Source organism: Rhizophagus irregularis, chromosome 12, assembly GCF_026210795.1.
Source record: "Rhizophagus irregularis chromosome 12, complete sequence".
Classification (NCBI taxonomy): Eukaryota; Fungi; Glomeromycota; class Glomeromycetes; order Glomerales; family Glomeraceae; genus Rhizophagus; species Rhizophagus irregularis.
In genome coordinates, this window is record NC_089440.1 from 3934426 (window position 1) to 4041427 (window position 107002).

Below are 107002 nucleotides of genomic sequence, written 5' to 3' on the forward strand. Positions count from 1 at the left end.
GAGTACGGAAAAATTAAAAATTTTTTTTTTCGAACGTTTGTCCAAAATTTGTAGTACCGTACAGTACTACTATTTTACTATATATTCGAAAATTTACCTTTAGGAATTTTATCTAAATGGCGTACGTTTATAATGTTGAGCACGTCTTAGTAAAATTTATCATTCTGTAACAATAATACTAATAAAATTTTCAGCTAGTCGTATAGAGGTTTGCATAGAATTGATGAAAAGATGTTGAGATTATAATCCATCTTCATATCAATAGATTATTTTAAAAAGGCGTCAGTAAAGTATACAGAATATTTTACACTATATTAACTATATTGTAACCGATTTTATTAATAATTTAAAAAAAAAAAAATATTATTTTCTTTTCTTTTTCAAATCTTGTTACACAAGCAGAAAAACCAAATAAAAATAGTCATAATAGAGTGGCAAACGATAGCAATAAGTACACCTTTTTTCCGTATTCAACCCGCAGCACTTGCTTTTCTAAAATATGATGTCATGATCTAATGATTTTATTTAGTGATAAAAAAACAAATATGGAAATATCGGAAATATCAACATGAGTCATGACTTGTAACACTTGCAACCGCGTTGACGCGTCGCGTATAATTATCGTAGTTAATCATAGTTTAAACTTACTCATTACTCATATTTATATAAATACCGCATCATAAAAAAAGAAACTATATAAATACCTTTACATTTAATTTTTTTTTTGATATTTCGCTCCAGATATTTCACTTTATTTATTAATCTAAATTTTTATTTACAGAAATTCCTCGTATAATCCTTCTAATGATTATGCAACTAAGTGTTGCTCTCAATAATATAAAAATTCCTTAACAGAAATTGGTGATGATATTCTTGATTATTAGTTTCATCTGATGAGTTAGCTATCAAAGAATTATTCAACCATGTTCAAGATTACTTAATCAAAAAACAAAAAATGAGTGTGAAGTGGTTACTCATTTCTTGGAAGAAGAAAGGTCAAATCTACACATTAAGTGGTACGTATAAATTATAGTTTGCCGGATGGACGTATGAGTAGGTGCGCACTGCAGGGTTCACGCCTCGCATGAATCATGCTTGGTGCATCCAAGGTTACAGCTGAAAGTCTTCCGGATGGTATTCTGTTATGGTCAGAATCGTTGATGATTTGCCACTCCAGTTGTATAGGTTTGGTGGACTGTCAACGATGACATACGTATACTAGTGGCTGCAGACACTTATGAATGTTTGTTAATTATAGGTAATGAAGATAATGACGGTGTCTGAAAGCAGAATGAGATTAAGAACACATTAAGTGGTACGTATAAATTATAGTTTGCCGGATGGACGTATGAGTAGGTGCGCACCGCAGGGTTCACGCCTCGCATGAATCATGCTTGGTGCATCCAAGGTTACAGCTGAAAGTCTTCCGGATGGTATTCTGTTATGGTCAGAATCGTTGATGATTTGCCACTCCAGTTGTTTAGGTTTGGTGGACTGTCAACGATGACATACGTATACTAGTGGCTGCAGACACTTATGAATGTTTGTTAATTATAGGTAATGAAGATAATGACGGTGTCTGAAAGCAGAATGAGATTAAGAACACATTAAGTGGTACGTATAAATTATAGTTTGCCGGATGGACGTATGAGTAGGTGCGCACCGCAGGGTTCACGCCTCGCATGAATCATGCTTGGTGCATCCAAGGTTACAGCTGAAAGTCTTCCGGATGGTATTCTGTTATGGTCAGAATCGTTGATGATTTGCCACTCCAGTTGTATAGGTTTGGTGGACTGTCAACGATGACATACGTATACTAGTGGCTGCAGACACTTATGAATGTTTGTTGATTATAGGTAAAAGATAATGACGGTGTCTGAAAGCAGAAAGAGACTAAGTATAAGTTATAGTTTCTATCACGTAAATTCTACTGAGTAATTTGAGCTTCATATGACGCAAGAAATTTCACCATTTACTTTATTATAGGTTTTTTCAAAATTTTACTTTTAATTATGTCCATAGCGTAACGAAGAACTGGCTACAAACTTAATATTTGCGTACAAAAAAATTACTTTGTTATGAGATCCATACAATTCTAGGTTCATTGTTCGATTACATTTCAATGCATATTAGGTAGACTTACATCCAATGCTGACGAATGAGATTTAGATTAATCTCTTCGTAATACTAATTATTTTTTTTATTATTCTTTGCATCGATTATGAGAGTCAAATATCTGGTGCAATTTTTTTTACTTATTTTGTTTCAAAAGAAAAATTATCTTTATTGTAAAATAAAAAAAAAATTTCTACTTCATTTTAATATCTTATCTGTAGCTCCATAAATTTTTACAAGATAAAAACATTTTTGAAATGGATATTTTAAAGCAATATTTAGGTAGATACAACATACAACTATAATTCTAAAACTGATAATAGTTAAAGATTTATGGAAAGCAATATTATTATATTATAATAAAAAATATAAATTTAAGAAATTAAAACTTTTTTAACCATTTATTTTATTAGAATATTTCATGCTACAATTTTTTCTACTAATTCAATTAAAAAAAAAAATATTATGGATTTAGAAAAAAGAAAAAAAAAGTATATTAATGAACTAGGCATAGGATGGCGTTGGTATCGACCTTGTAATGCTAAAGATTTTAAAGATTTGACGGAAATAATGAATCTATACAACAATCACAATTTAATACTTTGTTTACTTTAAAATTCCTTGAATATCGGATACCTTTTGAAAAATTTGAAAATGTTAACTATCTTACCGTGATTAAAGTGATCTAATTCAATTTTCAATACATATTATATATTGGAAAATTGTTTTTTTCTGCAATCTAACTATTTTTTTATTTTTCGTGTTAAAATTTTCATCTATTGCGAATTTTTCTAAATTTTTATCTAAAAAAGGAAAATTATAAATGCTTACATCTTGCTGTATAATTATCATTAACTAACTTAACTTATTATTGAACAAAAAATTGATATTTGTTCATAATGTTAACACAAAAATTCTAAATTAAGGCGATTACACTTCTGTGCAAATTAGGGGGATTTGCATCCAATGACGAATGAGATTTAAATTTCGTAATACCCAATATTATTGGGTACGACGGAAACATGTCATCCATACTGTAGGGTGGGGTGATGTATACCGGACGTTGCCATACATTGACCACTATACGTACATACATAGCTCAGTTAGCTCACCGTACGCTACATGTTTTCTATATAATCAATATTATTGCACCGCATTAAATTTTGCTTTCTTAAAAAAAAATTATTTTCTTTATAAAATTAAAATTTTGATTTTATCTGTAACTCCATAATTAGTTACTTATAAAAATATTTTGTAAAATGGATACTTCAAAACAAAATTTAGATGCAACTGAAACTGATGTTAAAAATTTATGGATAGAGTATGATGATAATATTGAATATCAGGTAAAAATTATTATTATATTATAATATAAAAATAATATAAATTTTTTATTTATTAAAAACTTTTATTTCTTATACATTATTAATTTTAAAATAGTTACATGCTACAATTTTTACTACTGATTCAATTACTGAATCAACTGAATCAGATGAAACTAGTTACCTTCTTAAAAAAATAAATATTATGAATTTAGAAAAAAGAAAAGAAGTTTATGGAATATGTGGAGAATGTAATGAACCAGGTACAGGAGTCCATTGGTGTCAACCTTGTAATGCTAAAAGATTTAAGGAAAATTTTAAAAATTGGACTAGTGGAAATAAAAATATTGATAAATTAATACAACAATCACAACTTAATGCTTTATTTTCCATGAAATTTCTTGAATGGTTACCCTTTGAAAAATTTGAAAATGTTACTTATCTTACCAGAGGTGGTTTTAGTAAAATTTATAAGGCTGATTGGCCTGAAGGAAATATTGAAGATTGGGATATTGAAAATAAAAAATGGAATCGATGTCCAAATATGAAAGTTGCATTAAAAAGTTTAGATAATTCATCTAATATAAATAATGATTTTTTAAATGAGGTAATTAAATAAATATTGCTTTTAAGTTAAATTTATTATATATTTATAAATCTAATTTTCTCTTTTAAATATTATTAGATTAAATATTATATTTCAGGTCATTTTCATTTTATTAGTACTGTTATATGTTATGGAATAACTCAAGATCCAGATACCAAAGATTATATGATGGTTTTACAGTATTATGAAGATGGAAATTTGAGAAATGTTTTAATGAATAACATAAATTATAAAAATAAAATACAATATTTATTTTGTATTATAGATGGGCTTTCAAATATTCATAATGCTGGAAAAGTTCATAAAGATTTTCATTCAGGTAATATATTAGTTTATGATACAATCCCATTAATTAGCGATTTAGGAATGTGTCAACCAGTAAATAATGAAGAGCAATCAGTTAAAAAAGGAATTTATGGAGTATTACCTTATATTGCACCGGAAGTTTTACATGGATATCAATATACAAAAGCAGCAGATATTTATTCATTTGGAATAATAATGAATGAACTTATGTCAGAAGAAATTCCTTATAATGATATTTCTCATGATAATAATTTGGCTGTTAAGATATGCAAAGGATTTAGACCAAAAATTTCTGAAGATACACCGAAAATAATTGCAGATTTGATTATTAAATGTTGGGATGCTAAGGCAGAAAATAGACCAACAGCTAAAGAATTATGTCAAATATTAAGAGAATATGTAGGTGAAATTAATGTTAAAGATGGCGAAATTTATTTTCAAATAAAAGAATGTGAAAAAATTAAAGAGAATAGATCAAAAAACAGAACAAATGAAAATGAATCTAAAAAACTTCAAATACATCCACAAGCAATTTATACTAGTAGACTTTTAAATTTTAAAAATCTTCCAGAACCAATAAATTCAACTGATTATTTATCTTCATTTCAAGGTAAATTTACTAGTACATTTTTTTATTTTTTTTTAAAAAAAAAATTGATATTGACCTGTTTTTTTTTAACAGAAACCATTCCAACAACATTAATAAATCCAAGTAAGTATATGATAAATATGTTTATTCATCAATTAATTATTAGTAATATTTTATACTGTCATTTATAGTTTCCGAAAATGTATCTGAAAGGTTGAATTATGAGTTAAATGAATTAGGTGAGATGAATATTTTAATTATTTGTTTATAGTTTTTTTTAAAAAAATTATGTTTATAACAGATAACGTATATTTTTAATAGATCTCAATCAAGATGATGATGATTTGATTTTTTAAATTTCAATTATTCTGTCCGTTAAAATTCGAAACGATCCCATTTATTTATAGCAATATTTTATATATTTTATGTATAAACATTATGTCATTTATTATCATCAAATATTTTCATTTTTTTTGCATAATATTTATTAAATAAAGATTTATTATTTGTCTAAATTAAATGATAAAAATCTTTTCACGATATATGTATATATATATATCGCGCAGTAAAGTAACAAACAAAGAAGAAAGAAAAAAAAAAGATAAAACATAAATTTTAAATCTTTGTATCTGATTGGTTTAAAATGACATATTTATATATATGTACAGATTGAACAAACTGATAATATATCCTCCTTTATATATAAACCCTTTTCTCTTACTTGACTGTGTCTATTGATTGCGGTAAAGAAGTGGTCGAAGGTTGATTACTAACCAAAGAAGTATTTTCATCCGTTGAAGATCTGGTATGTAATTGAGTAGAACTAAAGGAATTCTTTGTTATCATTGGAGTATCATCCAAGAAATTATTTTCAAAACTTGTATTTGACTTATTATTATTTTCTTCTAAACCTCGAACAGATTTTTCGGTTATAGGTAAATTATGTTGATCAACATTTTTAGGATGTGTAGGAATGGGAGAAAATCTTGTAAACCAGTGTTGTTTATATTTTGTAATATAAACGCATGGAACTAAAAATAAAATGATTAAAACGAGAATTACTAAAACTATTATTATAGGTTGAGATAAAGGATGAGCTAATACAGGATGTTTATTTGCTAAAAGAGGAGGTTCTGAATCATTCGAGCTAGTTGGTGAAGGTGGTGTTAATGTAGGATCTGTAGGATCTTGACTTTCTGTTTGATCTTGACCAAAAGATTTTGAAAATAATATGTTAAATAATAAATATATTATTATATAAAATTTCATTTTCGATTGAAAGATAGAACTTTTTTAAAGAAAAAGAGAGAAAATAATAATCAACAAATAAATAAAATAGATAAAATCCTGAATCCTAAAATGTGATGTTCATAACGTGTGACTTACTTGTATAAAGTGGGCTATGTCCGTTCTTTGAGGCTAATTAATCAAAGCCTCATTTTTACACTGCCATAATTAAATAAACTGTTACTAATCAGGTTTTAATCCAGTTTTAATGATATTTTATTGTATAGATAAATGATTATCAAATTTATCAATTTTAGAAATCAATACCCTTGAATATTTTATCTTTAAAAGTAAATTTGTGGCAAAGCATACAAAAATATATGTAGGAATTTTAAACTGGCCGAAAATATACAAACTACATAAAAATTTAGATCCAACCAGATTGAGCTAATTCAAACTTACGTCATTGCTGTGATAGCTTAATTTCGTATAACGCGATACTTTACGAGCCAAGACGTAAAATATTACACACTGCGTAATTATTCTAATAAATGGATTAATTGATATCTAAATCCGATGAACTTCCACTTTTAGTAATTTGTCATTAAAGATTGATATTAAACCGGAAAGTATGATAAGTATATGATTATATTATAAACGTGGTGAATTGATTAAATTACACGCTGCAAAATATGATTTACGTGTTTATTGCATATATAATTTGATCGTTATATTTCTTTTTTAATAATATTCTAAAAAATTTAAATAAAAATCTTGAGGCAAGTTCATATTGTGCATTTAAATGGTCTTTTTCAGCTGTTATTTTATATAATTCAAATGCTTTTGTTTTATTAACTTCAGTTCCAACCCCAAATTGATAATAATATCAGCATTCGAATGATTTTTAAATACAATAATAATAATAATAATAAATGAAATAACTAAATTATACGTCCGTACTGTATTACTGTATTATATACTATATATATCGCTCTTCTCATAATCGGATGACGGACGAGGACGGAATGACGGATTCACGCTCAAAATGTTCCCGCCTTCCCTTAAAATTTTCCATACATTTGTTATATAAATCATTTCATTTGAAAGAATCAGACGATTACTTTGCTAAGAAACTTTTTTTTTATTTGATAAAATCGAATGTATATACTATATAGATATTTTAGAATAAAAAAAAAATCATTGAAACATTGAAACATTGAAACATTATAATTAAATCCATCAACGTCATCATCAACGTTGGGATGGTAAATGAATGGTACAAGATTATTTTAAACTAATACAACTTTAAATTTTTAAAAATAAATAAAATAAATTATGTTGATGTAGGTTTTGCTTTATCTGATCCATCATCGACATTAATGTCATCAGCGTCGTTATCAACATTTGATTGTTTTTCTGTAATGGTGCCAAGATTTTGTTGATTTAAACTAAGAGAACTTATTTTCTTTTTTAAATTATTATTATCTAGAGAATTATCATCAACTGTCGAAGCATTAGTTGCCGTTGATCGAGTTGATCGAGTACGATTAATAGTACTACTTCTACCACTACCACTACTAGTATATGGCGTATTACTATCATCTTGATCTATTAAAATTTCCTCTCTTATGTTCTCACATTCTTCTTTATCATTATGAGTATTACAAATTATTCCAACATTAGATAATCTTTTATCTTGATTATTAGTTAATCTATCAGGAATATTTTTACTGACTGATACAATACTATCCCCAACCAATTTACCATGAGATAAATTTTTGATTTTTGCTGATAAAGCGTTTTGATCTACGGGTTCTTTTAATAAAACTATTGGTTCGCCCGTTCTTTCATCTCTACCAAAGTAATTACCCTCATTTAATGCCATAATACGTTCTGCTAAATCTGATTGAGAATTATTATTGCTTTTATTGTTGTTATTATCACTACTAGAAAATAATCTTAACGCTTCAGGAAAATAACTAGCATATTGACTACTAATACTATTACTACTATTCCTTTTACTATCAACAGTATATTGCCCACTACCAAAGAAACTTCTTTTAGGTTTTTTCCTAAGAAAATCTTCAGGTATAGGAGTAAGTATTGGTGATGAATCTGGATAAGAATAATTATCTTTATCATGTATTTTACTTTCACGAGTCGTTACTACTGAACGATCAGATTTTATCCCGTATGGTTTTTTCGGAGTATTTGATTTACGATATTTTTGATAATAAATTATTGAAAAAATTGATTTTGTTAATAATACTAATATACATGAAGATAATGTTAATATAGGTATTATATCTGGAAATATCGTATACACTTGATAAATAATCTAATAATATTTTTAAAAGATTTTTTGATTAATAATTATCGAAGAATTAAAATATATATATAAAAAAAAACAATTTTTCTTACTAGGACTATTAATTGAGAAAGATCTTCAATGAGAATAGTAACAATATTTATGATGAATATTTGATATATCGTCTTTTCAGTTAAAGGAGCACTTAAATTCATTGAATTAAAACTTTTTGATGTCAAGCAATTTAATGATTCTAAATCGGTACCAGCAAGTAAAGTGAATAATAAGGCTGTTTTCGAATTATTTATCCACCATTTTGCAAATTTATTATTATCCTTAATTTCTTTACTTATTATTATATAAGTAAACATTAAATTTAATGCTATTGGTATCGTTAACAATAGGATACTATTATTAAAATAAAAAAAAAAAAGTTAGTGAATAACATAATAAAGTTCATGCGCATGATATGACCATCTCTATATGTAATATGATAAATTAAGAATATATCCAAATGTTCATACCTTGTTATATATAACCATGATAAATCACGTCCATGAATTGATACGAATAAAATATCTAACACGAAATCTAACATAATAAATGTAAACGTGAATATTACTTCATTATTTCCCTACAATAACGATTTAAAAAAAAAATGATCAATATAATTAAAATTATATCATACATGAAAAATAATCGTAAAAAATAGGTTAAATGTTACCTTATTGTTACTTTTACGTGCAAAGAAATATAGTATCGTTAATATCACAAATCCAATACCCGCTCCTATTAATATATATCCGTACCTAATCCATAAATCCACTAAACGTGATGTAAAAAAAATTAGAATAAAATTATGACGTCAAAAAAAAAAAATAATGGCACTACTTACGTAAAGATTTTGCACCGTAAGACGCGTCAAGTAAAGATGTTGTACTTGTTGTCGACATAGCATTATAATCTTTATTTTTAATTAACAAATCTAAATCTTTAACAATTTGTGATGAACTAATATTATCAACGTCCACTTCATTCCTTCCTTCTTTTTTAATAGATATTCGAAGTAATACTTGGGAGGCTGAATCTTTGTCAAATTGATAACGACTTTTGATTGATAAATAAGCTACATTACATGGAATTATGAGTGATAAATTTGAAACAAGATCTTTGGAAAATTGATCTTTTTCATTTTGTGATAAAGAAGTGTAATATGAGGATCCTGCTGGTGTCAATCTTAATATTGCACTTGTTGAACCTAAAAATGATTCAGCCAAATAAGATTTATCTTCCGAATTATTATCTATTAAAAAAAAAAAATTATTTTAATTAGTTAAATTATTTCATCATTTTTTCATTTCCTTTCACTCTTTTCCTTTTACATACCAGTAGAAAGATTCCAAATTCCTTTTTTAATACCTAATAATTCTTGATCAACTCTTGCATCTTTAACGAAACCATTATCAACTAATACATAATATGACGTATCCTTTCTATTAAAAGTTGTTTCAAATATATCAACTTCCACCGTATTATTATCAATTAAATTAATAAAATTTCCATTATTTTTATTAACATTTTGTCTAATAATATTATTATTAAGATCAATTATAGATAAATTCCCATTTGATAATTGTATAAAATTTTTAAACTTAATTTTTAATTTTTTAGTTGACATTAAAGGTATTATTGAATTAATTGATGGTATAGTTGAATCTATATAAGCATTATCATAAATACCAGGTTTACCAAGATCTGATAATAATGATGAAGAAGTAATAAATGTCCAACTTTCATTATTATTATTATTTAAATTTGTTGTTGATGTTGTTGATTTTGACATAATCCAAATAGTATTATTAGGAAATATTCCAACATTTTTCGTTAAATTTAATGATGGATTATTTGTTGATATATCCCAAGTAGTATTATATATACCTTTATCATTATATATTATACCATTAATATTCTTATTTAAATTATTTTCTGTTAATATACATAATCCACCATAATGTAATTGTAATATATTCCAAATTATTGTTCCAGTTATTAATTCATTATTCATGACTAATCTTGTCGTACTTGATACTGAACCAGAAGAAAAAAATTCTACATCTATAATATTAGTTTGACCATCCATTCCAATATAATATATCACACAATTATAACCAAAAGAATTATAAGCTATATTACATTTAAATATATTTAATTGTTGTATATTATTTGAAATTTGTGAATAAATTTGAAATGGTCCTTTAATATCATCTTCTAAAGGTTCAGAAGGGATGAATAAAACGTAAATTTTCATTTGTATATCTTGAAATCGTATTGTAGAAATTCCATATCCTCCATTTTCTGTCGCAAAAATTTGAGTAAAAGTTGAAGTAAAATTATTTATATTATTAATTGTTCCAGATGATAATGAATTGAATGATCCTGATGAGTCACTACGAAAGAAAGAAAAGAAAGGTGAATATTTATTTAAAAAAAAAAAGAAAATACGTTTGTTTACTTACGGAGCGCTTAATTTTCGCCATTTCAATTGATTTGATTCTTGTATGTAACATAACCACAAGAAACCTGTGTTGGCGCTTTGTACGACATTAACGTCAGTACAAGAATCTCCTAGAGAATTATTACTAATATAAAAATGTAAAAATTTTAATATATAATAAACTTTTAAAAAGAAAATGAAATAAAGGTTTCTTACTTTAAGATGTTACCATTCCAATTAATTACCATTCCACATAAATTAAAATTCGAAAAATCACAATAATATGTAACAAATATATAACCGGAAGATATTGGGTGAATTTTTACAAAATCAATCGTTGATGAACTTGATATGGAATTATCATTACAAAAATTTTCTAAAGGAATTTGAGGGACGTCAATGTTTAAATCTTTAACTGATCCATCCGAAAGAATCAATTTTAAAAATAATTTTGGTTCATTACAATTTGTTGTCGTCGTCGTCGTCGTCGTCGTTGTCGTCGTCGTTGGTGAAGAAGAAAGAGAAGATGGATATGATAATCTTAATAATAATGTACCGTCACGATAACTCGTTTGTGAAATTAATTGAAAATAATTTGGTGTGTTGATAGTTAAGGATTGTGTGGTTACTGCGGATATTTTATGTAATACTAATAATAGAAGTAACAGTATTCTTGCTAATCCAATTTTGTATTGTCCTTTCATTATTTTTTTAAAATATAAAAAAAATATATATATATATAAGCTTTCAAATATTTTTTTTTTTTTTTTTCAAATCGGTCAAAAGTATAACGTTAAACGATATTATAATTTTTTATTAAATGAAATAAAGAGAAAGAAGAAGGAAAAAAAGAAGGGAATATTATGACAAAACGATTCAGGTTCTATTTAACATTTTTTTTTTTTCAGTATATACAGTATATATATATATATTATATTATATTATATTATACAATTTAAAAAAAATAAATAAATAAAATAAATAAAATAAAATAAAAGTATATATATTTATTATTTTAAATAACAACAAATATATATATATATACACATATGTATGTATTTCGAAGGGAACAAAAAAAAAAAAAAAATTTTTTTTTTTGTTTTTTTTTAATATATGCGTTGTATATATAAATGTAAAATACCGGACGGCACGGAAAAGTGAGATTGTTGTTTCGGGCCGCCGATTTTTTCGTGGTACAAAAAAAAGTTGACCATTTCAAAACTGGCAATACTGTCAAGTGTACATATTATATTATTTCAAGTTGATTTCAAAATCTTTTTTATCGTTAAATAAATATCCGAATAAAAAAAAAAATCATTATTTATTGACGTTATGTATCCAAGTGTGATAATGTACAGAAATTATCTGATTGAATGCAGTTATACTAAGATGGGATGTTTATTATGTTTATTTTGGTTATAAGAGGGTTGGTTATTTTTATAAAAAAGTTTTTTATATAAAAAATCCATATTTGATAAATGTATTGTCGTATTTGTCACACCAATGCATATACTGTAAATAATTATACAATACAAGGGGGGCATACAGTTATAAACCGAATGCAAAGGTGATAATTTGAATTTTTCGATTATCAGATTTGGCGTTCAATAAGGAAAAAGGGAATGAGCACGAACAAAACCATTTTATTAAACTTTAATAAAATCAAAATGAAGGAAAAGAATAATGAAACAATAAGATCATAATAAGACCATTATAAAAGGTAAAATTACTTCTGATTAAAGAGTCAAGAGCATATGATGATATATGATGCCATTAAATTTTTTTTTACAATAAACAATGAACCGGAACTTTATTTTGTTATACTTTCCCTTCTCCATTTATGCAAAAAAAATTTAAAAAGAAAATTTTTTTGGGCAACAATCGATTTTTTTTGATTTTTTGATTTTTTTATGGTTTACAATTTTCTTTTTATGGTTTCAGATTGATTGTGATATATAAAAATGTACATGTATATTTTGGCGCGGTTTTTTGAATTTTGGCTGCAAAGTAAAGAATAAACAAAAAAAAAAAATAAATAAATAAAATTTATTTATAATAACATTTTTGTTTATTTATAGCTTGATACTATTTTTTTTTTGTTAATAATATTCTATAATTAACCACGCTCCAAAGAAAAAAAATCTCACTAATTTTTTTAAAGAAAAAAAGAATGAAATTAATAATTTAAAATTTAATTAATTTATTACTGATTATGGAATATAAGAAACAATGAAAATCTTATGGGAAATAAAAAAAAAACAATCATTTTAAAATCAGGTTGATTGACAAAGTAAAAAATGATCAGTTATTCCAATTTACGAAAAGTTCGAAAAGTTTTTTATAAAAGTTTTAAATATTTTGTAATAAGAATTTTTTTTTTTCTAAAACGCAAATTTTATCCTGGTTGCATAAAATATGATGTATTTTGCATAACATATTATTGAAATATCGGTAAACGGAATATATAATGAACCTTAAATTGGATTTCTTTGTGTTCCATTAATTTTTAATTGGGTTAAAACTCCGCTTAAATTGGTTTAAGATAAAATTTCATGATTGGAAAAGAATTTGGTTCGATAATTAGGTTTTGTTTCGGTTTTTTAAAACAAGTTTCAGATGAGAACAAAGTCATCTATTTTTTTTCTTTCTTTTCTTTTTTGTTTTATTTAAATTTTCCTATTAAAGTAATGTACCGATAATAGCGAGCAGTAATATCCTTTCGTAATGATGATTTTTTTTTTTCAAAAAGCTAATAATATTTCTTTAATGTTTTTTAATTGGTTAAATAAAATTAAAAATGGAATCTAAGATTATTTTTATCTGAATCTAATTTTTTTTTTAAAAAAATAAAAAGTGTATATATATATATATATTATTTGTATGTATATAATTTTTTATTGATAAACGAATATTTAATAACAACGTTTCACACGAAGAAACCAATAAAATACCGAATTCAAATAGAACGATCTTTTCTAAAATTAGTCAATACATAGAATTATAATGAAACTTCCATAAAATATTTATATTAATCTCGTGCTATGAATGTTTGTTTATTGAATGTCATTGTAATGCATTTTTCACGCAGCATGATATAATCGCGTCTCTTTTTTTTCCTATTAACGAACTTATTGCTTTACATTACATACAGAATTAAATAATAGGATAGTTTTATTTAATGTACTGTATATATTACTATACTGTATAGTGTATATACCTCGATTATAACTAAAGTTTTATTTCTTGTGTTTGGGGATTGTAAATCAATTTTTAATTTTTTTTTTTTTAACTGAATATAGTAAAAACAAATATGTATTTACATATAAATAAATGATGTGATTGATTTAAAACATCACTTTTTTCGGTTGAATAATGAAATCGAGATTTTAAACTTGATTTTCATATTTTCATTCAATCAACTGATCGTATCAATCGATTGAATAGATTTGATGGCTTTTATTTCCATGTGAAAATAGACATAAAAAATTATATATAATAGGAAATATAATGATCGGAGTTATTGCGTTTATTTATATATATATACTTTATATATAGAATGTTTTTTCGATTAAATGAAATCATCGAATGTTCTAAAGTTCTTGAATCACGTGAATTATTTTATTTATCTGTTATTCCCCAAAAATCATCGTGATTGATTTATACTATATTAAGTATAGAAAATTTGAGAATTTAAATAGATATCGCAACAAAAAAAAAAAATTAATACTAAATTTTAAATTTGGTTAAAAAATATATTTTTATTTATATAACAAATAATTTCGTCTCAAATAATAAAGAATAAAATAGTATGATATGATCGTATATTTTATCCTATATTTTAAATTTCATTTTATAAAGTCATGTGATTTACAACTTCGTTCGTTATAATGTATAATATTTTTTTTTTTAAATTTTTATATTTTAAAGTATTTTGTAAGGAATATAATAATAAAATATTGAGAATCCAAAAAAATTTATAAAAAATGAAGTAGTTTATATAAAATAAAAATTTGAAAATATACTAATTTAAAAATCCAAGTAAGTGAATTTGGTAAGAAATTGTTTTTATGTATATGAAAATATGAAATTACGTTAATTAACTTAATTATTTTTTATTTCTTATTTTTTTGAATAGTTCTCAATCAGAATAATCAGTATGGCAACCCAGACATTCAGAAACTATTAATAAATGATATAATCTTTGATAACGCGAGTATATACAGTACTTACTTGAAGTTGATGAACGAGTTCTATTAAAAATAAATAAACTTATAAAATATATAATTTTTTAAATGTATTAGTTAATGGTTACAGTACGTTTCTCCAAAGTATATTTCACTGAAGCCCATTTCACCGAGGCCGTTTCGTCGAATGGAAGTTTCGCCGAAAGAATATTTCGTCGAATGGACGTTTCGTCGAATAGGCATTTCGCCGAATCCTCATTTCGTCGAAAGACATTTCGCCGATAATGTTAGTGATTAACATAATTCCTTAATCATTAACAATTCGATAAAAATGTTTCGGAAAATTGTTAAGTACGACGAAATTGTTAAATAAAATTAATTTTCCTTTAATAAAATAAACGTGTAAATAATTTGTTTGTCATAAAAAAAAAGAAAAGGAAAATTGAAAAATTCCATATCTTCGGCGAAATGCCTTTAGGTAAAATGACCATACGGGAAAATGGTTTCAGCGAAATGGCACTATTTTGGCATATCTTCAGAAATTTATGGTCCAAGTCCTTTACATATTTCAAACATCCAAAATATGATCATGAGAAATATCATTATAGTTCGTTAATCATTATACCAAATGTGCAAATTTCTTATATTGATCCTGAGTTATACTATAACATACGACGGTATATTAAACAAAAAAAAAGGACCCGAAATATAATATATAAAGGAGAAATTTATTAACAAATATGTATCAATACATAAATATAAATTAAAAGCAATATTATTTTAATTGCCTCATTCAAAAAATTATCACTTTATTAAATGAATTATCTAAACTTCTTAAGTCAACTTTTATATTTAAAATTCGGTCTCACTCTTGACCTCTGATAATATAGGTAACATTTTTAAATTTTTCAAAAAGTAAAAAGTATCCATTCAAGGCATTTATAACAATAAGTTGTGATTGTTGTATCAACATTTTTATTTTCATTAGTCCAATTCTTAAAATTTCCTTAAAACTTTTAGCATTACAAGGTTGACACCAACATTACCTAGTTTACTACATTCTCCACATATTCCTATTCAAGAAGTGAATAATAATTACATTATTTTAATTTTAATAATAATTTTATATTATTGAACATTATTTATTTATTTATGTACTTGATTCGGTTTTTTCCATAAATTTTTAGCGTCAGGTTTAAAATTATTTTCTATTGTAATGTATGTTTTCAAAAATGATGGGAAGTTTATTTGTGATTGTATATTTTCGAATTTCGAATAATCAATATTCGTCCTGTTTTCACCTTTTTTTGTCCAGTTATCGTCCTGGTTTTCGGGTTTCTTTTCAAATATAACTGCATATACCATTTTGAAAATACAGGTCATAAATTGACATTTTTCAAATCACAGACCAATAAGTTGAGTCAAAAATCGCAGATCATAAGATCAGGGTCATATAAAATCGTCAGGTTATAATTGAAAATCGTTCAGATCATAAAACTCCAATAATCATCAAATAATGCAATTCCAATTATAGGTAATGTAAAGTTTATGTAAAAAATCAAGAATACGAGAATGCGCCAAGGCCTGATGGTCTTTTTTATAGTTTTAGTAAAAGTGCAAAACTATTTATAGCTCGCAACAATAAACAAATAAAACAAATAAATTATAGCTAAAATAATGAACTATAATGTCTGTTCATATATGTATTATCAATTGATCTACAGTATAACCTTTACGAAGACAAGTAGAATCGGATATTCAACTTATGTTCCCGATTCGTATGAATCAGAATATTTTTGTCATAAAACCAGAACGTTTAACAGTGGTGACCCCTGAATTAAATAACAAAACGTTTCTGAAGATTAGAAATAACCAAGATTTGATCAAACTGAAGTATTTCTCAGGTTGCATCCTTGATTTGTGTATTAAAAAATGACGGAACATTATTTAAGCCCTTCCTGAATTTATTTTCTTATTATCACATTATAATTTTTAATTCATAGTTATAAACATATTTAAAAATCGTTAGTATTTGTTGCTGACTTAGCCAAGTCTTTTAAAAACTTGTTGTCACCTGATCACCACGTTGAGGTGCAGCAACATTGATCAGGGGGGAAGAAGGGAAAGGGAAAACGAAGGGGAAAGGGAAAACGAAGGGGAAGGGGAACACAAAAGGGAAAGGGAATGCGAAAGGAAAGGGGAAAACGAAGGGGAAGGGGAAATAAAGGGAAAGGGGAAACGAAGGGGGAAACGAAGGGGAAAGGGAAAACGAAGGGGAAAGGGAAAACGAAGGGGAAAGGGAAACGAAGGGGAAAGGGGAAAACGAAGGGGAAAGGGGAAAACGAAGGGGAAAGGGGAAAACGAAGGGGAAAGGGGAAAACGAAGGGGAAAGGGGAAAACGAAGGGGAAAGGGGAAAACGAAGGGGAAAGGGGAAAACGAAGGGGAAAGGGGAAAACGAAGGGGAAAGGGGAAAACGAAGGGGAAAAGGGGAAAACGAAGGGAAAGGGGAAACGAAGGGGGAAACGAAGGGGAAAGGGAAAACGAAGGGGAAAGGGGAAAACGAAGGGGAAAGGGGAAACGAAGGGGAAACGAAGGGGAAAGGGAAACGAAGGGGAAAGGGAAAACGAAGGAGAAAGGGGAAAACGAAGGGAAAGGGGAAAACGAAGGAAAAGGGGAAAACGAAGGGAAAGGGGAAAACGAAGGGAAAGGGGAAACGAAGGGGGAAACGAAGGGGAAAGGGAAAACGAAGGGGAAAGGGAAACGAAGGGGAAAGGGAAACGAAGGGGAAAGGGAAACGAAGGGGAAAGGGAAACGAAGGAAAAGGAAACGAAGGGAAAAGGGGAAAACGAAGGGAAAGGGGAAAACGAAGGGGAAGGGAAAACGAAGGGGAAGGGGAAAACGAAGGGGAAGGGGAAAACGAAGGGGAAGGGGAAAACGAAGGGGAAGGGAAAGGAAACACGAAGGGGAAATGGAAAACGAAAGGGAAGGGGAAACGAACAGGAAAGGGGAAAGGGGAAACGAAAAATGAAGGGAAAAGGGAAAGAGACACAACCCACACTCCCACCTACATACCTAAAAGAAGATGTAAAAAAGGAACCGAAAAGAAGACCTAATAAAAAGAAGACCTAAAGAGAAGAAGTCCTATCGGGTGAAGATACCATGTTCAAGATTATTTAATTGAAGGCCCAAGAGAAGAGAAAGCAAACTCCAGAGAGACGCCTAAAAAAAAGAGTTCGTTAAACTAAGGTATTGGAGACATATTTATATTATTTATGTTATATATTCATAAATAATTACTTGTATGAGTAACTTTATTCGTTAGTAATATATTATATCAAATGAGTAATATAGATTTATATTTATTACTCAGATCTAGTGATTATCAAAAATATTTCAACAACGTTGATTTTTTTGCTTAATTTCTGTATAAAAAAAATATAAAGAATTTGAGATTTTAGTGCATTAGATTTTAATAGGCTTTAACGTTCTCAATCAGTAAAACAATATAATATTACTAATATTACAATTAATAGCGGCTATAATACTGTATGTATTGTCACACGATACAAGCCGTCAAATCATGTGCACGTAAAGTAAGATGAGCTGGAAATTTTTTAACTAATTAGTAATAATCATATTTGATTATGTCACGATTTTTTATACTTTGGCCTATCACTAACTTACGTAACTTTATTGTCGCATACTTTTTTTTCTAATCAATATTAGACCTGAATTTTACTAATATACACCTCTTCAAGAACTAAATATGAATGAATAAACCTTAAAAAAATATTTTGAAACTTTATGATATTTAAGATAATATGATTTTGATATTATGGAAAGGTAAAATTATATTACGCGAGACACTATGGGAAATATTTAGTTATAATATTAGTTATGACTCATAAGTTAATGAGTCATAACTAATTAATTTCGTTGGAAAAACTACTCATACCTCAAAAAAAGTAAGATTTTTTTTTTCTTACAATACATTTTACTCTTTTCTACACTTTATAACACAATTTTTTTTTTTTTACAATATGATAATTTTTCTAAACTTTATAACGAATTTTCTACACGGTACAACAATATTTCACTCTTTTCTACATTTTTTTTTACATTTTCACATTTTCTAAACTTTATAACAAATTCTCTACGCGTTTCATTTTTTTTTTTTTTTGAAACTCTCACCAATAAGTCTTTCAGGGCAGCATGACATTCCTTTCTCACGCTAATGTCCAGTATTATCCCTCATATTAATCCTTCTAATAACTATGCAACTAAGCATCACTCCCAATATACATTTGTGGTAAGGTGACAAAGGAAAAAATATTCTGCTGATAATAGTTTTAACATTTTTCGTATTAGATATCTAATAATATTTATATTATTTACTTTACAACAGAGAGACTTCAAGCTATTAGAAGATGCTATCTGAAGAAGCCTAACAAACAAAGATGTCACGTATGCCTAAGAAAGGGACAAAGTGACGTTCGTGACCAAAATTTCTGCTGATATTTTCAGCAAAGCTAATAGTAAATATTTAATCATTTTTTTTATTATAGAGTGATAGGATAAAATGAAGATGAAGGTGCACATAAAACACTCCACATATTATTTGTGCAGTTTTCAGTTGTTTTATAAACTTATTTCTTAGAGGAGTTCTTGAAAAAGGGTGCGTATCAAATATTAAAAACACGAAATTTTTTTTTTTGATGTTTATACTTATATTTTATATTTGTTATCTGACTTCTTATCATTGGATCATATTTATTCCTTTTTTTATTTATCAGTTATAGCACTATTTTGTATTGAAACATCAGACAACAGATAAAAGCTCTCTGAATGGTGCATTACCAGTTTTCTAAATGAGTGTAAAATGGCTCAAGAGACTTTAAAAAAGGTGTGTATTTTTTTATTTGCAAAGTGGGTAACTTCCTAAGCTAAAATTAGAACAGATAACTCATTGAGTCGGGGAGTTCACAAATTTTACTTAGGAGGGTACTGGATTTATTTGTTTGGGTTGGGTAAGGGTGAGCAAAGTAGGTAATTCCTATGAAATTACCTGCTTTTTCTTTTTTATTTTATTTTATTTTTATTTTTATTTTTATTTTTTTATTCCCTTTTTTTCTTTTTTCTTTTTTCTTTTTATTTTTTTTATTTTTTTTTATTTCTTTTGTTCACTTGATAACCAACTCAAGCAAATAATATCCTACTTTGTTATTGATAAAGTCTGCTAATTCTAAAGGAGGAATTGGCTATGTCTTCTTTACCATTAAATAAAAATTTAGCACACTATTAATAATTTTTTTTTCTTATAATAGGTAAATGCAGAGATTTACAATCACTGGTAAAATGAAGAAATTTTCTAGAGGAATTCTTGAAAAAGAATGCATATCAAATATTAAATATGTGAAAATTTTTTTATGTTTATACTTTATATTTGTTATTTAATTTCTTATTATTGAATTGTATTCAATTATTTATTAATTACAGCATTATTTTGTATTAAAATACTGGACAACAGATGAAAATTCTTTAAATGGAGCATTACTGATTTTTAGATAAGTGTAAATGGCTTATTAAGAGACTTTAAAAGAGGTGTATATTTTTTTATTTGCAAAGTGGGTAACTTCCTAAGCTAAAATTAGAACAGATAACTCATTTGAGTCGGGGAGTTCACAAATTTTACTTAGGAGGGTACTGGATTTATTTGTTTGGGTTGGGTAAGGGTGAGCAAAGTGGGTAATTCCTATGAAATTACCTGCTTTTTCTTTTTTATTTTATTTTATTTTTATTTTTTATTTTTATTTTTTTATTCCTTTTTTCTTTCTTTTTTTTTTATTTCTTTTGTTCACTTGATAACCAACTCAAGCAAATAATATCCTACTTTGTTATTGATAAAGTCTGCTAATTCTAAAGGAGGAATTGGCTATGTCTTCTTTACCATTAAATAAAAATTTAGCACACTATTAATAATTTTTTTTTTCTTATAATAGGTAAATGCAGAGATTTACAATTACTGGTAAAATGAAGAAATTTTCTATTTATGTTTTTACTTTATATTTGTTATCTGATTTCTTATTATAGGATTGTATTTATTCCTTTTTTTCTTTTTTTTATTTCTTTTTCTTGTTCACTTGATAACCAACTCAAGCAGACAACATCCTACTTTGTTATTAGTAAAGTCAGCTAATGAGCTACAATTTATTCTGAAAGATCTGAACATGCAGATATTTTCTTTGGTATTGAATCTCCACACTATGTCAAAAAACTGTAGATTATGATGAATAACACTCTGGCAATGAATTAATTACAAGTGATCAGAGAGATTCAGATCATTTATATTGTGTGGAAAACATTTACAGAAATAATTCCAAGAAATTTCAATCCACAGAAACCATTTCCTTTGGATATTAAGAAAAAGTTTGATAATTTCTTAGATTTGACTCTTGGAATCATATTTAGTTCAAAGCATAAAGAATTAGGTTTTATAAAATAAAGTTTTATAATGAAAAATATAACTAATTTTTTATTAGTAAAATTACTTTTTATATAACTTTAAATGTGAATCACAATAAAGGCATTTTTGGATATTAATAAAAAACATGTTTTTCAAAAATTATCATAGTTTTTAATTATTATTTAACAACAATATGTACGCTTGCTATATGTTTTAACATGGCAAAAACCTGAGCAAAATGTGAACCACAATAAGGGCATTTATCTTCAATTTCATCACAATCCTATGAAAAAAAAAATTATATGTGAATAAAAAGATAGAACATTGCAACATAAAAGCAATAGAATCAATATATACCCGTGAAACAATTTTCTCAATTATTGATATGTTTAAAGTAAAACCTGGTAAAGTGTCGCCCCCATCTAAATCTTCCCATTTACAATTATTACGAATAATTTCATTATTATTCTTCTTATAAGTACAGATCATGCTGTTCTTTGCATCAATTAACCATCCTAGCTCTACAGACGTACCCATTGCAAAGTAATCATTTTTGAATCTATTATCAACTTCATTAAGTATTTGATCACTTGTACTATTTACAACCTCAGCAACAAATATGGGAGTAAAAGGTCGGCCATGCAAAGTCCAAAGTTGTTTTGCATTAAGTGAGTTGTAAGTATCTGCAGATATAAAAGCAACGTGTGGTGCTCGGATTTTTTTTGGAGCAGTGGTACTAAAATTAAAAGCCCCTTGAGATGTAGTAACAACACCATTTTGGCAGGTATCAATATTCCAGTTACCAAGTTGTCTGGCAATCTCATGTACAACAGCTTCATGAGCAATTGGAGTTTGAGGAAGAGAGATTAGCCTTCCATTTTCAAAATTAGTACGAACTTTAAGATATTTGTTAATTTGTTCAAGTTCCTCTGGAGTGTAAGTATGGGCGAGATTCAATTTGTTCAAGTCTAATGAAAGAGAGAATTAGTATTAAAAATGTTTGGTGCAAAAGTCAGAATTATTTCTTAATTGTTTCTTAATCACAAAAAATCAAAAAATTACTTTACCAAGATTTTCAGGTTCTTTATTTTTTGACATGTTGCTTAAATTTAATAAAATATTTAATATGGAAAATTGTAAAATATTTAATACGTAAATATGGAAAACTGTAAAATATTTAATACGGAAAACTTGGAAAATATTTAATACGTAAATATGGAAAACTGTAAAATATTTAATACGGAAAACTTGGAAATCTGTTTCCATTTATATACTTTTATTCTGACATATACTTGGTCAAAATTGCAAATTTGTAGTCATTATGATGACAAATGTTTTATATAGATCTTGTTTCATATGATAGTTTTTTTACTATGTTTCAAATTGATATTTTATTATAATATTAGCAATAACGTTACCTATCTTAATAATAATAATAATCAAGCTGATGTTAACTTGCATAACTGATGATTAATTTTCACGTAAAAAAAAAAAATCGAAATAGAATTATACATTTTTACACAAGTACATATTACCGAAATAGTATAAAATAATATGATTCTCACGACAACACAATATGTAACAATTAATCACCTGGCCCACATTACAGTATAACTCCGGCCATTATGTTTATACATCACGCTATGTGTTGACAGTGAAATGATTGTTGTCAAACCGTCTATCGGTAACACACTGAAACTTCCCTGTAATTCGTGAATATATGATACATTTATGGAAAAATCTCAGTAAGCAATTAAGGTAATTTCCATGTTTTGAGGCAATAAATTTTGTGAATATGATACATTCGTGTAATAACATGTTTACCAATCAGTTTTAAGGCCCTAAAGGTCAACATGATTGCGAGGTACTAGGCATAGGTGTTTATGCGAGACCTTAAAATTACTTCTATTCTTTTCCGACTGTTTTCTCCATGAAGCAAGGAGCGAGCTATTTACATAAGGAAGGTCATTCAAGCTTTCCAAAGTGCGAAAGGACAACAAAAGAAACATATCTCTACGTTCTTCATAAACTTTCCTTCTGACAATACTTCTGGTAGAATATACTCACTATACCTGGCTAGTTAAATTATTATGTTTTTTCATTGCTACTACTTTATCTTCATGTCTCGTAGAGATTAACCAAGTCTATTTTTGCAATTCTTTCTTTATTAGTGAAATCTTGTTCTATGTTCTATGTTACATCAATATCATTACATTATGGTTTCCAAATACAAACCATGTTTCATTCATTCATTTTACTATAATTATAATTTGTTTTACTTACAAGTGATTTTTTTAATAAAAATAATATTTAAATAAACTTTAACTTAAAAAGCAATACGTCTAAGTAACAACTCATGAAAATCTTATAGTAAATAGATATTACTAAAAATTTTGTTTTAACAAGAGAAGGATAAACAAAGCAATTCTTAAATGATGTAATTGAATAATCAAGAATTATTCTGATTAATAATAACTATCATTATTTAATATTAAGAACGCTCCCTATAGATTTACCAGTCGGGACCAGAAATAGCTAAACCGAAATTGATCATATAATTAGAAGTTCCTGAAACAACAGTTGGAGCTTGAAAATATGATATTTTTATATTGGTTTTCTTCTTATAGTCTTTCATTACCCTAAATTCTTCAACTAATTTGCAAACTGACTTGGATAAGTTGGATTAGGCCTTTATAGATAGTCCAATCTCAATAGTTTCCTCCAAGTGCAATAAAATGATATATATTAAGTAATAGTTTCTCACTTTACAAGGGGTTAGAGAAAGATGCCAACATAAAGTTTATCATATTTCATACTATCGGAAATAGTCTCGATTGAAATCCTAGATGCAATATTATGATCACAAAAGTATTCTTAGTTGTATTTATACTTTGTTTCAATATATTCATTTTATAAATATTTTCTAATATATTTAGTAGTGTTAAATTGTAAATAAATAAATAAATTCTTGTATAAAAAATAATCCGGAATTCGACTAATTTCGTACTAGTAGTTACAGACAAGATATTAAAACGAAGCAGAAAATCAAACTTTACAATGAAGATAACATTTTTAGAAAGTAAAATAGGTTATTTGAAAAAAGAAGAGGATGTATATATATTTATTTTATTTTTTATTTTTAATTTCCATGTGAACAAAGTCACGATACAAATTACAGGGACGAGATTGTATATTTATTCAATTCATTTTTCTTTGATCCGATAAAGTCATGTGATTTACAATATACTATGATAAAAAAAAAATTTTTAAATTTTGCATGTTTTTTTCTAAAAATATTTTTGTAAGGAAAATAATAACAAAATATTGAGAATCAAAAAGAATTCATAAAAATGAAGTAATATACTGTACGTATTATAAAAAAAATTTAAAAAATATCATCTTGATTGAGATCTATGTAAAAAATAATTATTAAATTGAATTAACATGATTCAGATATTTAAAAACAATTGAAATATCTTACCTAATTCACTTAATTCATAATTCAGGCGTTCAGAAACTATAATAAATAGAAATCCATTAATATAATAATTACAACAATGTTTAATAAAGCGTATATACTGTATATACTCACTTGGATTTGCTGATGTTGACGAAATGGGTTCTATTAATAAATAAATCAGTAAATTATATAGTCCCCATAAATAATTTTATTAATGTATTAATAAATTTACCTTGAAAAGAAGATAAATAATCAATTGAATTAACTGGTTCTGGAAGATTTTTAAAATTTAAAAGTCTGCTAGTATAAATTGCTTGTGGGTGTGTTTGAAGATTTTTAGGTTTATTTTCTTTTGTTCTGTTTTTTAATTTATTCTCTTTAATTTTTTCACATTCTTCTATTTGAGAATATATTTCGCCAACTTCTTCGTTAAGTTCATCGAAATAGTTTCTTAATAGTTGAAATAATTCTTTAGCAGTTGGTCTATTTTCTGCTTTAGCATCCCAACATTTAATAATCAAATTTCCAATTAATTTTGGTGTATCTTCAGAAATTTTTGGTCTAAATCCTTTACATATTTTAACGGCCAAAGTACGATCATGAGGAATATCATTAAAAGCAATTTCTTCTGACATAAGTTCGTTCATTATTATTCCAAAAGAATAAATATCTGCTGCCGTTGTATATTGATATCCACGTAAAACTTCTGGTGCCATATAAGGCATTACCCCATAAATTCCTTTTCGCTCATTATCATTTACCGATTGACACATTCCTAAATCACTAATTAATATAAGTCTTCGATGAACTAGTATATTGCCTGAATGCAAATCTTTATGAACTTTTCCAGCATCGTGAATAGCTGAAAGTCCATCTATGATCCAAAATAAATATGGAATTTTAATCTTATATTCTACTAAATCATTCATTACATTATTTCTCAAATTTCCACTCTCATAATACTGTAAAACCATCATATAATTTTGAGTATCTGGATCTTGAGTCATTCCATAACATATGACGGTATTAACACAAGAAAAATGACCTGAAATATAATATTTAATCTAATATAGATTATTTAAGAAGAGAAACATTTTATTAACAAATATGTATTAATAGAAATTAAAGTAATATTATTTTAATTACCTCATTCAAAAAATCATTACTCATATTAGATGAATTATCTAAACTTTTTAATGCAACTTTTACATTTAATTCTCGGACCCATTCTTGATTTTCAATATCCCAATATTCAATATTTCCTTCAGGCCAGTCAGCCGAATAAATTTTACTGAAACCTCCTCTGGTAATATAGGTAACGTTTTTAAATTTTTCAAAAGGTATCCATTCAAGACATTTAAAAGTATGTAAAGCATCAAGTTGTGATTGTTGTATTAATTCGTCAATATTTTTATTTCCACTAGTCCAATTTTTAAAATTTTCCTTAAATCTTTTAGCATTGCAAGATTGGCACCAACACCATCCTGTACCTGGTTCATTACATTCTCCACATACCCCGTAAACTTCTTTTCTTTTTTCTAAATCCATAATATTTATTTTTTTAAAAAAGGAATTAGTTTCATCTGATTTAATAGTTGTATCAGTGGAAAAAATTGTAGTATGAATCTATTGAAATATAAAAAAAAAAAGTTTTTTAATAAAAATATATATTATCCATCATTATTTATGATAATAAATTTACTTGATGTATTTCATCCCATTCTTTCCATAAATTTTTAACACCAGTTTTAGAAGAATTTTCTAATGTATTCATTTTATATATATTTTTCTAAAAAAAAAAAAAATAACGAATATTGTTATAGCAGTTATCTTGCTTTAGCGAAAATATTTAAATTCTTGTATAAAAATAATTCAGAATTCGACTAATTTCGTACTAGTGGTTTGTTTATTCAAACAAGCAAGATATTAAAATGAAGTACTAGAAAATCAAAATTTACGATGAAGATAATTTTTAAGAAAACAAAAAGAAAATAATTAAATTGCAATGATATTTGATTCTAATATAAAGAAAAGACTCAAAAGAGGTTTCAAAAAAAAAAAAAAGAAAAAAAAAAATAGTTAAATAATGGCGTTACGGAATTCTTATTTTTGAATATTCCTCATTGGATGCAAATCTACCCTAATTTCATTAAATCAATGAAAGCCTTAATTTAGAATTTATGTGCTAATGTTATGAATTAAAACTATCTCATGACTAAAGATTTCTTTTTTTGGTTCTGCAGTAAATAAGATTTGGAATTAAAAGTTTCAGAAAAAAAATCAACCGATTTTCATTCTTTTGTTAATTTCCTTTTTAATACAACAAAGAAATATTTATAAATTTCCTTTTTTAGATAAAAATTTTTCTGATAAAAAATTAAAAAACGGAATCTCAACTAATTATTTTTACTTCATTAATATAAAGATAGATGAAAATTTAAAAAACGTTTCACATAAAAATGCAATACATGTAAATACCGAATTGAATTAGAACACTTATTTAATCGCAAAATTTGAATGTACACTATGAATGCTTATTTACAAAATATTTAAACGTTCGTGTAATGTCATTTTCACGCTGCATGATATCATATAATCGCGTCTTTTTTTTTATTAGATATAATGTAAAACAATAGCAAATTTGTACTGTACAGTATATACTGTATACCTGCTTCGATTATAATCTTATGTCCTTATCAACTCATCCATCATAAAATCAATTTTTAAAAAATCTCGATGTTATTATTCAGCCAAAGAATTAATCAATCACATCATTTTAAATACATTTTTGTTTTTAACGTATTCATTCATATTTAAAACTTGATTTTTTCAATCAACTGATCGTGCGAAGTCTCAATTGATCGAATGATTTGTTGATTTTTCTTTTATTTCCATAATAAGATTAGAACATTCGATAATTCGTTTAACCAAAAATATTCGTCATAATGTACCAGTACTTAATGGTCTTAATTTAAACATTAAACCAGGTCAATTCGCTGCATTGGTTGGACCATCAGGATGTGGTAAAAGTACTACAATAGGATTAATTGAAAGGTTTTATGATGTGATAAGTGAAACAATTCAAATAGATGGGTTGAGAACATACAATGGTATCGATCAAATTGATAATTCTAAAAATTTTGATTCTATTTTGACGATCCTTTTTCATTAAAGTTTGTTTTAGGCATTTTCACAACTATATTAACTCTGTTGACATAATTTTTACATTGGAACACTCTTGGAACTGACTCTAAAAGATAGAAATATTTTAATAATTATTTAATTATATTTATTTATGAAATTATGAGTTGTATTTTGTAACAAAAAATGTAAAATATAAATAAAGGTAATAAAGAGTACAAAATTTTATTTACTATCTATTCTAGAATATATTACTATTTGTGTATAAAATACGAATATTAAAACATAAAGTTTGCTGGCTAATAGATGACAAATTGTTAATTGTTTCACTAAAAAATTACTTTGAGGAGTTGAATTTTGTTTTCTTCACTCCCTTTTTTAAAAATAAAAATAACATCGCGAAATTTTTTCTAAGACAAATGTTACACAAAACAATCTTTATCGATGGTCCAGGATAAGCATCTAGACGACTAGACCATGGTCCAGGAAAGGACGCTCGTTTGAATTCCTATAATGTAAATGTTAGTAAGTAAAATGTACTTACCGTTATTTAAAAAAGTTTGGTCAGTAATCATAGATTTTAGATGTAAATGTCATCTTCACTTCGAATAATTATTAAATGATTTCATTTAGAATATATTTATTATTATATTATATTTACACATTTACTAAAATATTCGGTTAAATCTGCGGAAATCGGAACCTCAAATTGTGATTTTGATCAGTTAACAATTTCCTATTATAATAATTATACGCGACGCGTAACATACGATCAATATAATCAATATAATTATGAGTCATCTTTTATGGAAAAATTTTTATGATGTAAATATTAGTCACAATTTATAAAGTATAAAAACTATAAAAACCCTCTATCCACTTTCACTTATTCACTTGTCCTCTTGTTGTCTAGGACCAAGAAGAAGAAAAAAAAATAATTTTTTTACTGCTCTACGGACGCCTCCTGCTAGACAGTATTTCGAAGGTAAACTTACGAAATTCTGTTTGTTTTTTTTTTTATTTAGCGAAACGTTTACTAACGTTTCAGCTGTAAACGTTTCTGCTTTCTCTTTTGTAGGTCCACGGCTTTCTGGACGTTTTATTTTTTCGTCTCTCCCCTTTCTCTTTTGTAGGTCCACAGCTTTCTGGACGTTTTATTTTGTCGTCTCTCCCCCTTCCTCTATAGTCGATTTTTATAATTTTCCTTTTCACCGTCTGTCTAAGGAAATATTTTTTTTTTTATAAATTGCACCGCATTTCCAATCCCCACAAAACAAAAAATTAGTATGTGTCCCTGAAAACCCCAAACTAAATCAAGACTCCTATGTTAAACACCACGAGTCGACTAGCAAACAAACCTTAGCACTCGTTGCACCCTGAAAAACTTTGATATCGGAAAAATTTTTTACGTGTAATCACGTGACTTCGAATGACGGGGAGCAACGACAGCAACGTGCATTATTTCTTTTCGTCCCTCAGGAAATTATTCATTTTCATTACCCACTCTTTCATCTTTTCCAAACTCCCGATCCGCAATGTGTTTAGCGCCTCCGTTCTGATGTGTTCCCATTTTATATACGTAGAAGCTGTTGTATTAATCTCTTCCAGTTCTATCAGCTTCTCCTTTAGACCTTCGGATGCATCATCAGTCACTTTGTTTCGTATGTGCTTTATTTTCCCGTCCACGCGATACTCCTTTATGACTTCAATGGCTTCCTTCGGCGCAATGTTATTTCATTTCAGAGGCATTTTGGTCGTGACTTCTACTTTGTTGGCTTTGTCCTCTGAATCCAAATCTGAGCTCGAGTCTCCTCCTACTCGCCATTTGCTAATCACGTCCACTATTACCTCTTGGTTATTGAGGTTCGGTTTTGATATCTACTGGCCGCCATTTTTCTAACTTTATGTATATTTTATCTGTCTGCAGTGTAGCAATATTTACCGGAAGACTATCTAGTGGTGTCGTAGCAGGCACTTTCGCCTTCTCCCTTTCTTTCTTCGTCTTGAAATTCCGCACCTTCCATATCATCTCCGCATTACACTGCCGTTTGTCTAAGGAAATATTTAAGTAGTCTTTCGGGTATTTAATGGAGCAGCATGATGCTATGCATGGGTGGGAGCATAGAGTGCTTACATTGTAAGTCTGTGAGTACCAGCTTTTGCTGCAGTCTCACAGTAGGGCTGGTTGGTTGTGGTACGGCATGGTGCTATGCGTAATTTTCATGGGAGGAGCATAGTGCGCTTACTTTTAGTAAGTTCGCGGGTACCAGTTTTTGCTGCAGTCCTGCGATAGGGCCGAAGGTAAGTGCACTTTTTTGTTATTTTTCAAGTTTTTTTTTTTTTTTTATGATTTTTTTATTTCTTCATTATTTTTAGCTTGGGGTATTTTATCGGAGCAGCATGATGCTATGCGTTGGGTGGGAGCATAGCGTGCTTACATTGTAAGTCTGTGAGTACCAGCTTTTGCTGCAGTCTCACAGTAGGGCTGGTTGGTTGTGGTACGGCATGGTGCTATGCGTAATTTTCATGGGAGGAGCATAGTGCGCTTACTTTTAGTAAGTTCGCGGGTACCAGTTTTTGCTGCAGTCCTGCGATAGGGCCGAAGGTAAGTGCACTTTTTTGTTATTTTTCAGTTTTTATTTTTTATTTTTATGATTTTTTTTATTTCTTCATTATTTTTAGCTTTGGGTATTTTATTGGAGCAGCATGATGCTATGCGTTGGGTGGGAGCATAGTGTGCTTACTTTGTAAGCCTGTGAGTACCAGCTTTTGCTGCAGTCTTACAGTAGGGCTGGTTGGGAACTTGGATCGGTATAGTACTATGCGAGGGTTGGAGCATAGACGCTTACTTTTAGTAAGCTCGTGGGTACCAGTTTTTGCTGCAGTCCTGCGATAGGACCGAAGGTAAGTGCACTTTTTGTTATTTTTCAGTTTTTTTTTATTTTTTTATGATTTTTTTATTTCTTTATTATTTTTAGCTTTGGGTATCTTTATTGGAGCAGCATGATGCTATGCGTTGGGTGGGAGCATAGCGTGCTTACTTTGTAAGCCTGTGAGTACCAGCTTTTGCTGTAGTCTCATAGTAGGGCTGGTTGGTTGTGGTACGGCATGGTGCTATGCGTAATTTTCATGGGAGGAGCATAGTGCGCTTCTTAGGAAGTCCCTTGTGGTAGGGCCGTAATACTAAATCATATGATAAAGTGCAAGATTTTAAAAAATGTGGATCACTAAAGCTATGATCATTTAAATATCTGAAAATAAAGATATATAATATAATCGCGCCTTTTTTTTTCTTATCGTTATCCTTTAATATATAATATAAAACAATAATAAATTAGGTTGTATTGTATATAACTGTATAGGTGCCTCAATTATATCAACTCATCCATTATAAAATTTTTTAAAAAACCCTCAATATTATTATTATTTTGTATAATAGTTTTGGAATCGCGTAGATTATTTGTAATTTCGCCTACCAAATTAAGTATAGGACAGAATTTGTTATAAAAAATGTGGCAAAATCACAAAAGAATATTCGTACGTCTCATTATAGAGAACAAAATAAGTAGAATGATATAATGGTATATTTATTCTGTACTTTATTTATTTATTTATTTATTGATCCAATAAAATCGTACGATTTACAACTTCCCGCTCGTTATATTGTATAATAGATTTTTTTATATTTTATAATTTTTTTTTGCATTTTCTTTTCTAAAGAAAATTCGGTAAGATAATATAATAATAAAGTGATGAAAATCAAAAAGAATTTATAAAAAATGAAATAATATATGATAAAAAAGAAATTACAGTACTAAAAATTTTGAAATACTAAAATTCATTCATCATCGTCTTGATTAAAGATCTATTTAAAAATAAATAAAAATTATTTGCTGTTTAACGTACCCTTCCCCCTCTATTTTTTCAAAAATCTAGATTCTATTAAACGTATAGTAATAAATATGTTTTAAAAATGTTTGAATTCCTATAATATAAAATGTACTCGCCGTCAAAGAATATAAAATGATAAGATTAACTAAAAAAAAAATTGCATTATAATAATATTCATATATTCGGTATCTGCTATCATGATACGATAATTTAACATAGCTATTAAATAAAAGTTTATAGCCAGGATGAAATAAATGCATATTTATTATTGTGCAAAAAAAAAAAACTGCGTGTTAATTTCAAGTTACGGTAATCACAGATTTTAGCCGATTTGTGAAAAAAGATTGCAGAGTTTTAAAAATAATTAATAATATATTTATTTAATAAATATTTCTTATTTGTAACATTTTCTTATTCTGTTCTAATAATAGCTAACAAAATACGTTATAAATAAATAAGCTTATCATTTGAGAATTCAATTAGTATGTGACTTGCGGAGGTGCGTTGATAGTATTTGATGATATTTTGATATGTTTTACGATTAAATATTATTAATTGTAAACCTATCAATAGCATGTTATAATATAAGTCTTTTAAGAAATCTACCTAAAATTTGAACATTAAAAGTATATAATTTTCTGTAAACTTTTAAAAAAAACAAATCTTATTTACTAATCAAATGTAAATAAGTCAAACTAGGAATCTAGTCGTGAATATTAGTATAATAAAAAATTCCGATTGATAATATCAGTATAATTGTAAGTGCTAGTGATATTCGCATTCATGTAATAAATTAATTCTCTTTCTAATTATTCTTATCATGTTCTCATCTCACTTAGGTACATAGTCTAAAAGAAAACATCATGGTTGAATTTCAAATTCTTATTTTATATTTATTTACAAATAGTCTGTTCCACGATTGAAAGAACTGTATCTTTCAATTGTAATCCTTTGAAAGTATATACGATTATCATAATTGAAAAGTCTGAGTGTTGGATCAAGGTCGTTCAAGTGGATTTATAACGTCGAGAATACGATTATACTAGATAACGTACGTATAACCTTTGTATTAATGAATGTTGCCCTATTTTTGATCTTCAGAACATTGTTTTTTATGTAGAATAATATTTTGGTTAAACGAATTATCGGATGTTCTAAAGTTCTTGTTATATTATCTGAAGAAGAATGCAAAAAGCTAGATAGAAAACTTGTCAAGAATAAACTAGGTCTAGCGTTAATCGACGCCAAATAATGTAATAAGAGGTATTAGGATGTAAAATTGTTTGGAGATGTAGGTGGGGACAATCATGAGAATTAAAATAGCAACATTTAAAGAAATATTTTGGTTTAATGCTTGTATATTCAAAGAAATTAGTCCTATACCAGACAATAGGGAAAATATTACAATTATTAGAAGCGTTAAAAATTATTAGAGAAAAATGTTATAAATTATACTCACATAATAATGATTATGAACATGTACTAGTCAAAGGTGGGTATATTACGATAGATGAAATGTTGAACGCGAAATTTCTTAACAAAAGTATCAAGAGTTTGAAATAGTAAATATCTTGTATATAACGCAATTAACCAAAGAAAATAAGTTAAAGACATGGCAACAAATAACTAGAGAAGCAAGAAGAAGTAATAAAGGAGCAGTACCTAGATAGTATAGAGAACTAGAAGACGAAAATGATAAAAGATCAAGTAAGTAGAGAAGTAATCAATATTTATGAAATAAGTAAAAGTAAACATAAAGAACTAGAGGGTATGTATAGATTACGAAAGATGGGATAAATATTTGATAAGAGAATAGAAATGAAATATTAAGAATAAATGAATGATTTGAATTAATAGATAGGATAGGTAATGAAGAAAATATAGGAAAGAATTATATGAAAAATGGTTAAAGGTGGTGGATAATAATGAAAGTGTTTTAATATTTTATACATATGACTCGATTAGAGAAGATATATCATAGGAGAGGTATAGGATGGTTAGAATAGAAGAAACAGGTAAGGTGTTAGATAAATTTAACGCAAAAATTAAAAATAAATGAGCATACTGAACCTAGAGAGACAGCAGTAGTTATTGCGTTAGTAAATATCATGTCCATCGAACAGTAAAATTATAATAAAACCAGACTGTGAGAATATAGTAACGCGTACAAACTAATAAATAGTAAAGAAACGGATATATAGAAGAATATGTGTTGGATATATAAATTCATTAAAGATGGGAACATAATGTTAAATTTGAAAAAAATTCAAGCATATATAAGAATCATGGGAATATAGATTGTACCGGAATTATAGATTAATAACGGAAAGCCCTAGAAAGTTTATGAATCAGGTTAATCAGTTCAATCATAAAGCGTAGTTTGTATGGCGAAAAATTACTATACAAGAAAATTGACAAGTTATAGAATAAAAAGTTTTCTGGACATACTGCCGACATTGGATCATTTAAATAAAAGACATCCAGACATATATAAAGACGTGACAAAGGCGCGTGTTGTATTAGATGTAAGAGAGTATTGGAAAACTGGAAACATATTTGGAATTGCAAAGAAACAAAAACACATTTAATATGTGTTTAGTGGAGCCTTTAAATAATATGGAACAAAAAATAAATGACGTGACAAGAAGATGCAAAATGGAACATTGGAAGATAAACTGGTGAAAATATTTAATCAAGAGTCAATGATTTATTTAACGCCAAATGAAACGATAAAAGGAATAATTAACAATATTCTTTATTTTAGGATCACAAGGCAAAGAATTCAAAAACGTGGCCAAAGAATTGGTAAATTAAATAGTTTATAACGTAGAAAAGTGCATCTGTAAAGAGAGATGTGAAGAAATTAATGAATGGGAAATTGCAAACAATATAACAAAAAAAGACAAGAGAGAGCCAGGTAAAGGCGAAGGAGAGAAGGAAGATAAAAAAGAAAATGTCAAATATAAGATGTTTGACAGACTGAAGTCCTATTCAAAAAAAATATAAAAGGAAGGCGAATAATAAATCTCTAGACAATGCTCAGGTGTGGTCTAAAGTAGAAATAGGAGAATTTTGGATAAAGGATAAATATACGATATAATATTAGAAAAAAATTATACATTTGTATTCTAAAGTAACGACCCATAAAAAAAATTGTAGCGGATTTTTTCACCAGGTTTACTCATGATCTGCGCACATGATCCGGACGGTAATTCGAAATATTTTTTTAAAAAATTGTTAACACGTCATATCAACAACAAAATAAGGCTTGTAGCGTATTATTAGAGAAATCACGAAATAAACCAAATTGTCATCTATGGTTTAAAATATTTGGCCGAATTTTAAATTATTGGAAAAAATGAATGATGATATTATAGCACTAAAAAAATCGCCAAACTACACCAAGAACTTGGAGAGATTTAAACCGTATTGGTAGCATGTTTAATAATATTTATAATGTATAAGAACAAAAATTAAATCAAGTTAATAATTATAATTAAATACGCAATCTATTATAGAGAAAGTAAGTTAATGTAGTATTAAGTTTTTAATAGTTTTTTGCCGTTTGAAGAAGTACATACAAATTGTTTTACGATCGAAATATAATCACCAAAAATAATTTAATACAAAAAATATTTTTTTAGTTAACAGACCAAAAATTTTCCAGTTTAATTATATAACTTACTTACATTTGTTTTATATAATTTTTATTCTAGGATATCGTATAAATTTAGTTAATAAAAATTTGTATTTCTATACTTTTATAGGTAATAATAGCTAGTTAGTTTTTTAATCAAATAATTTCATCAACAATGGTAATGCTGGATCGTTGTTCTAAAGTTCTAGAATCATGGGAATTATTTTTATTTTGCAAAAAAATAATTTATCCATCAACTTAAGTACAGGATTAATATGGTCGAAGAATATTAAACCGAGTAACTAACTATATTTTCATGTATATAACAAACAATTCGTCTCACTTAATATAGAGAACAAAATAGGTAGGGACGATACGATGGAGGATTTATTCTTCTTTGATCCAATAAAATCGTACGATTTACAACTTCCGCTCTTTATATTGTATAATAGAATTTTTTAAATTTTATATTTTATAGATTTTTTTGCATTTAAGAAAATTTGTTAAAGTAATATAATAATTAAGTGATGAAAATAAAAAAAATGAATTTATAAAAAATGAAGTAATATACGTATAATAAATCAAAAAATTTAAAAAATATACTAATAAGGCTCATTCATCATCTTGATTGAGATCTATTTAAAAAAAAATTATTAAATTAAATTAACATAATTCATATATTTTAAAAACAATTGAAATAAATATCGCACCTAATTCACTTAATTCACAATCCAAGCGTTCAGAAACTATAATAAATAAAAATCCATTAATATAATAATAATTATAATAATCTTTAATAATGCGAAGTATATACTCACTTGGATTTACTGATGATGAAATAGGTTCTATTAAAAAATAAATAAATAAATAAATTATGAATTATATAATTATGTTAAACTTTTTAAATGTTAAATTACCTTGAAATGAAGATAAATAATCAATTGAATTTACTGGTTCTGGAAGATTTTTAAAATTTAAAAGTCTGCTAGTGTAAATTGCTTGTGGGTGGTTTTGAAGATTTTTAGATTCATTTTCATTTGTTATGTTTTTTGATTTATTTTCTTTAATTTTTTCACATTCTTTTATTTGAGAATAAATTTCACCATCTTTAACATTAATTTCACCTACATATTCTCTTAATATTTGAAACAATTCTTTAGCTGTTGGTCTATTTTCTGCTTTAGCGTCCCAACACTTAATAATCAAATCTGCAATTAATTTTGGTGTATCTTCAGAAATTTTTGGTCTAAATCCTTTGCATATCTTAACAGCCAAATTATTATCATGAGAAATATCATTATAAGGAATTTCTTCTGACATAAGTTCATTCATTATTATTCCAAATGAGTAAATATCTGCTGCTTTTGTATATTTATATCCACATAAAACTTCCGGTGCCATATAAGGTATTACTCCATAAATTCCTTTTCGCTCATTATCATCTGCTGGTTGACACATTCCTAAATCACTAATTGCTGGGAGTTCATCATCAACTAATACATTGCCTGAATGAAAATCTTTATGAACTTTTCCATCATCGTGAATAGTTGAAAGTCCATCCATGATCCATAATAAATATCTAATTTTATTCCCATATTCTAAATCATTCATTAAATTATTTCTCAAATTTCCACTCTCATAATACTGTAAAACCATCATATAATTATGGGTGTCTGGATCTTTAGTTATTCCATAACAAATAACAGTATGTATACAATAAAAATGACCTGAAATATAATATTTAATCTAACAATATTAAGAAGAGAAATTTTGTTTATAAATATGTATTGAAACATGAATATTAATTATTTAATTTTAAAGCAATATTTAATTGATTACCTCATTTAAGAAGTCATTACTTATATTAAATGAATTGTCTAAACTTTTTAATGCAACTTTTACATTTGAATTTCGTTCCCATTCTTGATTTTCAATATTCCAACACATAATATATCCTTCGGGCCACTCAGCCGAATAAATTTTACCGAAACCACCTCTAGTAATATAAGTAACATTTTCAAATTTTTCAAAAGGTATCCATTCAAAAATGCAAAGAACTAATCTGTGATTGTTGTATCAATTCATCAATATTTTCATTTCCACTAGTCCAATTTTTAAAATTTTCTTTAAATCTTTTAGCATTACAAGATTGACACCAATGATCTCCTGTACCTGGTTCATTACATTATCCACATACTCCGTAAACTTCTTTTCTTTTTTCTAAATCCATAATATTTACTTTTTTAAAAATGAAACTAGTTTCATCTGATTCAGTAGAAAAAATCGTAGCATGGAACTATCAAAATAAACGGTTAAAAAAAATTTTGATATAAATTCGTATTGTTTAAAATATAATAATTTTACCTGATATTCACTTTCAACACTTTTCCATAAATTTTTAGCACCAATTTTAGAATTATTTTCTATTATATTTGTATTTTGCTTAGACGTATCCATTTATAGATAATTAAAAAATAACGATTATTGTTTTAATGATTATTTTGTTTTAGCGAATATACTTAATTGCAAGTTTTATATAATATAATAAAATTTTTGTAAAAAGAAAAAAAAGAAAGCAATTTAGAATGAAGCAAAAAAAATTAAAAAATAGGGGCAAAGAAAAGGTGCGTGTTACGAAAATATTCATTTAAATTCCCGTCGAATGAATCTTTTTGTGCTATGTTATGACCTCATGACTAAAGGTTTCCTTTTTTGGTTGCAAATTTCTTGAACCACGTGAAAATTTGTTAATTCATAAATTTCATACCAAATGGTACCGGTAAATTCCTATAATTGATAAGTTATTAAGTCGCAAAGTGATAAGGTTAACTAAAATAAAATAATAATATTCATATATTCGGGTATCAGCTATAATGATACAGTAAATTTAACATGGTTATTAAGCCTTCTAAGAAACTTCCACAAAATTTGAGTATTAGAAGTATATAATTTTCTGTGAACCTTTTTTACTAATCAAATGTAATTAAGTCAAACTAGGCATACTCTAGTGAGTCTATTACTGTCACAAAAAAATTCTTGCAAATTACCAAACAGACTTTTGATCTCAGAAGTGATATACAGTATAAATTAATTCTCTTTCTAATTATTCTTCTCATCTCATCTAGGCACATAATCTAAAAGAGAATAGTCATGGTTAAATTATAATAGTCAGGTTATCTTATCCACGATTGAGAATACAGTATCTTCAATTGTCAAAAATATACGGGTATCATAATTGAAAAGTCTGAATGTGGACCATAGCGTCGAGAATACCGATTATACTAGATAATGTACGTATAATAACCTTGCATTAATGAATGTTTCAATGTTCTATTTTATGCTGATCATATTTATGCCCAAACTCTGATTGTAAATGTAAACAAAGCTTAACCTTTTTTCCTAGTAAATATGTTTTGGATTCTGCTTTACAAATGTTGTTTTGGTTATATGATCATATTTCGAATTGGACTTGCACCCGTATATAAGTAGGACCCAGAAATATATATACAGGGTAGGGTACACAGATGCGTCGCCATCATAGTGGAATTAGACGGAGTAAAGTTTTGATTTGCGTACAATTTTAGAATTTTTCATCTATAGTTAGGTCATCAAGATTGCGTATTTTTTATCAAAATTTTTATATGTAAAAAATTAGTTTGCGTATTTTTGACCTAAATTTGGCTAATCTTATATATATAATATATTTACTGTACGTACTTATTTAATTAACCGAATTGTAAGAAATTTCTAAGGGTTAAAAAGTGAAATTTTAGAAAAATATTATTAAAAAAATGGTAAATTCTATTTTTTCACATTAGTATTTTGTTTTATAAATAATATAGAAGCCATGATAAAATAATTAATAACTTAATGTCTGAAATTTTATTTGCGTATTTTTGCAGGATTTTCAATATCAGGTGTCAATTATGCGTACTACTCATATAAAAAGTCTCTGCGTACAGCTCATAGTAAAAAAATTTTTCGCCACCTGACCCCCATATATATATTTCTGGGTCCTATATAAGTCACAATTCATGATCAAACGTTAAGAGTTCTCTGCATTGTGATCGACTCAGCTCGTGAACCTGTGATTGTATGTTGTTGTAAAACAAAAAGAAAAGAACAAAAGGATCATAATAAAAAATTATATATATATACAACTAATGGTCTATTCATATTAAGTTCATAGGGTAGATCTTTTTATTTTTTTTATTTTAAAAATATAGACAATCATAGGGTAGATCAAAAAACGGGGTCTGGTCAAAAGAAACGAAAACGTAATGGTCACGTGCATGCTTATCGCGGACATTTGCGTTACACCTGCTTTCTTTATTCTTTCAAGCGGTAGCGCTTTATGTAATAAAATACGATCTGGCGAGGTAATAGATATATATTTCGCAGTTCCGGTAAAAAAAAATTAATAAATCAGAAACAAGTCCGGAAATTTTCCTTTTTTTCTGGATTCATTTGCATTTTGCCAACTCTCTAAAAATACGATTTATTAAACGTCAAACAACTTAAATCCCAAAATTTGATGATAACTTGACGATAAGATATATTGATTAAGGGAAAACTTGATCATGAAAGATAAAACTAAAACGTGAAATCTTAGAATCTGAAAAAAGTAAAGAATTACCAGCTATTACCATTTTACCATTTACTATTAGTTATTGTATATGTTCTATGTAAGCACTGGACATTTTCACGTATGTTATTGATCACTTTATAATAGTGATACACAAATTTTGGTCACTTTATAATTGGTGATATACAAATTTTTTGATCACTTTATTATAAAATAATAAATAAGATACACAAAAAAGGTCTCAGTTGATTACGTCATACATATCCAATAACTTTATTATCAGTCATAACTGATTTACACTAGGCCAGTTCATAATTGTTCGATCGGCTTTTTTGGTCGGGTTACATTAATCTTCAATTTTGCGTTGATTGATTAAGCAACCAATAGTTATGGTTTTGTTTATTTTTGTCAGTATTTTTGTCTACATATTTACAAACAAATTTATTGGCCACAAATTTTAGTGTAACCGACCAAATATCCCGTTCAATCAATTATCTGTTATGCCTACTACTCTATCATGTGGCCGAAGGCCACATGATATACATAGAAATCCTAGTGGTAAATCAGTAGTAATAATATACCGTATATCACGGGCCATAGTACCCCCTCTTTTTTTATAAACAATCTAATTTACACAGGCGACACATTTAAATATTTTTTTGAACATACTACAAGTTTTTAAAACCCTTCATTTATAATAAAAAATTTCGTAAACCCCTGGGTACAGTGACAATCGACCCCAAAATACTCGGGGGTATGATATACGGTAATATTTTCAATATATGATATTTTTTAATTATTGCTTTTATGAGGTCATTAATTTTAGTATTTTTTAAAAGAAAAAAATTTGGTTAAAATTAATTATCTAATACTTTGTGTGATAATCAATTGTTTTATATACATTCTTTTATAGTCGGTAATTAATTTCTAAAATTTTTTAAAAGAGGAAACGAGTTAAATGGATCAGAGGATCAATCATTTCTGTCCGATTATTTTGATCGACAATATGGAGCTCAAAAGTCTCAAACATGGTAATCTCAAAGAAGTGACCAGACTATTATAATCGATCACCCTATGGAAGGACAAATAATAAAAAATTCATTTTTAGTACAGAATTTAAATAGTGATCGGATAATGAAATTTTTAACGAATATATAAATAGAAAATATCATACCTAATCGTAGTAGAAGATTATGATTATGTTTTTATAAAAAATGATTTCTAATAAAATATTAACTAAGTATAGCGGGACGATTAAACAAAATAAGTAAATGGCGTTCAGATAATGCACTATATAACATTTTTGGCCGGAATTTTGATAATTGTCGGTCATTACCGTAAATTGATAAATTTCATCCTTTATTTGGAAATTGTTTGAACACCCAAATCCGATGAACTAGTTCGACTGATTGGATATTTCATATTATATATTTATTAAAAATAATTATAATGCCATGTATCACAATACGAAAAAACATGTAGTACCACAGGTACCACGCGTTTTTCTTATTAGCACGCGCAAATCATTAACAATTTAAAACGGAAAAAGTTGCATTATTTGGTTATTTTTAATTTTAAATTTTAATTTTTTTTGTTTCTACTTAGCAAAAAAAAAAAAAGTATTTTATTTAAGAAGCCTTTTATTCATTTTTTTTTTAACAATAAAAGAATTTATAAATCATTCTATTCTTTAATCATTCTATTTAGAAAATATTTTTTATTTATTTATTTTTTTTTTTCTTGGATAGAAAAAAAATAAACTTATATTTTAAAAAGTTTAATCGACGATTCATAAAAAAAAAAAAATAATTTTTTTTTTTTTATTGTTATTTTTACCGACATACGAAACTTTACTTGTTAAATTTTAACATTCAAATATTTATAATGAACCGAATTAAATAACATTTTTTGAGAAAAAGGGAAAAATAGCATTTCAAAAAAAGTAAATCTGTATATTTAGCTATTTTATTATTTTATTATTATATAAGAGAGAGAGAGAAATAAAAAAAGTAGTAGAGAATAAAAAAAAAAAATGTTAAGACAACATAATCTTTCAATTGATACAGAAGCTGCAGCAAAAGGTCAAAGAATTAATAAATCATCAATACAAAAAAATCGGAATAATGATACGGATTCTGATGATAATTCTTTAGAAGGGAATGATATTAATAATAATATTGATAGTGAAGAAGATGATGAATTAACTTCTTCACCTTCAATACCTGATGAAGATATTGATTTTGATTTAGTATACGCTTTACATACTTTTCAAGCTACTGTTGAAGGTCAAGCTAGTGTTGAAAAAGGTGATTCTTTAACTTTATTGGATGATTCAAATAGTTATTGGTGGTTGGTTAAAGTTTTAAAAAATGATGAAGTTGGTTATATACCTGCCGAAAATATTGAGGTGAATTTTTAAATTTAATTAAATTTGATTAAATTTTTTTTTTTGTTTTGTTTTGTTTTTCGAGCGATCATAATTAATATATTTATATATATATTTTTTTAGACTCCATATGAGAGATTGGCGAGATTAAATAAACATCGTAATGTTAACGTGAGATTTTATTGATTTTATTTAATCGGATCATATTTGGTCTTTTTTTTCTTTTATTTACTAAAAAATTTTTTTTTATTTTTTATTTTTTTAAAAAAAAAGTTATCCTCTTCGGTAAATAATAGAGAAGAAGACTTGAATCAAAAGCCACCAAATGATTCTAAAGGTGTTAAATTTACTTCACCAGTATATGTTGTGGCAGAAGAAGATGATTATTATGATGAAGAATTTGATGAATATTTTGAGGATGATGATGTTGAAGATCTTGATTATGAAGAAGAGGAACGAGAAGAACGAGATGTTGATAATAATAGAACTTTAGTGGAACATTATGAGGAAGAACAACAACAACAACAACAACAACAACAACAATTAGAAATTGTTGATGAACCAGAAGAAATTGCAAGTCCAAATAATCAAGATAAAGACACTTCAAGTGCTTCAATTACTGATCAAGCAAGTTTAATAACTACTACTACAACTCAATTAGTAGAAGACCAAATGCAAAATAATATAGATAATAAAGTGGAATTTGATGCCAATACTCAACAAATGTATCAGCAGCAATCAATTCAAAATATAAATGATACTCAAAATATAAACGATATTCGAAATATAAGCAACGTTCAAAATATAAACGATATTCAAAATATAAGCAACGTTCAAAATATAAACAACGTTCAAAATATGAGCAACGTTCAAAATATAAGTAACGTTCAAAATATAAACAACGTTCAAAATATAAATAATAATAATGATATTCAAAATATGAATGATAAACAAAGTCTTGATATGTCTCTTCGACAATCTAGTGAAGAACCGAGTCTATTTCAACGTCAAATACAAAATAGAAAACCAACTGGTCCGATAATTCAAGAAACTGGTGCTCCAATACCTCCACCTAGTGTTGAATTCCCCCCAGAAATTGATGACGTAACTGAGACCATCAAAATAAATTTGACTCCTCAATTAGGTAGTGACTTTATGGATTTCTCTGATGATGATGATGAAGGCGGTTTTAAACGAAAACAAGGCACTGCTGCTACAAACCTCGAAGAATATAACAGAATAGCTGAAGTTGCAGAGATAAAGAAACCAAAGAAAGATGAAAAGAAGAAAGAAAAAGGTTTTATGAAGAATCTCTTTAGTAGGAAAAAAAAGAGAAAGGATGAAGAACCTGTTAAATCTCCTCCAACTTCTCAATCTAATGTTAAATCTGGTAAACAAAATCAACCTCAATCACAACAATTATATCAACCTAGATTAGATTCTATCCAACCTCAAACAGCTCAAGTACGTGTGCAATCCCGCCCTCAACAACCGTCATTGTATGGACAACCATCTATTCAACAACAAAATTCTCAACAACAACAACCTAATCAGGGAAGTGTACGGGAACAACTACAAAAACAACAGCAACAGCAATTGCAACAAAAGCAGCAGCAACAACAGCAACAGCAATTGCAACAAAAACAGCAGCAACAACAGCAGCAGCAATTGCAACAACAACAACAACAGCAACAGCAACAACAGCAACAACAGCAGCAGCAATTGCAACAACAACAGCAGCAACAACAGCAACAGCAATTGCTGCAACAACAACAGCAACAACAGCAACTACAACAGCAGCAACAGCAGCAGCAGCAACAACAACAACAACAGCATCAGCAATTTCAACAACCAAGAAAAGATCAAATACAACAAGGTAGCGGTAATGTTCGACCCGCACAGGTTCAACAAAATAAGAAAATCCCATCGCCTATACGAGTTCAACAATATACTCAATCTGAAAACTCGGTACAAACACCTGCAACTCCCGCAACACCTGCTACTCCACTGTATAATGTTCTTCGAGTTTTTGCAGGACAAAATATTCAATCAGATGTGGATTTCAAGATTGTATTATTAAGTCAAACAACAACAGCTTCCGCGCTTATCAAACAAGCGTTAACTCGATTCAAATTAGATAGTGAAGAAAACTGGGATGATTATTATATTACAATTAAAGAAGTTGACGGAGGTTGGTGTCTATATAATGTTTATATTTTCATTGTGATAAAATTATATTTGTTAAATTTTTTTTTTTTTTTTCAGAAATTGCTCACTTAATGCCTCACGATCATCCTCTTGAAATATTCAAAACTCTAACTTCCTCATATACGGTTCCATTACCAACTGTTAGAAGAAGTTCCATCTCGTCAGTTTCTTCAACACTTTCAAATATTTCTACTCATGCGACAATAAAAAATCTGGGACTACATGATGATAAAAATAGTGTCACTTTCTATTTGAATAAAAAAACAAAGAGAAATAGTCGATCTAGCGAAAAGAAATTGCGTATCCGTGTTTTAATATACGCAGATGATTTACCCACTAATTTGCGCTCCAAAGGACCAACAATTCCAAGAACTTCTATGTCTGTGCCAAAACATCTTGCTGAAAAAGCTGCTCGGAGACGTTCAAGAGAAGAAGCAAAACCCAAAGAGAAAACTATGGTCGTGCCAGGGATTGCTACTGTTAGTAATGTTATAGAAAAAGCAATGGAAAAGTTCGGAATTCTTGATGGTATTGTTGATGATGGTGAACGAATATTAGATGATGATGAAGGAAACCCTCGTTATAGGCTTATGGTTATCGTTGATGGTGAAGGTAATTAAATATTTAATTAAATTGGTTTTGTTTTATTTAAATGATATGGATATTAATTTAATTTATTTTCCTATTAAAACATTCTATCAGAAAAATTATTGGATCCCGGAATAAATTTAGTTTCAGTATATCCTTCACCACCAAATCTTTACCATTTATCAATTGAATCTTTTGATTCAAGTTCATCGCTAACATTGGATTATCGTCCTGATGAACCTATATTTGTTTTACGACTTTTACGACCTGAAGATCGGCAACAACGCTCTATGCCATCAGCTTCTGAAATAAATCGTATCACACGAGAAATGAAACTAAATTCTCCAACAACACAGGGTTCGAATTCTAACAAAGAAAATAATGAATTCCTATCCAAGAAACAATTAATAGAGCAACAGCGTAAATATAGTCGAGCTAAACAAAAATCGATCATTTCTGCACGAAAAAATGCAGAAGGAGTGGACATTCTCACAAGAATTGGATCTATTAGAAGTTCTAGAATATTCGGATCAAAAATACGATATTCTTTTATTCCAGCTGAAGGTGGAGAGATTGATATTAGTGATATTATTGAAGATATTTGGGGTGATGATGAAGTACTAGGTGTGATAGCTGATGAATCAGAATCTACCAAGGAACCATCACCAAGTTCATCTACAGAAGATTCTAATGAAAATGGACTTTCTCCTGGTACACCTTCATTCATTAATAAAAAGGAACAATATAGAAGAAGCACACAAAACGTGGATATTTTAGAAAAGATGGTTAATGATAATAATTCTGAGTCAATGGAAGATAGAATAGAACGTGTATTAAATAAGGTTAGGAAAGGTTATTATGGTACTGGTGCAATTAAAAACCGTCAAAATCAAACAAATAAGCATAAAAACGTAACAAATTCTAACGAATTTACTTCCAAGGATAAAAATGAACTTCAATCAGTTAGGAACAATGAATCAAAAAGTGAATCTGTAGATTTAGTATCTGAATCTACTGAACAAATTAGTGATCTACCATCAAGAACAATAGTAACTAAAACAAAGAAAAGATCACCTTCTGCAGCATCAGCTAGTTCAGTGAATTCCATAAATACGACGGAATCTTCTACACCAACACGAAAAAGAAGACCGTCTTCTATATCATCATCATCAACAGAAAATGATTGGATATTAACAGATGATTTTGGTTTACAAGAACTATTAGTTTTAGTAAGATCAGGTGTTAATATGTTAGAATTAAAAGAAAGACGTAGGAGCGGGTGGCACTTGAACGATGATCCAGAAAAGATTTTAGAACAAATTAAACCCACAGAAATTTTAGATGAAATTAAAGCTGTATTTTCAAATGTTAATGAAGAACTCGATAAATTAGAACAGGTAAATTTTATAAAGAAATCACTTTATTTAAAATTTTATTATTGTATTAATAATTTATTTTTCTTTTTTCTAGGAACTGGATCAAATAATGGATGATGCTGTTAGAGCTTTTTAATAATTTAAAAAACGGCTAGCGGGCTAGTTTTTTTATATTAATTGTTTTAACTTACAGTAGATTATTTATTTAAATGTTAGTTCTTATAACAATTTATTTAACCACTACTTAAACGTGTATTTTACCTAGTTTAGAAATTGTAATGAAATATAATGAGAGATGTACAGTATAAAAAAAATTTCCATGTATTGAATATTTCATATTAAATTGTAGACATTATTTAAATAATTAATAAAAAAATAATAAATATAATTATTTATTATCAAAAATTGTTACATTTTCATGGTTGAGAATCAGAAAATAATGTAAAAGCCAATATATATCAATTTATTTGATCCTTTATAAAATAAATCGATTAGCGATCACGCGTAACTTCGGTTGATTCAAATTACAAGTCAAATAATGAAGAACGATATAACGATTGGTTCAAATATTTTGAACAATTATAAGGAAAGAAAGTTGACACGTAATTACATGAATAATTAAATAATGAATGGTAATGAGAATTATCTTCCTGTTAAAAATACTTAATTATAAAAAAATTATATAAATTTTTTTTAATAATATTTATTAAAATATCAAAATATCAAAATATGTAAAAAAATTTATTATTACTGTGAGCTTATCTAAAGATGATCTTATCAAATCAAAACTTTGGACCAAGAATATTCATTCATATTGTCGTATTATCAAAATTTGAGAGATTCATACAACTGATCCGATCTTATAATTTCTAGGAATTAAAAATTATAAATAAAATTATGGCAATTTAAAAGAAAAGAAAAATTACACTACCTTTTATGAGTCTAAATCTTTTGATCATAATCATATTCATAATCTCCAATTTATAGTAATAATTATCATTTTAAGAAATTAGCATAAGACAATTTTAACAAAAGAATTTTTACTAAATTAGAGGAATCAAAAAATTGTAATATAATTAATTCCTCTTTTTTTCTAGCAAAATGATTGAGTAATTACAGTGATAATGAACCAATAACAATAAACGATTATGATGTAAAGTAATGTGGAAGACCTTTTTTTTTTTTTCCTCTCATATTAACTTTTTCGTGATAGGATCAATTTTATGCGGAATCACGTGAAATACGTCATGTTTATTTTGGTCGTAACTCGTAAAATCATAGTTAAAAATTCTTTAATGTGGTACAGTTTTTTCATTCGTATTCCAATCGAGACTATTATAAATTACATCCAAACATTAATAATTATAATATTACAGCACACATCGTCAAACATCTAAAATGATGACTTATATCAATTAATAATTATATATTAGAAAATAACCTCAATTATTGAACAATAACAATAATTGTTGTAAACATTCGGAGTACAGCTCAATTACTTCCCAAACAAACAAACAAACAAATCGCTTTCTCTCATAATTGGTTCGGCTTCGCAATTATTATATATGTAAGCTTTATCGAAAAACTTATCAAATCTTCTGCGGTAATAATGTTGAGAAAAATTGGTATAACAGATACAGTAATTGAAAGTCCATTCATTAAAACAACAATTTGCCTAAATTAATAAAAATAAGTTTCTTTAAATAGTTTCACCAAATGTAATACGACCTTTGAAAAAGGACCTCTTATTATATAATTATGTTGTCGATCTTTTTCTTTCCCAATGTAATGAAACCCGTAAGTTACAAGTAACTTTTTTCGGATTGATAATTGTGGCCTGTGTGTATTAAATAAGGAAATTCATTACAGTATTAAGCACTTAATTAGTGATTATATAAAGTAATAAGTTCACTTTTGTGTTTTCATTAAAATTCTTAAAGTTATAATAAACTACCATAAATTAATTCTCTTTCTTAATATTAATTGACTTAAATAGGATAATTTCTCAGGGGATTTATTTTTTTTGTGAAATTCCGAACAATTCCGAAATTTTAAAACTGTATATAATAAATATTATGTACAAGTTAATTTAAATTTGAATGAATATCATTTCCAATTTAAGTTCTTCATTGTAAAAAAAATTTCAATAATAATACGTTCTCTCTCTTTTTTTTTTTTAAAAAAAAAACTCTCTCCCATTTTTTTCTTAAAAAAAAAAAAAAAAGAAAAAAATGGATCCTCAAATATTATCTAATAAACAAAAAAATATTGCATCATTTTCGAATTTACCACCAGAATCAATGAATGAAATATTTAAAAATTTTCATGATGATAAACGATCATTATATTATTGTTCATTAGTAAATAGATATTGGTGTCAATTAGCAATTCCTTGGTTATGGAGTCAACCAATATTTAATTCAGAATCAAAAGATGAATCAATTTCACCTATAGAAACATTAATTTCATGTCTTGATATTAATTCAAAAATTCAATTATCAGAACTTAAAATTCCAATACCTTCACAACGTCCTTTATTTGAATATACGACATTTTTAAAAAAATTGGACCATGCAGAATTATGCGCTGAAGTTGTTATGTGGTTAAGAAATGGATTGACACGAGAACAACTTCGAATTATGAGAGTTGTACTTCCTTTATCATTAGAAGTTAAGAATATATTAAATATTATTATTAAAGAATTATATAAACATTTTATTAAAAATTCAAATTTACAAATGATTATTCTTAAAGGAACAGGTTGGGGTTTAGATATTCCAAATATTTTAACAATAAATAATTTAATATCAGGAATATCAAATCTTCGTACACTTTGTTATAGTATACAACCAATGTTACAAATACAAATTTATGAAAATATGTTGAAATTTTTAGATTCATTACCAAATTTATGTAAAGATATAGAAAATTTGGAACTTTCAATGAATACTATTGATAATAATTTAGAAAGAATTTTTTATAATATAATTATTTCACAAAATAATTTAACAAAATTTATTTTTGATTGTGAATTTGGTCCAATAAGTAAAATTATTAATTCTTTATATACTCAATCAAATTCTATAACTTTTATTGAATTTAGAAATATTGATTTTTATTGTATATCATTGGAATTTCTTTTATATTGTTCTTATTTAAAAGATTTAAGATTATATGATTGTAAAAATATTACTTTACAACAATTATTACCTATTAGAAATTCTTCTAATTTAAATTTAAAAACTTTATATTTAAAAAGTCCTGATTTGGAATCTGAAGTTATATCATTAATTATTGAATCTTCTGGAATGAAATTACAAAATTTATTTTTAATTATAAATTCTTATTTATCTAATAATATTTTTAATTTTTGTCCTGATTTAAAATTAATAGATTTGGATTTTCGTATCGAAAATATAATTACTTCAATTTTATCCTCAATTAAATTTTTACCATTAGAATATCTTGCAATTCATTGTTGTACAAATCCTTTAAAATCTTTAAAAGAAAATCTTCCTTTAACTTTAAAACAATTAGAAATTGATGTTGGAATTTTTCAAGCTGAAGATTTGGATGATTTATTAAAAGATTGTCAAGCACCTTTAAAAACTATGATAATTCGTGAAGGTTTAAGAAGAATATTAGATAATTATATTCCTATACTTATTGATTTTACTTTAAAAAAGAAAACTTTACAAACTGTTGGATTTTATTTTCTTGGAGGTTCATCATCTTTTTCTCCTTCAATTCAAGAATTAAAAAAATATGTTAAAGTTATTAAACCTTCTGAAATTTCTAATCATAATACACATACATTTTTATGGTCTACTATACAATTAAATAATAAGGTTTAGTACGGGTTTTATTAGTTATTATAGAAATTTGATGAAATATTATTATTATATGTACAATTTTTATATGTACAATTTTTTTTTTTTCAAACATTTATATATATATATATACATACTTATTATAATAAATATTTCTTTGATATTATCGGATTAAAAATTGATGTTGTACGAGTTTGTGTAAGTTTTGGCGAATCACATGATTTTCCCGTAATTTGTTTTATGGATATTTATTGTACGGTAGTTAACGAGTTAACGTCACAAAAGTATATCGTACGGCTAATGCGGATCGCAAAAAATACTTATAATTTCAATATTGTACGCAATTAAAACAATTAACACTATATCGGTCAAACAAAATCAGTATGATCCTTATGATCCTACAGGGGTTTCATATTTTTTGTTTATTGTTATGTGAAACGTACCCTATTCCTACATTACACAATTCAAAATTATTTATAGGAATCCAGTTAATCCAGTTACTGCGACTTCACAACAATATTAAAATTGACGAATTGTGCAGGTCGGCGTAATAATAACAGTCTGATTTACGCAGCTTTGCGCAGCTTGAAGTTATATGACGTATTATTTACGTAATTACTCTTGTTTTACCTTTATTTGATCTGAAATATTATTTTTTTTTTCTCAAACGTTCTATTCGTTCTATTTTAATTTAATAATGGAATTATTGAAATCATTTAAAAAAATTATTTAAAATTATTACAATTAAAAATGATTTTACAATTAAATATTGACACCAAAATAGAAAATTGTTACTCGAAATTTATGAAGGAACATGATGATAATTTATCAGGTATAATAACAAATAGTCGAACCGGACGCAAATTTTATAAAAAACACTTTTTAATTTTAGTTTCATGCTACAATATTTTCTACTGATTCAATTACTGAATCAGACGAAACAAGTTTCTTTCTTAAAAGAGTAAATGTTATGGATTTAGAAAAGAGAAAAGAAGTATATGAATATGTGAAGAATGTAATGAATCAGGTACAGGAAAAAGATGGTGACAACCTTGTAATGCTAAAAGATTTAAGAAAATTTTAAAAATTGGACTAATGGAAATGAAAATATTGATAAATTTATACAATAATCACAACTTAATGCTTTTTTATTCTATGAAATGTCTTGAATGGATACCTTTTGAAAAATTTGAGAATGATACTTATATTACTAGAAGTGGTTTTATTCAGCTAACTGAAGGATTTATATATTCTTGGGATATTAAAGATCAAAATGGATAAGGATCGAAACCAAAGTTGCATTAAAAAGTTTAGATGATTCATCTGACATAAATACTAATTTTTTAAATGAGGTAAATAATATTATTATATATTTAATTTTATCGCATTTTATATTATACATATTAACAATATTTCTCTCTTTAATTAGATTGAATATCATATTTCAAACAATTTTCATTGTTCTAATGTTATTTCATGTCATGGAATAACTCAAGATCCAATTACTAAGGATTATATGATGGTTTACGTTATTGTGTAGACGGAAATTTGAAAAATAATTTAATGAATAATTTAGATTATTTACAAAAAATTGGGTACTTATTTTGTATTGCGGATGGTCTTTCAGCTATTCGTGACGCTAGAAAAGTTCATAAAGATCTTAATATATTAATTTTTGATAAGAATTTACCATTTATTAGGAATGTGTCAACCAGTAAATTATAATCAAGAGAAGTCAGTTAAAAAAGGAGTTTATGGTGTTTTGCCTTATACTATGGCACCAGAAGTAATACGTAGACATAAGTATACAAAAGCAGCAGACATTTACTCTTTTTGAATAATAATGAATGAAGAATAATGAATGAAACTTATGCCAGAAGAAATTCCTTATTATTATATTCCTTATTATCATATTTTAACTATTAAAATAAGTAAAGAATTTAGACCAAAAATTTTTGAAAATACACCAAAATTGATTGAAGATTTAATTGTTAAATGTTGGAAAAAATAGACCAGCTGCTAAAGAATTAATTCAAATATTAAGAAAAGGATAGACGAAATAAATATTAATAAAAAAAGATAGTGAAATTTGTTCTCAAATAAAAAAATGTGAAAAATTTGGAGAAAATAAGGGGATAATGAAAAAATATATAAAAGTTTTCAAACTCATTCACAAGCAATTTATACTAGTAGACTTTTGAATTTTAAAAATCTTCCAGTATCAGTAAATTTGACATTTAATGGTAAATTTACGTTTGAAAAATTGTATATAAAATGATTTATTTATTTTAATAGATATTTTAATAATAATTTATTTATATTATTTATTTGTAGTTTCTGAATGCTTGGATGTAAAATTAAGTGAATAAGTAATGGATATACTGTATTTACTGGACAAGAAAAGAAATATAATCGGGTTTCTTGACGCTATGGACCAACACTCAACATTTCAATTATGATAACCTTATATATTTTCGAAGGATTACAATTCAACAAATTCAATCGCAACATTCGCAATTTCCTGTATTTTCAATCGTGGACAAGATAAATATCCATTCTCATACATATCTCTGACAAAGTTACGTTGGCCTGACTATTTGTGAATGAAATAATATAAAATGAGAATTTTTCATTCAACCATGATGTGCATTTTACATTATGTGTCTAGATGAGATGAAAAATGATAAGAATAATTAATTTATTCATTAAATGAAATATCACTTCTGAGATCAAAAGTCTATTTTGCAATTGTAATCATACTGATATTATCGGTCGGAATATTTTTATGACAATTATATATACATGATTAGATTCACTAGGGTATGCCCAGTTTGACTTATTTTACGTTTGATTAGTAAATAGGATTTTTAATGACTCACAGAAAAATTACATACTTTCAATGCTCAAATTTTGGGTAAGTTTCTTAAAAGACTTATAATCAAAATATATTATAACATGCTATTGATAGGCTTACAATTAATATTCAAAGATCTATATTTAATTATAAATAAACATTAAAATATCATCAACGTACTTACACAAGTCCACATAATTGAATTCTCAAAACAGGTTTTATGATAAACTTATGTATTTATAACATATTTTGTTAGAACAGAATAAGAAAGTATTACAAATAAGAAATATTTTAAGTTTACTAAATAAATTATTATTATACATATAATACAAAAGAGTTTTCGTACCTGACTAACTTTTATTTAATAATACGGTGACGTTGTGAACTCAAGCGAGTTTTCATTATTGCTGATATTGTAACATATGAATATTATAGAATGCAATTTTTTTTAGGTAATTTTATCGCAAATGTATCGTTCTTATACGATCAGGTGCTATGTTCTTATACGACGTATATGTCACATAATATAGGTCGTATAAGATAGTATGTCGTACACGTATAAGAAAGATACATTTGCAATTTTATCACTTTATATTCTTTAATCACTTACTGACATTTACATTATAGGAATTTTAACACTTGGTATACTGAAATTATGAATTAATTTTTGATAAAATTTCACGTGGTTCAAGAAATTTGAAACCAAAAAGGAAACCTTTAGTCATGAGATCATAACATAACACAAAAATCTAAATTAAGGTTCATTCGACGGAGATTTATGGAAAGCCGTCCTTGACAAAAGGTTGATATCCAGACATCATGTTGGATAATGTCTAGACATCATGTTTGATATATGTAGGATGATGTTTGTACATCATTCAACATGATGCTCAAGCATCAACCGACATGATGTCTTAGACATCATGTTACCAAATATAGTAAATTTTATTTTGTGTAACTCATAAATATACTATATTTGGTAATTTGATCAGCATGATGTCTAGACATCATGTCGGTTGATGTCTTTCACATCATGTTGAATGATGTACAAACATCATCCTACATATATCAAACATGATGTCTAGACATACCATCATGATGTCTAAATATTATATTTCATGATGTTTGGACATCAACCTTTTGTCAAGGACGGCTTTCCATAGAGATTTAAGTAAATATTTACCTTTTTTTATAGTTTTTTACTTAATAAAAAATTACCCTAATTGTAAAAAGTCTAATTTTGGTTTTTTTTTTGATATCTTTGTCTGTTTCTTCATAATTTGAATTCCGAATTACCTTTCTTTTACAAAAATTTTTTTATATTGTATAGAAACTTGCAATTAATTATATTCGCTAAAACGAAATAATTATTAAAACAATAATCGTTATTTTTTTTTATTAAAATTATTTATAAATGGATACATCAAAACAAAATATAAATACTACCGAAAATACAATAGAAAATAATTCTAAAACTGGTGCTAAAAATTTATGGAAAGGATGGGATAGAAAATATCAGGTAAATTCATTATCATAAATAATAATGAATAATATAAAATTTTATTAAAAAATCTTTTTTTTTTATCATTTATTTAATAGTTTCACGCTACAATTTTTTCCATTGGTTCAACTAGTACTGAATCAGATGAAACTAACTTTCTTTTTAAAAAAATAAATATTATGGATTTAGAAAAAAGAAAAGAAGTTTACGGAGTGTGTGGAGAATGTAATGAACCAGGTACAGGAGATACATGGTGTCAACCTTGTAATGCTAAAAGATTTAAGGAAAATTTTAAAAATTGGACTAGTGGAAATAAAAATATTGATGAATTAATACAACAATCACAACTTAATGCTTTACATACTTTTAAATGTCTTGAATGGATACCTTTTGAAAAATTTGAAAATGTTACCTATCTTACCAGGGGTGGTTTTAGTAAAATTTATTCGGCTGACTGGCCTGAAGGAAATATTGAATATTGGGATATTGAAAATCAAAAATGGCACCTAACACCTCCAAATGTAAAAGTTGTATTAAAAAGTTTAGATAATTCATCTAATATGAATGATGATTTTTTGAATGAGGTAATTAAATAATATTGCTTTAATTTGTATTTATGTATTAATACATATTTGTAAACAGATTTCTCTTTAAATTAGATTAAATATTATATTTCAAGTCATTTTTCTTGTGTTAATACCGTCATATGTTATGGAATAACTCAAGATCCAGACACCCAAAATTATATGATGGTTTTACAATATTATAAGAATGGAGATTTGAGAAATAATTTAATGAATGATTTAGAATATGGAAATAAAATTCGATATTTATTTACGATCATAGATGGCCTTTTAGCTATTCACAACACTGGAAAAGTTCATAAAGATTTTCATTCAGGAAATGTATTATTAGATGGTAACGTCCTAGCTATTAGTGATTTAGGAATGTGTCAACCAGCAGATGATAATGAGCGAAAAGGAGTTTTTGGGGTAATACCTTATATGGCACCAGAAGTTTTACGTGGACATCAATATACACAAGCAGCAGATATTTACTCATTTGGAATAATAATGAATGAACTTATGTCAGAAGAAATTGCTTTTAATGATATTCCTCATGATCGTACTTTGGCCGTTAAAATATGTAAAGGACTTAGACCTAAAATTTCTGAAGATACACCAGAATTAATTGCAAATTTGATTATTAAATGTTGGGATGCTAAAGCAGAGAATAGACCAGCTGCTAAAGAATTATTTCAACTATTAAGAAAATATTTCGATGAACTTAACAAAGAAGTTAGCGAAATTTATTCTCAAATAAAAGAATGCGAAAAAATTAAAGTGAATAAATTAAAAAACAGAACAAATGAGAATAAATCTAAAAATTTTCAAACACACCCACAAGCAATTTATACTAGCAGACTTTTGAATTTTAAAAATCTTCCAGAACCAGTAAATTCAACCGATTATTTATCTTCATTTCAAGGTAAATTTACTAGTACATTTTAAAAATTAATATGTAAATATATTTTTATAAATTTATTTATTTGTTTTTTATCAGAGCCCGTTTCATCAATATCAGAAAATCCAAGTAAGTATATACTTCGCATTATTATTAGAGTTATTTTGGTTATTATAATAACATTTATTTTCAATTTATTAATAGTTTCTGAATGCTTGGATTATGAATTAAATGAATTCGGTAATATATTTGTTATTAAATATGTGAAATTATGTTAATTTATTTTAATCATTATTTATTTATTTTTTTAAAGATCTCAATCAAGAATGATGATGAATGAATTTTACAGTGATTCATATTTTTATTATTATAAATTATTTCATTTTTATAAATTCTTTTTTGTTTTCATCACTTTATTATCATATTAACTTGAAAAATTCTTTAGAAAAAAATGCAAAAAAAATTATGAAATATAAAAATTTAAAAAAATCTATTATACAATATAACGTGCGAAGTTGTAAATCAAACGATTTTAAATAAAATTTAAAATACAGAATAAATACACCATCGTCGTATCATCCTATTGAGACGAATTATCTGTTATGTATATGAAAATATCTTTTTGGTTGTTTACTCGGCTTAATCAATATTCTTTGAGCACCTTTTCTTAAATTGGTAGATTGGCATCTTTAAATTATAATCTTTAAGATTTTTTGTCGGAATTAAAAATTATTCACGTGATTCTAGAACTTCCTTTACCAAAAATATTCTGAATCTATTATATAAATTTTATTATTGAAATAAACATCAAATCATTCGAACTGTTGAGTCAGTCCGCAACGATCAGTTGATTGAAAAAATCAGGTTTTAAATTTGAATGAATATACAGAAAACAAAATTGTATTTAAGTGATAATATCGAAATTTTTTTTTAGAAAAATAGATGAGTTGATAAGACATAACTCATGCGGTTATGTATATAGTAAATACAGTACAAATTTAACATTATATATTAAAAAGGACAAGTTTATTAATAAAAAAAGGCGTGATTATATTACGCATTTACGCAGCGTGAAAATGACATGCACATCTATAGTAAAATCTATGATTACTTATACTTTATATTTTTGGCCAAACTTTTTTAAATAACGAATTTTTGGTGAAATTAACATAATTTCACGTGGTTGATACAACGGATGTCTAAAGTGGAGTTAAATCACGTGACTTTGGACAAAATTGTTTTTTCGAAAAATATTTTTATCTACATATATAGATATAGATGCATTTAATCCTGCTCTGCAAGTTTACTTAGAGTATAAAATGAGGTTATGAATGCCGGTTTTGACTTATTTGATTTTCATTATTATTAAAATTTTATTTATCCATTTTGTCAAAATCCGTTTGCTCATATGTAAAATCAAAAACAGCATTCAAATGTACTTTTTTCCTTAAGTAAACTTGCAGAGCAGGCTAAAATGTGGGGTTTAACTTTATATTAATCTTAGTTTATGAAAAAATCAATCAAACTATATTAAATCACGTGATTTAATTCCACACCCTTAGTCATAAGGTCATAACACAAAAATCTAAATTAAGGTTCATTCGACGGAGATTTTTAAATAAACATTTCGTAATACTGTACCAAACTTTTTTTTTGTACCTTTTTTTTACAGTTTTTTACTTACTAAAAAATTATCCTAATTGTAAAAACTCTAATTTTGTATTTTTTTGATATCTTGTCTGTTACTTCATAATTTGAATTCCGAATTGCTTTTTTTTACAAAAAATTTTTTATATTGTATAACAACTTGCAATTAATTATATTCGCTAAAACGAAATAATTATTAAAACAATATCGTTATTTTTTTTTTTATTAAAATTATTTATAAATGGATACATCAAAACAAAATATAAATACTACCGAAAATACAATAGAAAATAATTCTAAAACTGGTGCTAAAAATTTATGGAAAGAATGTGATGAAGTACATCAGGTAAATTCATTATCACAATTAACAATGAAATAATATAAATTTTTATTAAAAAATCTTTTTTTTTTAATCATTTATTTAATAGTTGCACGCTACAATTTTTTCCATTGGTTCAACTAGTACTGAATCAGATGAAACTAATTTTCTTTTTAAAAAAATCAATATTATGGATTTAGAAAAAAGAAAAGAAGTTTACGGAGTGTGTGGAGAATGTAATGAACCAGGTACAGGAGATCAATGGTGTCAACCTTGTAATGCTAAAAGATTTAAGGAAAATTTTAAAAATTGGACTAGTGGAAATGAAAATATTGATAAATTTATAAAACAATCACAACTTAATGCTTTACATACTTTTAAATGTCTTGAATGGATACCTTTTGAAAAATTTGAAAATGTTACCTATATTACCAGAGGTGGTTTTAGTAAAATTTATTCGGCTGACTGGTCTGAAGGAAATATTGAATATTGGGATATAGAAAATCAAAAATGGGACCGAACTCCAAATGTGAAAGTTGCATTAAAAAGTTTGGATAATTCGTCTAAAATAAGTAATGATTTTTTAAATGAGGTAATTAAAAAATAGTGCTTAAATTTAGATTTATGTATTAATGCACATTTGTTAACGGATTTCTCTTTAAATAAATTATATTAGATTAAATATTATATTTCAGGGCATTTTTCTTGTTTTAATACCGCCATATGTTATGGAATAACTCAAGATCCAGACACCCGAAATTATATGATGGTTTTACAATATTATGAGAATGGAGATTTGAGAAATAATTTAATGAATGATTTAGAATATAGGCATAAAATTATTAATTTGTATTGGATAATAGATGGACTTTTAGCTATTCACGATGCTGGAAAGGTTCATAAAGATTTTCATTCAGGAAATGTATTATTAGATGGTGACATTCTAGCTATTAGTGATTTAGGAATGTGTCAACCAGCAGATGATAATGAGCGAAAAGGAGTTTTTGGGGTAATACCTTATATGGCACCAGAAGTTTTACGTGGACATCAATATACACAAGCAGCAGATATTTACTCATTCGGAATAATGATGAATGAACTTATGTCAGAAGAAATTGCTTTTAATGATATTCCTCATGATCGTACTTTGGCCGTTAAAATATGTAAAGGATTTAGACCAAAAATTTCTGAAGATACACCAAAATTAATTGCTGATTTGATTATCAAATGTTGGGATGCTAAAGCAGAAAATAGACCAACTGCTAAAGAATTACTTCGAATATTAGGAAAATATTCCGATGAACTTAGCGAAGATGATAGCGAAATTTATTCTCAAATAAGAGAGTGTGAAAAAATTAAAGAGAATAAATTAAAAAACAGAACAAATGAAAATAAACCTAAAAATTTTCAAATACACCCACAAGCAATTTATAACAGCAGACTTTTAAATTTCGAAAATCTTCCAGAACCAGTTAATTCAACTGATTATTTATCTTCATTTCAAGGTAATTTAACGTTTAAAAAGTTTAATATGGATATATAATTTATAATTCATTTATTCATTTATTTTTTAATAGAGCCCGTTTCATCAACATCAGTAAATCCAAGTAAGTATATACTTCGCATTATTAAAGTTATTTTGATTATTATAATAATATTTATTTTCAAATTGTTAATAGTTTCTGAACGCTTGGATTGTGAATTGAATGATTTAGGCAAGATATTTGAGTTTAAATATATGAAATTTTATGTTATTATAATTAATCATTATATTATTTTTTAAATAGATCTCAATCAAAACGATGATGAATGAATTTTACAGTAAATTAGTGTATTTCAAAATTTTTGGTAGTCATTTTTTATAATTTTTTTTTTTGATTTTCATCCACTATATATATATTATATTAGTCACAGGACTGAATGATTGGATGAAAATGGGCCACGTAATTTTCACCAATCAATGAAGGGCCCTGTAACCGATATAGCCCCACATTTAATAAAAGTGTTATCGTTCTGACGTTTTTGATAATGCATTTAATAATTATAACATCATAAATAAGCTTTATTTAACTTTCTATAAATTTCATATTATGCTATTTTTAATCCACTTTATAAGCTTTATTTAAACTTTTCCTATAAAATTTCATTTACACCATATTTTTTTACTCCACTTTATTATATCAATGCTATACCTAATAAGACAAATTATTATTATCTTAACAAATTTTCTTTAGAAAAAAAATGCAAAAAAAAAAATTATAAAATATAAAAATTTAAAAAATCCATTATACAATATAACGAACGAAAGTTGTAAATCATACGATTTTATTGGATCAAGTAAATACAGAATAAATACACCTAGTGCTTCGATCCGGATGAAATCCGTCATCCGGATTGAATAACAATTTATTGCGGATGAAAACTGTTATTAAACGAAAATCCGGATAAGAAAAATATTTCAAAAAATCCAGTCCTACCATTAAATACGCCTCAATTGTTAAATTCTGATTATTGGTTTCGGAAATATTTTAAGTTATCCGAAAACTGGCAATCCGGATGGATCCGACGAAATCCGGTTCAAACCGCGGATTTCATCCGGATTTTTGATTTAATCCGGATCAATCCGGATCAATCCGTACACGGATCGAAGCACTAAATACACCATCGTATCATCTATCTTACCTATTTTGTTCTTTATAATGAAACGAATTGTTTGTTATGTATCATACATGAAAATATTTTTTTTAGTTGTTTACTCGGTTTAATATTCTTTGACTACATTTTTATATATATCAAATTCTGTCCTATACTTAAAGTGGTAGATCAGCTCCCCTTAAATTATGATTTTTAAAATTTTTTGTGGAATTAAAAATATTTCGCATTTTAGAACATTCGATGCCTAATTTATTTAACCAAAAAAAATATTCTACACAAAAAATAATATCCTGAATATCATTTTTCCTGTTACGGAAATAAACATCAAATCATTACCAATTGATTGAAAAAAATCAAGTATTAAATCTAATTGTTAAAAACAGAATTGTATTTAAAATGATGGATGTTATTGATTAAACAGCACTTTCTTTGGCTAAATAATAATACCGAGATTTTAAAAAATTTATAATGGAATAATAGTAAAAAAAAAAATTACTGTAGTATTATAATTACAATAGAAATATACAAAACTTTCAATTTTATTACAGTTACTAAAGAATCATAGGAAAAATTGATTTGAAAAATCATAACATTTATTATTTTAAGATTATTAGCAACTAATAGTCATAAAATATTTCCATTATATTTATTGATAAAAAATACGCTGTTTAAACATTGGTCTAACTGATCTAACTAGCTGAAGGCAATATTGCTGTAATGACGTAGATCAACTTTGCATTTTATACTAGATAGATGTACACCTTGACACATTAGAAAACTGTTGAATATCCTAAAACCAAATTTTCTGAGGATATTCTTGAAAAAATCCAAAAGATTATTATCTCTTTGTGAAATTATAATGACTATGGTTTATATCGTAATGATGATATTCAATATTTCAATCCCAGAAAAAGTATGAATTCATAAAGATATGACACCTCAAAACAAATGGAAGAACATAAAGCTCAACAAAAGTGCACACAAACGTAGAAGTCAAAATTATGTCTATACATTTTTTAAGATTATCTTCAATAAAGCTAACATTAATACATTCTTTATGTAAATTGTACACTTTGTATCTAACAAATACAATGTTAAAGTATAAACATTTATTTAACTCTTAACCGGATGATCAAAATATATTATAGGTAAGGAATATAATTATCAGTTCTCTTAATGTGAGTAGTCATTCATTACTATCAAACGAGTAATTACCTGCTTCTTTTATATATTCCAATTTCTGACATTCACCCAATCCCAAAATTTCAATAATCCGAAATTCATAATCCTGTTCATTATCTCATAATTTGGATCATTCAATGTAAAATGGTTCGTTTATTACGCAAATAACATACTGCCATTAAGTGAGATGAATTGATTATTGATTACTTATAATAAAATTTTTCAGCACTAAAGTTCTGTATTAGTAAATACGGTACTATAATTACTAATTAAAATAAATAAAATAAATACTCCAATAACTCATATACTGTTAGACAATATATATATAAGTTCCATTGTTGTGATTTGGTTTTCAATTACTTAATCAAATCAGATAATTATTTGAGCATGACTATTATTGGTTAATGAGATTTGGGAATATAAAAATTTTAGGATGATAAACCTCAGGATTATGAATCCTTAATCATTTACTAATTGACATTCCTAACCAATATACTGTCGGCTAAAATTTTTTAGTATAAAATGTCACTTTATTATTACTAATTATAGATGGGCTTTAACTTCATAAACAGCCTTTAGTATTTGATTTACGTTATAAAAAAAAATAAATAAATGTGACCTAATTTTGAGATAAAATTAGAAAGTTGGTACTTATAGCATGTCAGTTACTTACAATATATCAGATGAAATTATCTGAACTTTTAATGTAAGCTAGTTAGCTAAATGCATTTGCCTCCAGCAATACAGTATAAATAATATACTCAAAATTTTAAAAGAAAATCTATCAAGGCCAACATGATGTAATTAATTATTAAACACAGTTTTTTCCTACTCCAGGTTTCCGTTGAATATTTGCGATTGAATCATTCAAGAGTAATTCAAATTAATATTGACAACATTATTTAAACATTATTGAGAAAATAAAAAGAATTATAATTTACCTTAATTAAGTAAAATTACACAATTTGAAGTTCCATTAATCTATCTTTAGCATTTTGATAATCTTGTTCGGCAGATTTTTTATACCAGTAAATTGCCTGATTCATGTCTTTTTTAATTCCATATCCATCTTCAAACATAGCAGCAAGATTATATTGAGCAGAAGAATTTCCTAAATTTGCTGCCTGTTGAAATAAATCAAATGCCTTTTGCATATCAATATTATCAGTTCCAATTCCAGTAATATAACAACATCCTAACGCATCTATTGCATATAAATTTTCTAAATCTTCTGCTTTTTGATATAATTCAAATGCTTTTTCTTCATCAATTTCGATTCCAACTCCATTTTCATAACAAGCTCCTAAATCGTATATTCCACATGAATGACCTAAATCTGCCGATTTTTGAAATGATTCAAATGCTTTTTGTTCATTAATGATACTAGTTCCTATTTCGTATATACAACAACATCCTAACTTCCATAATCCAAAAGAATTTCCCAAATATGCAGCTTTTTGAAATAAGTTAAATGCCTTTTTCTCATTCTTTTCAGTTCCAATTCCATTTTCATGACAACAACCTAACATAACTATACTAAATGGAATTTCTCTTTCTGCTAATTTTTTATATATTTCAAAAGCTTCAATTAATTTATTTTTATCATTATCATCATATAAATACCTATTGGCAACATCAAGTTGGGCTAAAATATTTTCTAATTTTGCTGCTTTTTGAAATAATTCAAGTGACTTTTTCATATTAATATTAATTCCAATTCCATAATAATTAAGATATCCAAGTAAATAAATAGAATTTGAATTATCTTGATTATTTAAAAGCCAATTATAAATTTTTTGTAAATTTATCTGATAATTATTAATATTATCTAAAAAACATTGCTTAATTACCATTATTTCTTTCCCTTCATTTACTGCTTTAAACATAAGATTAGTTAATTCATCAATTAAAATACTTAAATCATTATATGAATCAATGTTTTGTGTTATAGGTTCTATTTCTTTTATGTTTATTCTATCAAAATTTTGAATAATTTGAGATATTTCTTCACATGATAAATTGGTATTTGATGTGTAAATATTATCAGAACTAATTTGCTGATAATCTTCTGCTGTTATTGTATTTAAAATTTGTGACTTGATTCATAGTTGGTCCCGATCTTTGATAATAGTGATCGTTACTAGGCTTTAATGCAAATGTGTAAAAAAAAAAGTATATTTCCGTCCAATAAGCGTTTAATGTTAAAAGAAAATAATATATAATACTGTACCGGTTTACGAACAATTGTTTCATAAGTTTTATGTATTAATAAAAAAATAAATCACATAGTCGTCGTACCGAATTCTTATTGTATATATTGCTGAAAAAATTTCTGCGCCCAAAAATGCTCACATTCCGCAGTTTTCTATTAACCGCAAGATTTGCAGATCTTATAATAATAATATTATTGCGCCTGTGAGCAGAATCTGCGGCTAATAAAAGCAAGATGCAATATTTGCTTCTTTTTTGTATTCCTAATTATTAATAATTATTATTTAAACATTTACAATACTATATATTTAATATTATTGCGGATTGCAAAATTCTATAATCGATAAAAATAATCGATAAAAATACCAAATAGTATATCTCCTATTAATTAATGTATTAGTAAAAAGTTGATTAGATAATCCGCATATTTCATTTGCTACTATTTGTTTTCCTCAAAACTTTTTTTATATTATTAGAATATCTATTGCAAACTCTCTTTTTAATATTAGTACGATTTAATCTTTTAATCTGCAATGATATTTTAAATACTTTTACTAATTTTCGAAATATTCATCATTATAATAACTTTATAAAATGGAAGTAACTTAAATATGTAAATATATAAATAGGAAATAGGAAATTAAACTTAATTAAATTTGAACTACAGTATTAAATGTAAATAGAACAAATTATATATGACTTGAAAATAAGTATATGAAATTTTTCATTTAATACTGACAAAATATAATAAATTAGAAAACTTTTTAATTAAAATTTCAGATCAAATCAAATTTTTTATAATTTAAAAAATGGGAGAGTTCTACCTAAAAAAGGAAATTTATCATTTACATATGTTATTATAAAATAAAACAAGAGAAAAAAATTCTAAATTAAGGTTCATCAAGTAATATCAATTAAGGAAGATCTGCATTTAATGACGAATAATATTTAACGTAACGGCACAATTTTTTTTTAAAAAATTCGAATTACTTTATTTTAAAAAAATAATTTTTTTCCCAATATTCGCTAAATTATAAGTGTTATATTTCACTTAGAAAAAATTAATAAAATGAATATTTCAAATCAAAATTTAGATACAACTGAGATTACATTAAGAAATAATTCTAAAACTGATGCTAAAAATTTATGGAAAGAAATTGATAATGATGATGAAGAATATCAGGTAAAAATATTATAATATAATAAACAATATATATATTTATTAAAATTTTTTAATCTTTCATTTTGATAGTACCACGCTACAATTTTTTCAACTGATTCAACTACTGAATCAGATGAAACTATTTCCTATCTTAAAAAAGTAAATATTATGGATTTAGAAAAAAGAAAAGAAATATACGGAGTATGTGGAGAATGTAATGAACCAGGTACAGGTTATCGTTGGTGTCGACCTTGTAATGCTAATAGATTTAAAGAAAATTTTAAAAATTGGACTAGTGGAAAAAAAAATATTGATGAATTAATACAACAATCGCAACTTAATGCTTTTATTGGCCCAAAATGTCTTGAATGGATACCTTTTGAAAAATTTGAAAATGTTACCTATCTTACTAGAGGTGGTTTTAGTAAAATTTATTCGGCTGACTGGCCCGAAGGAAGTATTTGGAATTGGGATATTGAAAATCAAGAATGGGAACGAATTTCAAGAAAAGTTGCATTGAAAAGTTTAAATAATTCATCTAACAATATAAGTAATGATTTTTTAAATGAGGTAATTAAAATAAATATTGCTTATTAATATTTGTATTTTAATACATAATTTATTGACAAAATTTCTCTTTTTAATGATGTTAGATTAAATATTATATTTCAGGTCATTTTCATGCTAGTAATACTGTTATTTGTTTTGGAATAACTCAAGATCCAAATACTAAAGATTATATGATGGTTTTAGATTATCATGAGGGAGGAAATTTGAGAAATACTTTAGTGAAAGGTTTAGATTATAAAATCAAAATAAGATATTTATTTCAGATTATAGATGGACTTTCAGGTATTCATGATGCAGGAAATATTCATAAAGATTTTCATTCGGGCAATATATTATATGATAATAAATATGATATATTATCAATTAGTGATTTAGGAATGTGTCAACCAGTAAATAATGAAGAGCAATCAGTTAAAAAAGGAATTTATGGAGTATTATCTTATATGGCACCAGAAGTTTTACATGGATATCAATATACAAAAGCAGCAGATATTTACTCATTTGGAATAATAATGAATGAATTTATGTCAGAAGAAATTACTTATAATGATATTTCTCATGATAATAATTTGGCTGTTAAGATATGCAAAGGATTTAGACCAAAAATTTCTGAAGATACACCGAAATTAATTGCAGATTTGATTATTAAATGTTGGGATGCTAAGGCAGAAAATAGACCAACTGCTAAAGAATTACGTCAAATAATCTTTAAGTATGATAAAGAAAAGGAAGATGAAAACAGTGAAATTAGTTATCAAATAAAAGAATGTGAAAAAATTAAAAAGAATAAATTAAAAAACAGAAAAAATAAAAATAAATCTAAAAATCTTCAAACACACCCACAAGCAATTTATACTAGCAGACTTTTAAATTTTGAAAATCTTCCAGAACCAGTTAATTCAACCGATTATTTATCTTCATTTCAAGGTAAATATACCGACTTTTAGAAAATTAATATGAAAATATAATTTATTGATTTTTTTATTTTTTTAATAGAAACTATTTCATCGTCATCAGCAAATTCAAGTAAGTATATATTTTGCATTATTAAAGATTATTGTGATTATTATAATAATATTTATTTTCATTTTATTAATAGTTTCTGAATGTTTGGATTGCGAATTAAATGAATTAGGTAAGACATCTGTTTTTTAAATATATGAAATTATTAATTTAATTTAATTATTATTTTTTTAAAAAAATAGATCTCAATCAAGACGATAATGAATAAATTTTAAGAAGTAAATTTATTTATCGCTCATAGCGATGCATCACTCTGGGTAAACTACGTAATGCCAGCCAAAATAGAGAGGTGGCGATGACATCGCACGCGTGATGAATAAATTATTTCAATTTTAAATTAGTATATTGAAAAAACTTTAGTAGTTTCTTTTTATTATATATTATTCCATTTTCTTATATAAATTCTTTTTGATTTCAGTACTTTATTATTATATTATCTTAGCAAATTTCTTTATTTTTTATTATACAATGTCTTTATTTGATCAAAGAAAAATAAAATCTAAACTATAAAATAAATACATCACCATGCTGTATACTATTTTATTCCCTAAAAATTTTTAGTTGCCTATATTATTTTAATATTCTTTGAGACTTTGACTAAATTTTTAAATATCAAATTCGTATTGTATATAGCATGATTTAATTAATTATTGGCGAAATAGAAGATTACGTGACTCCAAGTTGTATTGAATATTGGTTCTGTTTTTTGTGTGAAATGACTGAAACATGCATAAATTATCAACAGAAGTAAAAAAAACAATATTCTGTTGTTATTTATCAAGAAAAAGTCAGAAAATATAAATTTACTTCTCATTATTTTAAAAATAATTAAAGAAAGTGATTTTTTTTTATGTTCTTAAAACTTTAATTGTCATATGATCGATATTCGATAGAGCTGATCCAAAAAAAAAAGAAAAAAAATAGATAATTGTAACCAAAACGCATAAAATTTTACTGAAAATTCTTAAATCTTTTTTTTTCCCTTAATTTTCCACATAGACAAGTCTGTCTATAGAAATTATTATGAGATTGATCTTTTTTATCCAAATATTAATGTAATTATAAGTAAAAAAAGTTGTAAAACGTATGAAACTAATTTATAATTTGAAATTTTATGTTATTTGATAAAATTTATTCAGCTAACTAAGCTGAAGGAAATATTAAATTTTGGGATTTTAAAAATCAAAATTTGGCGAAATTAAAAAGACTAAATAGTTCATCTAATACTGGGAATATATTAAGTAATGTTTACCATCAGGCTTATATTACCAACTTGGGATTATGTCAACCGGCAAATGTCAAATCCTCTCAAATGATGATGATAAAAAAATATTTGGTGTAGCTCCAGAAGTTTTAAGAGGGGGAGAATATACTCAAGTAAGTGATATTTATGGATTTGGAATTATTGTGCATGAAATTTGTACATGATTGCCTCCTTATCATGATATAGCTCATGATGAATTCTTAGCTATAAAATTTGTCATATAAAATCTCTTAATTGGTTGTTGACGTAATTAATCAATGTTAGTAAAGTCGATAAATTACGGAAGTTATTTTATGATTTATGGAGAACTATTAGTAAAAATAAAGTGGATTCCGTAATTTATGACAAATTAAAGAAGCAGATGATAATAATAATAAGTTATCTTTTCGTCACCTTTAATATCTACTAGTAATCTCTTATATACAACACATCCTCAAGCAGTTTATACAAGTAGACTTAGATTTTGAAAATCTTCCAGAACCAAAAAATGCTGATAATGATGATTTAGAATATTCAGGTAACTTTAATTCAAAATAATTATTCTAATCTATTTAGAGTAATAATTATTCTTCTATTTTACAGATTCCTTAAGAATGGATTTTATTAAATTTGACATTAATTCTAAAGGTAATTTCTTTTGCATGTGATTTTTTGGTCTATTAAATTTTAAACTTATATTATTATTAGATGAAAGAAATTAAAATACACATTTAACATTAAATGAAAATATAAAAAAAAACACATTATCAAATATAATTTTATTTTGAACTTGAGGATAGTCTTTAATGTTATTCTGGAACATTTGATGGAAATATAGTAAGGCTCATATTTATCAATTATTCATATCTAAAAAATTGAAGATTAGTATTGTAATAAAATTGATTTTTTATTAATAGATTTGATCACATTAAATTATCTAAAATTAATAATAAATAAATCATTAATATTTCAATTGTATTAATAAGTATCATGGTTGATAAGAAGTTTAATATAAAAATTACTTTTCAGTAATGAAGAGCAATAATATTAATTTTATGGGTTGATATAATGACTTTAACGTTTAACTACAATTTTACAATTTTAATTGTTTATAATTTTCACGAAATGTTTATATTTTTTATTATTTCGTATAACAAAGTCAAGAAATATTCGGCAAATAAAAATGATAGTGGGAATTTTTAGAAGATATAAAGTAATGATAATAGCTCTTTCACTATTCACCATTCCCAAAGTAATTTATTATTGAATAGGAAAAAATAGGAATTTATTCTATGTTATGATGAATTGTTTTTTTTCTTCTGCAAAAAAGTATTATAGGATTTTTGTTGGAAAATGGATTTATTCTATATCTGGTATAGATAAATTAAGCGTATTATATTCTTTAATAAAAATCCGTGAAATAAATTTTTGTATTTTATGAATTTTTATTTAAAATAAATGTAGCTAACTACTCATCCTATTTTATTTTTATTATTTAATAGAAAAAAAAAAGAAATTGAATTTTACGATAACGATAATGTGAAGCCGTCGAGGTCATGTGTACGTTTTGATGGCCAAGATTATTGAAATTTTGATTGGTTCTTTTTTTACAATACTAACTAAATAAAGTATAATAAAAGAATTTTTTTTAAAAAAAAAGATTATCCGATCTTATCCGCAAGTTGGTTATAAACATTAACACAAAATTCTAAATTAAGGTATATCAATGAGATTTTTTTTTTATTAGTATTATTAAAATTTTACAATTGAGTATATTCGCTAAATTAATTCCATCATTTTCTGCACAATCTATTTCCTCTAAAGTATCACAACCACTCACATTTAGTTCTCTAAGAATTAATATTGCCATTAATATTCAACAATTGAATATTGCCAGTACAGTATATTTCTTTAAATTTTTCAGATTCTTTGCATGAATTTTTGTTATAGTTTGATTCATTTTTGCTTCGCTTATTTGCGCTTTTTGCCATGTTTCATTTTTGAAGTAACATTACCAACGGGTTTACCAATTATGAAAAATAAAAAATAACCCATGAAAAAAATTCCTATAGAAGAAACAAAAATTCTCCCTGAAGAAAAAAATGAAAGTATCCAACCCACCGATCGAAGAACAGTACCCCACAAAAGATGAAAATCCTCTCCTAATATTAATCACCGGAGGAGCAGCATCTGGAAAAACTACTTTTACTCAACAATTAAGAGAATATTTAGAGCAAAATCAGCAAAAAGCTTTAATTCTTCCCTTTGATAATTACTACGCTTACAGTCCCCTCCTTTTCCAGTCCCGCAACCCCATTTTACATGAAATATTTCTGTGGGAAGAATTAAATAAAGATTTAGAAGCCCTTTTAGCCGGGAAAAGTATCTATTTGCCTATTTATGAAAACTCAAGAGAAAGAAAATTCGCTCGTTCAATAACTTTAATTAATAGTTCTCCAATAATTATAATAGAAGGAATGCTATCCTTTTTCAATAAAGAAATAAGAGAAAAATCTCCCTTAAAAATTTATTTAGAAGTATCAGAAAAAACAAGACTAGAAAGAAGATTAGCCAGATACAAAAAAGGTTTAGAGGAAGGAAAATTCACTAAACCAGTTGAATATGAAATAGAAAGATTTTATAAAGGTAAACCAAAAGAAAATCAAGAAACTTATGTGGAGCCAGTTAAAACATATGCTGATTTAGTGATTAATTATGATATTTATGAGAGGAAGGTGGAAAAAGTTATTGGAGAGATAAGGGAAAAATTGAAATAAAAAGAAAAAGATTAGAATGAATATTCAAAAGACAAAATCGACCTTCAATCACTCTTTCGGATGAAAGAAATTACAAAAAAAATTCTCTTCATAATGTGGAAGATGAGTTAGATGAAATGGCCGCCATCCAAGCTGTTGAAGTTAGAAATAAACTATCCTGAAAAACTCTTCAAAAAATCTTAAACCAGCAAAGGTACCTAAGTTCGTAATCCACGGGATACTTTTCGCCTAGCCACTCAATGAGGATACATTGATGACCCCAACCTTGATTTGATTTTAGGAGAGAGAGAAATTTGGCCACCCATACTTATAGGGAAGAAATTTTAAATGAAATATATAAGATATAATATCTTTCCTAAATTTATCCAAGAATTTGATAACTTAATTAATAATTTATGTGAGAAACTAAAATAGCATGTTGCAAATAGAAGTCAAACTTTACAGCAAATTTTTTCTAAATACCCCTATAATTTTACGCTTACAGCTCACGGGTAAAAGGCAAAGCTTGAAAATTCTCTGGTCTTGATGTCTGTTAATTAGATGATATTCCTCGCCCAGTTGTTAATATAAATATTAAGGAAGAACTAGAATAAAGCGACCTACCCTTTTTTGTTGAATTATTATTAATGTGAAAAGATATGAGATCTTTATGCCTATTTCTACTATTTTCCTCCAATTAAGGTCTCATCACTTCTACACTGTTTTCTAACATAACTTTAAATTCAGGGAGGTCTTAAACGATATAAAGCAAATCAAGCTGATTTTTTGGATAGTTTTGATTTCCTTAGCTAATTTATAAGAGGAAAAGCCCTTTTTGTGGGTTGAAAGAATATACAAGGCTAAATAAAAATCACTTTTGTAAAAATATATTTGAGTTTCTAAATATGGTGTCAAACTTGACAGTGAAGTATTTGTTAGTGTTTCTACATTTGTATCTGTTGTTCATACATTTATAGATTATGGAGGTTGGGTCAAAGTGAGAAATGACTTTTCCTCTTCATCTCCTTTTTTCAAAGTAATCAATACAATCTTGTTCGAATGGGTTAAGATTTTAAGATTCAAAGAAAAAAGACAAAATCATCATATGATTTGTATCTAAAATAACTACATTGCTAAAATGATTTTATATCACTATAATTATGATAAATTTAATAAATTTAATTATTATTTTTGCATAATTTATTATATGGTTTAAGACCATTAATCCCAATGTGAAGCAACAACAAATGACTAATTTTTTTTAAATGACATGCAAGTTGATCTCTCTTTCTATAAAAATATCCATTCTTCTAATAATTTTCTTTGTTGTTTAAATTATTTATTTATTAATTATCTCAAAAAAAAAAAATTTCAAATGTTACATAAAAATAATTGAAGCAGTCATTATAATATGACTGTAATTTTTTAAATTGAATAATTTATTTTAATAGTATTTAAAAAATAGAAATAAATTTTTTAAAAAAAATTTTTAGTATATAATTAATCTATACATTTCCAATTCATTAAATGACTCCTTACTTCAGAAAATCAGAAAAAATACGCCATATATTAAAATATTTTTATAGTACGTCCCAATATTTGGCGTAAATTGTTAGATCAGCATATTACAAGTGTTATTATGTATTTCTTTTATGCTAAATAGTTAATTCTTATTTCAGCCAGTTATATAACGGTCACAAGGTCCTTCATTGATTGGTGAAAATGGGTCACGTAGTGGCCCATTTTCATCCAATCATTCGGTCCTGTGACCGATATAGCATCACTCATCATTTCTTGAGTATGACAGCATGCGCCATACCCACATCAGGATCATCGTCGTGTTACCTTGTTTGATGTTATACTTTGTGTAACAATCCTGGAAGTTAAATCGACCCTGAATTTTTTACCTATCGTACAAGTTCCTGCGCCAATATGCATTTGTGTTTTCCGAAAATGTATTTTTTCAAAAGAATTATTAATTAAATTTTCATTTTGAACTTGTTAGAATCAAGTAAACCCTTACTTAAACTAGATTTTGAAAGTTCTTATTGACGCTTTTAGTTGTATAAGTTCTTTGTAAAATTATTTAATATGTTTAATATATTTTTCACATGTGTTTATGTCATTGAAATTAATTATTCAATGGTTTGATTTAATTAGAAAAATGTTTGGATTAATATTTTTCGCTATTATTCTGGTTATTATTTATAAATATGCTCTTAAAAAAAATAAAAAACCCGAAGGATTTGAGGATGTTCTTTTATTTCTGGATTACCCGTAGCATGGGCATATTTTCGACAAAGAAATTACGATGAAATTGGAGATTTAATTCACAAACTCTCAGGGGGTCATGATTTTTATTTTGTATGTCTCATAATACACACAACTGTACATATACCGGTACATCCTAAAATTGTATTTAATAATTTTAGAGTTGCATCGGCCAATTTACATATGTAAACATTGCAAGCCCTGAGTATGCTAAAATTTTATTAACTCAATCAGGTATGTAAAATTTTTACAATATAGAATTATAATAAAAATTTATTTAATTAATGAAATTATTTGATAGAGGATGTTGCTCCTAAGACTGAACAGAATCCTACAAGTAATTTATATAAATTTTTTGGAAATGGATTATCATTTTCTAATGGTGACGTAAGTAACTCGACATTGACATTATTATTCGTATTAATTTCCTAAGATAAAATTAAACTATTTTACAGATATGGAGAACTTATAGGAAATTAGCAACCCCAGCGTTCAATAATGCATTATCTCCAGAAATGGTTGGTGAAACTACATTAGATCTTATTTCCTTCATTCAACAAAATTTAAACCGACCAATTGATGTATTCGAAATTATGCAACGTACTACAATTGAAGTGCTTGGAAAATTGGCTTTTGGATATAAATTTGGCGTAAGAGTTTGAAAAATATTTTGTCAATATTTGTCATGTGTTTATTTTTTTTATGTTATTATTAAATATAAATATATATAGTGTTTAGAATCTGAAGAAATTCCTCATATTATAAAAGTTTATAAATACATTACTTCAACTATTGTATCTCCTTTTCGTCGCGTATTTCGATGGATAGAATCTAACAAAAAATTCATGAATGCTATCGAAAAATTTGACGAATTTATTTTTGATATTATAGAAACAAAGAGAAATGAAATTAAGAAAAATCCTCATAAAGGTCATGATTTATTAACAAGTATGTTAGAACTTGGTGAACAGGAAGGAATTAATACTGATGTGAAACAATTAAGAGATGAGATGGTAAACATTTTTGCCGCAGGCCATGATAGTAAGTAGTTAATCTGGATGTAATATGTGTGAAAAGTATTGTTTGTTACTCATCCATCTCATTTTAAATTTTATTTTAGCAACTTCAATGTCATTGAGTGTATCACTTTATTATCTTGCAAAATATCCAGTAAGTGATTTTTTAAAATTATATATATATATTGTATTTTTTTTTCTATTTGATTTAAATATTAATATATATTATAATTTAAAAATAAATAGGAAATGCAAGAAAAGGCACGAGAAGAAGTAATTAGTGTCCTCGGTAATTATCCAAATACAATACCAAATTCGGATCAATTAAAGGTATTAATTCATTATAATCATTCCGTACTCATATTTTTTATATTCAAAAACAAAAATATTATATTTTTAGGAATTGAAATACGTTAGTGCAATAGCTAGAGAATCCTTACGAATCCATCCACCGGTACCAATGATAACTCTTAGAAAATTAAAGGAACCAGTCAAGATTGGTAAACATATTTTGCCAATAAACACCACAGTCATAGTAAATGCTTGGCAAATTCATCATAATCCACAATATTGGGAAAATCCAAAACAATATAATCCTGAAAGATTCCTAAATAACGAAAAAAGACATCCATTTGCTTGGATTCCTTTTTCTGCTGGTCCAAGAAATTGGTATGTATAATAATAATATATACTATAAGTCAATAAGTTAATTAATCGGTTATTTTTTAAAAAAAAATAAAAATTTTAAAAATATTTGGTTTTTTTTTATAGTTTAGGACAAAATTTTTCTTTAATGGAACAAAAAGTTATTATTTCAATGTTATGTAAGTAATTAGAATTTTTATTTATAATAATTATTAAAAATTAATTAATGACATATCTTTTTTTAACATTTTTATTTTTTAAAGTGCTCAAATATAATTGGACCCTTCCTGATAATAGCATTAATAAGGACAAATTGTTATTAGCACCTCAATTTTTACTAAGACCTGTCGATTTAAAACTTATATTTACTGAAAGAATTAATTGACAAAATATATATTATATACAGTTATTTCATTTATTATTTTTTAGTATGTAATAACATTTTTATATTTAAAGTAACTGTAAAAGCATGTGTAAAATAACAAAATAATTTGTTAAAAAATTACGTGTAAAATAAATTAACCAGATATTTATTTCCAGATAACAAAATAATTTTTTTATTAAGATCTATGCGTGACGCTAACCTAAAAAACAATTTTTTTTTTAATTTCTTTCGTACAGAACGTAAAACATTATAGACATATTAGAAATTCCTCTCGATTAATTTAATTTAATTATGTTTCATCATAGTTTATTACGAAAAAGAAATTATTTTCTTAATAAATTTACATTAAAATTTTCAAGGACCAACTTTCATAACTAATGAAATAGTCAAAAGCCTATCTAAAATAATAAATATGAATTTTTTTTGTATAATCTACAGAAAGTATTCATTAAAAAATATTTTAAACTTTCACCTAGGGAATGTTATCAGGTTTCAGTAAACCAGTTTTAATCGAGTTTGAGATTGAAATTGGTTGAACAGAATTTACGGTCATGTGATTTTTACTATTAATATTTAAATCCAAAATTAGTTTTTCAAGCATGTTCGAGACTTTGAGCATAATTTTATATTTCTTAGATTAAGACATGGCAAGTGAAGAAAATACATCTGAGCTAATTATACAAATGACTCATCAAATTTTACACAATCTGCCACTGATCAAGAATCTATTTTATTAGTCATGATATATTCGGAAAGGTATAATACATATAAAAATAGTTTTAAAGCATGTTTTAAAATCTAAGTTTTACAGACAAGTTTGAACTGGATGGAACCTGAACCGAACCACTTGAGTTATTCTATAATACTATGGAATAATGCTCATGACCTGTAATATGTTATTTAATCTAATAAAATTATTAAAAATAAAAAGAGAAATAAATACTAATTAAAATATAAACCAATACCTGTATTAGATGAATTATTGACTTTTTTATGCAGTTTAATTTCTGATTTTCAATATCTCAAAATTTAATATTTCCTTCAGCCCAGTCAGCTAAATAAATTACTAATAACATATTAAAAGTACTCATTCAAGACATTAAGTTTCATACGTTTTACAAATTATTTGCAAAAAAATCGTAAAACATATAAAATCTTTTTTTCCCCTTAATTTCCACAGTCTGTCGGTTTAATAAAAATTTTATAGAAATTACTCTGAGATTGGATCTTTTTTATCCAAGTATTAATGTTATTCTTATAAAATTTAAATCCGTTTAGAGATGCATTTGTTTTTATTCTTAGTTTTAGATCATATTGCAGATCGCCAGTGGAGACACCAATATTTTTTGTCAGTCTAATTTGTTATTATTATTTCTTTATTCATTGTTTATTAACATTTATTATACGTTACTTGTACACCCTAAATTTGCATATATTCGTTCTACACTTTGTTTTACACTCTAAACTATAAATTATTCTGTAATTATCACGAGAATGCGACGAAAAGTGGGGTAGTAATATCTTATTTTCTGGTTAAACTCAAATAAAAATAAAATTAAATAATAGGAAATTAAAGATCGAGATTATTATTATTTTTTTTTTGTACCGAATATTCTAAAGTTTTGGAGTTACGTAATTTTCTATTTCGCCAATAATTGATCAATCAAATTTGCCGTACAATTACTCAAAGAATATTAAAATAATATTAACAACTAAAAAATTTTAGAAAATAAAATAGTATACAACATGATGGTGTATTAATTTTATAGTTTAAATTTTATTTTTCTTTGATCAAATAGTACATTGTATAATAAAAATAAAAAAAGATAATATAATAATAAAAGTACTAAAACCAAAAGGAATTTATATAAGAAATGGAATAATAAATAACAAAAAAAAAATACTAAAAATTTTTGAACAATATACTAATTTAAAATTGAAATAATTTATTCGTCACGCGTGCGATGTCATCGCTACCTTTTGTCGCCCGTGTCAACCTCTCTATTTTGGCTGGCATTACGTAATTTTGCCTGGAGGCGATGCATCGCTATGGGCGATAAATAAATTTATTCCTTAAAATTTATTCATCATCGTCTTGATTGAGATCTATTTTTTTAAAAAAAATAATAATTAAATTAAATTAATAATTTCATATATTTAAAAAAACAATGTCTTACCTAATTCATTTAATTCACAATCCAAACATTCAGAAACTATTAATAAAATGAAAATAAATATTATTGTAAAATCACAATAATCTTTAATTATGCAAATATAAACTTACTTGGATTTGCTGATGACGGTGAAATAGTTTCTATTAAAAAAAATAAAAAAATCAATAAATTATATTTTCACATTAATTTTTTAAACGTCGGTATATTTACCTTGAAATGAAGATAAATAATCGGTTGAATTAACTGGTTCTGGAAGATTTTCAAAATTTAAAAGTCTGCTAGTATAAATTGCTTGTGGGTGTGTTTGAGGATTTTTAGATTTATTTTCATTTGTTCTGTTTTTTAATTTATTCTTTTTAATTTTTTCACATTCTTTTATTTGATAACTAATTTCACTGTTTTCATCTTCCTTTTCTTTATCATATTTAAAGATTATTTGACGTAATTCTTTAGCAGTTGGTCTATTTTCTGCCTTAGCATCCCAACATTTAATAATCAAATCTGCAATTAATTTCGGTGTATCTTCAGAAATTTTTGGTCTAAATCCTTTGCATATATTAACAGCCAAATTATTATCATGAGAAATATCATTATAAGTAATTTCTTCTGACATAAATTCATTCATTATTATTCCAAATGAGTAAATATCTGCTGCTTTCGTATATTGATATCCATGTAAAACTTCCGGTGCCATATAAGATAATACTCCATAAATTCCTTTTTTAACTGATTGCTCTTCATTATTTACTGGTTGACACATTCCTAAATCACTAATTGATAGTATATCATAATTATTATCATGTAATATATTGCCCGAATGAAAATCTTTATGAATATTTCCTGCATCATGAATACCTGAAAGTCCATCTATAATACAAAATAAACAACTAATTTTGGTTTTATAATCTAAACCTTTCACTAAAGTATTTCTCAAATTTCCTCCTTCATAATAATCTAAAACCATCATATAATCTTTAGTATCTGGATCTTGAGTTATTCCAAAACACATAACAGTATTAGTAGCATGAAAATGACCTGAAATATAATATTTAATCTAAAATTATTAAAAGAGAAATTTTGTTAATAAATTATGTATTAAAATACAAATATTAATAAGTAAGATTTATTTTATTACCTCATCTAAAAAATCATTACTTATATTATTAGATGAATTATTTAAACTTTTTAATGCAACTTTTCTTGAAATTCGTTCCCATTCTTGATTTTCAATATCCCAATTCCAAATACTTCCTTCGGGCCAGTCAGCCGAATAAATTTTACTAAAACCACCTCTGGTAAGATAGGTAACATTTTCAAATTTTTCAAAAGGTATCCATTCAAGACATTTTGAAGCAAAAAAAGTATTAAGCTGTGATTGCTGTATCAATTCATCAATATTTTTATTTCCACTAGTCCAATTTTTAAAATTATCCTTAAATCTTTTAGCATTACAAGGTTGACACCAAAGATATCCTGTGCCTGGTTCATTACATTCTCCACATACTCCGTATACTTCTTTTCTTTTTTCTAAATCCATAATATTTACTTTTTTAAAAGAGGAAATAGTTTCATCTGATTCAGTAGTTGAATCAGTTGAAAAAATTGTAGCGTGGATCTATCAAAATGAAAGATTAAAAAATTTTAATAAATATCTATATTGTTTATTATATATTATAATATTTTTACCTGATATTCACAATTATCATCATATTTCCATAAATTTTTAGCATTAATTTTAGAATTATTTCTTATTGTAATCTCAGTTGTATCTAAATTTTGGTTTGAAATATCCATTTTATTAATATTTTCTAAGTAAAAATATAACACTTATAATTTAGCGAATATACTCAAATGAAAAAAAATTATTTTTTTAAAAAAAGTAATTCGAATTAAAAAAAAAAAATTGGATGTTACAGTCGTTACATTGAATCTTATTCGTTATTAAATGCAAATCTTCCCTAATTGATATTACATAATTTAGATTTTTGTGTTAATGTTATGACCTCATGATTAAGGGTTTCTTTTTTTTGGTCATTTAAATAAGATTCGGATTTTAAAAGTCTCTGAAAAAAAAAAAAATTTGTTTCTCTGGTTTATTTTAATTTCCTTTTATAATAATACATGTTAAATGATAAAATTTTCCTTTTTTAGGTAGAACTTATATCCTGATAAAATTAACTTTTTTTACTTTATTGATAAAAAAAATATTTAATACTGTAATATACCTTAATCTTTTGATACTGTAAACAGTAATAACTAAAAAATTTATTTCAGCGGTTTTCAAAATTATACTCAATTCTAACTTAATAAAAAAAAATTTTTAAAAAAGTAATTTCATTTTTTTTATAGTACATCACAAGACTTGATTGATAGATCAAAGAAAAGTAAAATTTAAAACATCATCTATTTCACATTTTTTTTTTTCAACCTAAAAATATTTTTTTTTATTTTTGGGTCTGTTAACTCAGTAGCTTCATTTAATTCTTTTAAAAAAAGCTAAATCAAAACTGCGCCATATGTAGTGCTTCGATCCGTAGCGGTTTTATCCAGATTTTCATCCGGATTGAATTTCATTAAATTTCGCTGGCACTATGAGTTTGGCCAGAATTAGTATAAATTTTTGGGATAAGAATACTTTAATGTTGGTTTAAATTATAGTCTGTTTAAATCTGAAATTCAGCCATAATCTTCACATGAAAATATTCAAGTTTTCATCCGGATCGAAGCACTAGCCATATGTACATCAGATGCACTTTTGGCGTAGTTTTTAGGCTTGTAATATTTTTTTTAAAAAAAATTATTAGTGATATTGCATTATGCATGAAGTAATATCTGAATTATTTCCATGTTATGATATAAGCAATGATAAAAGTTTAAAATAAACGATCCATCCTGCAAAATTGATCGGATGAATTTAAAATAAATATATATCAGTATAAAATTAATATTCAATTGATGCAAATAAAAAATAAGTATACTATTATAATAAGTTCACCTCACTGTTAATTCTCACTTGTTATCGTTCATAATAATCGTTAGTTTTTCTTGTTGAGGAAGATTATCAATCTACCTGTATAAATAGCTCCCGAACGTGCTTATGATAAGCCAAAACTATACACAGAAAGTAATTTATTCAGCTCTATTTATTGATTCATTTTAATATTAAACCTTGGTCTAAATCCTAGATGAATTTTAAATTTTTGAATATATATATATATACTGTATATATAGGTCTTTTTCAAATTTCTTTTTTCCATTTTGACATTTTTACAAACAATTGTAAATGATTGAAAATATAATGACATTATATATATAATACGTAATAATTAAGTAATAAAGTAACATTAATTCCATTCAAAATCTTCATTAATATTTACTCTATTATAATCAACGATATATTTTTTAATTATTCCCTTTGCTTTATATTCTTTGGCTAAAACTTCTAATTGTTGATTTATTTTATCGTTAAAATTATTTTTGTTATATAATTTCAATAACATAGGATTTCTATCTTTCCAATTGTTAATAAATATTTTTACATGATCCAAATTAATCTTATAATTAATAAATTCAAACTTAAACAAATTAATTGGTGAAAATTTAATAATTTATCCAAAGTGGTTTGGTCAAACCAACTGTAAAGAGTATTACCAGATAAAATTGAAAGCTACAGTAGTTAATAAAATTTCCAATTCTGAGATAAATAATCCAATCTTGTATGATAATTTGGACAATTTTGACATATTGTTTGTATAATTTTTTTAATTCCATCATCATGATCATAATCATCATAAACTAAACTAATTTCAGAAAGGTTACCATTTGTGTTTTCGATTACTATATTTGTCACTATATTAGGTGAAACTAGTCGGACTTTTAAAATTTTTAAATGAGTAATGATAAATTTAAAATTTCTTCCCCAAAATACGTTAAAAACAATTTCTAACCTTAATAAATTTACAAAATATGAAAGAAATCTCTTAAGTCTCATAGTAAGCATACAATTGTATCTGCATGTTTAATCAATTGATCCTTCAATACAACTTGTAAATTGTCTATGATGATTAATTAATGATTCCAATAAGTAGTCTTAATTTCTTAATTGATTTACATATCTAGAAAATATTACCATTAATATAATTATTACAATGAATGGATTCAAGATTTGAAAAGCAACATTCAAATCCTGAAATATTATGAAATATTTTTAAAATACTAAGATGAATAAAGTTAGTATTTTTATTTATGAATAACTTTAATATCTCGTTCTTATAATAGGTACGTTGGACGTTTCAATCCTACTATCATAAATCATATCTTCTATAAATAGTAAATTTCCAAAAATTAATATAATTAAGTAAAGGACGTGTATATCTATCTGTATAAATAAAATTAGTATTATTTATTTCATGGGGAGTTTGGAATAATAGGGTTTTTTTCCCTTCGGGAAAAAAACCCTAATGTTCCCCTTCCCATGAAATAAACGGGTAATCCCCTGGAGCGTGTCACTCATTAAATATTAACTATTTTAACTATTTTAAACTAAAATTAGTAATTTCCCGGCTATCTATACGAGGCCGGGAAATAACTAAACAAAGATTCCCGGTCATTTATAAACTCAGCTAATCATTCGCAATTTGTATGAAGGTGATCATGAGTGACACTTAGTGCGACAAGGGATTATTGTTAATATCATTAATTCCTTGATTCTTCAAAATATCTCTCTATTCTTCTGATAAATGTAAAAGTATTATATTAAATAATATTTTTTTTGATTTATCGGAATCAAGGTTATAATAACGTAATCCTTTCTTATTAAAATTATAATGAAGATTAGGATTTCTCCATAAAATTGGTACAGCCGTTACATACCAAATTCTGTTAATGAGAAGACATGAATGGAGAGATTTTTTATCTTCTTTTAATTTTTCAAATATTTGAGAAAGACGTCTTCGTTAAGCGACATTTTTTTTTCCCGGGAAAAAAAAATTTCTTTTTTTTATATGTTTGGGTAATTCCTGCCGGGTGATCGTCTTTTCCTACTAAACCTAGATTAAGGTTTATATGGAGTTGTAGCTATATAGGAGTTAATTTATTAATAAAAATAATATGTAGGTTAAGCAAAACAGGTGCTTATAAGGAGGTGTTCTTATATAGAGGGTGATTATATGGAGGTCTAACTTTATCAAGTTCCATCTAAAAAAGGAAATTATAAACATTTACATATTTACATATGTTCACTTGTATTTTTCATATGAAAGGAAAATTAAATAAATTAACGAATTTTTTTTTTTCTGAAACTTAATTTTATTCAATGGAACCAAAAAAAGAAACCTTTAGTCATGAGGGCATAAAAATTATGGTTCAAGGTTCATTATGTAACAATTAGGGAAGATTTACATTCATTATTCAAAGTAACGCCCAATTTTTTTTTTTTTTTTTTTGCAGTTATAATTACTTTTTTTTTATAAGATATTTTTTTAATTAACATGAAATAATTCACAATTAAATAAATTCGATAAATACTATAGTAAATAATTAGAAAAATATTACTAATAAAATGGATGATTCAAACCAAAATTTAGATACAACTGAGATTAGTTCTAAAACTCATGTTAAAAATTTATGGAAAGAAGCTAATAATAATGATTATCAGGTAAAAATATTATATTATAATAAACATTTAAATTTATATTAAAACATTTTTTTAATCATTTATTTTAATAGGAACACGCTACAATTTTTTCAGATGATTCAACACAAATTATCAATTCTGCGTCTTTGAATGTAGACTCCACCGATACATTTATGCAGGCTTTAGACAACAAGATTAAAAGTGACAAGGATGATGAGATCGTCAAGAGCTGGCTATTTGAACAACTTGAAACTACGATTAATGATAGCAGCGAAAAAGCCTTGTATCAATACTTATATGACACAATTACTGAATCAGATGAACCTAGTTTCACTCTTAAAAAAGTAAATATTATGGATTTAGAAAAAAGAAAAAAAGTATACGGAATATGTGGAGAATGTAACGAACCAGGTACAGGATGGCGTTGGTGTCAACCTTGTAATGCCAAAAGATTTACGGATAATTTTAAAAATTGGACTAGTGAAAATAAAAATATTGATGAATTAATACAACAATCACAAATTAATTCTTTTCATTTTACGAAATGTCTTGAATGGATACCTTTTGAAAAATTTGAAAATGTTACTTATCTTACCAGGGGTGGTTTCGGTAAAATTTATTCGGCTGATTGGCCTGAAGGACATATTAATTATTGGGATATTGAAAATCAAATATGGAAACTATGTCCAAATGTAAAAGTTGCATTAAAAAGTTTGGACGATTCATCTAATATGAATAATGACTTTTTAAATGAGGTAATTATTTAAATATTGCTTTAAAGTTAATATTCGTGTTTTAATACATATTTATAAACAAAATTTCTCTTTTTAATATTGTTAGATTAAATATTATATTTCGGGTCATTTTTATTGTATTCAAACTGTTATATGTTATGGTATAACTAAAGATCCAGATACTAAAGATTATATGATGGTTTTACCATATTATGGAAGTGGAAGTTTGAGAAATAATTTAACGAATGATTTAGGATATGAAAATAAAATTCAATATTTGTATTGGATTATAGATGGACTTTCAACTATTCATAATGCTGGAAAAGTTCATAAAGATTTTCATTCAGGAAATGTATTAATTGAAAAAGGAATCCCAATAATTAGTGATTTAGGAATGTGTCAACCAGTAGATGATAATGAGCGAAAAGGAGTTTTTGGGGTAATACCTTATATGGCGCCAGAAGTTTTACGCGGATATAAATATACAAAAGCGGCAGATATTTACTCATTTGGAATAATGATGAATGAACTTATGTCAGAAGAAATTCCTCATAATGATATTCCTCATGATCATTTTTTGGTTGTTAAAATATGTAAAGGGTTTAGGCCAAAAATTTCTGAAAATACACCAAAATTAATTGTAGATTTGATTATTAAATGTTGGGATGCTAAAGCAGAAAATAGACCAACTGCTAAAGAATTGTGTCAAATATTAAGAGAGTATGTAGGTAAAATTACTGGAAAATTTGGCGAAATTTATTCTCAAATAAAAGAATGTGAAGAAATTAAAGAGAATAAATTAAAAAGCAAAACAATTGAAAATAAATCTGAAAATCTTCAAACACACCCACAAGCAATTTATACTAGCAGACTTTTAAATTTTGACAATCTTCCAGAACCGGTAAATTCAACCGATTCTTTATCAGGTAAATTTATGTTTAAAAAAAATATAATTTATTGATTTATTTATTTATTTATTATTTATTTTTGTTTATAGAAACTATTTCATCAACACCAGCAAATCCAAGTAAGTATATATTTTCCTTATTAAAATAATTGCGATTATTATATTAATATTTATTTTGTATTTTATCTATAGTTTCTGAATGCTTTGATTGTGAATTAGATGAATCAGGTGAGACATTTGAATTTAAATATATGAAATTATGTTAATATAATTGATCATTATTTTATTTGTAAATAGATCTCAATCAAGATAATGATGAATGAACCTTATTAGTATATTTGTTTTCAAAATTTTAGTAGTTTCTTTTTTATTATACAGTTTATTACTTCATTTTTTTTCTGTAAATTTTTGATTTCAGCAGTACTTTTATTACATTATTATAACATGTTTTCAATAAAATATAGAATTTTTTATAAACAATCTCATTTTTTTTACATCACAAGACTTTATGGCACCTGCATTCTGTGCAGGTGCGCAGGAAAAAAAAAACCTTAAAATATAGTGTGTTAAGAAAAAAGTTGCGCGATGTAACGTAAAATTGATTAAATAAAAAAATGGTGGAATAATGGATATATTTATAAAATAAATATTATAACACATGTTATTTACTTTCTATTTAATATATTTAAAAAAAAAAATTTATTATACATTTGTTAATTTTCTTTTAATAAACTTAATTCGTAAGTCGTGAGTCGTGACCCACGAGTCAGCTGCAAAGGATCTGCAGAAAATGAGAATCGGCCATTCTGGCGTGGCGTCAAATAAAAGTAAAAATCATGAGAGAAATTTTGAAATTTTGGGATAAATATTATGTATTAAAATATGTCAGAGTTACATGAAGAGCATTACTTAAGGAATGAAACCGGGTATCAGAAAAAGATTACTAATGATCGACATAATTTGCTAGTTTGACTTACGGATCACGAATTAAAAAGTCTAATTAATATTAACAAGTTATCACTTCGATACACATAAATTACGTGTGCATTCCATTCTGGAAATTAATTGCACTGTTCAGATTAATCTAGCATTTTATTATAAAAACATTAATTATTTCGCTAATACAATACTAATTCATAAATTACATAAACTTTAAAAATACATATATGTAATACAATATTATTTCCAATCAATTCTAACTATTCCAATTTAACTATCAGCACTATTAAACGTCCTGTATTTCTGTATTCAATTCATTTAGCAATACAGTTAACCCTCTTCGTCCGAAGGGTGACTTTCTGTCTTATATAAACGTGATTTGACAGCTTTCCTTGGAAGATAGAAAAAAGCTGCTAACAATGTTCCATTGTGTGTGTTTGTTTCTTTATTAAATAACCTTTTGAGTTTCATTCCGTCTTAGTAAACATGTAACCTCAAGTATGCCAACAATTGAAGCACACTTGCAATGTCTGTTTCACGATTTTCAGTGTGAAGCTTAAAATTAGCATTTTTAGTCTTATAAGCGATTAAGTGATTAAAGATCTATTTGCTTCATTATAGATCGCTTACATTGAGCTTAGACAGATGGTTGTTCCGTTCACTAATCCATATGTAAACATATCGAATTCACTTCATCCTCCGTTAGATTATTTGCAACTGCAAGTATTCGGTTGTATTCAAATGCAGTTTCATATATTTTGAGTCCAATCTGCTTCAAATTCGGTTATAAGAAAGGGAAATTGTTGATTGGCTATTGAAGATAACAGCGACAAAGTCGGACTTAGCTGATCCTCTTCCACAGTTACCGAGGATTTTGTGATAGTATTCCCAATTTACATCAATAATTTCTGATCTGATGAGGAATGCGTCCGAAAATATCTTTGCCCACATTTGGGCTTTGATATGATTCTCTGATGATTTGCTCCCTGGGCCTCGGTAAGGAGTTGATGAGTAGTAAAGAACAGATGTAATCGCAGTCAATGATTTTGCTACATCAATGATGAAGTGTTGTTTTGTATGAAATCCAAAAATTTTTGCTAACAATTGTTGTGACCCAGAATTCACGTCATCTACGATTTCTTTTGTTATTTTTTGTGCAGCAGTGAAAGGAAACGTTTTTTATATGAAAAGTTCTATATAAAATTTACATACACTATTTTATATAATTTTAAGGACCCAACATGGATTTTATGTAAATGTGTAAATTATGTCTATGTGATTTTTATTTAAAATTCAATAAATATTATAATATTATAAATTGTAAATTCAGTTTACTTTAGAAAATGTATTTATACAATATAAAATTTTTATATTTAAGAATAAAAATAAATAAGAACGTTTTTTATTTAATTATCAAAAAAAAATGTTGCGAAACGTTTCTTTTTATTAAATTTTCTATTAAAAAACGTTGCGAAACTTTTTTTTATTTAAAAATCATTCTCGCACCGTTTTTTTAATAGTAAATTTTCAAAAAAAAATGTTGCCGAAACTTTTTTTCATATGAGATGGGTTATTAGTTGTTGGGAAAACTAAAACTATCACAAGAAATAAATTTAATTTTACATTATAATTTACGTATTTGCGTTGATTTTCTCAATAATCTAATAAACAAAATAGCATCAAAATTAAATATGACTCAAATTAGAATATTGGTTATTAAGAAATTCAATGTATATGGATAGCTTACGTATTTAAAATAAAGATAAACATTTTTTAAGTATTTTAAAGAATATATTCATATCATTTTTTGAAAAAAAAATAATACCTAGTATAAATCAACATCAAAATTTTAATATTTAAAAAAAGTATATTATGTACTTTTTATAAATAAAATTTCAACCTCCTAGCATTCATAATTATTGAGATATTTAGGTTTTTTATCTGCGCAATTTTTTCTTAACACACTGTATACTGTATATACCGTATTTAACGTTGTACTTTTTAATAAATTTAAAATAAGCCAATAAAAAAGGAATTTTTAATGTTTATAATGATTTTATCACTTTACAATTCATTAAATATTTCCCATTGAAAGCAAAGAAACTAAAGTTCCACTACCACAAAAACAACTAAGATTGTCCACCATTAATTCTTTGGCACTTTTGGCATATCTTTTACCGAAAATTTTGTAGTATTGAGTAGTAATTTTGTAAAATAATTACCGTGGAACCGGTAAAACTCGGGGAGTTTTAATAAAATATCAGTATTAAAGAATTTGTACATACAAAGGTGTAAACATGTAACATTTTATGGTAGTTTCATTTATAGTTATATTTAGAAAAGATCATTTCTGTGATGCTTTTTTTGTGTGAAACATGTTTTTTAATATCTAATATTCGTTTATTTTTTTCTAACAATTAAAGATATTGATTAATCGTTAAATTTATCAAGTTTCATCTAACTGCTAAGATTACTTTATTAATATTTTAAAACGGAGAAAAATCCGAATCTTACCAAAAAAAGAAATCTTTAGTCATGAGGTCATAACAATTAATACCAAAAATTCTAAATTAAGTAAATTAAGTAAATTAAGATATTAAAGGTACATTATATACTGTATGTAATATCAATTAGGGAAGATTTGCATCCAATGACGAGAAGCGTCCAATTTTTTTTTTCTTGGCAGTTGTAATATAAAAATATATATGTATAATTCGAATTACTTTTTTTAAAATTATTTTATTATTAATATTATTAAAAAATTTACAATTGGTGATATTATTACTTAACGAAATGAATACTTCAAAACAAAATTCAGATACAACTGAGACTACAATAACTAAAACTGGTGTTAAAAATTTATGGAAAGAATGTGAAGATGGTGAATATCAGGTAAAAATATTATAATATAATATACAATATAAGTATCTATTGAATTTTTTTTAATCATTCATTTTTCATTTTGATAGTTACATACTACAATATTTTCAACTACTGAATCAGATGAACCTAGTTTCGCTCTTAAAAGAGTAAATATTAAGGATTTAGATAAAAGAAAAGAAGTTTATGGGATATGTGGAGAATGTAATGAACCAGGTACAGGATCACATTGGTGTCGACCTTGTAATGCTAAAAGATTTAAAGAAAATTTTAAAAATTGGACTAGTGGAAATAAAAATATTGATGAATTGATACAACAATCACAACTTAATGCTTTGCATCCTTCAAAACGTCTTGAATGGATACCTTTTGAAAAATTTGAAAATGTTACTTATCTTACCAGAGGTGGTTTTAGTAAAATTTATTCGGCTGACTGGCCCGAAGGAAATATTGAATATTGGGATATAGAAAATCAAAAATGGGTCTATGAATCAAGTATAAAAGTTGCATTAAAAAGTTTAGAGAATTCATCTAATATAAGTAATGATTTTTTAAATGAGGTAATTAAAATAAAATATTGCTTTAATTTACATAATACATATATATTTTTTAATAACTGAATTTCTCTTCTAAATAATCTATATTAGATTAGATATTATATTTCAGATCATTTTTCTTGTTTTAATACCGTCGTATGTTATGGAATAACTCAAAATCCAGATACCCAAAATTATATGATGGTTTTACAATATTATGAGAGTGGAAATTTGAGAAATTATTTAAAGAATGATTTAGAATATGAGTATAAAATTCAATATTTATATTGGATTATAGACGGACTTTTAGCTATTCATGATGCTGGAAAAGTTCATAAAGATTTTCATTCGGGCAATATATTATTTTATAATGAAAATGTCCTAGCAATTAGTGATTTAGGAATGTGTCAACCAGTAGATGATAATGAGCAAAAAGGAGTTTTTGGGGTAATACCTTATATGGCGCCAGAAGTTTTACGCGGATATCAATATACAAAAGCGGCAGATATTTACTCATTTGGCATAATGATGAATGAACTTATGTCAGAAGACATTCCTCATAATGATATTCCTCATGATCATCTTTTGGTTGTTAAAATATGTAAAGGGCTTAGACCGAAAATTTCTGAAGATACACCAAAATTAATTGCAGATTTGATTATTAAATGTTGGAATGCCAAAGCAGAAAATAGACCAACCGCTAAAGAATTACGTCAAATATTGTTTAAATATTTAGATAACATTGATGTCGAAAGTAGCGAAATTTATTGTCAAATAGAAGAATGTGAAAAAATTAAAGAGAATAAATTAAAAAACAGAACAAATGAAAATCAATCTAAAAATCTTCAAACACACCCACGAGCAGTTTATACCAGTAGACTTGTAAATTTTGAAAATCTTCCAGAACCAGTAAATTCAACTGATTAATTTATCTTCATTTCAAGGTAAATTTACGTTTAAAAAATTAATATAAATGTACAATTTATTGATTTATTTTATTTTTAATAGAAACTATTTCATCATCATCAGTAAATCCAAGTAAGTATATATTGTATTATTAAAATAATTGCGATTGTTATATATCAATATTTATTTATTCTATAGTTTCTGAATGCTTGGATTGCGAATTAAATGAATTAGGTAAGATATTTAAGTTTAAATATATGAAATTGATTTAATTTAATTATAATTTTTATTTTTAAATAGATCTCAATCAAGACGATGATAATGATGAATGATTTTATTCTTTTTTATTATACAGTATATTACTTTTTTGATTTACGGTACTTTATTATTATATTACATGAAAATTTTAAAAAAAATTTCATTTCTTATTATATAGTAGTATAACGAGTAGGGATGGCAATGGTTACGGTCATAACCGGTCATGACCGGTTAATAACCGTGACCGATATCGGTCGGTCAAAGGCTCTGACCGACCGGTTAACCGACCGGTTTTGACCGACCGTTTGACTGACCGTTTAACCGACCGTTTAACTGATCGTTAACCGACCATTTAACCAACCCTATTCATTTAACACTTTTTTTATGAGCTGAATCAATAAAAAAAGTTGTATAATGCTTTTGTTAGCGGATTTAATCAAAAAAAAAAAAACTTTTTAACGTTTTTTCTTAATTAAATTCACTAAAAAAACGGTCAAACGGTCGGTTAAACGGTCAGAAAAACGGTCAGCAAAAACGGTCGGTCGGTCAAAGACCCATAACCGGTTATGATCGACCGATAACCGACCGTGACTGACCGTTGCCATCCCTAATAATGAGTAGAATTATAAAATATAATACATCAAAATTTTTTTTAAAAAATAAAATCTTTCTGGTCAATGTAAAATTACTATAAATCTATAAATCTACAGTAACGCACAAAGTTTTATGTTGAAAAAAATATTTCTTAACAGCAACATTTAAATGAGGTAAATAGATAAACTGTACTGTACGAAAATATTTTAGCCAATCATAACTCATTGTATACTTTTCAAATTTTTATTTATCGTACAATAAAATCTGATTGGTGAGTTCTCACTTCGTACAGTACAGTTTAGCTAACCGTACAGTACAGTTTGTATGTATACTCTTAAAGTTTTTTTCTTCTCATCATACAATTTTATCAACGCAAAAATCTAAACAACCTTTTTAAATAAATCACTTTTACTGTTTTTACAAATTTTATACACTTTATTGTCTTACTATGTCTTTATCAAATCAAATATCATTTCTGCAACGAAATTTCACTAAGCCCAATATGTGGTAAAAGTTGCTTTCTCGAGTTAGATGATTTTGACCTAAAAACTTTATACCAAACGAAAATAAGATAGACACTTTCCTTTTTTTTCGTATAAATACACAAAATAATAAGTACAATATCAGTACGTTTCTCTCTCACTTTTTTAAACTTCAAGAAGTAATACCGATCGTATACAAAATAAATACTTTCAAACGTGTTACTATTATAGAAAATCGTTCAACATCTTTCGAAAAAAATAAATAATCAAGAACTTTTTAACTTCTCGTATAAAAAATACAGATTCTCTATGCACTATACTCGTAAATCGATCTTCACAACATTTGTTGTTATGCTCCGTCTAGGGTTTTAATTGACTCAAAAAGTTTACCTCCGATGAATTGATCGATCAAAAATCGATCAACCTTGATTGATCACGTGCAATCGATTTCTCAATCGATTTTATAGCTCGATCAAAGGATATTCTATCGATCATTGATTGATTGATTTTATTATTATTATTACAATGTTAAACTTTCAAACAATTAATGCTAATTACATAATATTCGTATCGATCGTGTGGGTAAATTGGCAAAAATTAATTCAATTGTGTGATCGATTGATTCGATCAATGATCGATCTTACTCGATTTGATTAAGAGTTCTAACTCCGTCACTAGTAAGTGGTGCGGCGACTGTTAAACGACGTCATACCATACATCCAACAAGACCACTTGAAACTTTGAATCAGGTCAACAAATAAACTTCATCTTCACAATATCAATAAGTGCTTAAAACAGATAAAGTTCAGAGCGATGAGTTCCTCTCTTTTCTAACGTCAAATCATTAAACACTAATTAACTTACATTCCATAACACCCTATACCTGACAGTAGGGACTAGTGGAGTAAGTGGACCTACGTCAAAAAAGCCTACAAAGTGAAGTAACTCAACAAAGTTACTGCCGAAGGTGGCCGATTTTGGCAGTTCAAGCAACAAATACTAATCACGCCAGTCAACTTACATTCTACACCACAATAAACATAAATCACTTTCACATCCTAAACAAGGAGCTAAGTTCATTTTGACCATGATTATCTTCCAGAAGATTGAGGTTCAGAGGACTTAGATACCCCTATAAAAATTTTTTCAGAAAAATGATCACGTGACTGAGTTTCTTCGGAATAAAAAACTAGAAAAATGATCATTTATCGGAGTTTTTTCCAGAATTTTTTATAGGGTACGCCCAAAGACGCTCAAATATTAAAAACTTTAACTTAAAAACGCTAACAATCCATATAAAAAAGAATGTCCGGAAATTGTCGTCAAAAATGTCCGGTAAATGAAAAATGTCCGGCAATTGCAATATTTCGGACACTTTCGGGACACCGGACCCGGCGGACTAGACATTTTCTAGACATTTTCCGGAAATTCACAATGTCTCGGCGTCCGGAATATTGCAATTTTCCAGACATTTTCCGGACGCTCGGACATTTTCTGGACATTTTAGGGCAAGATCTTATCCATTTTTTACTCCGATCCACCCTCCTCAAGATGATCAATAATCACACGACAGACCGGTACTAAGTCTTATTGGCGTGACTTTAGTACGTCCTTAACTCTTTTTTTTTCGTTCTATTTTTTTCTTTTGAAAATCTACAACTTATCCGTTTTTCACTTTACAGCAAAGTAAAAATACTATAAATTTTTTTTTCTTCTTGAGCAAAAGATTAAAATTCATCGAATAATAACTTAAGGATAGTATAATATTTTTTTTTTTTTTTTTAAAAAAAAAAAGGCGTCTGAAATATTAATGCGGCATTATATATTTGTTTTTTTTAAAATTTTATATAATGTATTTCTTTTTGCCCTTTTCATGCACGTAGCTGGGCAGCTGTCGATCGGCAGCTTGTCACAGTTCTTTCATAAAATTATACAAGTAGATTGTATCATATGAGGTGAAATGTTTGTAATATACATAAATTTTAATTGTAATGCATTCTCTTAGTTATTTAGTTCGTTAATATTTTGATCCCACCGCTCTTAACTTTTTGTCTGCCGCTGATCTCAACTAATCTCTACCTTAAATTTACATTCCAACCCCTTCTTAAAATAACTTGTGCGGGCACTCACGTGCTGGTTCCCCTTATATTTTAAAGTGCCTTCTTTGCCGGTTGGATTTCAAAAAAAAAAATGGATTATATTGGTTAAGCTGAAATCTTCTTTGCAAACTTGGTCTTGAATTATATCCGAATTACCTAAATATTTTTCAGCTAGCTGAACTTTACCAATATTTTGCCGAAATTCTGGCGGTTTTCTTTTTTTTAATTGGGAATACTATTGATTATTCTTTTAATTTCCTTTGAATATATTCGCTCTCAGGTTAAAAATAATATATACCCAACAATTAGTACATTAAATTATAAAAATTATAAAAGTAAATTCAATGGATCAGCATCTTGTTTTTTTTCGACCGCGACACCCATATCCGGCCGGGTCAGTTTTTGTTAAACCACGAAAAAAATTTTTATATATTATTACTATATTTGCCGAGAAAATTTAAAAATTAAAAAAAAAAATTTCATATGAATTTACATACGAAAATTTGTAAATTTTTTTAAAATTTGTAATGGTATAAAATTAGTCATAAATTATTATGCCATTTTCAAAATAGATGTCAATCATATAATATAATAAATTATTTTATTATAAATTTTTTAACACTCATAAACCATGACTATAAAATCCACAAGGGTCGTTTTCTATAGGGACAACAATCTTCACCACAAGTAGTCCATAACGCTTCTTCTGGTAATACATCAAAGTTCATATCTAAAAAAAATAAAGAAAAAAAACACCGTTAGTATGGTTGGTACCAGGCGGAAGAAGAAATCATCTAATCAATAACCACCACCATACTCCATAAAAAAAAAGCCTCTGGGAAAGAGATGGTACCATGCTACCCAAGTGGTCCCTACTGTCATGGTCCTTCGGGATACCACTGATGGTTTACGACACCAACAAACGGGAATGAATCAACTTTTTTTATTTTGTAAGCACGTTTCATTAAAACTATGCTGAGCAGGGAGCGCATGCTTACCTAATAAATACTACAATTCAGAACCATCCTTTTTGATAATCTAAAAAACAAAGAAAATAAAACAACGTAAGTATGGTCGATACCAGGTATACCAGGGGGAAGAACCACCACATACCCATAAAAAAAAAGCTCTTGGTACCATGCTACCAAGGTGGTCCCTACTGTCATGGTCCTTCAGGTTACCACCGAAGGGGTACAAATTCTTTTTTTATTCTGTAAGCATGTTTCATTTAAGCAGAGAGCACATGCTTACCTTAATAAATGGATGATAATTTATCACAACTGAACCTCATTGGTAATCTAAAAAAAGAAAAAAACAATGGTAGTATGGTTTGTACTCGTGGAAGAATCAGCCACTACCATACTCCATAAAAAAAAGTCTGGAAAACGATGGCACCATGCTACCTAAGTGGTCCCTACTGTCATGGTCCTTCAGGATACCACTGATGGTTTACGACACCAACAAACAGGTATGAACTGACTTTATTTATTTTGTAAGTATGTTTCATTAAAACTATGCTAAGCAGGGAGCGCATGCTTACCTTAATAAATGGATGATAATTTACCACAACTGAACTCATTGGTAATCTAAAAATAAAGAAAAAAACAATTGTAGTATGGTTTGTGCTGTTAAAAGCCTCTGAAAAACGATGGTACCATGCTACCCAAATGGTCCCTACTGTCACCACTGATGGTTCACGACACCAACAAACGGGTATAAATGGAAAGAGACGGTACCATGTTACCTAAGTGGCCCCTACCTCATGGCACCACTGATGGTTTCACGACACCATCAAGCAGGTATGAATGGGGAATAGATGGTACCATGCTACCAAAATGGTCCCTACTATCATGGTCCTTCAGGATACCACTGATGGTTTACGATAACAACAAACGGGTATGAATTTTGACTTTATTTATTTGTTAGTATGTTTCATTAAAACTATGCTAAGCAGGGAGCGCATGCTTACCTTAATAAATAGATAATGGTTTAATTTCTATATCACTCAATGAAAAAAAAGAAACTACCATATTTAAAATTTTTTTTAAAAAATATAATATAATGGTTTCAAGAAAAAAAGTAAAATATAAAAAATAAAAGAGAAATACATATATTTATATAATTTTATTAACCATATTGGCCGCACATTTTTGTTTGCATGTGTTTATCATAAACATCCTTTGTTAGTCATATAATAAATATGTGTCACCATATTGTCTATTTGCATTGATTCAGCTTGCAAATGATTTGTGTGATCATATTATTCCCTTAATTAAAATATTATACGTCAATTTTGCATTGCAATAATGTAATGTTTACTTAAAATACTTTGCATACTCTTTATCACACGATGTATATCATGATATAAATGTTCTTTAAATCTTATTTATGAAATTTTAATTAAAAAGTAATTTTAACATTACGTATATTATTAATTTAACATATTCCTTCTAGTGAGAACCGAAAACCAATTATGCCAGCCAAATTTAATTCCAAATATAAATAAATATCCCTTTCAATTTATTTTTTGGAAAGTAAATACTTTATCAGGTATGTAAATCACCATTATATGAATGATACACGATTTGTTTGTTCATCAGCCGTAAAGACAAAACGAAACAAAATACTTTTATTACGTGATGAATAACAGACCTTTAACGTGATAACATTAAATTTACATTTCTATCTTAAGAAAAATTTTATATAGTATATTTGTGATGTGTAATAGTAGACGTATAGGTGTCTTCGGAATTTTACGGTAACTGCACGATGCCATAATACCATAATGATAACGCCGTATAAACGTAATGGCGTAATGATGTAATTTTACATTGCCATTGATACTTAAAAGAAAGAAAGAAAGCTAAATTTCTTAACGGTGAAAAAATCCCTCCCCATTTACCGGAAAGTAAAGTCCGCAGGGAACTGCCCTAAAAAAAAAGAAAAATGTATGCTATGAACCGTTATTAAATTTTTTTTTTTAAAAAAAAAAGAATTATCGTAAATATTTACAGTAATACTTCAGCTTTATGTTTTTTATTGTAAATTCATTAATTTTTTTTTAATTTTTAAAAAGGATATATTTATAATTTTAATTATTAAACAAAAGAAAAGAAAGTGTACGTCCATTAAAAAATTTTTAATGTTAGATAATAAAAATATTAAATAAAAACAAAAAAAAAATTATACAATTACGGTTACGGCATATGTTGAAAAGCCGAAATGACGTAATTAGGGAGCTTCGACGAGTAGAAGAATGAAAAGGTTAGTTATTATAATTTCAGAGTTCCGGATTAATCACCTATTCGGCATCTTTTAGTACCGATTAATAAATCACGATATATATTAATTTAATCGATGTTGAATGATTGGCTATCATTGTGCCACTCGTAATATTGTGCCCAATAACGGTTATAACCCTGATCATATTTCATATTTCTATTTTGTAATTAGCCCAATTATTTGTTATTTACACTTAATTACAAAATAAATGTTTAAAGATTTCCATTATTAGTTGTTTGTTAAACTAATTTTACTTTATTAAAAATCAAAATAAATGCAGATTTTAATATCTGGAATATCCAGCAATATATGATGTAATATTGTAATATGCCGAATAGTTTCATGATCCTTAATGGGTTAACCGTTAATGGGGACACCGGCCACCGGATTTTATCCGAAATGCCATAGAGATAAAAAAAGCAATAATTATCAATCCCTGATTCAACTCATATGATTAGTTTGATCATATTAAAATTATTCAATCTATTTAATCGGTCACATCATTTATATTTTTCCTATATATACTGTTAAAAATTACATTTTTTTTTACTGAACGCAAGAAAAACCAGGTTATAATCGAGACATACGGTATATACAACATAAATTTACTATTGCGTACAGCAGCATCAAGAGGCCAAGTTCATCATTAATAGGAAAAAGAAGCGATTATTTTATGCTGTGTGAAATTACTGTATATAGCCTTTTCAGCCAAATTTTTTATTAATATAGTAAATAAATTACATGTAATCGTAATATATAATGAAATTTCAATAATAATATACATGATTATTTCTGCTGATACATGGAAAGTAAACGTTATAAGAGAATAAGGCTAAGACGGCTGCGGCTCAGCACGCAATAACCAAACGATCACAACAATTTATGTAAACATCTTATTAATTTTTAAGAATTACGTCTGAGACCTATTTTAGAGTAGAATTTATGACAAGAGGGTGGACGTGTCCATCATTTTTCGCTACTTTAATGGTTACTAGTAACTCTAGCGATAAAAACGCCACATGATTTTTTTTAGCTAATTAAATAATATTTTATTCCATTATTATTAAATAACTATTACTATGCCTTACAAGAATAAATAAAGTTGATTATACAAAAATTCTCAGATTTTTTTTTTAATCTAAATACATATATATATATATATATATACACTAATATTATAAATAAATGATTTTTTTTTGTATTAAATTATAATTTTTTTTAAAAAAGAAAAAAAATCACTTTTTTTTATACAGAAACCATACTACTTCTACCCGATCTATCATGTCCAATATTACCACCATCAAAAGGATTTCTTACGGAAAGTCTAATATGTCCGACCATTCCCTTTAATTCTTTTAATTCATCATGTAATTCATCTTTAACAATTTTTAATTCTTTTCTAACAAAATCAGCATCTAATTCTCCCATTTCTTCCATAAATAATTTCCTTTTCCAACTATTTATTGTATCTAAGTGAGCTTCATAATAAATTAAATGAGGAAACCAATCTGGATGCTGGCGTTGTGATGGTGAAAGCATAAAGAGTTCAAGTTCTGCTATTAATTCTGCTCGTTGTCGTAACCATGCTTGTCGTCCCACTAGAAGTGACCCACTAAATACCTCGGTGATTAAACCTATTGATTACGAAAAAATAGGTCAAAAGGAATGAAAACGTTATTAAAAAACATATAAATATCAATTATGAACTTTTTTTCTTACATACCGATGAGAATATTTAGAAGTATGATTACAGCTACGAAACCTATAAAAATCGAAAAAAAAAATTAATGATTATTAACAAACGTTTCATTCTTAAAGTTAAAAAAAAAATTGTTCATCAATCACTCACTGAATAATACCATCATGGCGTACAAAGCGGGATCTGGATTAAAAGTTGTTACACTGTCCCATCCAATTCCCAGGAAAAAATAAGTAGCCAAGATTGAATAATCGAATCTTTCCCACATATTTGTATTTTCTTGGGGCGTTTGAAATAATGATACGTTCGCAGTTATTTGACCAGTATTTTGATCAATTATATTCCCATTATATTCTTGAACTATATCCAAAGGTTGTATATCACGTAAGAGTACAAATAATGCATTTGCAAAACCCTTTTATTATATGGAAAGACAAGTCGAAAAATTGTCAGGTATGAAATTACTTTTTTTTTTCAAAAAAAAAAACAACAATTTTTATATATCACACTTACCAGAATAAAAACGAATAACGTTACAAATAATGTAATAATCTTCTTTCCAATTTCGATTACGATTGCAATGAATTTTCCGGGTCCAGCGAATGCCCGAGCTTGTAGCAACTAATGATCAAATCAAAATCGGTTATTAAAGTTTAATCATAATGATATCATATAATTATTATCATTAACACATACCGTATTGATCCATACACATAGAACCGCATAGCTTTTCAAACTATGCGGTGGCTCTTTTCCCACAATAACCATTAAATCGCACACAAGAGGTAAAACAAAGCTTGCTAAATCAAAATAATTAAAAAAGCTAGACCAATAATTTTGCCATCTACCAGACATTTGTCTTAATTCTTGAATTAAAAACAACATTGGAATAATTGTTTCTATATACAATAAAGGACCTTTCCATCCGAGTTTATCTCCAGGTGATGGCACGATTTGAGATTCAATTGAGACTATAGTGTTAAAGAGAATTGCATGGATTAAATATAATCCAAAATTGTATAAAAATAGCTTTTGCGCAAATTTGTCCCTTTTTAAGAAATTAAAGGAAAAATTATATTTTAATGCGTTAATTTTTTTAAATACATAATGAATAAAGAATACTTAATTGTTTAACTTACCATTTGAATTTTATTACAGCTTCCATAACAACTTCACTAAACATTTCTGATGTCCCGTTCAATGCTACATCAGCAAATGGACTTCTTTGAATTGGAGAAATATATATATTCCAAAATCGATAAAATCTTCCGATTAATGGCGGATAATGATCATCTTCAAGTAATGGAGGGTAAACACAAAAATCTGGCCAGGGAACAACACATAACTTTGCAGGATGAGTTTTTTTCGCATCTTCTAAACGTTGTTTTCGTTGTTTTTGTCGCGTTCCATAAGATTCTCTGTACATATTTTGTTTCCTTTCCGAATAATTTGTTGAATCAGGATAATAAATTAGAGCTCCTGTATCATGACGTATTGAGCTGGCATAATCATAATGTCTTGGCAGAAAATTTAATAAGTTTGAAAAACTTTTTTTTTTAGTATCCTCATCCTGATATCTTGTCCCCCTTGGCAATCGAGCTTTACGAGACACAGGGTTTAACTCGCTATGATGACTTCTTTCTTCACCCCCGAATGGATTTCCTAATTTTGTTTGTAAAATTCTTTTTGGAGCTTCCAAAGAAGTTGTAAAATAACTTGATTCTTTCATAATGTAAGCTCCTTTATCAGGGTAATATTTATACAAATCTAATAAAGTTTTACCCAAAGTCCAAGCGAATCCAGGTTGTTGAACGATTCTTTTCGTTATGTTATCAATATTTGAAGGGATTGAACGATTCCGTACTGGATCATACCGACGTTTTACATGTTTTACAACATAATTAACCAATAATTCGACTAACTCTGATTTTTGAAGTTCTACTAATAATAACAAAGCACTCTCGGTTTGTTCTTCGTTGTGGAATAGAGGAATATACCGATCAGTTTCAATAATTTTTCTTACTAAATCATCCCAACCGAACAGAATAAAATCTTCCATAGGACAAAAATATTCATTATTTCCCAAAGAAATTTTATTGAAAGCCGTAGGAAAATGCTTTATTGAAGTATCAACAAGTTTTTTTAATTGTTCCTTAATTGTCAATCGACTAAAAGACTGCACATCATCCATATATTGGAGTCGAAGATAGTGTATCACTGCGCAAGCATCAATCAATGTTCGATATGTAATTTCATTCTCTCCTGGTAAAGATAAAGTAACTGTTTCATTATTTGTCAGTTGTACGTGAAGTAAGGATAAATTATTTTCATCACGCGTTTCCAAAGTCACAAATTTTATCTCTTCAATCCTAGAAAGCCATATATATTGCAACTCTATTCTTAAAAATTTGTTATGGCCTTTTGGTTTTGTCTTGTAAATTTGTACACTATCTTTTCCCGCCATGATAAATCTCTTCCCTTCAGGGTCTAACCAATGAATAAAAATTTCACTATTAATCCAATTATGCCATGGTTCGAACTTAAACTTGCATAATAATTCCTTGTTATTATCTAAAATATGGCCCCAACAGAAATTAGCTCCTTGTTGTTTTTCAATAGATGACATAATTACAAATCCATCTTGACCAGTTTTACAACCGAATGATGATCTAACTAATGCTTGCATAGTGACAGATGGTGAATTATTCGGAAATAATTGATAAGTATTTAATTCATTACCAACAGCTTGTACAAATTTATCACCAATTAATACTAATGGTTTTTTATAATTAAGATATGTCCATTTTTCTTCATAAACTAACAAACCAGCCCAACAATCCCATAATTGAACTCGAACATCTTGGTCTTTTCGAGAGCATAAAATTATTTGATCATTATTCTGCAAGAATGAAATGAGAAAAGTACTTTTAGGAACATCGATTTCAGAAATCAGTAAGGCCGTTGGAGTGTGAAATAAACATAAAGTACCAGATTTATCTTTTTTCTCTTCATAAAATCTAACGAATAAAACATAACGATATTATAAATATTATTTTGTAAATTATTTAAGTAAAGAATGATTTGAAAATAATTATAATTACCTAGCTACTAGATCACCTTTAGTAGAAATGGCAAATAAATTTCTTGTAGATGAAATATTTTTTGCTTCAACATAAAACCATTGTCTTAAAATTCCATTTATATCCCACACAGAAATTCCATCTTTTTCTTCTGGCCAAAGTAAATAACCATATTTTAAACTTTCAATCAAAATATTATGAACATCTATCATATATTCATTACTAAGATTAGAATATTTTGGAGAAGAATGAATTAAAGCATCAATACGAATACTTTTTCGTAAAACCCAATGTTTTGTAGATAATAAATGCATGTTATTCTTAGTGAAACAAACTAAAGTGTGATGACGCACAAATATCAAAGAGCCTAAAATTTCCATAGAATTTAATAACGAATCATTTTGTTGTTTACTATTCTTGATTGAATAAACAACAAATGATGATTCTGGTATACGCTCAGGCTGTTGAGAATTATTTAAGGTTGCAGTGGCGTCCATATTTGGGGTATCCACATGACTTTCTTTCGTTATAGTCACCCTTGATATTGCAACGTATTGTCCATCTTCAGATACGGATATATAAATTTTTGCTTTACTTTCAGATACATTATCTTTGTTGAAAGGAGTTTTAACGGTGAAAATTGAATTAGAAGGTCCGCTATGACTATCGAACGGGAAGACTGCGAGGATACCATTTTCTAAGCTCCATGTAGCTATAAATTTATTGCCCGGAGATGTAGCCACAATATCAATATCGTATTTAAATTCATCATTTATTATTTCCAATTCATCTGTTTCTCCTAAATCAAATGAATCTCTAAGTGATTTACTAAGAGCCGTTAATGAACCTGTAATTTTTTCAAATACTTTGTGTGAAGTACTGACTAAACCTAAACTGGATTTGTCAGATTTAGAATCATCAAAATGTTTTTCATGTGTGAATGAAGTTTTTAAATGATCAAAACTTATTGAATGATCTGGACGTTCCGTAATTGGAGTACCACTTTCAATATTGATTACCGGAATAATATTTGCTTCTTGTATTAAATCCTGACTATCGGTCATTATTATTATTTACAAAATCGCGTGTTTTAAAAATTTAATTAAATTTATTAACTTTTTTAGTTTAATTATAATTTTAATTTATATATAGTCTAAATATTTTTGTCTATATAACAACAAATACTTATTAACCGTTTATCGATTCGATTAATAATTTTTTTTTTAGTAAAAATGAATTTTGAATTATCAATGCAGTATTTATAAAAAAAAATTATTATCGGGAAAAAAAAAGAAAAAGGGGTATAGTACAAAATTTTTTTGCATTCCGGTACTTATAAATAAATATTTATACTTTAATTAGAAATAATATTATCAGATCTTTGCGGAAAGTTGATCATTGTAAAAATGGTTGTATGAATATCGGAAAAAAGAAATCTATTAGCAAATTCTTTTATCGTCATTTGATAAAACAATAGGAACTATTTATTTTTTTTTTCACTTTCCCCCCTATTTTTTCATTAAATAATTAGATTATTACTATTTTCTTCCGTTCTCCGAAACAATGACGACGTCTACCGTTATTATGTGGCGCAATAAAAAGATCGGTACCACGCCACTTATATATGGCTAAATTCCTGTATGAATTTTATACAAATGTATTAGTGCATATGGAATTTGGATTTTTAATTTAGTAATTCAAGTATATTTTCTATGAAGATCCTATTAATTTAAGGATTTGACATGCCTAAAAAATAAGAAACCCGTGAACTAGTCCAATGATCGTTTTGTGAACGGGCCGGGACTTAAATGTAACCATACCCCCATTTTTTATTCCATTTTTGCTTTATTCAAGGATTTTTTTTTTTTTCCCTTAGCAATCTTAGCAATCTTACTTCGATTTAATATTTGTAAGAACTTTTTAAGTACTTGCAGATATTTAACCTAATATTACATGATACGAATTGTGTCAATCATCTCCGCCAGCATTATATCTAATTTTGGCTGAAACCAAAATAATTGGTGAACAAATTTTCCTAATAGAGTTACTTTAGTCAGATGACCATCATCAGCTGATTATACAAATGTTACATAAAACAATAAGACAATTTTTTTTTAAATAATGAGCAAAAATGCAAAAAAATTATTTTTGATCTGTTTTAATATATCAGATTTATTATTTGGATTAATAAATTAGTTTATTCATAACATAGTTTTCACTGGTTCATGAAAAAAAAATAATTAATTCAAGTATCATGCCAAGAATTTTATTAAACAAATATCGATTACAATCAATATATTAATTTATTTTGAAGAAACACTATCTAACTCCAAATTTAGTTTGAGAAACAGAATTTGTGTAACAGATAAATTGTCGCACGAACGTTCAAGCTAATTTAAGGTTCATTCATAACTAGCCGGAAAAACTTCATATTTAAAAGAACTTAATTCTTTATTATTATTTTTTTTTCTTTCTTTTGAAAATTATTAATATTATTGTTTAATATTATTGCTATTTTTATCATTATCATTTATTATTTATATATTAGGATCTATCATAATTTTTGGTTCATAATAATGTGCATACTTTCTGGAACAGAGATAAAGAAACAATTAAAAGAAGAGTATGTAATTTTTTTTTGATTTAATAATAACTCTTACTCCTTAGTTAAATAATTCATCTCACTTTATTTTTGGAATTGAAAAAAAGAAAATTAACAATCGAACCTTGTGATTATGCTAATATCGGTATTGCAAGGTAAAACATTTTATTTACATATTATTGTTACGGGTACATTTAAAAAATAGGATTAAAACGGTCGTCAACCATTAAATGAAACTTGCAACAATGACGCCCCGACTAAAACTATGTGCCTTTAAGTTTTTCATAGTTGGCTAATCCAGTATAATTTTCAACAAAATATAAATTTCAGTATTGATTTAACCCTTGGAGATGAATTTAGATATTTTGTTCATCATAATGGACCAGTACCAATTAGTGATGAAGCTGGTGCGAAAGATTACCAAAAATTTTCAAGAATCGTGAGTTGACAAGTAACTATGGTTAAATTCTTTATTTAATATATATTATATTATATACATATATATATATATATATATATATAATTTTTTTTAAAATTTATAAAATATTAAACTCCTGTTTTTTTTCTTTTTTTTTAAAAAAAAAACTAATAGATGAAGTGTGATGATGGTAGACCATATTTTCTTGGGCCTGGTCAAATGTGTTTAGGTTGTTAAAAGAATTATCGTTGCTTTTTTGTTACTGTTCTATTATTAATCATTAGCTGAATGTAATTGAAAAAAAACTTTCTTATTTATGAATCTTCTAGGAATTACAAAGGAGAGAGTTCAATTACCATCGGATTTATGTGCATTAGTAGGCAAGTTAAAAAAAATAACAAATGAGAAGTCATCACAGATCCGTTTAATAAGATATAAAAATGTTCATATATTTTCTTCTTAAAAATTATAGAAGGAAGATCAAGATTTGCTAGATTAGGATTATCGGTACATATTACAGCATCATTCATAAACCCTGGATCGAATAATCAAACAGTTTTGGAAATTTTTAACGCATCAAGTTTAACCTTAGCCTTATATCCTGGTACAAAAGTTTGTCAAATGATCTTTATGACTATGGAAGGTCAAGCTCATTATAACGGAATTTTTCAAGATCAAGCTTTGTAACGGTTAATAATAATTGTTTATTAATTTTTTTCTCTAAATTTTTTTCAATATTTTTTTTTTTTCTTTCCTTTTTTTTTTTGTTGTTGTATTTAATTTAATTGAAGTAGGTAGTTTATGTAGCTTTAGCAGATTTTATTTATAACAAAATTTTCTAACTTAACAGTTGTTTAAATAAAATGAACTTTATCATTAAAATTTGGTATTTGTTTTCCTACATTTGAGCGGACCGGACTCGACTCAATTATTACACAATTAACCATAGCATATAATCACTTTTAGGGTAATTAAGTTCGCCCACGCATAAAAATATTTTTACGATCGTTAATTTTCTGGCATGGAAACGAACTATAAATAGTATAGAAAATCTAACCGGGTTGAAAGAAAATTAGAAAAATAACAGCGAAAGAAAATGTAAAAAAATAGGGAGTGAAAAAAGGGAGTTTAAATAAATTTCAAAATTTGATGATATCGGTCCAAAAATTGTGTTCTACAATACGCCTCATACTGAAATTATTTCTTTATCTATTGATTTGTAATTGCCGTGATGCCGACATTTTCCCCCATCAATAAACGATACTTATTTATTAATTCTTTAAATAATAATTATTTAGCACGATTATTCAGCACAAATTGCCGAATAATATATCCGGTGTCTCATTTATATTCAGTATCCCATTAAGATCATGAAGCTATTCTGTTCATATTTGGCATATCATACGGTATCATTTATTATTATAATCTGCATTTATTTATGTTTATATAGTAAAATCAATTTAACAACTAATAATGGTGTCATAAAAAAATAGATCAGGGGTTTATAACCGTTATTGGGCACAGTGGCACAATTACAGCCATATACAATGAATATATCGTGATTTATCGGGTACTGAAAAGTGCCGAATAGGTGATTAATCCGGATTCCCGAATTCTGGAATTATGCAATTAACTGTAAGAACATTCTTCTACTTATAGGCTTTGTCGAAACTCCCTAATTACGTCATTTCGGCTTTTCGACATATGGCGTAATTTTTTTTAAAAAAAATTTTATACCGTTAAGAAATTTCGTTTCTTTCTTCCTTTTAGCATATAAAATCACGCCATCACGGCATTTACGTACCGTTACCGTAAAATAATCTATACGTCTACTATTACACATCATAAAGTTTTTTTTACGATAGAAACGTAAATTTGATGACATCACGTTAGAAGTCTCAAATTATTGTTATTCATCACATGATAAAAATATTTTCCCTACCATTCTTCACATACCCTGTAAACTTCTTTTCTTTTTCTTCTTGCTAAATCCAATAATTATTTTTCATCATTTGATTCAGTAATTGAATCAGTAGGAAATATCATAGCATGGTCCCTATTAAAATAAATGAGTTTAAATTAAATTTATATTCTTTATTACAATAATACTTTTACCTGATAATCATCATCAGTCTATTTTAGAAACATTTTTATT

General features: G+C 26.6%; 21 protein-coding genes across 21 annotated transcripts; 13 read left to right on the forward strand and 8 right to left on the reverse strand.

Annotated features, from left to right (window-relative positions):
• Positions 1–3374: 3374 nt before the first annotated feature.
• On the forward strand, positions 3375–5295 carry OCT59_004392 (uncharacterized protein; the record flags this gene model as incomplete). The annotated part of the gene is made up of 6 exons (XM_066148246.1): positions 3375–3461; positions 3556–3700; positions 4310–4960; positions 5033–5062; positions 5131–5178; positions 5261–5295. The coding sequence occupies 6 exons, from the start codon at positions 3375–3377 to the stop codon at positions 5293–5295; spliced, it is 996 nt and encodes a 331-aa protein (XP_065996865.1).
• Positions 5296–5389: 94 nt separating this feature from the next.
• On the reverse strand, positions 5390–6234 carry OCT59_004393 (uncharacterized protein). Its single transcript, XM_025316346.2, has one exon. The coding sequence runs from the start codon at positions 6206–6208 to the stop codon at positions 5657–5659; it is 552 nt and encodes a 183-aa protein (XP_025180697.1). The 5' UTR covers positions 6209–6234; the 3' UTR covers positions 5390–5656.
• A 1051-nt stretch (positions 6235–7285) lies between these two features.
• Positions 7286–11672, reverse strand: OCT59_004394 (uncharacterized protein; the record flags this gene model as incomplete). Its single annotated transcript, XM_025316347.2, has 8 exons — positions 7286–8504; positions 8588–8882; positions 8999–9108; positions 9199–9299; positions 9370–9777; positions 9861–10921; positions 10991–11113; positions 11185–11672. The coding sequence occupies 8 exons, from the start codon at positions 11670–11672 to the stop codon at positions 7500–7502; spliced, it is 3591 nt and encodes a 1196-aa protein (XP_025180698.1). The 3' UTR covers positions 7286–7499.
• Positions 11673–17336: 5664 nt separating this feature from the next.
• Positions 17337–18266, forward strand: OCT59_004395 (uncharacterized protein; the record flags this gene model as incomplete). Its single annotated transcript, XM_066148247.1, has 1 exon — positions 17337–18266. One exon carries the CDS (start codon positions 17337–17339, stop codon positions 18264–18266), a length of 930 nt encoding a protein of 309 aa, XP_065996866.1.
• A 6735-nt stretch (positions 18267–25001) lies between these two features.
• On the reverse strand, positions 25002–26850 carry OCT59_004396 (uncharacterized protein; the record flags this gene model as incomplete). Its single annotated transcript, XM_066148248.1, has 6 exons — positions 25002–25027; positions 25098–25133; positions 25209–25238; positions 25309–26038; positions 26592–26702; positions 26779–26850. 6 exons carry the CDS (start codon positions 26848–26850, stop codon positions 25002–25004), a joined length of 1005 nt encoding a protein of 334 aa, XP_065996867.1.
• Positions 26851–36111: 9261 nt separating this feature from the next.
• OCT59_004397 (uncharacterized protein) lies at positions 36112–37784 on the reverse strand. Its single transcript, XM_025309225.2, has 5 exons — positions 37585–37784; positions 36663–37491; positions 36564–36590; positions 36456–36491; positions 36112–36380 (listed from the first exon to the last, which is right to left on the reverse strand). The coding sequence occupies exons 1-5, from the start codon at positions 37690–37692 to the stop codon at positions 36358–36360; spliced, it is 1023 nt and encodes a 340-aa protein (XP_025180701.2). The 5' UTR covers positions 37693–37784; the 3' UTR covers positions 36112–36357.
• A 146-nt stretch (positions 37785–37930) lies between these two features.
• OCT59_004398 (uncharacterized protein) lies at positions 37931–38202 on the reverse strand (the record flags this gene model as incomplete). Its single annotated transcript, XM_066148249.1, has 2 exons — positions 37931–38041; positions 38110–38202. The coding sequence occupies 2 exons, from the start codon at positions 38200–38202 to the stop codon at positions 37931–37933; spliced, it is 204 nt and encodes a 67-aa protein (XP_065996868.1).
• Positions 38203–42248: 4046 nt separating this feature from the next.
• Positions 42249–47024, forward strand: OCT59_004399 (uncharacterized protein; the record flags this gene model as incomplete). The annotated part of the gene is made up of 6 exons (XM_066148250.1): positions 42249–42737; positions 42840–42887; positions 42990–44907; positions 44982–45536; positions 45627–46909; positions 46983–47024. The coding sequence occupies exons 1-6, from the start codon at positions 42363–42365 to the stop codon at positions 47022–47024; spliced, it is 4221 nt and encodes a 1406-aa protein (XP_065996869.1). The 5' UTR covers positions 42249–42362.
• A 2095-nt stretch (positions 47025–49119) lies between these two features.
• OCT59_004400 (uncharacterized protein) lies at positions 49120–50742 on the forward strand (the record flags this gene model as incomplete). The annotated part of the gene is made up of 1 exon (XM_066148251.1): positions 49120–50742. One exon carries the CDS (start codon positions 49120–49122, stop codon positions 50740–50742), a length of 1623 nt encoding a protein of 540 aa, XP_065996870.1.
• Positions 50743–54986: 4244 nt separating this feature from the next.
• On the forward strand, positions 54987–56867 carry OCT59_004401 (uncharacterized protein; the record flags this gene model as incomplete). The annotated part of the gene is made up of 6 exons (XM_066148252.1): positions 54987–55091; positions 55172–55310; positions 55800–56561; positions 56637–56666; positions 56742–56777; positions 56851–56867. 6 exons carry the CDS (start codon positions 54987–54989, stop codon positions 56865–56867), a joined length of 1089 nt encoding a protein of 362 aa, XP_065996871.1.
• A 1558-nt stretch (positions 56868–58425) lies between these two features.
• Positions 58426–60316, forward strand: OCT59_004402 (uncharacterized protein; the record flags this gene model as incomplete). The annotated part of the gene is made up of 6 exons (XM_066148253.1): positions 58426–58530; positions 58613–58751; positions 58980–59095; positions 59180–60008; positions 60081–60110; positions 60291–60316. The coding sequence occupies 6 exons, from the start codon at positions 58426–58428 to the stop codon at positions 60314–60316; spliced, it is 1245 nt and encodes a 414-aa protein (XP_065996872.1).
• A 2980-nt stretch (positions 60317–63296) lies between these two features.
• Positions 63297–64593, reverse strand: OCT59_004403 (uncharacterized protein; the record flags this gene model as incomplete). Its single annotated transcript, XM_066148254.1, has 2 exons — positions 63297–64411; positions 64566–64593. 2 exons carry the CDS (start codon positions 64591–64593, stop codon positions 63297–63299), a joined length of 1143 nt encoding a protein of 380 aa, XP_065996873.1.
• Positions 64594–65620: 1027 nt separating this feature from the next.
• On the forward strand, positions 65621–67514 carry OCT59_004404 (uncharacterized protein; the record flags this gene model as incomplete). Its single annotated transcript, XM_066148255.1, has 7 exons — positions 65621–65734; positions 65804–65939; positions 66386–66565; positions 66659–67210; positions 67280–67309; positions 67383–67418; positions 67489–67514. 7 exons carry the CDS (start codon positions 65621–65623, stop codon positions 67512–67514), a joined length of 1074 nt encoding a protein of 357 aa, XP_065996874.1.
• Positions 67515–68587: 1073 nt separating this feature from the next.
• On the forward strand, positions 68588–69271 carry OCT59_004405 (uncharacterized protein; the record flags this gene model as incomplete). Its single annotated transcript, XM_025325548.1, has 4 exons — positions 68588–68683; positions 69009–69087; positions 69153–69197; positions 69258–69271. The coding sequence occupies 4 exons, from the start codon at positions 68588–68590 to the stop codon at positions 69269–69271; spliced, it is 234 nt and encodes a 77-aa protein (XP_025180710.1).
• Positions 69272–70651: 1380 nt separating this feature from the next.
• On the forward strand, positions 70652–71326 carry OCT59_004406 (uncharacterized protein; the record flags this gene model as incomplete). The annotated part of the gene is made up of 1 exon (XM_025308385.2): positions 70652–71326. The coding sequence occupies one exon, from the start codon at positions 70652–70654 to the stop codon at positions 71324–71326; it is 675 nt and encodes a 224-aa protein (XP_025180711.1).
• A 2070-nt stretch (positions 71327–73396) lies between these two features.
• On the forward strand, positions 73397–75622 carry OCT59_004407 (uncharacterized protein; the record flags this gene model as incomplete). Its single annotated transcript, XM_066148256.1, has 10 exons — positions 73397–73450; positions 73738–73810; positions 73878–73963; positions 74032–74226; positions 74308–74617; positions 74697–74746; positions 74839–74922; positions 74993–75261; positions 75364–75416; positions 75501–75622. 10 exons carry the CDS (start codon positions 73397–73399, stop codon positions 75620–75622), a joined length of 1296 nt encoding a protein of 431 aa, XP_065996875.1.
• A 2080-nt stretch (positions 75623–77702) lies between these two features.
• Positions 77703–79590, reverse strand: OCT59_004408 (uncharacterized protein; the record flags this gene model as incomplete). The annotated part of the gene is made up of 7 exons (XM_066148257.1): positions 77703–77728; positions 77800–77835; positions 77907–77936; positions 78007–78558; positions 78652–78850; positions 79301–79411; positions 79483–79590. The coding sequence occupies 7 exons, from the start codon at positions 79588–79590 to the stop codon at positions 77703–77705; spliced, it is 1062 nt and encodes a 353-aa protein (XP_065996876.1).
• A 3766-nt stretch (positions 79591–83356) lies between these two features.
• OCT59_004409 (uncharacterized protein) lies at positions 83357–85395 on the forward strand (the record flags this gene model as incomplete). The annotated part of the gene is made up of 6 exons (XM_025323457.2): positions 83357–83452; positions 83524–83842; positions 84339–85091; positions 85163–85192; positions 85265–85300; positions 85370–85395. 6 exons carry the CDS (start codon positions 83357–83359, stop codon positions 85393–85395), a joined length of 1260 nt encoding a protein of 419 aa, XP_025180714.2.
• A 3409-nt stretch (positions 85396–88804) lies between these two features.
• On the forward strand, positions 88805–90665 carry OCT59_004410 (uncharacterized protein; the record flags this gene model as incomplete). The annotated part of the gene is made up of 6 exons (XM_066148258.1): positions 88805–88903; positions 88981–89451; positions 89539–90301; positions 90436–90465; positions 90532–90567; positions 90634–90665. 6 exons carry the CDS (start codon positions 88805–88807, stop codon positions 90663–90665), a joined length of 1431 nt encoding a protein of 476 aa, XP_065996877.1.
• Positions 90666–98079: 7414 nt separating this feature from the next.
• OCT59_004411 (uncharacterized protein) lies at positions 98080–102891 on the reverse strand (the record flags this gene model as incomplete). Its single annotated transcript, XM_025316352.2, has 7 exons — positions 98080–98682; positions 98772–98810; positions 98898–99162; positions 99261–99368; positions 99444–99795; positions 99887–101764; positions 101849–102891. The coding sequence occupies 7 exons, from the start codon at positions 102889–102891 to the stop codon at positions 98294–98296; spliced, it is 4074 nt and encodes a 1357-aa protein (XP_025180716.2). The 3' UTR covers positions 98080–98293.
• A 1512-nt stretch (positions 102892–104403) lies between these two features.
• Positions 104404–105534, forward strand: OCT59_004412 (uncharacterized protein; the record flags this gene model as incomplete). The annotated part of the gene is made up of 6 exons (XM_025316353.2): positions 104404–104450; positions 104537–104584; positions 104760–104868; positions 105022–105076; positions 105177–105227; positions 105320–105534. The coding sequence occupies 6 exons, from the start codon at positions 104404–104406 to the stop codon at positions 105532–105534; spliced, it is 525 nt and encodes a 174-aa protein (XP_025180718.1).
• Between the last annotated feature and the right edge of the window lie 1468 nt (positions 105535–107002).

Excerpts from the sequence above, each read along its gene's own strand:
- OCT59_004397 (XM_025309225.2), bottom strand. The coding sequence starts at position 37,692 with ATGTGTTGGAATATTGAAAATCAAGAATGGGAACGAAATTCAAATGTA. Across the intron at positions 36,591-36,662 it reads TTATTTATCTTCATTTCAAG|AACCTATTTCATCATCAGTA; the intron begins GTAATTTAACAT and ends ATTTTTTAATAG. Across the intron at positions 36,492-36,563 it reads TTCATCATCAGTAAATCCAA|TTTCTGAACGCTTGGATTGT; the intron begins GTGAGTATATAC and ends TATTTATTATAG.
- OCT59_004393 (XM_025316346.2), bottom strand. The coding sequence starts at position 6,208 with ATGAAATTTTATATAATAATATATTTATTATTTAACATATTATTTTCA.